We start from the raw sequence: 144,179 nt of genomic DNA on the forward strand, positions 1-144,179 counted from the left end.
GCAGTGTTTCATTGAGACATTAGATCAGGGCTCTGCCGCCCCAATTGTGAATCAGGAGGCGCCATTGCGACCCCATGCCCTGAACAACTTCGTTTCCAGACTGCAGCAGCATGGATCGCAGCGACTCTGGACGGATCTTGGGACTTTAGCCAAGCACAACTTATGTTCTTAATCGGGAAGACTGAATGTTATGTGAAGTTTTTGAAGTTTTTGAAAGATTTTGCAATTGTGACTGAACCTTGAACAAGGCTCCTTAATAAGATTCAAGTAAACAAGAAAATGTACTTGAAATTGTGAAAAGAAAGTTGACAAAAGCACCCATACTGAGTCCCTGGCCATATGGCAATGTTAACGGTGAGTGTAATTTAAAGGGCATTGCTGTCCTGAAGAAGGTCTGTGGAAGAGAACACAATTCCACTTGCCTTGAGGACATTGAGAACGTGTGTTCTTTGTAATCATAAAAGAAATGTTAGCATGAGTTTGACCATTCACAAATTTAAGTTATGTTTGTGGGGAACACTATTTTTGGTTCATATCAACCATAAGCATTTGTGCCATTTAGTGGCACCACTGTTAATTCAGCAAGACAGCAGCAAGTCTGAATAGGTTGCGCACAAACCTTATTGAATACCAATATGAAAAGGAGAATGTTCCTGACCCAGAGCACAAAGAGACACATTGTTTGTACAGGTTGTGCTTCCCAATAGAAGGCGGTAATGTTAGTTAAGAAGCTAAGGAGGAAGTCAAGTGTAATTTAGTTAGGTGGACAATGTAAAAAGGAGGTTGAGTGAAAAAAAAAACTATTCATAAAGATATAGAGTCGCAAAGCATTTTGGGCTGGGTGAAGAAAGGTAGGCCTAAGAAGGGAAGTTTAAATGTAAGTCTGCAGTCGCATAAGAAAGTGGAGTCAGAATTATCCATAGTTTACATTTAAGGGGAGAGTAATGTATTCTACAGTCAGAGGTTAACATCAGATTGCTAGACATCATTCACTAAGGTTCCCTTGGAATAATGACAACCAAACAAAAAATAAAGAGAAGATTATTGGTAGCCTGGCATCAAGAGGGGCATTGAGAGAAAAGTCAAGGTGAGTGTGATGTTTTAGCTTGGTGACAAAGGTTTAAAATGCGGCGTGCAACCAAAGTCAGATATGAGTTTTAAAGAGCTTGGGAGTGGCTTGGAATAGATTTCTTGGGTCCATTACATATAGTGAGGCGGTCAAAAGTATATGATTGTACTGATGGTGGTGCACCGGTCCAAGTGGTTGGAAGTGAAAGTTGTGAGACTACCAAACTCTGAAACTGTTACTGATCTTCTTTTGAATGTGTCTTTGCATAAAGGTTGTCCTAGTGAAATGATTTCTCAATATGAGTTTCTGTGCAGGTGAGAGGTTAAACACAAAAGAGTTAGCATTTATCACCCTTGTGAGAAAGAAATGGTGAATGGGCGTATGGAGGCAGCCATGGTGAAGGTGTACGGTCAATGCTGAGGTCACATCAGAATGAATCTCATAGTGTCACAGGTGGTACACCTTTTGGAGTGTTTTGAGGAAGAGTTTCTAAAGATATGCTTAGGTCTGCAGGTTATGCAAATTCAGTTGGAGGTTGGTGGTTGTTGAGTGTCATTAGGTAAAAATTGTATTTGGAAGTTCTGTTCTCATTTCCGTAGACAATGGAATCGTCATTATGGAATCCTGCCTGACTGATGACCAAAATTTGAGGATGTACCTCTTTAACCTGTTCAAATGCCACCTTGTCCATGGTAATAGAAACACTGGCTGCTGAATTGCCTTGTACTTGCAACCATGCCATCACCTCTGGTTCTTCATTGCCAATCAGATTCTTCACTTGATTCAGAATTTTCCTTTTTCTGTTCTCTGGGAGAGTTCACAAATTTAAATATGCCAAGCGTCTAATTCCTATGAAAATTTGATCCTGGGCTGGGTTAGGCGAGATTTGCCACCATTGACGAGAAATCTGTGATCTTGCAGAAGTCGCAGTGCTCTCTGTGTGTGAATCTATGCTGTCTGGACTGATGAAGCTAGAATGAGACAGTCGTCTAGATAGGGCTTGTGGTGATTCCCTGTTGATGTAGCTTGGCTATTGAAATGCTAACACTTTTGTAAAGACCAGAGACAAGGTATTCAGCCCGAAAGAGAAAACTTTGAATTGATAGTGGCATTGACCCATCAAAAATCTGAGAAATTTCTGGTGTTTGATGTGACCTGGAATGCAAAGATATGCATCCTCCAAATTGATTACCATCATGAAATCATTCTTTGTAACCATTTGAAGAACTCATTACATTTTGAGGATCCTGAAATGGATTATTTTGATCCAATGGTTTACACTCCACAAATCCATAACAGGTGTGTAGTCCCCAGAATCCTTCTGTACAAGAAACAAAGTAGAATACATTTTTTGTCTTCTTCCTCTTGATGTTACATGGATAATTGCTCTCTTTACAAAAAGAGCTTTAATTCCTGCATATATAAATTCTTTCTGTACAGGATCTGCAGGGATCTTTGTATTTACCACTCCTAGCTCTGGAGGAAAGACCATGAATTCTATCAAACAGCCTCGCCGTTTAGTTTCTAGGACCTGTAAACCCTGAATGCCCTGTTCCCAAATCGTGAGGAATTTTGACAAATGCCATCCTACTGTCTTTGGATTGTGTAGACAACAATTGTTAGGAATTTTTTTTTTTTACATCCACGAAGGTCTTAATTCCTCTTGAACCTTGTACGATTTCTTCGGTCCTTCTACATTGATATGACTTTGAGTCTCTCTAGCATGGGCATTTATAATCCGTATTCCATCCCCTGGATCTTCTAGAAGATGGGCCTTTATAAAGTAGCATGTGTTTACGATCTTTATGACATTTTGTGATGATCTCACCTAGTTTATTATCAAATAACTTCCAGCCTTCAAACGGAAGCTAAAGGAACGATGATTTTTCAGAAAAGTCCATCTTCCAAACCCTCATCCATAGATTACGACGTGCCATCACTGAAGCACCTGTGGTCAATGCCATAGCTCTAATCAATCAATCAAGGATTTATAAAGCACGGAAAACCACTAAGGCGTCCACTGTAGAGTCCTGTATTCGACCTCATGGTCACAGGTTCAAATCCCGGCAGGTCCACTCAGCCTTTTATCCTTCTGAGTTCGATAAAAGGATTATCACTGAGTTGGGTAACAATAAACGTCTCTTATTCATTGTTAAGATACCCTTGGGTGAACGTGCACTTTACAAATACGTATACTAGGGTCTCAAGGTGCTGGAGATGAGAACTATCTTTTTTTCTGTTTTTAAAACGAGGGTGAAAGCAAGAGAAGACACTCAAAAACAAGGAGAAAACAAGGAGAAAGCACTGAAAACTATGGGATAGCAAGGAGAAGACACTCAAGAAAACAAGGGAAAAAGCAAGGCAAAAGCCGTTAAAATGACACAAAAGCAAGGAGAAGGCACTCACAAAGAGGGGATAAAGCAAGGCGAAGACAGGCGCAAGAGCGATGAAGCAGCATGGGGAGAGCTGGGCCTGCTCAATGGGGTTGCGTTGCGGCCTCCATTAAGTAAGTCCTGCGTGAAGGGCTGGGTGCTGGGAGGTTGGAAAAGGCATCAGGCAGGAATAAATGAGGGAAAAAACAATGATAAACCAATGAAAATGAAGGAAAAGCAAGGAGAAGGCACTGACAAAACAGATCGGAAGCAAGGAAAAAGCAGTGAAAACGAGGGAAAAGCAGGGAGAATGTACTCAAAAACTAGGGAAAAAACGAGGGAAAACGCTTAGATAAAGCAATGAAAATGAGGGTAAAGCAAGGAGAAAGCACTCAAAAAACAGAGGAAAGGCACGGAGAAAGCAGTGAAAGCAAAAGTATGGAAATGGGGGGAAAACAAGGAGAAAGCAATAAAAATTAAGCGGAAGAAAGGCGATGGTACTAAAAAAACACGGAATAAAGGAAAAAGAAAAGATTGAAAACAAGGGATAAGGCACTCAAAAAAGTGGGGGAAAGTAAGGAGAAAGCAGTAAAAACAAGGGAAAAGCAAAGCACTCTAAAAGCGAGGAAAGAGCTTCTCCTTAGAAGACAAAAGCAAGAGCAAAGCAGCACTGGGAGAGCTGCGCCTGGGGCCTGCTCAATGGAGCTGTGCTGCGGCCTCCAATAAGTAGGGCCTGGGAGGATGGTTTGGTGCTGGGAGGCGGTGGACAGGAGGCAGTAGAAATCAATGATAACTAGGGAAAAGCAAAGAGAAGGCGCTCAAAATTGAGGGGAAAAGCAAGGAGAAAACAGTGAAAATGAGGGAAAAGCAAGAAGTCACTATAAAAGGGGGAAAAAGCAAGGCAAATCAGGGAAAAACAAGGAGAAGGCAATCAAAAAAACAGAGAAAAATGCAAGGAGAAAGCAGTGAAAATGAGGGAAAAGCAAAGAGATGTGTTGGACCTAACCTTTTTGCCTCCTGTATTTTTTATGACCTGTTGTTGGTGGTTTTATGACTCTTGGGACTTTATCACAGCAGATCAGTGCTAAAGTGCATGTGCTCTCTCTTGTAAACTTGGTAAGATTGGTCTACACCTGTTTGGCATATTTAATTTACCTGTGAGTCCCTTGTACAGTGATATCCCATATACCAAGGGCCTGTAAATTAAATTCTACTTGTGGGCTTGCAGCGCTGTGTGCACCATCCACCGCAGGAGCCTTTCATACCTGACTCAGGCCTCTGCCACTGCAGGGCCTGTGCACGCAGTTTACTGCGGCTGTGAAACGGCATATAAAGTGGTTGTCTCGTCTGCAACTTCCCTTTTCCTACATATCAGTCTCCCCTAAGGTAGGGCGTAGCTTGCCCTTTGGGGACTGGTGCAGTGTAGGTAAAAGGTTAGACATGTGCCTTAACTTTGTGGCATAAGATACACAAATGATGGACAGAATGCAGAACAAATCAAAACATTCACCCTCTGTCAAGATATTGTATTGGGGCTTCCCTGATATGTGCTTTAGTGGCAATTCCTGATCTGAAAGGGGTAACGTGACCATTTTTGTATGTTTGGGATAGTAGTGATAAATCCTGCTCATTGGTGAAAGCAGCTTTATTATTACTATTTTAGAAATTAAATGCCACTTTTAGAAGTGGGCATTTCTGTATGCTAAATGTCTTTGTGCCCTGCCTGCATGTGTATTGGCCGTCTGGTTCTGACTGACAGGGGAGAGTGGATGTCCATTCACTCCAGCCAGTCCCTGGGGGGTGAGGTGTCCTGCCCTGCCTTGGTGCTGCAGCGCTAGGCAAATAGACGACCTTGGCTGAATTTAGAGTAGCAGGAGGAGATTTCCCTTACACCTGAATAGGCCTGGTCTGCATTTGGAGTGGGGGGAGGAGTTGCACCTGTACCGGAATAGGGCTGTGCCTGCCTTCCACAAATGCTGACTCCACCCACCTGTGGTGTGTCTGGGCCCAAGGCTTTCACTGTGAATTGGGGGTGTTGTGCACTTGTAAATGTATCGTAAAGTGCCCCCAGAACAAAGACTGGCGCCAGGCTGCCACACTACGAGTAAGCAGTGAGGGATCCCGGCTTGGGAGGTCCTCAGTGTAGCCAGCAATGACCAGGTCACAGAGGGGCAGGCCGAAGATAGCAGAGCCAATGGAGACTTCGCTCCGTGTTCTACCGACTGCTTCCCATTTTTTAGACTGGAGCGGCTGCACCACATGGTTGTGGGCAGCAGCGGTTCAAGGAGCCAGGGCAGAAGGCCCTAATCCAACGGAGGCTTTTGCCTGCACAAGAGTGGAGAACCGACCCGATGGAGGAGGTCTCCTGAAGAGGAAACCTGTGCTGCAGCAGCTGAGCTGTCAGGTCAGTGGAGGGCAGAGACCGAGGTGAGCCAACTTGGGCCCACCGTTGGTCCCCACCATTATCTTACCACCCCAGATAGCACTGGTGTGTGGGACTCAAAAGTCCAAGGGAGGCAAGTGGCCGAGCTCCCCCGGTCCGGGCCAGCTTTCTCAGTCCCAAAGGGCCTTGTGAAAATGCATGTGGGTGCTTTTCTAGGACCACTAGCAGGATACCATTTGGGCAGGATTGGTGCCGTCGTAATCCATAGTAGAAGTGCAGGGGCGCTGCCTCCTATGTGGTTGGAGACAGTACTTTTACTCATCACCTGCTGCAGGTGGGCGCTAATGTTTTGGGTGATACCTGCTATTTGCCTCAGTTTTACACAACCTGCCCTGATGTTATGAATTATGTGCTTTCCCTCATCACTAGTATCTTGTGTTAATGGCCATACTAGGGGATGAGGTATTTCATGACGTATTGGTGTTTTCATAACGTGCACAACTTACAAATGTTCACTTGTTTGCACCCTACTGTGATATTATACTTAACGTTTCTATGACCTGTGCCACTCGTACCCATGGCTTGATTGCCCATGTGTTTATGACAGTGACCCGATAGGCCAAGTGATTTATGTAATCCCTGTGAAGTCATGACAGGTGCCTAGTGGCACAGTAATATATGTGATTGGGACCTAATGTGTTTTTAGGGATAATACAAAGGACATTTTTATATAACCTTGTGTGGAGTCTTTTTTGTGGTGTGCCTAGTGTGTCACTGTTGTGTGAGTGTGTGGCCCAAACACGTTACACACTGCCTCTGGGATAAGCCTGACTGCTCTACCAAGATGCCAAGGGGGTGAGCAGGGGTTATCTTTGGTGTCTAACTCCCTTGCCCTGACTAGAGTGGTGGGTTCTGCCTGGCTTGGGTGCATACCCTAGCCAACCAGAAACTCAATTTCTAACAAGAAGGCACTCAAAAAGTGGGGGGAAAGCAGGAAACAAGACAGGATCAAGAGCGATGCACCAGCGAGGGGACAGCTGGGCCTGGGGCCTGCTCTAATAATGTCTGAGGAAATATCCACTAGGTATTCACTTTGCTGCTCCATTATCAACAAAATGTCTACTCAATCCGACTCCTCTTGAATAGCTTCGATTAAAACTTGAAATATATGTATTAGAGACTGGGAAGTATATGCTGCATATAGTTGCTTTTAAGACCAACTTTTTGGCAGCAAATGACTTTTTCAAGGCACTATCCACCTTTCTGTTGACTGCCTCTGCTGGTGCACAATCATCCGGATTAATATCAGATCTGCCTATGAGTGGCACCAGAATAGAGTCCACTTTAATTGTAGAAGGCAAAGAATCCTCCGATTTCACCTGCGCATATGACTTCTGTTGAAAACATGGAACAGAAGATTGCTCAATATCCCTCCATTGACGAACAATCAAATCCAGATTTTACTGTAAAGAGGCAGGGCCAACGTAGAAGGTTCTGAGCACTGCGGAGAAATCCCCTCTTCTTCCACTGGAGCAGGATCCGACTTCAATGCCAAATCATCACTTATATGGCCTACCATTTGTATCAACTATTCCTTGGTAAATTATTTTCCTACTGTTGTGGTACTCTGACACTCCCCACAAGATCAGAGGTGGAGTCCACCTTTGTTTCAGAAGGTTTTAAACCCCTTAGATTTCTTTACGGCTCTAGTCATGGCCTCCTCTATCATGCCTTGGACCAGAGAAGCAATTCCCTAGTAAACAATTCTTGCCCCTAGAAACTTTAGGTCGCATCTTATTTGTGAGAGGTTTCTGCTCCACTACATCAGGTGAAGGAGACAAAGATTGAACATGTCTCTTCTGCTGCACTTTCCTGCCCATCATTAAACTCAGTGACTAAACACGCCCTGATTGAACTGTTGACAGTTTAAATACCCCAATCAGAGTTAAAATGACTCAAGAAGCTTTACATAGTGGGACTAAGATTGAAACGAGTCCTTACCTGTATATTCATTTTGCTAGGTTCACTGGAAGGCACTCCGCTGCCTCCCAAACACACCGCTTACCAATAGTCCTGAGAACTGGGAAGCAGATACGTAGTGCAAGGACAGGCCTCCAGACCCCAAATGGAAGCCTGCGAGTCGGCGTTCAGCTGCTAAACAATGCGCTTTACCTCATAAGCCACATGCACTGCAGAGCAGCTTATGAGGGCTCCCAAAGGATGACGAAGACAACAAAAACAGGATGTATGGAGGGTCTTAAATAAGGAAATTATTTGTTGGTGTGGGTCTAGGAAGCTCAAATACTCTCACATGGAATTAATCTGAGCAAGACGGCAGAGGAGGTAATAATTGCATCTGTTTACACAGCTGTATGTCTGTTTATTTTGTGTTTGCATTGTACTGTTTCGGTTTATTGAAATAAGAGCGAAGAGATACCCTGATTACATACCAGTAATCTTCATTACTCTTACTCGCCGTCGACTCAGTCCTTAACCATGAGGTTAGTTCACCAATCCCAGGACAGGAAACAAAACAGAAAATGCTACTAAGCCACACACCCCTGCTCTGAGAACTTCAAGTGCATAGCCCTTTCCCAGTACTCCCTGTAATACCAAGCCTCTGATCAAAAGGCCACTACCACAGGGAGGGTGGATGAGAATTAATGACTGGGTCAAGAACAAGTAGGACTGAGTGTAATGAAGATTATTGGTAAGTAATCAGGGTATTACCTCCATGTCCCTCTTCCTCAACCCAGTCCTTAACCATGAAATATGCCAAAACAGTGCCCATGCCTTTTGATAAATAACACCCAGGAGATCCAGAATTGATGCAAAACCAAGTGATTTATGTCAGGAATCAATCAATCAATCAATCTGTCTATCTGTGCTTATAAAATGCAACTTATCACCCGTTAGGGTATAGGTGCTTGGCTGAGGGTCTCAGCCGAAGAGCCAGGTCTTGGGACCTCATTGAAGTCTGCCAGTGAGAGTGATGTTCGAAGATGGAGGGGAAGGGAGTTTCAGGATTTAGCAGGAAGATGGGAGAAGATTTGTCATACGGTGCAGCAGCGGTGGATGCGCTGTGTCTGTACAAGGGCTAAGTGAGTGGAGCAGAGGTTTCTGGGTGGCTGGTGAAAGTTTAAGCAGTGGTTCATGTAAGCTGGTCCTTGTTTGTGGAGGGCTTTGTAGGCGTGGGTCAGAAGCTTGATTTGGCCTCTCTTCTGGATGGGGAGCTAGTGGAGGTCTCTCAATTGCTGGGAGATGTGGGTCCTTTTGCGCAAGTTGAGGATCAGTCTGGCTGCTGTGCTCTGGATTGTCCGGAGTTTTCTCATGAGTTTGCAGATGGTGCCTGTTTAGAGTGTGTTGCCATAGTCCAGATGGCTGGTGATAAGGGTCTGCGTCACTGTTTTTCTGATGCCAGGGGGTATCCATTTGAAAATTCAGCAGAGCAAGTGGAAGCAGGATGAGGAGATGGCTTTGACCTGTCGTCTCATGGAGAGATCACTGTCTAGGATGATACAGAGGTTGCGGGCATGATCGGAGTGGGTGCGGGTCTGAGTTCCGATAGCCACCAGGAGTCATTCCAGAGAGAGGTGTGGCTGTCGAAGATCAATACTTCAGCTTTGTCCATGTTGAGTTGCAGGCAGTTGTCTTTCATCCAGGCCGATACTTTCATCCAGGCCGATACTTTCTTCATGCAGTTGTGTAAGTTGTTTTTTGTCGTAGTGGAGTACGCTGAGAGAGGACGAGCTGGGTGTCGTCAGCGTAGAAGATGATGTTGATGTTGTGGGCTCAGATGATGTGCGTTAGCGGCATCATGTAAATGTTGAAGAGGGTGGGACTGATGGACGTGCCTTGTGGGACACCACAGATGGAGTGTTTTGGCTGTGAGGTGAAGGAAGGGAGATAGATCGTATGTGTGCACCCCAAGAGGAAGGATGCCATCCATCTAAGAGCATCATCTTTGATTTCGCTCTGGTGCAGTCAGTTGAGGAGTGGTTGATGGAAGACGGTGTTGAAGGCAGGAAAGAGGTTGTGAATAATCAGGGTAGCTTATTCCCTTCTTCCAAGTATGGTGCGAATGTTGTCTGTTGTGGCAACCAGAGCAATGGTGGTGCTGTGGTTGGCTCTGAATTCTGACTGGGATGGGTCTGGAAGGTTGTTTCTCTCTAGGTGTTCGTGAGTTGGAGGTTGATAGACTTCTCCAGGGCATTGGCGGTAAATGGTAGAAGCGAGATGGGGCAATAGTTCTGGAGGTCGTTGGGTGTGCAGAGGGTTTGTTGAGGAGGGGTTAGACCTCTGAATGATTTCAGGTGTCGGGGAAGGTGGTTGTGGTGATGGATGTGTGGAGGATGGTGGTGAGCTTGTGGCTGATCTCATCACTTCAGAGGTTGAAGAGTCTATAGCAGCATGGGTCGGTGGGTGCTGCTGAGTGGATGGAGTTCAGTAGGGCCTTGGTGTTCTCTGTGCTGAGTTGTTCCCATGTGGTGAGCGGGTGGTCGGCGGCTGTCTTTGGAGCAGTGGGGATGCAGAGGAGGTCAGTGGTGACGGGATCAAAGATTCTTAATTTGTTTGCTATCTTGTTGAGAATCCCCTGAATAATAACAATCAATAAATATAACTAAACCATCAAGTTGACACTGATTGCAAAACACCAGAGCCGAAATTCTGGCATGCATGCAAAAGCTCATGCAACCTGTAATGCTTCACAAAAAAGAGCTCCGAAGTCCAAGTTCCAGCCCTACAAATCGCACCCAGAGGGATACCTTGAAGTTCAGCCCAAAGAGCAGCTTCACTTCTGTGGAATTACTGAGGGAGGACTATGCTCTTGTAGTTCCCAGTGGAGGGAGTTGTGGCTTAGTAGCATTTCCTGTTTTGTTTCCTGTATTGCGATTGGGTAACTAACCTCATGGTTTACAACTGGGTGGACATAGAGGCATGTCGAGGTGATCCCCCCAGCCCCACTTGGAACCCAATTACAATTGACCATAAAATGTTGACCCCTATGTAAATGTTTATGCAGGGTCCATAATCAAGTGCTGTGCAGGAGTCACCACGCCCCCTTCAATTTTTCCTAGATTAATTTCTGCATGTTAAACCTACCAAAATGTTTGGGTCAAGCAATACCCAGTAAACAACGGGGCATTTACAATTCAGTGCAGAATTTGCCAGCTAAGCCTGCAACTCCCCATTTTCCTGAGGAAAACTTGATTTCAAAGGTATTTACCATTCCCAAACATCTGTGACCCTAAGTACCCAGTGGAGGTCAATAGTTTAGCATATGAGCAGGGGATCCAAGAAACTTTGGACAAAGTGATTCCCCTCACCATTCTAAAACCTGGTCGGAGACCCTCTGCACCCTGGTTTGATGAAACTATAAAAATGCTTAAAGTAGAGTGGAAGAAAATGGAGAGAAAATAGCAGAGTGGTTATGCTGAAGCATATAAAAATGCCTTGAGACCTCGTTAGGGGAATATAAAAGAGAGGTCTGTAAAGGTAAGGCTAAATATTATGTTATCATGATTCTTGCATCTACAAACGACGCAAGAAAGGTTTTTGATATCCTTCAGGAACTTTCAAATCAGCAAGATATTGGACGATATGGGTGCCCCGGTGCAGGGAACACCTTTTAATCTGAATTTATCTGTGAACTCGGAAGATGTAGCCAGAGTGTGCAACATCCATACCAGGACTGAACTATCAGTGACAGGTCCCATCAAGACCCAAAATGGCAGAGATCCTCTGGAGAGTCAGGACAGAACATTGGACTCTTTCGAACCCATCTCAGAGGAATGCTTTCAAATAATTGTCAGTTCTACTATATGAGGATCGTCGCTTAATCCCATTCTCCTCAGGGAATGGAAAGAGCTAGGAGAGGAACTTACCCTCCCCACGTTTCATTTATGGAATCAATCCTTGGAATTGGACACCATGCCATATATGTGGAAGGAGGAGATAGTCACCCCCCTCTTGAAGAAATCATCAGCTGACCCTCTAGTTTTGAGCAATTTACAGGCCTATCTCACACATTCCATTTCCTGTTAAAATACTAGAGAGTTGTGTAAGCAAGAGGTTATCAGAGTATCTGGAATCTCATTCTCTCCTTGAGGACAAACAATGTGGTTTCTGACCTGGACATAGCACTGAATCGGCCTTACTTGTTGTCATGGACGAGTTACTGATGAGGGTGGACAGTGGACAGTCACCAGGCTGCCTTTGACATAGTCAACCACAGGATGCTCCTGACTAGACTAGCCTCAAGTTGAGTAGGGGGTACAACACTGAATTGGATGGAATCTTACCTGTCCAATCAGTGTCAGGCTGTGGCCCTGCCCTCATATCGATCCGAATTTAAAAGCCTGCAACTGGGAGTCCTGCAGGGCTCTGCACTTATCTCCGTCCTGTTCAACATCTATACGAGACCACTGACTACCCTTATAAAGGAACATGATATCAGTCTGGTCAGTAATGAGGATGACACCCAACTGATTCTATCCTGACTAATAACCAGGAGAAGGAAGTGGTGGCTTTTCAGAATGGCATGTCAGACATTGTTAAATGGACGAATGTGAATTATTTAAAACTAAATGGGGACACAACTGAATCTCTATGCTTCTTGGCAAGCAGAATCCACATGACATGTCCCCATAGCTTTTGGCCCCTCTCATAATGAGACGACCTGCAGCCTTCGGCTCCTGAGGCAACCTTGGTGTTGTGTTGATGACAGGCTATCACTGGAGAGCCACACCACAAAAGTAGCATGCGCTTGATTTGCTCTTCATCGCAGTCTAAGGAAGGTATGTATGTATGTATGTGTCTTGTAAAGCGCACTGCTGCCCTGAGGCGTCGTGGCGCTGTAGACCGCTGGGGAACCCGTCCTGGCTATCCCTGTGAGATGGTCCCTCCAGGGTATCTCCAAGGTGAAACCAGGCATCCCCGGCGAATGTGGGGGGCCGTTGTGGAGATGAGGCAAGCTAACGCCCAGAGTTGCCGAGTGTGATCCCTGGTTAGAGTAGGCACCGAAGCGAGAATTATCGAGTCCGCTGGCCCTGGTCCACGACCCTGCCGCGTCGGGAATTGAACCCTGGTCCCGGGCCGTCCTCTGCTTCCGGGTCTGCTGCCTCTAACCAGTGAGCCACACTACTCCACTACCACTGCTGTCCACACAAGCCAAATCTCTTGTAGCGTGTAGTGTTATACTCAGTAGACTTGACTACTACAATGCCTTGCTACTTGGAGACACTGAATATCTACTTAAGAGACTCCATTGAGTGGAAGTGGCAGAAGCAACAAGCATTTGCAATGCAATAGGTCTCGCATTTTGAGAGTTAGAAATGACAATGTCTTTTACCCATGTGTTTTGGTTTTGGAGTGAATGTATGTGGTGTGGTGGGGAATTATGTGGGTTGGATTGGGATTGTTAAGTGTGGAATCGTGTGGTGTGTAGTGGAATTATGTGGTATGGAGAATAGATGGGGGAAGCTGCACAGGATAGAAAGGAAGATAGAGAAGGATAGTAGGTTGTGCACAAAGTGTTGAATGAAGTCCATACATAGAAGCAGAAAGAGTGTATAAGAAAGAGAAAGAAGGGGAGAGCAGGCCACAGATGCATAAACAGGGAGTGCCTGTGTATGCAGGAGACACCCATAGAAGAGGAGGAGAGCATGGCCCTGATGGGCAGAAGCCTTGAAAAGGCATGTGAAAGAAACTGTGCTCAAAGACCTGAAGTGAGCCACATGAAAGAGGCAAGAAGAATGTGTGAGAGAGAGGGGTGAGAGAGTACGAGAGGGACGAGTGGGAGGGGCCCCTCACAGGTGGACCACTGCACAGCACGAGGAGGTAAAGGAAAGTAGCATGTGTGAGCTGGCAGTATTAAGAGAGGAGACGGGGAGTGTGAGGCAGGAATGAGAGGGGGCAGTGGGATTGTAGGTTGACAGGTGGCAGTGCAGTGTTAGGGAGAGATGAGAGGAGCAGTGGGCGTCTGGGGGAGAGGTGATAGTGCTGGTGGAAGTGTGAGGGAGAGATGGGTTGGATTGGAATTTTTGTTGTGGAGGAGACCACGCTGAAAGATAAAACACTCAATGTAACCGGATCGAGGCAGCAGGCTGCTGAAACTGGGGGGTAAAAAGTAAAAAGGTCTGTGCATAAAGTTTAAAACTGAAAAGCTGTTTGAGGAAAAGGAAAATTAGTAGGCCACCAGTGCTTAACCACCCCCAATCTGTGCTTAAAAGTACATCAAATGCTGGCAGAGCAGACTACCCCAAAAAACTTGATGTAACCAAATTGAGGCAGGCTGCTTTAAAAAAACTAACAAGATAAAAAGAGCTATGGGAAACAAACACGTGCTTTTCACGCCAGCTATATGGCTTAGGTAGGGTGACCAGGTGTACCGGATTTGCCCGGGTGGTCCCGGTTTTTCAACAATTGTTCTGGCAGATTTCGGTATAAGTGGCTCATGTCCTGTTTTTTTTGAGAGGGTAAACTGAAAACAGTGAGAGACACTTTTTTAGGTGTTCCAAAACAGGGCTAGTAAGCAGCTGTTAGGAGTAAACAAATTAATTAACAGGTATGATGCTGGTTTAAAAAATGACATTTTATTTATTTTCTTAGTGCCTCTTCTGTGTTTCTATAGGGATGAGGACTGTCATTCTTTGCCACTTTATTGATGGAAATGTGTAGCCCTTCCTCAATTTCTGCGAAATGTCCCGGTTTTTGGGTCACACAAACTGGTCACCCTACGCTTAGGTTACCGAACTGCTGACCTTGTTCCTGGGGAACCGATTCGAGTCTCGTGGTCGGCTCTACTAAAAACAAGCCACATAACAAAGCAATTGAAATAAACAACGGCAATTTGAAACCAAAGGGTAACTGAAACAAATGGTGCCGGAGCAATTCAAACAAAATAAGCCTGCCACTAAGTAAACAGAACACAGAAGGGGGAAGTGCACCAACAGTCAAAGCAAAAAGTCAACCAAAACAAGTGGCAGCCACCGTTGCTGCAGCTGGCATCCTGTGAGTGCTGTGCACATTAATTAAATAAATACTTCTCCCAACAGCTAATGAAAGCTACTGAGTAGGGACACTTGTAAGAGGGTCTGTCCATATGGGACATAAAAACAGGAGACAGGGAGGTACTAAAGAGGGCCATAATTTACAATGGACAGGAAGAGAAGCCAATCGTAAAGATGGTCGGACCGTGGGTGGAGCTTAATGTCCATATACTCAATACAGCATGTCTCAAAGAGACAACGCAAGCGCTGCCTAGGCGAGACCTAAAAATGGCACTGAACTAATCTTGCAGATCCTCTGCATCCAGTGCTTGCAAGGAGTTGGATTGGCTTCCTCTGAAGCAGAGGTTTATCTTTAAAGCCATGTACATTGTGTTTAGGGCACTACAAGGAAAAGGCCCCGTGCCTCCACAATGCAGACTGAAAACGTATACTCCTAGAAGGTATCTTCATTCCACCTTGGCAAACTTAGTTTGCATAAACACTTTCTGAAAGTCAAGACAATGAAGTTGGGCTTTTATAGTCAAAGCAGCTCAGCTGTGGAGTGATCTACCCCCAGCTTAGGTTCTCAACAGAATTGTTACAATTTAGGGATGTCGGAAGAACTGGCTATTTCCTAAGTTGGTCCACTATGTGCGCCTGTGCAGTGTGCAGACAGTAGAGTGCCTATAAGTAAGCTTAGCACTAGGATACCTGTTTGGTGACAGTTGTGCTAATAAATAATTAAGACCATACCAGCCCACTTGTAATCAGGACTTACGTAAAATTGTGTGTTTAGGAGCAAACAGTGGTATGTCCCTGTGCTAGGGTGACAAGGCGTCCCAGATTTGCATGGACGGCCCAGGTTTTCACCAGCTGTCCCGACAGATTTCAGGAAATTTAGCTCATGTCCCGGTTTTTAGAGAGGGTTCACTGAAAATGGCAGGAGGTTCTTTTTTATGTTTTATAGAGCAGGGATAGTTAGCCTCTGTTTCAATAAAGCAATTTATTTAACAGGCAAGCTACATCGTTCCAACCTTGCATTTTATTTATGCTCTTACTACCTGCTCTGTAATTCTCTGCTGAGGAGCACTGTCAGTCTTTGCGCTCACTTGAAGTAAAATTGTAGTCCTTCTATTTTTTTGAAATGTCACGGTTTTTGGCTTTAAAATTCTGGTCATCCTACCCGCTGCAGCTTACTCTCCAGTGAGTAACATGCAAGGATAATGCTTCCTGCATACTGGGATTGCATGTAGCACATGCCTAGCTATGGTGACCAACTGGCATGGGTGCAAATTCAGGACAGGAGGTCAAAATTCAGGACAAAACTTCGGGACAAAAGGTACGTTTTACAGACACATCAGAGGTCACGCAATAGAATGTAATTAAGCCCATCCATATCCAAACATATTCAACCATTTGCAAACCTATTCATCATGTATCTTTCCATTCATCATTTCACTCATCTATCCCTCCATCCCCCCTTTCACCCTATCCATCAGTACACTCATCTATGCACTCTTCCACCCATCCATCCATTCACTCATCCATCCAGCCTTTTAGCATTTCACCCATCCAGCTTTCCTTTCACTTACTCGTCCATCCATCCAGTCACTCATCCTTCCACCCATTCACCCTTTCAGTCATCCATCCATCCTCCCTTTCTCTCTACATCAACCCTTTCATTTAGCCATCCTTCCTTCCACCCATCCATCTACTCATGAATCCATCCATTGACCCTATCACTCATCCATCCACCCTTTCACTCCTTCACTCATCTATCCATCCTTTTGTCCATCTACCATCCCTTTCACTCACTAATCTGTCCTTACATCCACCCTTTCACTCACCCTTCCATCCATTCACCCTTTCACTTATCAATTTATCAATCCGTCCATCCTTTCACTCATCCATCCACCCATTTACCCATCCATCTATCTTTTTACCTTTTCTCTCATCCATCCTTCCAATCACTCATCCATCCATCCTCTCATTATCCATCAATTACCCCTTTCATTTATCCATTCACCCTTTCACTAATCTATCCAGCCATCCACCCGTCCCTTCATTTACTCCCTCAACCAGGTTTTCATATTAATTATGAGCTGAACCTTTGTCTGCAGAGTTGCAGACAAAAGAGGCCCATCAAGAATTTCACCCTTGCTGTAGGTTCTAAAGCAAGGGGTGGGGTGGGGGTAGGGTTCACTATGCCCTTGCACATAGGCAATCTGAGTCATGAGTCATGCATGATGCACAGTGCCAGGCCATGAGGTGACTGTTACACGATGTTGTTTCCAGGGCTTTAAGTGGAATGAAAAAACTGGGAAGTCTCTCCAAAGGGGGTGTTCGATGTAATTAAGGGCGTGGCTGAAAACAACTAAGCTAAAAATCTATGCTTAGTATAGTGTACCGCCTGACTGGTACTTTTACCTCTTCTGTTATTGTATCCAGATGTGTAACACAACAAGTAATGTTACACCTACAACAAGCCAGAACTATTGGCGTTGTCAATGGTTGTTAGTTGCATAAAATAAAAAATCAGCAATCATAGCTTCCTTGAAAATAATATTGAAAATGCATCAGTTCAAAAATGGCGAGACTGTGAAAGAACTCTAGCCCCTTCTTTTTAACTTCTTTCACCAGCTTCTTTTCTTGAACTGGATTCTCATGTAGCAGCATTGGTGTTTTTGCACATTTCTTCTGTCTGACAGAAAGCCCTGCCCTAAGGGAGGCTGGGGGAGGCCCACCACATGCTATCGCAGCCCAGACTGGCCCGTTGTCATACTGTACGTGGCAATCAGCCAGCATACCGAATGACAATGGGCGGGGTGGGGCTGCTCTTGTGCTGGCACGATGAGTGCAAGGCTTCCCATCAGGGAACAGAGCTGTTCCCTGCGAGATGCCTCTCGCAGGGAACAGCTCTGTTCCCTGCAAGGCCCAAAATTATGGACAAAGGGCTGCGAGATGCCTCTCGCAGGGAACAGCGCTGTTCCCTGCAATGCCCAAAATTATGGACAAAGGGCGTCCGTAAAAAGGACCCTCACGGACAACAGACGTGAGCTTCAAATTACGGACGGTCCGTGAAATTTACGGACGGTTGGTCACCCTATGCCTATTCCTGACTCTGAGCGTTTACATTCTCCTAAGGATGACCCCCATGGTACCTCAACTGCAGAGACTACAATCTGAGACTTCCAGCAAAATGAGGGTTGATTTACAAAAACAGTCAGGATATGTGGCTCAGTCCCTTACTGTCCCTTAACTTTGCTCTGGAAATTTAAAAGAACTAAAGTGCCAAATTAATTCAAGGTCGTTTTCGGTCACGGTTGAAGAAGATGGAGGAGAGAGGCGAAGATGGACGAGCAGGAGATATAATTGAAAGAAAGGCTACAATGACAAGGATATGAAGGAACTGGATGTGTGAAAGAGGATGGAGAGTAGTAACGGGATGATGGGGGAAGAGAATGGTATGGAATAGGGAAATGACTCTGAGAATATGTTTACAGAAACCTAAGTGGCCAAGAGAGGAAAGAATGAGTGAGGCACGACTGGGAAGACGCTAGTCAGAATAATTTTACAGAAACAAAGGTTGGAAGCCAAAAGAGAGGGAGATGCAGCAAGATTGAAAGAGAAAGTTAGAAAGAAGGAAACGACATGGAGAAAACAGGAGTAACTCTACACTTAACAATAGAGAGTAAAAGAGATAGGGAATTAGTCAGCGAGGAGACAAGGAGAAAGAGGTAGAGAAAATAGAAAAATAACTCTCTGCGGAGTTGGTTGCGTGGGGCACAGTATCACTTTGCTTCGCATTGGGTCATGCTTAATTAGATCATATGACCTGGTTCTAACCAATTAATTTGTGAACATGACTCCTCATTCACAGACTCTCCCTGTCCTCATGGTATTGGGCTCTTCCAATCGACACTGATGAAACTGTACTGTGTCAGGTGAGAGCAAGCCGTGTATTCCTGTTTCTCGCTGTGCATGCTAGTCGTTGTAGTGCAGGAGTTAGAACAGGAAAATCAGCCTGGAATCTAAAGCGCGAATTGAATTGCTCACACCCTACATGGATTGCCAGTCACGCTCAGTAGTAGAAATATCACGGTGGGCTGGAAAGGTGTGTGGGGGCGCTGCCGCGTCATATCTCTGATAGCTCAGGTGGTCGTCTCGAAAAAATCAATCAATCAATCAGTGACACTTATAGAGCGCGCTACATACCCGTAGGGTCTCAAGGCGCTGGGGAGGGGTGGTGCCGCTACTGCTCGAACAGCCAGGTCTTCAGCTTCTTCCTGAAGGAGAGGTGGTCTTGGGTCAGGCGCAGGTCGGACGGGAGGGAGTTCCAGGTCTTGGCGGCCAGGTAGGAGAAGGATCTTCCTCCTGTAGTCGCTCTTCGGATGCGGGGGACAGCGGCGAGGGCGTGGTTAGCTGATCGGAGGTGGCGTTTGGGAGCGTAGAAGTTGACTAAATCCCGTTTAGTCCAGTATTGTAATGTCAGAGTGCTCTGCCTGTGACTTCACGTGCGAACACTTCACTCAGAGGCGCGTGCCCATAAATGCCCTTTAGAAACGTGTGCGTCACCGCCGCAGGCCGCTCTTGCAAGCACCCACCAGGGGCGTCGCTTTCATTCATGCAGCAGGTGCAGTGACGCCGGGCCCGAGATGCCTGCAGGGCCCACTGAATGAACTCTGATCACTGATTGGCGTAATTTATAATTCAAACAGCAGCCACGGCGTCTGGGTGGAATTTACCAGGGCACGTGGCACACTGGTTACCCTAATGACTCCCTAGGTTGACTATGGTGTATGTTGTTTTGGGGGTGCACATGCAAAGGGTGCGTTCAGTCATCAGCCTGCCCTTCTCACCAGGCTCTACAGCGTGTCATTGAGCGTGACCTTATCCGTAATCCCTCGCACTGCTGAGACATAAAAATGCTAAGAAAAATGCTGCGGTTAGTAGTTTTTTCCCCCGCCCCCTTCCCTTTCCTCCCCCTTGTTCCATTCACTGCAAATTGCACTTTGGAAAAATCATAAAATGTTAATTTATTGAAGAAGACTTTAGAGAGAAAGGGTAATGAAACCAGCTGGGTAAATTATGATGCCGCTTCGGCACTGTCGCTGGCACGCAGGCCTTTACTTAAAGCAACTAATGTATCAGCAGATCTCGCCGTGGCGGCTCATACCTGCCGCCGCCCCTCCCCCTCTCAGCCATCCTTCCGCCGCCTTCCTTCCGCTCACCTACGTGTCGCGCCGACAGTCTGAGGAGAAACGGGGTCCGGGCGTAGTTTCAGTGCCGTCCTGCCGTGACCCACGCGCAACCTGGGCCGGGTCCAGTCCTCGCGATATTTACCTCAGGTGAGGTGATGCATAAGGAAAGGGGAGCTCGGGTTAGTTTGACATTACCTTTGATGGATGACTGTGTTTATATTGAACACGGACGCTAAGGGACGGTGGGTGACTGTGAACACGTGACTTGTCAGTTCTACCTCACGGTAGGTGGGGAGACAGTGGTTCCACGACTTGTTTCCAATTTAGTACCTTTCATATCGTTTGTAGGTGGTGGGTCGGTGAGCAGGGGCATCTTAAGGCATTTGGGGCCCCTGGAACGAACGTTTATTGGGGGCCCCTGTCAGGTGCGCAACACCCATTGGACTCACAGGGCTTCAGCCCCCCACCCCCCCCCCGTCGCGTGTGTCAGCCCGGGATGAGACACCTTCCCGGTCAAAAAAGCAGCCGCACCCGAGCATTTCACAGGTCTTTAAAAGACCATTTGCATGGTAATGAGGCCTTGCTGTTGTTTCACCCCTTCTAAGAGCCCCTGCAGCTCCACTATGCCTATTGCTTAAAGTTCAGCCCCTCCCGAAATTTTAGCTCAGCCCCCCCCCCCCCCGAAATTTGGCTCTAGTTGCGCCTCTGGCCCCTGTTAGGAGCAGCTTTGAAGTTATGATTCAATTTCATCTTTCCTGCCCTCTTTGGCCAGGTCACTGACAGTGCACAAGCACACTCATCCACATTCTAAATGTGTTTACATCTAATATTCGGAAATAGCGACTTGTGTTTTCAACATTGTAACACAGCAGCAGCTCAATAATATTACTGAAAATAACCTATGTGACCCCCTCACATTTCTCATATGTCAGGTCTTTGATCTGAATAAAACTTTTTTTTATGCATGTTGCATGATCCATAGACACACAATTTCTCTAGAAAATGCCTACAAAGACTCTCACAGATCACCCACATTAAAAATAAATTAAAGGAAAAACGGTATTTGAAACAACCTGTTTAAGAATTATTCATCAGGGCAAGACTATGCAGAACAAAGCTTAATCTATCAGGGCCTCCTCTGATTAGCCGAGGTCCTGGGCCAGAGCCCACTTTGCCCATGCCTTTAAGCATCTCTGTCAGGGAGATGTTCATGAATAATCTGTTACAGGTAAGAGCCTTCCAGGTAGTAGGTGTGGTGTTGGTGTGACAGTCATGAATATTCGGTCACATTCTAGAACGTCCTGGCAGTAGGTGTGGTGTCAGTGACATGGTCATAAGTACTCCCTAGTATGCCAGTGGGTGTGGTGTCAGTGAGATGGTCACTGGTAGCCTAGTATGCTAGAGTCTTTGTGAAAATCAGTAGGTGTGGTCTTAGTGTAGTCTATTGCATGCTAGAGCCTTACAGACGGTAGGCTTGGTGTCATTGGGATGGCCATGAATAGTCTGTTGCATTTATAAAGTCTTCCTGAAAGGAGACGTAGTGTCTTTCAGATGGTGGGGCAAACACAAGGAGATAATAGACGGAGGGCTGAAACTTTTCAGGCACTCACCCCCAGTCACAGATCTGGGTTGAATCCATCATCGTTCATTAGCTCACTTCGCCACCCAAGTTCAGACCCAGCCATATGCAAATCAGTCTTGACCCTGTTCCTCATGGAAACAGTCCAGCGCGAGCTGCCAAGCCAGGTTTTTTCTTGACCGGAAAAAAGCATCCTGGGACCAGTTTCGGGGCAACACCCCACATCAGCCAGGCTAGCTTGAATCAAGTGGCAAAGTGAGGCTTGAGATGGTCACTGTAAGCCTGTTGGGTACTTCAGCCTTCCTCACAGTAGGTGTGAGGCCATTAATACTCTGTTGTATGACGAGACTTCCTGACAATTAGTAGGTGTAGTTTCAGTGAGATTGTCTTGAATAGTCAGCTGTTTCATACTAGAGCCTTCCTGACCGTAGGTGAGATGTCAGTGATTTGCATCATGAGTAGTCGGTTGCACGCTCAAGTCTTCCTGATCTATTTTAATTCACTTTTCTCACCAATCTACACCAAATTTTTAGCCCACACACCCCCACTTCATCATACAGCTATTCTAAAAAGATCTCCAGCAAAGTGCCCCCTCATAGGTGCCCGTCGGCTCTGCAGTGCTGGCCGGACGATGAGCTAGCCTAATGATGAAGCATGACACTCATTTGGGGGTGTGAGGGCCCGTGCTTCTATTGGAGCATATTCCTTTCCTTGGAACAATCTGCCTTAGTCCTCACACTAGAAACTGCATACTTTATTTATAGTTTGTTAGTGAGATGGTCAAGGGTCTGTTAGATGTTAGACCCCTCCAGATGGACAGTAGATTTTGTGTTAGTGAGATGGCCTGTCATTTGATTTGGTGGGCAAGAGCCATCTGTTCCACTCTATGGCCTTCCTCACAGTAGGTGCAGTGCCTTTGAGATGAGCATTCACTTTTGGTTCTAATTTTGGATCTTCCTGACTATCAGCAGGTGGGCAGTATCAGGTGACTGATTGAAACCTAAGTTAATGACTCGACTGGTAGCTGGTTCCTTAACAAAATGTATTTAACCCTAACAAATAAGTGTGATTTTAAGACCACTTCTTCCATCGCCTTATCACACCCTCCTTCCCTTAGTGTATGCATGTCTCGAATGGTAGAGCCCCCACTCAGTGATCTTATAGTCTATTGCTGGGCCCCTGAATATGGTGTAAGTACTGAAGGCATCTACACCAGTGTCTGCCTAGTGTAATATTAAAAAGCTTGGGGACATTATAATCACTTATATTCTGCCTTAGAATACCATCAATACAGTCTATTGTGGTGTAAACAACTAGAAGGCCTAAGTTTACATTGTAGAATGCAGTTTGAGTATGATTGCACTCATATCTGCTTCCAATGCCACAAGGGCCACAATTGTTTAGGAGATTCATTTCACTGCTACACTTCTAAAACACTGATGATAACACTGTTGGTCTTGTAAATAGTGTATGGTATCCAGACCAGACCCCTTGACTTTGGTCCTATGCTAATTTCTTTGCTCACCATGTTGTACCTCCTTTTGCAGTATTTGCTTTATGACCTACTAGAATCTGTTTATGGGATTACAGGAAATATGTGCATGACAGGCACTATTTCCGGCGCTTTCTGAACCACCCCTCCCTTCTCTGTCCCTGTGTTGTGGCTCAAGTTTCTATGGGTCCTCCTGTGCTCAGAAATATAGCATTTAGTACCTTTATCTTGTGCTTACCACACCCCACAAAGTGGTGTAACAAAAGTTGAGGGCCCCCCCTGCAAGGTACATGGAGGGGCGCCCGTTCCGGATTTAATCTGGAGCCTTCAGGCCTGAGTATTGTGCTGAGGGGCCCCCTTCAGCCCATGAGCCACCCCGCAATGCAGGGGCTGCTGGGGCCTGTGTTACGCCTATGATGCACACAACTTGCTTACTGCAGATGTCGTGCAACTATTCTACTTTCTGGACCATTTACACAAAATGCTTTAGGCCTGCCAATTGCAGCACAGACTGCTTTCCCAGTGTAATGATAAGGCAAAGCTGTGTTTATTAATTTGTACCATTACATTCTTTTTGTAGAATTTTCGAAAGAAACACCATTTACATTTATTTAAAGGTGGGAGCATTACCAACTCTTTCTGAAATCATATTACACCCTTGGGCCAAGAACATTGTCCTATGGAACTTGTATACTTGTGTTCCGCAGGGCAGAAACCTTGGGTGGCTTGCCTCCTTCCCAATTGCGACTTAGCTAGAATTTGTTTTGTTTTGTTAGGGGGACTATCTGCGCCTCTCCCCTACCCTGGTACTCAGAAAAACAACCCAAGCATAATGAATCAGCAATGATTCATGGGCAGTGTTCTTGCTCTGTTACTTGGATTGTGAGTGCTAATGCATGTACTAGCCATGGTCGAGGAACAGATCCATAGTTACATCGTTGACCAAGAATGAACATGTAAATAACTAGTTCCCCTGCCTGGTGGGATTGCTCTTCGCTCATTGATAAAATAACCTTGGCTTATTTTACTGCAGAGTAGCTACTGTGCGCAGTCACAGACCCACCCCCAGCCCTACCTATTGCTGTTACTGCTGGTCTGTGAGGATATCAAGAGACATCTAGGAGCTACATTGTGTCTCAACTTTGAGATGTATTGGCCTCTTTAGGTTGCTTTAAGGCCTTTCTCCATAGTGCATTGAACCCTGTCCCCAAAACACCATGCCAAACATTGTTTTGACCACCATTGTTAGATCCTGAGGTATTGGGCTTTTAAGTTCAGCTAGTAGCTCTTACTGGTTCCACTCAACCTACCAGAGTCCCAGACCTCCACAGACCTAAAATATTTTGAATGTCTTTACCAATACAGACATACTAGCAAACAAGGATCCAGTATATTGGGTGTAGAAGGGAGGGAACCAGAAAATGCCAATAAGCTTGTTTATGCTACTTCCCCATTAAATCCTTCCAGCAGCTCCAAATATCTGTGAGCTGTGGGTGGCTCTGAAGGCAACGATGGATCCTCGAAAAGTTGGGCACCTTACTTGTCTTTCCCAGTGCTCGAGGAAGGAGTCTATGCCTCAGAGCATCACAGACCTAAGTAAACAAAGACTGCGACTGGTGTAAACTGGACACGCCTGCCTAGAGTAGCTTTTAATTGACTGAACCTAACACATACACAATAGTGAGGTTGAGTCCTAAGAACATTAAAGGCTCTATTACGAGTCTGTCGGTCCATGGACCGCCAGACTCCTGGGGGCATAGCGGCCTCCCGACCGCCCTATTACGATTAGGGTGGTCAGACCGTCTTTGTCCTGCCACAGCCGACAGGGAACCGCCGTTCCCTAGCACTGTAGCGGTGTTGCGGCAATCAGGAGGCATCAGTATTGCGACCCCCTAGTGTCTCTGGACCCTGGGGTCCATGCAGGGGGGCACAACATATGCGCCCCGTGTGCATGCACCCCAGTGCCTGCATGGCATGGACTTTGTTTTTGGCATTACTATTGCGGTGTCCATTTTTAGAGGCACTGCTGTGGGAACGCCCAAAAAATCAAGCCAGACATGAGGAAGCTCCTAATCTGGCACACGGCCCGACCACCAAACTCCTACTCAGGCCCTAGAAATCTATGAAGCATTACATTGAGTGCTATTGCGGTTTCATTGAAAAGCACAAAACACATTTGAGTTGTTACCTTCTCAACCAGAAGTGCAAGGCCCTTTGTGATCTGTATGAATTATTCTATTTTCCCCTGCAACTTTAAATGTGTAGCTTTTCAAAGAAATGCCAGTGGCCGGACGTTCATCATTATTTGTGTTATAATCTGTCTCAGAACAAACCCATAACTACTCTGCTAGATTAAGAAAAACACAAGCCTTAGGCGGTACTAAGACTAATATGTCTCAGTATATTCCACTTTTCTTGCATATCTTTTATTGCTTTCAGAAACAAAACATAGAGCACATGAACGTAAATCATCGCGCAAGAACCACACTCCACGCTGTTACTTGAAGCGTAAAAGGCCATTTTATTAGGACAAGGTTGCAATCATTTAGACTTTATTCGACAGTACATAACTGCAATAAATATACTTTCACCCATCCCATACCGACTCATTCTCCTTTCATCCATTCTCAAAACCATCTCACCTGTTAGACTCTTCCCCCATTAACTCGGTGACCTCCTTTCTCTCCCCATTCTCATCTTCACTTGCCATCCAAGCATCCTCAGTGTAATTTCCTTCATTGGTCATTGCTTCCCGCGCCCGCTATCAGTCACCTGTGTACTGTTCTCCCCCCCGAGGGGTGGATCCGCCCGTATGTGACTACCCACCCCTCCAAAGTACCGTGACGCCTCCACTCTGCAACCTGCCCTAAACTGGCACGCTCAGCCCAAATCTATCCCAACTCTTCGCTTACCGTCTGTAGGGTGGGTGGGCAGACAAACTTTTATTTCCCCCCGGTGGTGCTCAGGTGTCGGGAAGAGGCCGGATCCTCCTCTCCTGACACCTATATACCCTCCCAACTCCCGCCCCCCTCCTTCCTTCCTATGATCCCACTCCCACCTTGTCCTTCCGGTCGTTGCGCGAATACCCCGGGGGAAGACTGGTCTGCGACCTTCACTTCCCCTGGGGGCCGCATCGCGCAAGAACCACACTCCACGCTGTTACTTGAAGCGTAAAAGGCCATTTTATTAGGACAATGTTGCAATCATTTAGACTTTATTCGACAGTACATAACTGCAATAAATATACTTTCACCCATCCCATACCGACTCATTCTCCTTTCATCCATTCTCAAAACCATCTCACCTGTTAGACTCTTCCCCCATTCACTCGGTGACCTCATTCCTCTCCCCATTCTCACCTTCACTTGCCCTCCAAGCATCCTCTGTGTAATTACTTTCATTGGTCATTGCTTCCCGCGCCTGCTATCAGTCACCTGTGTACTGTTCTCCCGCCCCCCCCGAGGGGTGGATCCGCCCGTATGTGACTACCCACCCCTCCAAAGTACCGCCAACCAGGGAAACCCCCGAAGGGCGGTTCCCTGCCCCACCCCCAGTTCTAGTGCACCTTTCGCCTCCAACCAGTCTACCTTGCGGCACCCTGTGGATGACCCACCATCCCCTAAACCTGCGTCCCGTATAAAGTTCGCTATTGCCGGGACACCCCAGACTGCGAAAGGTGCACCTATTCTAAGTAGGACTACCTGTCCCTCCAGGTTGCGTGCACCCAACGCCTCCCCCACCCCTCAAGGCACCAGGTGGATGACCCTCCACCCTTGAAACCCGTGTCCGGTGTCAATAAGCAGCATTTACCGGACAAACCCCGTCCGTGACAAAAATGTACCATCGCAAACCACCACCTGTCACCCTTCCCTCCGTCTCCTTAACTGCGGACCGTCCCCCTTGTAATCCTGCTCCATCACCCTCAAACTCCCTTCTTGGCAAGGCCCCATCGGTGGATGACCATCCACCCGTACACCCAGTGTCCGTTGTAATCCAGTAACCTTCCAAGCCAATCCCCCATCCATGAAAAGCGTCCCAGCCCCAAACAAGACCACCTGTGTCTCTTCCAATAGTCCCGTTACCTGCGGGCCATTCCCCTGTCAGCATGTTCGACAGCCCTCAAAGTCCATCCTCTGCAAGGCCCCATCGGTGGACGACCATCCACCCATAAAGCCCGTGTCCCTTGCAAACAAGTTACATTTCCAGGGCAATCCCCATCCATGAAAAATGCTCCATCCCCAAACCTAAACCAAAACCGCCCCATGTCCCTTCAACAGTCCCCATTACCTGTGGGCTATTAGTTGTTAAGTATGCTCAACAGCCCCAAAAAAATTCCCTCCTCTGCAAGGCACCATCGGTGGATGACCATCCACCCTTACTCCAGTGTCCCATGTAAACAAGTAACATTTCCAGGACCATTCCCATCCATGAAAGTGCCCCATCCCCAACCAGGCCACCAGTTTCTCCTCGAACCGTCTTATTCACTGCAGACCATTTCCTTGTAAGCATGCTAGACGTCCCCAGAGACCATTCATTGCAAGGCACAGTGCTACCCCATAACCAACTTTCCCAAGTTCCTTGTCATTGAACCATATCCACTGCCATGCATCTGGGATTAAAACCAGACCTGCCACTTTCCTGAGTACCGTCTCTCCAACGCCTTTGCTTGTATTGGAGCAAGTTCCCATATCGTATGACCCAGTCACTCTCACTGGCCGCAAACGCTCACCCTGAGTCAATTCTACTGTTCCCCCTTCCATCATCAAACATCCCCATGATTGCGTTCCCTGCCTGATGACATCCGTACACCCGCTATGTCGCCTCCGTTGCTGCCCAACGTTCGGGAGAATGTCCGCCTGTCCAGGTGACCACACTGGATCCCAGGCCACTCTCACTACCTGCAGTAGAAAAAAAATGATTAGTCCCGTAAGGAGTAAGTCCCTTTCCCGTCCATCACCAGTCTCACCAAAACCCCGCCTAAGTCCCTTCTTTACCTATAACGGCACCACCCTACTATACTGCCAACCCCCCACTCTCCGACTTCCCCCCCACCCCCAAACAGCCCTCCTGATGTCACCTCTGTGCCAGCCCTCCGGCGTAAAAATCGCACCTCTCCTTAAAGGAGCCGCTCCCCGTCGGCCCAGCCCTCAAACGAAACTTAAATAGCCTGTAGCACCATTACACTACCGTACGCATTTGGCAACCCCAATTCCCCAGCCATAGGCCTCCTTTCTCTTGCCCCAATCACTAGTGCCTCATTCCCCCTCCTCGCTTTCCCCAGCTCCGTTGCCACCCGCTCCACTTCCCCCTCCCCACCTCTGTAGCCGACAACAACTCAAAACCTCCCAATTGCCCTTTCCCGGGCCACTACCCTCATTCTCAACTACACCTCAAGCTCCAGCGCTGCCCCATTTCGAAAAAACGTCGAGCCCCTGTTCCACCCAGACAAGCCAGGCACTAACCGCCCGTCACCACAGCCACTGCACCCGCGTCTGCTGCCCCCACCGGCACCATGTCATCGCGTCTCCTGCGTCCTGCACTACCATACTCCCAGATGCCCCTGAAGAAATCGCCCTATTATCAGTGGTGTTACGACACGACCACCGTGTGCTGGCTCCTTACTCCGGACACACAACACATCTTCCCCCCCCCCCTATAACTAAACTGCGTCCTGTAAGCCAGAATCCCTGCTTCCAAATTATTGCCTGCTACAACCCAGGTGACCATCTCATACCCAAACGCATCTTGCAGTGCCCGAAGGCCCCTAACCCTGTCTGGGTCCCCCAAGTAGTGGCCCAAGCCTTCTCCATCTCGTCAGCTCCCCCGTCCGGCGCACCCCCTCAGCCCCCTTTACTGCGATGCCTACCGAAAGGTGAATATCTTATCAAGCGGCCGACAAGCTACCTCTACCAGTCCCCACTCCCCAGGCAAGTCCCTGCCCGTAAAAACACCGCCCTCATCACGCCTCGCGACGCTCACGCTCCAGGTACTGAGGCTCCAGCCCCGCAGTTCTGCAAGACCTCCGCCCCCACCCAGTGTGCACATTCAGTCAGGCCATCCCGCTTCCTCTGCATATTTGCTCTGTCTAACAGCTGCCCTCGCACCCAGCAACATAGCCCCCCCACCCGGAGACCTACCCTTACTCCCAGTCCTCAAATGCTCCCTGTGCAGATGGACTTTTGCCCCCAGGTCTCCCATACAAAAAAGAGGGGGGGGGGGGCATCCTTGACGGTCAGCCACGACTCCCAGTGCTCCTGAGCCACTGAGTCCTCTTGTGAGTCAACTAGTGCCATGGACCCATGGCCTCCAACTAATCGAGAAGGACCTCCAGGCCCCTGCCTACCCCAAAGAGCTTCTCCCCCCTTCTACCTGTGCGGCTCAGCCCGTCCCAGGAATGACTCCGTCCCTCCCACATCGTTGTCCAACCGACACAGGAGCCCTCACCAGTCACCTCCGTCCCCTCGTGACCTGTCCGTTAGAAAAAATTCCCCCGAAAAAACCTGCACCCCCCCCCCTCCAGGTCCACCCCTCGTCTGATCACTTGCCCAGCCACGTAAGTGCAGAGAAAAAATTCTCCTGCCTGCCTTCCCAGCTGTGGGTAGCGGCTGAATATTGCGTTGAAGAAAAGACCACCCCCAGTTGCTACGGTCGGGCTTACCTTAACCCTTCTCCCCCCGTTCCAGCCCAGCGCACAACCCCTTCTGTCTTATAATACCCCCAGCTGTCCCCGGGCCTCACACCTCCATATTTTCCCCCCTGTGTTCGAAACCGATATCCACAACCTGCGTCAATTGGCACCCCCGGCTCAAAAGTCACCCTTCAAGCATGTCAAAGAGCCGTTGAGCACAGCAAATAGGGACAAGCCAGCCGTCTGTTCGCCTGATATCACCATCGGGCGTTCGAAACCCAAAACCCTCTCCTCGCGTGGCCCCAAGGTTCCCATCGTCTGACGTACGCCGCCTCCTTGCGTGTAACACCCCCGAACTCCCCAGCTGACCAGCTGTGCGTCATTTGGGCCCTGGTTTCCCCAGGCCCCCAGCATTGTCCCAACCTTACTGAAGGAAATACCATTGCATACACTTATACATGAGCACCCGGTGACAACCAGGGCGTGAACACCTAATCTTCCACGTACAACTCGTACAACTCCAAGACTTTAACCCCCAATTCATGTACCTGAGTGTCCGTCCGGGACCTCCTCTTCCAGAGCGAAGCTGCCATCCCCCTGGGAGCTCCGTCTTAAGCCGCACTCGCCTGAAACACATAACAAAATGGACTGGTTACCTGAAACTCCCCCCCACACCTCCCAGGCAACCCCCCCACTCCAAGGCCCCATCGGACATCCTCCTTCCTATCCGGCACGCCAACTTCCCCTCCGTCACACACCGTCACATTCCTCCATCCTCACCCCAACACCATCCATGCCACCCTTCACACAGCACATACTCAGAACTTGGTAATATTCACAAGGTTGTATTGCTCCATGCGCGAATCCCTCGAAGGAGGGCAGGCCGCCGCGGACCCCCCTACTGCTTCTGGCCAGCGTCTCGGGGCCGTTGTGCGCCCCGCTGGCATCACCCCTTATCTGCCGGCCTTATTCGCCAGTCATGGATCCCCCCCACTCAGTCGCGCCAAATAAGTGTGTCCCCAGCACCACCGGGCCTCGTGCCGTGCTGGCAGTCCCTTACCCGGACTCCGATGACCCCAGCCTCTACTGCCTGCAGCTCCCTGCCTCCCCCTAGGCCCACCCCCTACACCTCCTTCCCCAGCAGCGGCACCTATGCCACGCCCTGCCTCGCTGCTCCTACACTGCCACCTGACTCCAGCCCCCCCAAAAACCTATGCCGGACCCCGTGTCTAGCCGTGGGAAAGCCGCCGGGGTGGGCCCACTGCCCGCTACCATGAGTAGGCTCCACACCTGCTGGGGTAAGCCGCAATCAACTACCAATGCCGCCCCCCCACCCCAAAACCCCGCACCTCCGAACCCACGTGGGCAATGTGCAGAGCCCGGTTTGCATATTTATATCGCGCGAACTCGCCCCCAAGGTATTGGTGCGCTTTCCATAGCACCTTAACTGCATTTCACATTCAGGCACAGGGAGATTAAGCGAGTCGCCCAGAATCACAGGATGAGGGCGTGACCACGAGGCTCAAACCCGGGCTTACTGCACCAGAGGCGGCAGCGCAGCAGACCAACGGAAAACCAGATCCCCCTTTCCGGGAAGCAGAAAGAGGAGGAGTCCCGCCTCTGCCCCCAGACCTCGTCATACCCCCGCGTGAAGAAACCGGAGCGCTCCCACCAAGCCGGGCGACACCCGCATACCCCGCCTCACTCCCACCCTGGGCCGCCTGACAAGATCGCGCCGCCTTGAGTGCCGTCCCCGAGCCCGCCCCCTCCCGCACGAACCCTGACAGCACGCACGTGACACACGGCAGCCGCGCCCGCCTTCAGAGCCCCCCCTGCCCCCGCGCAGCCCGGACAACCATGACATGGCAGCCCCCGCCCCCTACCTGAAAGGGCCGGTCGCGTCTGCCATCCAGCACAGGTAATCCACCCTCCAGGGCACGCGAGGCCATCCCGGCCCACACGCCTGATAACGCCCCAGGACGTAAGATATCCACCCGGCCGGGCCATCCAAGACCTCATGCCGCGCAAACCTCTGCCGCATCGATGACACCGTGTCTTCCCGCCCGCTGTGGCAAATTCCCTTTTCTCAACCATGCCTACCAGTGCCAGCCCCCCCCCCCCCGCCGATCGACCAATCGGCAGGTGGCCTAACTACACAAACTTTTATTTCCCCCCGGTGGTGCTCAGGTGTCAGGAAGAGGCCGGATCCTCCTCTCCTGAGACCTATATACCCTCCCAACGCCCGCCCCCCTCCTTCCTTCCTATGATCCCACCCCCACCTTGTCCTTCCGGTCGTTGCGCGAATACCCCGGGGGAAGACTGGTCTGCGACCTTCACTTCCCCCGGGGGCTGCAAGTTGCATACACGCCGTATATATCGGAGCTAAAACCGAGCCCAAATGTAAACACTGTGGAGCTACACAATGGTCTGTTTTTATCACGATCAAATCACCTAACAACCAAATACAGCAGTAAAGGAAAATACGTTCTCATGTCGTTAGGAATAAACTTATATGTGAACTAGGGGCAGCCAGGACAGTCATGGGGGCGTAAACCATCCCTCGCTTCCAGGTTCCTGATGTACATGTCCCAGATCAGTGTATTCTGCTTATACTGGATAATCTTAGCTATGTCCTGGATGTGTGACTTTTACAACGTTTACTACGCACGCCTTTCTCACGCATCCTTTACCACACATATCCCTTTATCACACCTATGCCTTTACCACACATCTTTACTATGCAAGGTGTGTATAGTTAAGGTAAGTTAAACCCACATATATAATTTAAAATTATTATTTTATTTTTTGGGAGGAAACGCCCTAAAACAGCTTCTTTTAAATTAAAAGTTCCATTTACCACCATATACCCCTATCCATCCCTAATCCTTAAAAATACCCACCCTTACTAACCTATGCCTCTACCCACCCCTAAACCATAAAACACATTTACCCTCCTGTAACCTACCCACACCATATCTGTACAAATACCCTTAATAACCCATACCCTTATGTGAGGATTTACATACTGGGAAATCCTCTCCCACTGGTCCACCATCCTGTCTTTCTCTCGATGGAGTCCCTCGACGCTGCAGAACATGGAAAAATAAAGACAGAATGGTTAAACAGGTTCACAAAACACTCTCTTTAAACATGCCTGCGGAGTTGATCAACGGGAAGATGGCTGTGGGAAGAAAATGGAAGCGCGAATCGCGGAAGAGGGTAAAAGGAACGAGGAGAACAGAATGGAAATAAGGACAAGCATTGGCATAGCCAATAGGTCTCGCCTTTGGGACCTTATAAGTATTTAGTTATGCAGCACAATATCCTTGGTGCAATAACATCAACCGCTGCATGGCTAAACACTTATAAGGTCCCAAAGGCGAGACCTATTGGCTCTGCCACGGCAATACTCCATGGGATGGCACGGTTTTTACAATACACACAAAAGCCAATCAATCCAAAAGCAGAGGAGGAGTCAGCCCCACAACTTCTTACAACAGATCGCAACAGCGCAAGCGCTGTAAGCTCGACCAAAAAAGGGATGCAAAATGGTCAGTCCAAGTCAGCAGAATCGTAAAGGCGGATTTGGAGTGGCTGATATGGCTACATATAGAATCCAGACAGAGGCCTGCTATATGAGCAGCCTGTGTAATTTTAAGAGCTAAACCTAGACAAGCTAGCTTTTGAATGAAGGTAAGAGGGTAAGAGCCTGTGAATCATTAGTGTCCTCAAGAGGATGATTAGTGCACCATTACAAGTTTTTAAGTGCAGATGGCGAAATAAACAAAGACATTAGTATTTGCATACTGATTTCTCACACTTTTCTTAAAAAAATTACATAACCACAGATTCAAGCTTGCTGCAACATGGGCTAGCAGTCTCTGCCCTTCAGATTCAGGGCTACACGCAGTATCAAAGCACGCTACGACATCACATGAACAATACTCTGGTCCTAAGAAGGGCACTTTACATCCTGATAATGTCTTCCTAGACTCAGACCCTGATAAAGTAATTTTCATTATTCTACTGTGGTTGAACCCATTACCAACATTCTTCTGAGGATGAAGTCTCTACCTTGAAGGTACGATAGACAAACCATCTGCATAATACATATCATGGAGCGATGGAGCCTTTGGTCACATTTTTGATGATTCACTTACATTCTGTGCCCAGCGATGGAGCTACTATTTTTATGCCTCACGTTTTCCGTGTGATTATGAATTTAATGTGTTAGCCACATAATGCACTACATGCTGCATTGTTTGCAAATTTCAAAAGTGTGTGATCCGTTGAAAGGGATCAAAGATTAATAATAAAAAAAAAATGCCAGTGGTAGTGTGCTATGGTAACTGGTGTAGCTGTAATTATTGTTAAACTGAAAATAGTCAGATGAAACAGGTGCCCAGAGATGAATGATGTGTGTTAAACTTAAAACGAGAAAACAATGACATAACTGTAACAGAACTTACTGCCTTATCATTTACCTTTTGTTTCTAGTAACTTTAGTCAATGCTGCTGCATATTTTGATCCTCAATCGCTGCAGAACTCAAGTGTACCTGGCCTTGTTCCTTGAACCTGATACAGGCTCTTCATGATGACACAGAGCTTCTCTTTTAAACTTCAGACAAAGTGGCCACTTTAATTTTTTTGCTTAATAACATCTACTACATATATAAAGCATACTGTACTAGCTGTCCGGTCATTAGATTCCAATAACATAAACTAAGCTATGTCCTAGTCATTAGTACTCAATAGTAGTCATTACATGGACCTCGAAAGGATGAAAGCCAAGTGGGCCCAGCGGAATTCCAACCTTTGATCTTTAGGTTACACAAAGATCTCTACGATGGATGAATTACTCCACCTGAGTTAGCTTAACAACTTCCCACTCTGGTACTTGTAGTCCTAAATGTTGTGTTTAAAATTGAACATAACAATGCGTATAGGACGCCAGTAATGGAGACCCCAAGCCCACCGACAGGCACACGAGATTTACGCTTATCATAGTGACAACTGACAAGTACAGAGGTAAGTTCCACGCACCCTTCTACTCCTCCGTAGTGCACCGACATGGCGATCCTCCAGCTGCTGTGGGTGGTGGCGAACGCGGATCACGTGACACACCAGCTGGGTCCATCCAGGGAGAGGCAGGCACGGGAACCCGGAACCAGAGAAGGATGGAGGACCAGGAAAACTACAGCACCACACCGACACAGAAGAAGGACTAGCCAGCACAGAGGAGGCGCGTGAAACCACGCCCTGCCGCGGACATGGAGGACGGACTCACAGCATCGCAAATGCAGGCGATTGGCGAAAGGTTACAAGAGAAAGCTGGCTTAGTCTAAATTGAAAGAAACAGAGGTATTAAATAATGAAAACCAAAGCGCTTGGGTTTCATGATTACGTGCGTCAGGGGCTCTTTCAGGGTGGGTTTTTGCGATATTATAAGAAAACAAGCATTTGAATTGTAATCGGTCCGATTGCATTGCAAATGGTTAAGTTTAAAACTGAGCGCGGCGCGACTTCACGGACACCGCGCTTGGTTTCTTTATATATATCTTAACTTCAACACTGAGCACGGTGTCCTTGAAGCGGTCGCTGCGTTCAGTGCTAAAGTTAAGAAATATATAAATAAACCAAACGCGGTGTCCGTGAAGCGACGCAGCGCTCAGTTTCAAAGTTAAACGAACGAGCGAGACACTCAGAGCGTTTCCCTTGCGGGAGCGAGCCAAGGGCATTATCTGTTTGCAAGTTAATTACAAACAGATGGTTTCAAGCTCGCTCCCGCAAGAGAATCGCCAAACGTGCATGCGTTGCCATTGAAAGCATTGCAACGTGTGCACGTTTTTGGCCAAAAAAGCGAGTCGATTACAATAGGTCCCCTCCTATGCAGCGCATGCGCGCTGCGTAGTCGAGACCTAAAAAAGGAAAGATTGCTTGGATCATCCAGCTGAAAAGAAAAAGTACCCAACCAGAAGGGAGACCGCTCTGGAAGCCACTAACTCAGAGAAGCTCGAAGGACCTCATCAAGAGGCGGAGGACATCGAGTCAGGCCCTGAGGAGTAGTGGATTACCCTGGAGGATGTTGATTAGCCGCCACAGCTCTGGAGAGTTGCTGCAGAGCGTGTGAGTACCCGGGGCCAGATTGGGGACTTACCTGGGAGCGGGCAGACGGAGGAGGGTGTGGGGAATATGGGACATAGGCAGTGTTGGTGAAGGGTATAAAGAAACTAGCCTATGCTTTCGTTATCAAGGCCGTTAACTAAAAGGAATTACGCATATAGAAGTAAATACGCATGCCTGATAAGGGCTACCAGTCCCAGCATGCTTTGGGCAGAATAATTCAAAGGGAGATGGGAAACCATATTGCTCGCCTCATCAGAGGGGATCAAGACAAGTACATGAAAAGTGAGATTGCAGACAAAAACTGCCTTATTTATATTTCCTGTGTAATCCCAAAATACCATTTATTTTGCACTATACGGTGGAAATAAGGAAATAAAAGGAAGGGGCACTTATGATTTTTTCATTTTTGATAATGAATGTCAGGCCAGTCCCACTATAACCATTAGGTTGTCTTCCCTGGGATACTCATTCATTTTTCACATTACCACCACCGGTGTGGGTGACAGAAAATTCTAAGTATTAGTTCTTAAACTCTCACTTACCGCTTCTTTCTTTTTCCACCAAGAATCCGGGGAACCCAGCCACACACATGAAGACCTAGAAGCAGGAGGGAAGACAGAAATCATACTTGGAAGAGAATGTTTTATTTGACATTCACGCATATTAAAGTAGCAATTGAATCTAAATAAAAGACACCATTGCAAAACCAGTGATGCCTCCTTGTCTTTACATCCAGCACAGTCTCCTAAAGGTACCACACCTTATCTACACCATAACCCTTAAAATACCCTTACCACCATATACCCTTGCCCACCCATAAACCATAAAAATGCCTTTACCACCCTATACCCTTACCCACCCCAAACCCTAAAATTACCATTACAACCCTTCACCCTTGCCCACCCCATAACCCTTAATATTCTCATACCATCCTACACCCTTACCCACCCCTAAACCATACAAATATCCTTAACAACCTACACCCTTACCCACCACTAAAAATCCCCTCACCACCCTATACCCTTACCCACCCCTAAATCCTAAAATACCCATACAACCCAAAACTCTTTCTACCTCTAATCTCTAAAAATATCCTTACCACCTATACCCTTAACCTTAAAAATACCCTTACCACCGTATTCATCTACCCACACCTAAACCCTAAAAATACTCTTACGGTCCTTCACCATTACCCACACCTAAACCCTAAAAATACCCTTACCACCCTACCCCCTTACTGTAAGAAAGTGCCCCTTTTTGCATGGTGACCCTCCACTTTGTGCCTAATGTTGATGTACTTTAACTAAGTGTGCCCTGGATTCCTGCTAACCTGTCTATGTTCTTTCCCTAAACTGTACTGTTGTAAAACCCAATTGACAACTCTCTGACCACATGTAAGTCCATTGTAAAAGGTACTATATGTTCCCCAAGGGCACTGTGACCAGGGAAAACCTCTAAGGGCTGCAGCACTTATTGTGCCACCCTTAGAGGCCATGTACCTTTACACACACACACTGCCAGTGCAGGCTGTGTGTTTTGGTGCAGAACAAAGGGAAGAGTCGACATGGCACACATCCCAGTGTACCATAGCCATAACCCACTGCCCTGGCATAGGTAAGCCACCCCTCTAGCTGGGTGCACTAAACCAGTGGTGAGAGTAAAGGTGCATGAGCCCTGTACCCCTACAGTGTCCAAGTCACTTCTTAGACATTGTTAGTGTAGTAATGCCATAAAGAGCATATGGTGCTGGGAGTTTGTCATTACGAACTCCACATCACCATAATGGCTTTACTGAAAACTGGGAAGTTTGGTATCAAACTTCTCAGCACATTAAACCCACACTGATGCCAGTGTGGGATTTAATGAAAAATGCACTCAGAGGGCACTGAAGAGATGCCCCCTGAAAAACGACCTAACTCTAGTGTCCTGGCTGAGTTGCTGCTCTCCAGCTGCCACCATCAGACATGTTTCTGGACCCCTGGGTTGAGAGCCTGCCGCTCTCTGGTTCCTGAAACAAAGCACATCCTGGGACGAGGTGCCAAGAATTCTCCCCCAGGATGGGCTGGGTCCACGAAAGTGGAGCTTCAAAGGCTTGCCGCCTTTGTGAGCTACCCCAGCCGTTTGCTGCTCCCAACAACTGGCCCCCACCGGTTCTGACCCCTGCTTTGAGCGGGTGAATCAGCAGGAAAACCAAGTTAGGAGGAGAGGATTACCCACCTTTGCCAACCCTACCCCTCAGGTGGGGGAAGCGAGGTGAAACACAACTCTCAGTCCCCGCCATCTTGGAAATGGGGGAACCCAGCCAACCAGAGTGAGGCTTATGCCCCCTCCCACTGGAGGGTGGCATAATAGGGGGTGTACACACTCCATGGAAGGGACCCATTGGTACCGACCTGTAACGCCCCTAAATCTAGTATTTAGGGGTAACCCTGAACCTTGCCTCCTCAGAGAAGAAGAGAGAAGAAGGACTGAAGAAGCTGTGCTGAAAGAAGAAGAAGAGGAGGACACCAACTGCCTTGGCCCCATCCCTACCAGCCTGTCCCGACCTTGACCTGCTCAAGCGAAATCCCTGTGTGCCCGGCAGCTAGCAGCCCCCAAGAACCCATGGAACCTGCCCTGCCTCCCCAAATCAGACGTTTTCTCCTGTGAGCACCGGATTTGCTCACCCACAGACTCTGGCTCTGGCCAAATCCACGAGTCTGCACCACTATGCACCTCACGCCCACGGCCTGAGTTTGAGTGGCCCAACACCACGAGTGGCTCTCCACATGATCCTGACCCAGGATCTGGTTATCCATGCCCTTCCTCAAGTCTCCAATCAACGCCTGCAGCCACTTTCTGGAGGATTCCCCCGACTGGAGCAGGTAAAAAAAACCCGATGCCTAATGACACCCCTGCACCCGACTTCCCACGGCCTTGGGTGGTCCAACCGATGGTGTCCCGGCTTCCCCATTTCCTCCTATAGGATTGCATTGACTGCTTTTCTTTGAAAAATCTTTTAAGTGTGGAGTTGGTTTGAAGGAAAACCCTAAGAAACTGCATAGTGTAAAAATGTAATTACTTACCTTTTATCTAGGAAATGTCTCAGTGTGATATCTAGGCATATCACACTGATGAGCAAAAGTAACTTAAAAAGTAATCCAAGAAGAAACGTGCACAGTAATCTATAAAGTAATTGAAAAGTAATTTTTAACTATTGACTTACCTGTAAATAAACTAACTGCATTTGAACCTGCATTCCAATTGTATTGAACTGCATTATACCTGCAAAAGTATTCTTTCGCTTACCTGCACTAGACCTGGCTTGGTTCTAGAAAGAAAATAACTAAATAGTATTTTTATACAAACTAATTGGTCAGAGTTCAGTCTTTGAGTGTGTGACATCATTCCTTGCATGATTTTGTACAATAAATGCTTAACACTACTCTCTGATCAAGCCTTACTGCTCGCCCACACTTCCACAAATCAAGAGTAAGGTATTATCTACTTTTACCTCTGCCTACCTTTGGGATTCCACTGGACACTATACCTTATTTGGTATAGTATATACAGACCCAGCTTCCTACACTTAACCGCCCCCATAAACCGTTACTCATTCCTAAATCCTAAAAATACCCTTACTGCCCTATACCCTTATCCACCCCTAAACCATAAAAATGGCCTTACCACCCTGTACTCTTATTCGCCACTAAATCCTAAAAATACCTATACCACTCTGTACCCTTCCTACCCCAAACCTGAAAATACCCTTACCACTCTGTATGTTTACCCACCCTTAAACCCTAAAAATACCCTTACCACCCTATACCCATACACAGTGATTAATTTGAGCCGGTGGTTCCAATGCTCGGCACCAGTACGAAATTGTCAATACTGGCACTTATGACAATCTTCCAAATGGTAGCACTGTCTGTCTTATTTAGAGAGTAACACAACAACAGTTGTTGAATTCAATATGCTTAAAAAATTACTAACACCTGCCGCCCAAGCCATTCTTATAGCTTTGAGTGTCTGAATCATCACACTTGTAGGAGTGTGGTGGTTAAAAGTTGTGTTTGTACTGTCATTGGCAGCGCTGGCATACACAATGGGTGACCCAAACTGCAGTTGCCTCCTGACGAGTGCCCTGACACGTATGTTTTTTTTTTTTTTTTTACAAATTATGCGCTGCCCTTCCCCACCCCTAGGTCTTAAAAATACTTTTTCCACCAGATACCCTTACCCACCCCTAAAACCTAAAAATACCCTTATCACCATATAACCACTCAAAAGTTTAGACACACATATCCCCAGCCTCCGAATTCAGGAGGTAGAGCCCAATTTACAAGAGTAAAGTAACTACTTATAACTTTTATCACACAGGCAGAGGTTACCAGTACCAGGACGTGAGTTGTACCCATGGTAAAGTATAGAGAAATGTTAAAGGTTTATTAAACTAAAAAAAAGAATACAAATGTTTTAATTTAAATATTAATGTGAATTTAATTAAAATAGTTATTTTAGATGTAGACCAAATATTTTTAAAATGCCATAGCAATATTAACTTAATTCATAATTAAATATTTAGCTATTTTAAATATATTAAATAAAAATTATGTGGCCGATCCATAGTTTGGTGCTGTGTATACTCCGTCGCAATGGGGTATATGCACCACCAACATAGAGATCCGACTGGCCCATTTAGATGCGGGCGGACCTTCTACAACGACCCAACGGAGTAAGGGCTGTCAGAGAAATGGCTTGATGTCCACCTGCTCTATTTACATGGGCTGATATGTATCCATTTGTTACTGTCCATTATCGCCAGGCAAACCCTGTTGGTAACGAACTATAAAATGTGAATATATGTCCCTCAGCCATGGGAGATGAACCCATTTTGGGATTTCTTTTTGAAAATAGGAAAATAAACCTGATGCAACCCTAGACCAAACATCAATATACACTGACAAGAACCGCTCTGGCAAGTGGAGTTTGGGGGTCTGGGCCCTCACACCCCTCTAGAACATCTGTGGCCAAATGGCAAAAATGGTGCATTCTACAACACATGTTTCACTGTATAATCAATTGTATTAGCTTTTAGAGCATAGTAAATTATGACCTTACAGTACACCAGGATACCCAGGTATACTTACAGAGAACACAAAAAATAAGATGTCATGCATGAAACATAATTTAAATATGACATAAGTGCACATATTCACTGTTAAGCACAGCCAAGAGGCTCAGAACACAATCAGAGACCATTTTGAAGGATGCTACCATCCTACACCCAATAAGCAGAATAGCAGGGCTTTAGCGCAGGTGGCAATATTTCTGGGTGCCCCACTAATGACCTCCTCCTCCTCCACAGATTCCCCCACTATCACTCTCCAACACTGCCCTCATCACTCCATAGCACATCTCTCACATGTATTTTATTTGTTTTATAGGGCCTCTCATACCATTGTAGGGTTTCTGAGCACACAAGAGTGCTTGGTCTGGAGAAGCACAAACTCAGGATTAAAAACGTAACTCAGTGGTTAGGGTTGGCTTTACTAATAATAATTTATTTCTACCCAAACAAACCCTTATTAGCAACATTAGGATAATGAAAGAGTGGGGAAAAAACACATAACTTTCTAGCCTGTATTATGCACTTTGCATGCAGCTCTTTGATGGCAGTTCATAGCTCACTGTGATATATTACAATTGTAACTTATGAACTGGAAGTAACAAAAGGATCTCTGTGACAAAAGCGGTAAACCACTGTGCTATCCACGTAATATACAGTTCTGTGAATTGACACATTCTTTGCAGCAGGCAAGTTAACCCTCTGCACTACTTTAGATGTGTCAGAGCTGCCACTAGATAAAGCTCAGCTCTTTGTCCTATAGGAACGCTAATCACCAAAGTTCTTTTGGCATTTTTATTGTTGCCTGATCACCACTGGATTAAGAAGACATTGTGCAGCGGGTGCTTTTAAACCCATAACAATTTGCAAAACACAGTACCCGTCCCCCCCCATCTCAGTGATAAATTGTCCTCCCAGGAACAAAATTGGCCCTCACCCTTCCAGCCTCTCGGGAAATTCCCGATGCCCAGTATGGCTAGCCTGACCTTGCCTGCCAATGCTTTATGTACAACCACAAGATTGGTGATGATTTCTAAATCCAGCGGACAGTCCCTCCACCAGGGGGGTGGAGTAATCTTCTCCGTCCCCCTAATGGAATAATAGGAAGACTGCCGATATAGAATGTTTTTTAAGATTTAAGTAAAGTAATTCACACGGAGAGTATTTATTTAATATGTTATACACATTATTAAAAGTCATGGGTGGAATTTACTTAAATTAATTTAATTATTTTGAAAAAATTTGTTGCAATTAAAACTTTTATTTACATGTTTCATAATTAATAAATATGATGCATTTATATTTTTATTAACGTTAAATGTATTTATATTTTTATAAAATAAAAAAATAAAAAAATTAGCAGAAGTTCGTATTGGCTTTTATTTTAAATCCCTGCCTAACTTATTTCACCTCTGAGATGCAGAACGTTTAGTTCTGTGTTTGGTCCTTTTTGACTGTGATAACTACAAAACTGCAGTTTGTGAATAGCAGTGTGCTTACTCTTGGGGGTGGGTGTATGTGCTACCCTAAACCAATCCTTACTCTCCCTATTAAATTTCCCTTAAGCCCTCCAATCTAATTATAAGTATTCCCCATTTCCTAGCCTCTCCCGTGTCCCTCGTCCGACATTTACTACTAAAACATATACTCACATTTGTGTCGATTTCTGCAGTCCGGTCCGAGATCTCGACAGATAAAAGATACGAGAAGCGGAGGCATAGACATACACATGTGGATTAATGGAAAGCAAACGTACCTAAAAATACAGTCTGTGAATAGACCCTGAAGCGCTCGACCGATCCAGCTTGCCCTGTGATGATCTGGCTTCCCCTGTTACTGAATCCAACTCGATGCCCAGAAAGGTTTATTTTGCTATCGGATTTTCTGTTTCCTGCACCAGAGTTACACCCAGTTCCATGGCAATATAATGCATTAGCAATAATTGCTGCTCCCCATTTGTACAGCACTTGCCCGAACCACCTTAGAAATATTCCTCCCAGGTAGGCGCTGCACATTCGAACAGTGTGCATGCTACAGCCCACCGCGACAGCAGTGATTCGTTTACAAACAGTTTATGTCGCTGCTGACGAGTCAGGGGGTACCCACACCTGCAGGCACCGTTTCAGCCCAGGCTCCTCTCCTGGGAAGGAGTCGTGTTCTGTGCAGGCAAATTCAATTTTCTACCTTTTCTTTTTCACTGGTCCATTTGTTATTGGTAGTGTCTTTATTGGTTTTGTAGAAAAGACTCTCACAGCTGCAGGGGGCAATGGTGGACTAAGTATTTTCAAGTCCTTTCAATTCAAGTCTTTTCAATTTACGTTTTGGTCATTAGCACTGGAACCTGAGCATCTGCATATCAAAGCCCAACTCTCCATCTCTCCCATTTGGCTGACCAGACCTTGAATGACTCCAATAAATCAGAATGTAAACTAAATCATAAAGTGAAACTTTGTTCTGTTTAGACTTTAAATGTGTTACCCTCATTTGCAACATGGTGTATGCTTAGTTGACAAGCAGATGGACCCTTTCCGCCTGGGATTTGAACAGATTCAGCCACTTCATGCATAACATCGAGCTATGCAGCATTAAACAATGTACAACAATCAAGGTTTGTATATACCGTCTCCTTTGATGTTGTTCTTTATGTTTTCAAAACAGAAGCCCAGCGAGGGTTTAGCTGAGGTCCTAAGTTGCCCTTGTTATGTCTGACACAGCGGAGACACCTGGGCTCAGATTACTGAAACAGAATGTCTCATTATTTCTCAACAGGAGTAACATTTTATTATAAATTGAGGCCCCCTGCATTGTGATGTGGAGAAGTCCATTTTAAGGATTTGTGGGCCTCTGAACAACGCATATTTTGACCCCCTCTGTTTGGATCCGATTTAAGGTTATTATCCATTTCGGTTGGCCATGCCCTCATGATGTAAAACAACATTGAATTATATGTTAAACTTTCAGAAATTGGGCCTTGGAACAAAGTTTAAACTGCCCAGAGTCCACCAGCAAGATAGTACCAAAAGAAAGCTTGACACAGATCTAGATTTTAGTTTTATTGCAACTGCATTTTACCTGGAATTCAGTGTCTAGCTAGCACCTTTCTCCCATTGAAACAAAGTATCAGTTTAGGTGACTGGGTAGATGTTTAGTGGACAAGTGGATAATATTAAAATAAGACGTATAGCACTTGAAATTGTAGCTTTAATAGCCAAATATCTGTAATCACAAAAAATAATCCCCATTTAACACTGGCATTCTTGCTGCAACAGGGAACATCAAATCACTGGACTAAGGATTTTCACCATTCCGGCTGTTGAAATCTCAACATTATCTCCTTAATAAACTTCCCCTGCTTTGTCCCTCCTCTCCTCTTTCTATGTCTAACACTTCTCTGGCTAAACAGTGACCTGCTGATTTGGTGGCAACAATGTCAGGTAGATCTGCATTGAGCATGTTTGTGTTGCTAACTGTGTAACTGACATGTTCTATAATGAAGGCGTTTGATGTTGAACACGCTTGTGGGTGGTCTGGAGATGCATGATCCTTTCAAGGCATGTGCACGATTTTAAATGTATAGTGTAAACGCATAGTCCTGAAGCATAATGCCCGATTGCTCCATTCCAAGGGGCATTTTGACATTTGGGTGGCCATAGACATTGACATCTGCTTAGTGATCCATAATGATGGTAAATTCATTTCCATAAAGAAATAACTGAAATGCTCACAGGCCCAAACAGCAGCAAGACTCTTCTTGCCAGTTTTAGAGTAATATTTGTCCGTCTGGTTTAGACTGGCATCACAAGACCAGCACATTCAAAGCACCATTAAAAAGGTGTGCCCAGATCAAGGGGGTATTAAACAATGAGTGAGCACCTCCAATAAAAAATAAAACCTGGAAAAAGATCACATTTAACACAGTGTGCTCATTGTGTATTAAGAAGGCAGACTTTTGTTTATCTAGGTAGCTGTAAAGTAACACATGTCTGGTGTTTGATTGTTCACTTTTCACCTTCACGGGTGAAAAGGGAACTTTTCACCTTCACGGGTGAAAAGGGAACATCATTAGATATCTATATTAACACTCCTCTCAGGTATGCAGAATACGAGGATGAATACATTTGGCTCATCCAATCATTTGCCAAATGGCCTGTATGAATTTGGTAAACCAAAGGGTAGTCTTCTGATACCACAAGCTATGTACTCAGGATCCAGTACCCGCCAATGCAAAGAAATAGCTTCTCCTTGGGTCCAGCTCCTCATGTTGGGTTTGAGAAAGCATCAAAAGGCAGGTAGAAAGAGTGAAGCAATCCTTATGAATGAGACATTTCCCACGATGCAGGGGAAGGTTGTTCCACCCGTTCTTGGTCTGCGGATGTGTGGGGGTTCGGCGAGGTCGGCGGATCGTAGGTTCCTCTTGGGTATGTGGAAGGAGATTCTATTGTTGAGGTATTGGGGTCCGGTGTTGTGGAGGCATTTGTAGGCATGGGTGAGTTTCTTGAAGGTTACTCTTTTCTAGACGGGGAGCCAGTGGAGGGTACGTAGGTGCTGGGTGATGTATTTGTGTCGTGGGATGCTGAGGACGAGTCTGGCTGCGGTGTTCTGTACGGCTGGAGTTTGTGTAGAAGAGTTTTGTTGATTCCGGCGTAGAGGGTGTTTCTGTAGTCCAGTCTTCTGGTTATGAGTGCGTGGGTGAAGGTCTTCCTTGATTCGGGAGGGATCCATTTGAAGGTCTTTCGGAGGATGCGGAGGGTGTTGAAGCAGGTAGAGGCGACGGCGTTGACCTGTCGGGTCATGGAGAGGGAGGAGTCGAGTACGATGCCGAGGTTTCGGGCGTGGTCCGCGGGGGTAGGAGGCTGCAGAGAGTGGTGGGCCACCAGGAGTTGTCCCATGCAAAGGGGGAAGGTCCGAGGATGAGGATCTCTGTCTTCTCCGAGTTGAGCTTCATGCAGCTGCTGCTCATCCAGTATGCAACGTCTTTCATTTGTTCCTAGAAATTGAGTCTGGTGGTGATGAGGTCCTTGGTAAGAGAGAGGATGAGCTGGGTATCGTCGGAATAGGATACTATGCTGAGTCTGTGTTTCACTGGGGGGGTTTGGTGAATTTGGTGAATTCCTGGATGATGCTGAAGAGTTCCTTGGAGTTGCTGGAGTTGGCGAGGATCTTATTCTGGATGAAGGTCCTTTTGGTGGATCTGATGTGCTGGTGGTCTTCTGTGAGGCGTTCTTGTAGGTGGTGCAGTCCTTCGAGGATTTGCTGTTTCTCCAGTTCTTCTCGAGGCATCTGCAATTGTGTCTGGATTCTTGGCGGTCTGCGGTGAACCGGGGGCCTTCCTGGGGCGTTGTCTTTCTGAGTTAGGTAGAGGTGTGAGCTCGTCTGTGCAGTTGGAGATCCATCTGTGGAGTTCTTTGGCTGCAAGGTTGGCGTCTTTTGAGGTGGCGTGGGTATCGCGGTTAAGGGTAGAGTTGAGCTGCTCCTCGGTGATCTTGCTACAGTTTCATCATGGAGGGCGGGGTGCAGGTTTGGGCGCTGTGGGTCTGCTGACATGGAAGTGTACGCAGTGGTGGTCCGTCCATGGGGATTGTGTAGTGTGGCTGAAGTGGATGTTGTTACCTCCTGCAAAGATGGGGTCGAGAGTGTGTCCTGCCTTGTGGGTTGGGGGCACTAAATTTGCAAAGACATACAGTTTTACTGATAAAACTATATAGCACACAAATGATAATGTGTGGAAAATGGGTTTCAGCGACTAGTTATCATTTGTGAATCACCAAGTAAACTGTTTTGATTTGTTTTTATCCTGTTAAAATGTTTGTTTGCATCACACTTCAGAATTACAATAAAAAGGTTCTACAGTTTTGCTTTCCTAACCGCTGAATGTGTACAGGTCAATTACAGGTATGTACATTTTGTTGTATGTTACAAAAAATGAAATCCTAAGGCCTTTCCTTTCACTTAATTCACTTTACTATTCTTTTTCTGACTGCAAAGTGAGAGGATTTTGTAAAAACCAATCCCCATGTTAAAAAAGAAGCAGCAATTTGTCAGAAGACACAACCTGACATTTGCCTTCTGTCTTTGAAGCGAAGTGTATGTGACAAAAGATAAAGTCAGAATTTAAAGACATCTTTAATGTATTGCTTGGACTTTCACAACCCACCATAAATCGGCTGGCGACCCACAGTTTGGGAAACACTGAGGTGGGGACTTAAAATAAAACCTCATAGTAAATACTGTTAAGTGAAATTAAAATATGTAAAAACGGTCAAAACATAAATATAGTTTGTTAATCTAAAATGACAAGATATTTCTTAAATAATTATAAAATATTTTAGCAAATTTTTTGAATGTATAAATTATTATAACATTAATTTTTTTGAAAAAGAATATACTTTTATTAATTTTATACATCCATTTTATATTATTAATCCAATACAACTATTTTTTTACTTTGGGTGAAATGTATTTATTTTAAACTTCAGAACTTTATTTAATTTAATATGTTTAACTTAATTAAAGATTTAATTCAAAAATATGTTAATAGTACTGTAGCATTTTTTGTATTTTTCTTCTACAACAAAATAAATATATAAAATAAATGTAAATTAATGTATAACATAAAATATTTTTATTAATTTGTTATCATGTTTACTAACGCTTTACATTTTCCCTATATTTGATCATAGTGTGATTTCTACCCGACTGTGGTTAGTCCTATAGGGTGCTGGACTTTACTACAGTTTTGGACCTCTTTGCTACTGTTTTGGGTCCCTTTTTGGTTGGAGTACCTTTAGAAGTGCAGTTTGTGAATAGCAATGGGCTTACTCTTTTGTGGGTGGGGGCATAGCCTTCCCTAAACCTTTCTTCAACCATTTCTAATCCACTCCTATTTAGTAGTAAGTATGCCCCTCTCTTCAGTCACTTTCTCTGGTTCCTCCCACATTTACAAATATGTAGTACACTTACATTTATGAGGATTTCCCTATAGAAAAGACAGAAGAGGTGGAGGTGTAGAGCTACACTCGTAGGTTTATGAATTACATTTTGTAATCTTTTAGAAGTACTATTTTAGTATATTTTAGTAGTATTACTATAGTACTACTAAACTACGACAAATGCGGTTTGTGACTAGGTCCCTGGGCATGCAAGAGTTGGGACCTTACATTTTTCTCCAATCTGGCATGCCCATGAGGATAGACAGCCAAAAGGGCTTAGGAGGCAGAGATGTACTCTCTGACTTCTAAGCTCTGTGAGATTTATTACCACAAGGTTTGGCGCCACTGGCCACAGTTACTCTGTTCTTATGTAGTGGAGGACACCATGAAACTGGAGGAAGAGATCATCATCTCCATAAGTAAGTCAGGAGGGGGCAGTGGTTGAGCGACTGTATTGTCTGTGCATGTGTGAATGTTTGCATATGTGTGTGTGCGTGCACAATTTTGGCTATCTCTAGCATAATGGTGCCTGTCCATGATATGTTGTGGGATTTCTTGACATAATTGTGGCTATCTGTGGCATAATGGTCACCCAGGCACAATGGTGATTTATTGGGACTATCTGTGACATCATTCTGGCTACCACTGTCTAATGCGGTTGGAAATCCTTGCAACCATGATCTACAGCCATAGAATCTGATGCCAAAGATAAATTAGCATAAAAAGCAGACTCAGTCTTGTATGCACCCCATATGTCACAAACAATAATTTCATTGTAAAGACGACTTAATTACGTGTGTGCAAGTAGAGGGATTCTGATCAAGCACACGATTTCCATATGTAATAGTAGTACTAATGAGCACTTTGTGAAAATTGCTAATTAGGGTCTGGGCAGCAAAATACTTATTTACTAAAAAAAAGTTATTTGTCATGTTGTGACAAGAGTCCATGTTTATGAAAATAACAACCTTCTCTTGGGGTACTATTTTAAGGTAAAATGTCTGCATTTTCAGAATAATTATATCTTAGGTACACTGATAAAACTTCATCAGGAGTCCAGTCTGTGAGTGCTGGAAGCCTTCCCCCTGTGCTTGCCACACAGTGGCATCAACGTACGCCATTAGTAAGTGGTGCGTCAAGCATTTCCTTCTGATCAGTTTTAAACTGGGACAACCCAGCCATTTCCAGATAGATTAACAGCCAATCAATATCATGTTTGGGCTGCTGGATATACAATGGCTCAACAAAGTTAGAGTGTTTCAGTGATAGCCACTCTCGTTTCAATCATATTCAATAACAATGTGTTACGGCAGGAGTAAATTTGTATAATCTGATGTATACCTCAGCTAATCCATGTTTTTTCACAATATCTTTCATCACTTCTGGGTGTGTGGGAATCTCCCTTTCCAGAGGTTTACCCTACCCTTAATTTGTGTTACATCGTTTCCAGTTGTAGTCTGAGCCATATATTTTGCTAATGGTGGCACCACATATCATAACTTTCATAACTATCCTTTCTTTACCTGAAAAAGTGACCATTCCCCAAATAGCCTCAATTAGACTTATAATAATACTATGTGAACATCTGATGCAGATCCCACATTTTAGAACTCAAACTTCAGGACGGTAGCGTGTGCTCCTTTCCCACTCCAGGTGTGCCTCTACTTATGGGAGATAGGGTCGGAAGTCATGTATCCAGGCACATGGCTTTGATACATCTAACATAAATGTCCTGACTGAAAACAATATACTCCATTCTGCTCTAAGGCTTATATGGTGTTGAGTAAACTAAGAAGATATGTTTGTGGGTTTGCTTCTTCATCTAGTTTCAATTTTAGGTTTGGGACAGCTTCTGACAACCCTTTTATTTAAAGCAATACTAAAGGTGTCCGCCGAGATATTTGGGGTCTCAGATGTGTACTGACCACCGCTAGTAAAACCCGGGAAATAACAGCCACAACAGGGGGTCCCTATGCATTTGTGAGACTGACTTGTGTTCCATTCAGGAAGCTGTAAAGCAACACATATATGTTGTCGGGATACCTAACCACCTTTACAGACCAAAAAGGAACACAGTAGGCCACCCATATCATCACTCTCAATTATGAAGAGTATGAGGATAAAAACATCTGTCCCATCCAATCATTTGCAAAGTGGCCGTATTCCAGGCACATTCAGGTATATTTTATGTATGTATACCAGTTGAGTAGTATGATGCCTTAATTATGGGAAGACCCTGTGTTTCGTCAGGAAACTCACACAGTCCATGTCAACTGCTGTACCTCGCTCGCCATCATGTGACTACCTGCATCCCATATTGACTTGCCAGATCTCCACTTGATTTGTCCATCCTGGGGACAGTGTCCATGTCGCTCTTTCACCCATAGACTACAGACTTTTAAAGGTCTACCCTGCCCACTGCAAACATGCAAAAGCATAAACACCAAAAAGGGGAAGAGCATTCCACACACTGTTCCTGAACTAGAAACTTCCAACTTAGGACAGAAACAATTCCTTAGAGCCTCGTCAAGCACACACCTCCCGTAAAGCAGCCTCGACAGAGGCAAGACATAACATTAGACAACCACCCGCCCCCTCCCCAACTAAAGGACCAGAAATTCAACACATAACATGGCAAACCTTACCACAGCTAGTCAGTGAGGATGCGCATAAAAACTAACACAGACAATCACATGGCTCAGTTGTCCCACTCCCAACCAAAGGGCTCTGACCCAGGGTTATACTATGTGATAATATTTCAGTTAGCCATAGGCAGCCAAACCAGGAATCCTACTCCCAGCACAGTTCACTGGCGGACTGCAGAAAAATAGTGGGGGTGGCAAGTATGCAAGGGTACTGCGTGAGCCCCCCCCCCCCCCCCACCAAAACTAAAGTATGACTGGAGCAAAATGCCCCCACCTATTCTCACAAACACTCAATAACCTGTAGCAGTGGGACAACTGGTTAAGCAACGCACCATTAGTTTTCAGATATCATAATAGAGGGTTCAAAGGCAGAGAGATTATGTAGATCAACCCAAGTCAATACTCTGTGGCTGTCAGGGTGCCATCCTGCTCCACCACCACCCGATGTGTCAAATAAGTACCCAAATCATTCTCATCATTTTTAGTATCACCTGAGCGCCCCTTCGGGAGCCCAGCAGGAGTTGTCCCAGCCTGGTTCTGGAAGCCTCGAAAGTGTGACATGGCTTCTCGCAGCCGTCCCCGGCATCCCAATCCCACACCAGTGTGGTGAAAAAAATGTGAGTCTTGTCATCAGCCTACGTTTCACTGAGTCAAATCATGTTCGCTCTCATTGAACCCTGCTGTGTGTAGTCCAAAAACATAATTATTGACAGACCTTCGTATTCCTCCTTCAGGAATTCTGCAGTATGGCATCCCTGCACCTGAAGTTCACTACCAGGCTAGGATCGCCCTTGGGGAGCTCCGGCTTCAGGGTGGCGGGGTGAGACTACTGCCCTGTAAGTACCTCACCAAAAATATATATGACAGTCTCTTAAGCTGCAGTATTTTTATGATCCTCATCTCCAGAAAGAGTCCTGGAAAAGGAACTTCCGCCCTCTTCGGAAACCCCACAAAACACAAGTGTCCTCAGCTATCAGTTACAGAGTGTGGGCAAGCTCCTTCAGCTGGATATTTAGCTCATTTTAGTAAAAATATCAGTAGCAGTTTCAACCACATCTTCTGTTGTAGGTGTCCTATTAGCATCCTTGTGAAAATCAACACAGGTGAGGTTGATTTCAAAGAAAAGGCTTCTACTCTATTTTTTAGCATAATTTTGGACTCAGTCATGTCATCAAAGCAGTTCTATGAGAGGGGGTTCCGTCACCTCCCATTGACAGTGGTCTCATGGCAGCTATATTTGCTCTAGGTGCTGCAGTGTACTGTTTTATCTTGTTCTGAGCAACCGTTGTCTCTTCTTTTTGACCATAACAACCGCAGAAGTACCCACCTGCATCACAGAACCAGGATGTCTGGGATCACCATTCTGCACTCAGTGGAGCATCCGAGAACCCCGAGCAACCCACACAGAGTCTATATGCCGGTTAGGCAGTTACACCCCCTTCAGTGCGTGGCAAAGCCAATTCTACCCCAATATCAGCTGAGTCCCAAGCGTCACAAGCAAAAGCGAGGAGCTAAGTTCCTTACCCTGCAAACAGGATCTAATGTGGTGGTGCTCCCTACAGCACCTATAACGCTGTAGGAAGCATATGTGCCAACAATTAAACCTGTGCAGAAGGCACCAACACCATCATCAGCACAAGACTTTTCTCCCTGGCTGACAGGATGCGTACATCTTTAGAGAATAACCTAGCGACTCTATGCTCCATCGTGCAGTCCACTTCTCACGCTACTGCAACAGAGGTCACATCCCAGGTGTCTGCATATCTGAGTCCCCTGTGGCACCAGCCGCTGGAGGCCCGCTCCCCTAGGCCAGGACTAGTGTCCGGAAAATAAGGTGGAAAGTGCCACGTCCCATCTTTGTGTAGTGAGCATTTTGATGCTTCTGAGCGACCAGCCCATGCTCACACTTGGAGATCTTTCAGTCCTGTGCAGTGACAAGCATTGACACAGCACCAGAAGTTGGCAGTGACCATGGGGCCACAACATCATCAGTCACTGAACTACTGTCCCTTTTTCTGTCTCGAGTCTACCCCACACCTCATGAATGATAATCGGGGATGCCACCAGTTATAATCAGCAGCTGCACTGAGTGCAGCAGACGTCAGGTGCCATTTTTTCTCTGCCAGGTGGCCACCAAGACCTAAGTGGAGTACCTCCTCCAGCTTCTTAGTTAGTTCGGAAGGAATGAGTCACCACGTACCCAAGCTAGTCTGATGCAGAAGCACAGGCAAGGGCTTTGATGCCAGCTCAGATTTAGTGTATTTTAAGGTATTTGCAGGATAAGTGAGGTATTCATGGGTTGCTCACAGATCTACATATTATTGACTGCGCCCGGGCCAGACCACTGTTTTGCTATTTGTTCACAGCTTTTATTGTAATTGTCACCCCACCACCCCTGAGGAGGGTATGGCTTGCCTGGCACAGTACAACATTTCTGCAGAAGTTCATTCCCCTATCGTCCTTGCCCAGAGCCACCACTTTAAAAGATCACCAGCTGCCACTGTTGGATGAGAACAGTCGGGAGACCATCCAGTTTGGGAAGTTAACATGGAAAGTAGGGGGAAAAGATATGAGGGCATGTGAGAGGCACTCCCAGGCGACAGTGACCGGAAGGATCCCCACGTAAAATGGTCAATGGAGCAGGGTCCAGGCCCTACCTATGCAAACCTTGTGCCTACAGGGCTGGCTGTTTGGGAGCGTGGTTGAGCTGAGCCCCAGCTTTTGCTGAGCTGTCTGTCTGTCATTACCTGCCCTGAACTGTTTACAATTCTTCAAGTTCATTCAGACAATATAGTATTTGCACAATAAAAAAAATGCAAAAATAATATCGACAGCCCAGAGTGTGAAATTTAGAGTTTTAATAAAGATTTGAAACGTCTCCGCCTCCGAGAGTTCGACGGATTGAAATTGAATGTATCAATATTAAATGTTTGCAAGTTCATTTCGTAAATGTCAGGCGCGCGCGCCAGACTCGCCCCTCCCCCGCTTCCAGCGTTATTGCCGTCTGTAAATCTGCCAGGGACGAGAGGAGCCCACAGGAATCCGTAATGAGCAGACTCCCGCACGTGGAGGAACTAAAAGGCAACAAGTCCTGCTCTCTGAATAAATGGAAAACGCGAGGAGGAGCGCGGAAGGAGACAGCGGAGGGCGAGGTGATAAAAACAGAGATACAAATGGAACAGAAAAGAAGAGCAAAGAGGGAAGCAGAACAGGCACTGGCGTAACGAAAGCTGAGGGGGGCCCCCTGCAAGGTACATGGAGGGGCCCCCAATTCCGGATTTAAACCGGAGCTCCAAGGCCCGAGTACTGGGCGGAGTGGGCCCCCTACAGCTCAGGGCCTCCCCGCACTGCGGGGGATGCGGGGGCCTGTGTTACGACCCTGAGAACAGGCAGCCTTATATACAAAGAATCGATTCGGTAAAGTGGTCCTAAATTATACACCTACTTTTAGCAAATCGTTTTTGATTTTAGAAACCGACCTATACACTAATAGGTAGTTTCATAAAATACAGATTTCATACCTGCCACAAACACGGTTCCACAGTGTGACACATGATATCGGCTTCCATCACCCAGTCACCAGGTGAGAAGCCGATATCATATCACACCGTGGCAGTGAAAAGAGCTGAAAACCACTGTAAACAATGTTTTTCACCTCGTTTTCGAGAGGCTTTGAACTGCCGACGTTCATTAAGGGGTGTGAAAACACCCCAAGACATGGGCACCAGCCTCCGTATTTTTTGTGAAGGAGGGGGCTTGGAGGCAGGGTAGGGTTCAAAAGTGTCTCCTGGGTAGCTCTCTGCACGAGGCCCGTCCACTTCAAGGCCCCCCCCCCCCTCCTCACACTATGAGATTGTTCTTCAAGTTGGGAGGTATGAGATTTGCATACTTGCCAATTTACAAAATAACTTCACTGTGTGAGGAGGGCGCGGGGCCTTGGAGAGGGCAGGGCCTGGTGCCAAGAGCAATCAATAGGCACCTTGCCCCTCACCCAGGCCCCAACCCCCTCCCAAAAAAACATCCAAAGGGTCCTAGGGTCCTTTTACTGGACATCAGCAGCTTACGTCCTCTGAAAACGAGCTGAAAATCCACTGTTTAGAGTGGTTTTCAGCTTGTTTTCCCTGCCACTGCGTGGTTTCAACTCCTTACCGGGTGACCGTGTAAAGGGAGCCAAAATGGTGTGACACACTGTGGCACCGTGTGAGTTGGAAGGTATGGATTTGTAGTGGCTTGCAATTTGACCTACCTCATCAATGTTAATGAGGTGTGGGTCAAAGATTGCAACCCACTACGACTGGCCACAATCACAGAGATGATGGCGTGCCAGGGTCTGTCAGCAAACAAACATGTCTGTGATTGCTTTTTAAGTAAAGCAATCATTTTTAGGTCTTGCTGAGCCCAGCGCATACGCTGGCTCGGAGAGACATTTTGGAGGTGAGTTTTCAAAGTGCTGCTGGCTGGCCTAGCGCTTGCGTTCACGCGAGCTGTGCACACGCGAACCAATAGCCTTCAGCAGCACTTTGAAAACTCGTGCTTTAGCGCGTCATCGCGATCACTTTCGCTTTCAGAGTGATCGTGCTCGCGATGACTTTCGCTTTTACGGCCGCGCGGCGTTAATTTTACTGCTGCGCGGCCAATGCTTGTTTTACTTTGCCCGTGGTTTAGGGTTTAGTTGCCGCGTGGAAGCTATCCGCCGTCTGGTTTGTGTGGGGACGGCATTAAGAGAACAACTGGCTTTGCGCTGGTCTCGCACTGGAACATTGGAGAATTTGTAGCACGGACATCATCTTGTGCAGGCGCTGTAGCGAACAGCCCTCGGCGACTCGGCTTCTGTGTATCCCACTTCAGCAGAATGCAGCTTATTGTGAGAGGGGTCGTTTCACAAAAGAGATTAGTTTTAAAGACAAACGTGCCTCCTGATAAAAAGCTGTGATCCAGACTCTCAGCTGCTTACTGCATGCTGGCTTTAAAAAAAAAAGATTTCAAGCAATGCGGCATGCTTTGTTGCTCACTAGTTTTTTTTTTCTTTCGCACGTCCAATACATGCCTTCCTCAGAGCATATCTATCAAGAACTGCCCTTACTGCCATAGGTATTTTTCCATATTGATGTGTACACTCCCAGTTTAATATCCAACACCTTTTTATACAGTCAGTGCATTAAATAAGAACCATTGCACCAATGTTTTTATTGCTTTTAAACACAGTGAATTATCGTAGTACATAACAACCAGCCCTGTATCAGGTGTGCAGTTCTTACTCAGCCGGCTCTCAGTTGAACATCTCTCTAAGCTTTAAGGTCACTCGCTTTATGAACCCTCACTCTTCCGTTTGTTAAAATTATCTTCACCTATCCATCTACTGAGTGAAATGCACTTTAGCTACAATATACGGCTATGTTGGCCTTTCATTGCATATGTCACCAGCCCCAGCTGCACTAGGCCATTCACCACAGCATCTGTGTAGTACAGCTCTAAAGAAAACACAGCAGTGTCATAACACAAGGGAGAAATTCTTAATTCCCCAGCCAAGAAGGTAAATCGTTGTTTTGCTATGAAAATAAAGTAGCTTCTGGCTAGCAACAATTTGAGGTAAGGGTCTATTTCAGGAGCAGTTCGAAACGAAAAGTTTATGCGCTAACTTTTGTGAAGACGTATAATGATTGCACTGTGTCAACTAGTTAATCCAGCCAAATCACAAACTAAACAAGCATTGGCATAGCCAATAGGTCTCGCCTTTGGGACCTTATAAGTGTTTAGCCATGCAACAGTTGATGTTGTTGCACCAAGGATATTGTGCTGCATAACTAAATACTTATAAGATCTCAAAGGCGAGACCTATTGGCTATGCCAATGCTTGTTTTTAAATGCAGCCATTTTTCCTTAAAGGAAAACAGGATGTGTTTTTTTTTTTTTCTGAGGGAGGGGGAGCAAGCATTGGCGAAATCAATAGGTCTTGCCTATGGGAGATCTTTTTGGCTTGGTGGATTGGAGTGGAGTGGCACTGTTTGGTGTTGAGTGGCGTGCCAATGTGTGGTATGATTGTGTGGTGTGGAGTAGAGTGGCATTGTGTGGAGTGGAGTAAAATGAAGTGGCACTGTGAGCCATGGACTGGAGTGGCATGACATTGTGTGGTGTGTAGTGAAGTTGCATTAAAAGAAGTAGAATAGTGAATTTGTGTGGTGAGAATTGGACTGGCATTGTGTGGTGTGGAGTGGAGTGGCTTTGTGTGGAGTGGAGTGGCTTTGTGTGGAGTGGAATGGCATTTGTGGCATGGAGTGGCATTGTGTGGACTGGAGGTACACTGCGTGGCGTTGAGTGGAATAGAGTAGAATTGAGGGGAGTGGAGTGGTATTGTGTGGAATAGAGTGGAGTGGCATGGACAGTATTAGCATTGTGTGGCTTGGAGTGGTGTGGAGTGGAATGGCATTGTGTGGAGTGGCATTTTGTGGCATGGAGTAGCATTGTCCAGCATGGAGTGGAGTGGCATTGTGTGGAATAGAGTGGAGTGACACTGTGTATGCAGTGGAGTGGCATTGTGTTGTGTCGATTGAAACGGGACTGTGTGGCATTCAGTGGAATCGTTTGGCATGGAGTGGAACTGTGTGGCCTTGAGTGGATTGGAAACTTGTTATCTGAATTTGTGTGGCATGGAGTGGAGTGGAATGGAAACGTGGAATGGTATGGTGTGGTTTGGATTTGTGTGATGGGAAATTGTGTGGCAGAGAGGATTTATATGGCGTGGAGTGGAATTGAGTGGAGTGGAATGGAAACGTGGAGTGGAATGGTGAGTGCTGTTGTTTGGATTTGTGTGAAGTGGACTTGTGTGGCGTAGAGTCGAATTGTGTGGCATGGAGTGCAATTGTATGTCGTGGAATGGAGTACAATTGTGTGGCATGGAGTGCAATTGTGTGTCATGGAGTGGAATTGTGTGGTTAGGACTCTGAGTCAAATTGTGTGGTATAGAGCGGAACTGTGTGAAGTGAAGTCGAATTGTGCGGCATGGAATGTTGCAGAACTATGCAGAGTGTAGTGGAATTGAGTGGAGTGGCGTGAAGTGGAATAGTATGCTGTGGAATTGTGTGGCGTGGGGTTGTGTGGAGAGGAGTGGGGTGGAATGGAATTGTGTGGCATGGAGTGGAGTGGAATTGTGTGACATGGAGTCGAGTGGAACTGTGTGGAGGGGAATGGAATTGTGTGTAGTGGAGTAGAATTATGTAGCGTGGACTAGAATTGTGTAGCATGGATTCGACTTTATTGGCATGGTGTGGCGTGGAGTGGCATGGAAGTGCGTGAAGTGGAACTGTGTGGACTGGAGCATGGAGTAGAATTTTGTGGAGTGGAATTGTGTAGCATGGAGTAAAATTGTGTGGCATGGAATTGTGTGGTGTAGGGTGAAGTGGATCGTGTGGCATAGATTTTTGTGGAGTGGAATTTTGTGGCATGGAGTGAAGTGGAATGCAATTGTGTGGCATGGAGTGGAGGTGCATTGTATGGCATAGAGTGCAGTGGTGTGGCGTGGTGCAGAGTGGCATTGTGTGGCATGGAGTGGCATTGTGTGGTGTGGAGTGGCATTGTGTGGTATGAAAAGTTGCTTGAGTTGCCACTGAATTGGCTTATAGAACTTCAAAGGCTTGTACTATATAAATACAATTATAATCAAATATGTTACCAATTATTTCGTCCTGCGATCTATGGAAACTTGATCTGATCTGATCTGATGACCGAGCACTCAGTAATGGAGTTCGCCTTTCTGCGTTTGCAAGCACTCTCATTTTTGGCATGTGGAGTTTTGATTTGCTTAGGATCTTGACATTTTGTTAAATAGTGAAGACGCTGGTAAAATGCACGTCGCTGGTGTATGGCTGCTGTTTACAAATGCATTTGTTTTAGACTTGGAGGGGCCAGCGGGAGAGGGAGCAATATATATCGTAACAGTTGGGGAAAAAGGAGATGGAGCCATGTGGCAGCAGTGTAAAAAATAGTACCTCAGTCACAGCACGAGCAGGGGATTGACACTTATTAAGAAAAAATAATTTCTACTTGGTCCATGCTCCACACAAAGATAAGAAAAGTGATAATGATGGAAATGATTGGTAATCAAAGGGCGGTCTCCAAGCCCTATATAGTAAACAATACCCCTCCCAACAGACAACACGTGTGCTGTTGGCAGGCTTAACCTAAAGATGAAAAATCACACAAACCTTTTTTAGAAGCAGGCAGAGATCTTCTAATGGGATGAAGTATTCTTATCTAGTGGTAAATATCAGTATCTTTCATGCATGCTGTGCAGTGATGATATACAGCTACAAGGCCTGCCCAAGTAGGTACATTTTAGCCATGGAACTAGCATAAGTGACATCTACTCTTAGTCTCCCACTTCACATAAATAAGCTTGAAATAAATACTGTATTCTAAAGCTGGGCAGGTGCACACCACAGTGAAATTTCTCTGGGAAGGACAGCTCCCTACTTGTGGTCTGGTGGGCTAGGTGAAAAGATGGAAGCAGAAGACACTGTTTTTAATCCCGGTCTCCCATTTGGACAAATTGTCCGCTCTTTAGCAATCGCTTTTTGAATGTTTTCAGCTACTTCGTCTTTGGCAACACTGAGAGTATTAAGATACAATGTAAAAGCTGCTAGTGAGCATGTGGTTAACAATGGACTCAATATTACCTGGGGGAGTGAAGACATTCCCATTCTCTAGGTACATTCACCAAAACTCAATGTGGTAGTTAAAGTAAAGACTTTGCAGCAGGTAGCAGTGTGCTGCAGTCTTTAGTCTATTCATTTAACAAACTGTTTGATCCTGGTCAAATTATACTATGCTTTACCTGAGCCCCTGTCCATTGATCTGACAATATGTCAGTATTTTGAAACCGGCTTAATGGAAGAATTAAACACCAAGACCATGCAACCATGACAGGTCCCCAGAATTGCCATTCACACAGCAGCAGGGTAAACCAGCAGGTTTTCCATCTCAACAGCAGAAGGTGATCCTGATGTTGCATTGTGCAGGATCCCCGTGCTGCAGATTCCCCCATTTACCCCCCCCCCCCCTCCCCTCCATAGGTACATCTTTCGCAGCTGATAAAGGTCTGAAAGAGCGAGAGTTGCTTGCCCTTTTGAGGGCTAAACCAGCGGGGAACGAAAAAGTCAGGACAATGGAGGGGGAGGTGGGGAGTATGCTGTTGCACAGCAGCCACCACTGTAGGACACACATTGAAATTGCATGTCGGTTGGTCACTCTCAGAGGGTGATGAGACTGAGCACATGGGGATCAGAACTTTCAGGAGACGGACCCAATAGGAGCCCTTTCCATTAATTTCAAAATGTGAAAGCAGGAAGGTTTGGAAAACATAAATTGAGTGTTTTTTATTTTCCCCACTGAAGTACATCCAAGCAGACACAATTCTAGGTAGGAGAAGGATAAAATACAGCCACATATGGCTTTAGAAATTGGGAGTGCCTCTACTGAATCAGATGTGTTTGCATGTATGCTTTGCTGGGAGAGTGTAGACATGAGAATGCGAGGAGAGATCCAAGAGTGCATAGAGGTAGAGGAGAAAGTTGGAAAGACAGCAAAGAGATTATGGAAAAAGAAAGCTGCAGGGGAATGAATGGGAGGGAGGTAAGGATGTAGAATTGATTCACAAAGGAAAGGTAGAAACTTGTGGTGAAGATCCCACAGTCCATGGTTTGACGAGAAGCAATGGAGACATGAGGCAGAGGAAAGTTAACGGAATGAAGAGAGAAAGATTGTTGCCTGCATCCAATGTGAAATGGGAATATGGGGAAACGTTTGGATTAGCTACAATACTTGCTCAGGCTTACTTTGGTTCTCCACATGACAACACCCGATCCTGCAGTAAAATCATCCTCTGGATCTTCTTTCAAGAGTGTCTCGAAAGACCTGGATCATGTTTGACTCAGTGCGGTCTACAGAAATCTTGGGGCAGATTTATGATAACTGGCGCATCCCTGCATGTGAGCAGGGATGCGCCAGTTATTATGCGCCACAGCTGCGCCACCATGGATGCGCTGCATTTATAATGCGGCGCACCATGGGGCAAAAACGGCACAGATGCATGACGCATCTGTGCCGTAAAAGTGGCGCATTGCTGGAGTTGCGTCGCAAGCGCGACGCAGCTCCAGCAATGTTCTGGGGGGCCCTATCTGTACAATGCTGCGTCAATCCTTACGCCTGCTTCAAGCAGGCGCAGGGTTTTGACGCAGCATGGGCCTAAAAGTGACTGAGTGAAATCTTGTAGATTTCACTCAGCCACTTTTAGGAGGCGTTCCTGCGCCGGAACGCCCCCACCTGCCCTGGAACGCCTACATGTGGCGCAGGGCTTTACAACGTGACGCATCTCCCAGATGCGTCACGTTGTAAATACCCCGCACCATGGCGCAGCATTTGCGCCGCTGCTGCGTCACAAAAGTGACGCAACGGCGGCGCAAAAGTGGCGCAAGTGCAACATAAATCTGCCCCCTTGACTTTACAACCAGTTTAGTGCAAAGAACAGACAGCTACTCTCCAGGCTCATATCAGTATGGCCCAGGGATACTGATCTCCAGTGCTTTGGTAGTGAGATCTATAGATAGCCAGGTTCCAAGACTACTGCAATGAGGTCTGTGAAGAGCCAGTCATCAACACAATTGTTATGAGGTTTCAGTAGATACTGTCTAAGGCAGGGAGGTCTATGTTGATTTTTTCTATAATACCACAACAGTAAGATTTATAGAGATCCAGATTTCTGGACCTAGCAATGACATTGGTGGATGGCAAGGAAGTCTACATAAATCCAGTATTCAAACTCTTGTAACCACCAATGAGGCCTCTAACGATTTAGTCTCTTTCACATTGGCCACGAGGTTTGTGGAGGTTCAGTCTCAGACACTGATGTCTATGTGGATTTGTTCTTTTATTTGGTGGTAGTGAGGTTTCTAGATAGCAGATCTCCATACCTTATTTACTTATTTGAGTATTATATAGCGCTAGCTAGACCCGAAGGTATCAGAGCACTTTGCATGTTATGTGCATGATGTTTACTCACGTGGCATGTGAGGATTTGTGTGGGTGATAAACAGTCAACAAAACAGTATAGAACGATACAGCAATTACGGTAACGCAAAAGAACTCGTCAACGCCATACAGCAGTTCACCAAACCCCCCAGCGAAGCCACAGACGTCACACCATCCCAGGACCTCTGCAACAAGTTTAGCTCCTACTTCTACCGGAAAATCAAGGCCCTCTATGACAACTTCAGCAAACAGACTCCAGACACCACCCTCTTCTCCACCACCAACAACCAGCCCACCATCACCACCTGGAAACTGGCTACCACAGAAGACACCGCCACGACTATGAAGAACACCCACTCAGGAGCCCCCACAGACCCCTGCCCGCCGCACATCTACCACAGAGCCGCCGCCGCCATAGCACCCGATCTATGCCGGACCATTAAAACCTCCTTCGAATCCTGCATCTTTCCCGACGACTGGAAGTGGGCAGAGGTCAGGCCCATCCTCAAGAAACCATTTGCTGACTCATCGGACCTGAAAAACTACCGGCCCATCTCTCTCCTTCCCTTCGCAGTCAAAGTCACCGAGAGATTCGTCAATGCCCAGATGATCACCTTCATTGAAGAGAACGCCATCCTCGACTCCTCCCAGTCCGGATTACGCAGCAACCACAGTACCGAGCCCGCCCTCCTCGCCGCCACCGATGACATCCGCATGCTACTCGACCAGGGCCACACTGCATCCCTCATCCTACTAGACCTCTCTGCAACCTTTGACACCGTCTCCTATCGAACTCTCACTGCCAGACTCAACGACGCCGGCATACCGGGTACCGCCCTCGACTGGATCCACTCCTTCCTCACTGGCAGAACCCAAACAATCAGACTCTCACCATTCCTCTCCGAACCCACGGAGATCAACTACAGAGTACCCCAAGGATCCTCGCTCAGCCCCACGCTCTTCAACATCTACATGGCCCCCCTCGCCGCCATCGTTAGACAGCATGGGCTCAGCATAGTATCCTACACCGACGACACCCAGCTTATCCTCTCCCTCACAAAGAACCCCGAAGACACCAGACTCAGCTTCCAGGAAGGAATGAAAGACGTCACAGCCTGGATGAACTACAGCTGCCTTAAGCTCAACTCAGAGAAGACAGAGGTCCTCATCCTTGGACCCCCTCCTCTGCCTGGGACATCACCTGGTGGCCTTCCACCCTCGGAAACCCACCCACTCCATCAGACCACACCCGAAACCTCAGCATCATTCTAGACTCCTCCCTCACCATGACCCACCAGATCAATGCCGTCGCCTCCACCTGCTTTGACTCCCTCCGCATCCTCCACAAGACCTTCAAGTAGATCCCCTCCGAACGCAGAAAGACCGTCACCCACGCACTCATAGCCAGCAGACTGGACTACGGCAACGCCCTCTATGCCGGAATCAACAAAACCCTGCTACACAAGCTCCAAACCATCCAGAACCGCGTAGCCAGACTCGTCCTCTGAACCGCATGACAAGAACACATGACCCAGCACCCATGAGACCTCCACTGCCTCCCCATCGAGAAGAGAGTAACCTTCAAGCTACTCACCCACGCCTACAAATCCCTCCACAACATCGGACCCAAATACCTCAACAAAAGAGTCTTCTTCCACGTACCCAAAAGGAACCTCTGCTCCGCCGACCTCGCCTTGGCAGAGACCCCGCGCATCTGCAGAACCAGAGCTGGCGGAAGAGTCTTCTAGGTCGCAGCAAAAACCTGGAACAAGCTCCCAGTCAACATCAGACGCTCCCCCAATCTGCACACCTTCAGAAAGAGCCTCAAGACCTAGCTCTTCGACTGATCCGGAGCTGCAACACCCCTCCCCCCAGTGCCTTGAGACCCTCATGGGTGAGTAGCGTGCTTTATAAACCCCTGATTGATTGAAGGTAGTAAAAGTACAAAATAATACAGCATTAAGGTAAATGGCATTGGTGCAAAGTTAGATACTGAGAAAGTCAGGGGATCACAGCGAAGGATCTTGTCATTGGGGGTTGGATCCTTGGGAAACATAGCTCAGTTTGTGAGCGTGTTGAAGTAGTTGTCAAGCAGTAGAGATTTAAGGTCACATTTGAAGCAAGAAAATGAGGGGTTACAGCGGAGATCCTTAGGGGTGAGTTCCAGATCCTCGTTGCTTTTCCTGAAAAAGAACGTGCCTGGGATTTCTTCTTTAGCTTTTGGAGTTAACTGAGTTTGAGCCTCCTCATGCTCTTGATAGTTTGGCTTTTAGATATTTGAGATTCTTTGTATGAAGTGCTTTGTGAGTAGTACAAGCGGTCTTGAAGATGCATCTTCATTCAAAGGGAAGCCAATTGAGACTTTTGAGGGCAGGTGTAATGTGCTCAAACCGTTTGATTCCAGTGAGGTGTCTGGCAGCTGTGTTGAGAATTGCTCCTAGGGCGTAAGGTGGCTATTCCGAGTTCCATTGATGATGGCATTGCGGTAGTCAATTTTCAAGAGGACTAGTGATTGTACTGCCATCTTGATATCATCAGGGGGGATGAACGGTTCTATTTGTTTGAGATGCTTTAGTGTGTATAGCGCTCCTTTGGCTCAGTTGTTGATGTGGTTTTTCATTGACATGTTTTGTCCAATGTAATACCCAAGAACTTTATGGAGTAAGAAAGTGAAAGCAAACAGTTTAGAGCATCCAAATTCTTGAGCCATTCTTGGATAAGTATAGGATTATTTGTTGGGAGAGGAGGAGTAGTTCCGTCTTGCTGGGGTTCAGCATTAGGTGATTGGTGTTTAACCAGGTTTGGCAATGAAGTCTATAGAAAACAATCTCTGGTACCTGATCTATACTGATTCTGTCTCTATCAACATGGCAATGTGGAGGTACAATCTCTGGCAAATGGCAATGAGGTCAACAGCAATGAGTAGAAAGATCTGATCTCTGAAAGTTTCCAATGAGGGCTAAGGTAATTCTGTCAAAAGTACTAGACAATAAGATCAAAAGAGATACACTACTAGTACCATGGCAATGAAGGTTATGGGGAATAATTTTCTAGCAAAAAGGCAATTCAATCTATAGTGTCCAGTACCTGGAATCCATACAGTAAAGTCTGTTGGGTCTTCAGCATCACTTCAGGTAAGTCCATGCAGCTCACATTTCCAGCACCATGGCGGTGAAGTCTATGGAGATTCAATTCAATTTTCACAAACCTGTTAATGAAGTGTAAGAGATCTAGCCTCCACAGTCCCAGGGCAATATGATGTATGAAGATTCTGAGTCACATTCACTAAAGTAAATGTAGGTGTAAGCATGTGTTTACAATAAAATGTACAGTTTTTGTGAAGGTCATGAATTGACAAAGGGATTTCTGGCCGGCGTAAAGCCTTGTATTCAAGGAAAAGGAAGTGAGCGTTCCAAACCATGGCATGCCTTGGAAGTTTGGAAACACCCACCAATGTACATTTGTAGGCATCCCCAAACTCCTTTCTGGTCCCTTGTCATCCTGGAAACCATCAGTGATTTTTTTTTCCAGCACAGGGCTGGAGCAACTCTCCTTCCAGAGTGGAAAGGGTAACAGACTGCCTCCAAATTTAGGGAAGGTGTAGGGTAATGGTTTTCTCCACAGGATCACTTATTTTCTCTGTTGAGGATTTTTTCTTAAAAGTCTGCATTTGCTCAAGGGATCCTATTCCCCTGTCGCGGACTTTTCCGCTATTGGAAAACTCACACCAAAAATAGGAGCTGGTGGAAAAGCAACTTGCTCAGTTTTCCAGATTTACTATTGGGAATGTTCATGAATGGGGAAAAGTCATAAAAAGTATGTTTAGTTACAGGCAGACATATCTGCCCATTCTTATAGTTTAGCATCATTTGGATTCTTTCTTTAGCATCACAACACTGGGGTGTTTGCAGATGTGTTCTCTTGCGGCATATCAATGAGTGGGAATTCATTTTCTAGAAATATAGTATTGAGATTCAATTGAGATCTAGTCCAAGCAGTTCTAAGTAAACCTTTTACAGGGATTCTGCTCATGAACAGAACTATGCTTGCAACCATAGAACATGAGTAGGCAGGGGCTGAGTCACCATACCACCTCAGTACCATGAGCCCAAGTCCGACTAGCCATAGTACCTCACTAGTCTTCCTACTCATATCCAGAGAGACAAGTGAATGGACACACCAGAACACAACACTACCGACCCTCTCAGGGATCGCGGTGACAGGATACACCTTTTCGTTCACACACTCTCGTCCTTGCCCACAATAAGATATGACAGTCACAAAGGTAGTTTGAAATGTAACTTTAAACTATTGTGCTCTAGAATGCAGCATACGTGCCAAAATCAGAAAAAAACTGCCAAGCAAAAATACCATCAGCATAGTCAGCAAACCAGATATTATGAAAAGTCCTGTCATATTCTAAAACAGATTAGCCTAATTCCCCTCCTCTGCTACAGAAGCAAACTGATTATACAGCAAAGATCTCTGGGATTAGTAGCCGAACCCGTACCTTAGCATACACAGATGGATGTTCTACATTTCTGATGCAGCCGTGATCATCTTCTCTGAAAATATCTGTATCTCTCTCCGTGTTACAATACTGTGCATACCTATATGACAAGGCGTACATGCTCGTAAACAACAGCTGCATTCTTGTGTTTTGTCTAGTTACTAGTGGCTGACCAGAACAAATTAACAAGGGGCATTGTTGTTTGACATTGTCTGCTGTGTCCAGACTAAACCCCAGAAAAGACCAGAACGAGAAAACAACTGCAGGTCCTGTGTGAATATGTAATGAGGCACAAAAGCAAACTTGTTTACATAGTAACGTGTGCAAAGCAAATGCGGCCTCTGTCATGCGCAGTTAGGCTAACACATTGAAAACTACAATGGGCCCTGGACAGAACACATGAGAAATCCTGTCTCCAGAATCATGCCTCCAGCATCATAGTTGTGTGAAGTTGTGGACATCATGTATCTAGCACAGTGGTAAAAGTGGTGTAAGACTAATGAGACTAATGAGACCCCAGAATAAACACAAAGTTGCCAGTGGAGATTCAATTACGAGTAGAAAGATAATCAACTATAGACAGATCTGACCTCAAGCGCCATGACAATAAGGAATAGGAGTATCCATAATTGGTAGATAGACATCCAGGCTCAAGCACCATTTAAATCAGGTCTGTCGCGATCAATGCTATATCAAAGATTTCTAAAGTGATCCATTGTTAGGTTTCACCTGCACTGCGCTTGCACTGTGCTTTCAAAATCTCTTGCAATTAAAAAGAAATCTTAAAAGGTACTTACAGCCCACCCATTACTTACCATTTGTAGCCTTCACTATCACTCTCATTTTCCTGTGTCTCACTGGTCAGCAGCATCAAGGTTACGTCATCAGCTTCATATCTTATTTCCTCTGCTGTTCTCTGGAGCTATGACCAAGTACAGTTTCTGGCTGGCAGCCTGTGTCGTTCCACTGGCTGGGAGCTTTTGGGGCACTTTTTTTTAACTTTCTTCCCCGCACTGTATATGAGATCATTCATTTTGTGGTGTATTTTATCAATAATTAATATTATTGAAACTGATTTTAACACTCCATATTTTTTTAGTCTTGTAGTTGTTTGGCTCCAATATGCTGCATTTCGAGACACTTCAGTTCCAAGTACGTTGTTGATCATTCTCAGTTAAGACGTTACTGACCTGAGTGAAATATTTACTAGATTTGGGCTTGAATGTGAGTAAACTGATTTTCCAGTGGCAGTTTAAGCCTTCACAAAAACTGTAAATTTGGTTGTAAACATATGCTTACATCTAAATGTACTTTAATGAATGGAACCCAGAATCTTCATACATCATATTGCCCTGAGACTGGGTGTGGCTAGATCTCTTACACTTCATTATCAGGGTTGTGAAAACTGAATCTGATCTCCATAGACTTCACCTCCATGGTGCTGGAGGTATGTGAGCTGCATGGACTTAATTCTAGTGATACTGAAGACCCAACAGACTTTATTGTAAGGATTCCAGATACTGGATCACAGTAGATTGAATTGCTTTTTTGCTAGAAAATGATTCCCCATAACCTTCATTACCATGCTATTAGTAGTGTATCTCTTTAGATCTCATTGTCTAGTATATTTGACAGAATTACCTTAACCCTCATTGGCAACTTTCAGAGATCAGATCTTCCTACTCATTGCTATTGTTCTAGAGACTGAATTCCTATGGTGCTAGAGATTGTATCTCCACATTGCCATTTTGGTAGAGACAGAATGAATATAGATCAGATACCAGAGATTTATTTTACTATGAGCTTTCCAAAATTCTATTGTGTTATAATAATATTGAATTATTTGAGCGTGTGAATTCCTGGAGAATTATGGCTTGTGCCCCGGAAGTCCGGCCGTGAAAGCTTCGGCATGACATCTAATTACACTTTGCTATAAATGTTTGGAATGTGTCCACACTTTATGTCTAGGTTACAGTTCTACAGGTTCTGAACGGATGTTGTGCTATACATATGTTCTGTTAGTTACATACAGCATGGAATACTGCCATTTTAGCCTTCTTTTAAGTGTTCTCATTTTGGTAACAGAACGAGCAGGTGATTGTCCACATGGGCGTAGCAATAGGCTTCGTCCACCTCCCGCGACCTCCCTCATGTCTCCCACCCTTCTCCCTCATGTCCCCCACTACTCTTCTTCCTGATGTCCTTTTAACCTCCATTCAGGCCCTTTTATTTTTATTGACTGAATTTTTGGGGCGCTTTTATGTAGCGCTAACTTGAACACAAGGTATTGGAGTGCTTTACACGAGCACCACTTAAAATAGACAGGGACACTTTCATGTTGTTTTTTAAATTTTATTGGGAGATTAATTGAATTGCCCAGAATCACAGGAAATTGAGCAGATGCCGAGACTCGAACCAGTTCCCCAGTAGCAAGGTCGGCAGCTCTGACCTTAGTACCACATCCTCTCAACATTTTACTTGAAGCCATGTTGGACAGCAGCCTGTGCTGCTGAACAACATATCTTAAAAACATGGAAAAAACCAATAGATCTCACATAGGAAAACCAATTGGCTATGCAATGCTTGTTGGATTTTATAGCTCTGAAGTCTTTAGAGATGCGATCTCTAGTAGAGTGGATTTTTTAAGGTCTAAAGAGAATGGACTTCAGGACCCATGGCAGTGAGGTGTTTTGAGGCCTGTTAAGTAGGGCTACTGGAATGAGGTCTGTGCAGTCTGTAGGAATCATAAGCCAGCTGCGTCAAAACGGCAGGAAAGGAAAAATAAAAGGATAATAAACTTGTTTTATTATCATTTTATTTTTCCTTTCCTGCCAAATATTGGGGGGCGTGGCCATTGGGTTGACAGGCTGTAGGAGGAGTGGTAGTGCACTGTGATCAGTGCGCATGACTGTTTGACCCGCCGTCTCGGGCCGACCAAACCGTCATGTACACTGAAGCTGTCTCCAACCAGAGCTGCGTTGCTGGGTTAGAGACAGCAGGCACAGGCTCCCAGCACATTCAGAACACTCAGGCCAATACAGATGCTGCTTCCATCAGCATGAGAGCAGTGTCAGGATTGGCCGCAGTGGAGTCTGGAGAGGGGCAGAAGAGCGCGACACAGGCGGTTGCAGGTATGTTTTTGTTTTGTCATCCGTCGCCCCCTGACGCCCCTCGCACCTCGCCACTCTTCGGCTCCAGCTTCTACTGGGAATGATAGAGCAGAACTTGCTTCAGCTGCCTCACTGTCATTGATACCGGGGTAGCAGCAGGAAGCCCAAGACATAGAGGCACATGCATCAAACTCCTATTTTGCGATTACCAAAAAGCGTTTTTTAAGGAATCGCTATTTAGTAATCGTAAATGCCTATGCATCAAAAAATTCGCATAATTTTAGCAAATCAGTAAAAATTGCAATCACAATTAGCGATTGTCAAATTACGAGTCGCATAATAGCGAATCCGCAAGTATAGAATCGCTAATAGTGATTCCTGGACTTTGATGCAGCATGATGACTTCACAACCAGGAAGTTGAGGCATCCCATGCTGTTACCTGTGTACTGAGAGAGAGGAGGAGGAGGCAGACTGCAGGAGCACAGCACAAGGAAGCCTTTTGGAACAGTAGAACCTGTGCAAGGACATCAACATGCCTACAGGAAACAGTGAGAAGGAGGCAGCACAGCGCTAGAGGAAGCTGCAGTTCAGCGAAAAGGAGTTGGAAGTCCTCATTGAGAAAGTGGTCAAGAGCCATGAAAAACTGTTCGAGAAACAGTCACTCCAGGTGCCGGAGCTGGAGAAACGAAAAATATGGCTGGGAATCCAGACCAAAATCAGCGCAGTGGGGGTCACACAGTGCACCATTGCGGATCTGCGCAAGCGTTGGTATAACCTGCGGATCCATGCGAACGATAGGTTTTGCTGCTAGGCTTGCTGATGCAAAGAAGACTGGAGGAGGACCATCGACCCAAACAGCCACTACACCCCTAGAGGACCTGGTGGAGTCAACCCTTCAGCCTGAAGCTGTCGTTGGAGTGATGCAGATTGACACCTCTGCACAGCCCAGTACTCCCCAAAGTAAGATGCATGCAAATGACCATTCAATGCTAAAGTTTAAAAAATACCCCTTAAGTTAGATCAGGCTTATTGTTGCAAATACTACTCCAGTCCACATTTTACTTGCTGCACACAAATGCATTATGGGATTAGCAGTCAACAACTCCAATAGGAAAGGCAAGGATTGATCCAAACAGCATAGGTGCATTCAAGTACAACAAGCAAGTGAAATATCTAGACACCGTGTGTTGCTAAATGACTTTATTAAACAAAACCATGCACTATGTGACATACATGTACAAACATAAAAACTGAAATTTCACTGTTTAACATCACAGATGCAGCTGTGCAGGAGTCTGATGAAGGTGAAGACCAGGACACTCTGGAGACACAGGCCCAGTCAGGAGATGAGAACAGAGTGGCCCCATCACCCCCAACACCTGCACCCACAAGACGCAGGACCACAGTGGCACCACTACCTGCATTTGGTATAGAAGAAGAGAGCCAACCTGACCCTCAGACAACACGGGCTGGGCATACTCCCACACCAAGACCCCAAGTCGAAATGCGGCGCAGAAATCTCCTCATCAGGAGGCGCAGGACAATGGCTCATTTGAGAGCTGAAGAAGGCGATGGTTCAACTGGCTTTGGTGGGCTGGAGAATCAAATGTTGAAGGTGCAGCGCCTGCAATGCAAAAACACATGCGTTTACTGCAGGCACAACTTGGAACATTTGCAACAAACATGGCAGAGATGAAGGACAGCATGAAGGAGCTCACTACAGCAGTGGTGGAAGGACGGAGGGAAACGAGCGAAAACTTTAGGAATGTGACCCATCCCTCCAGGATTAATGCAAGGCGATGCAGGAAGGGCATGTGTCCCACCGCAAAAGGCACCATCAGTTCCTACGATGCTTAGATGACTATACTAGTGCCATCAACCGCCTGAGCACCACAACAGCTCTGATGTCCCGTTGTGCTGTGGGCATGCAGGTCGAAATGGCCGATTGCTGTGATGACGTGGCCAGGGGACTTATACATGTCACCAATGCTGTGGAGCAATTGCAAAATGCTTCAGTTGGGGGCAGCAATGTATAGGGTGGAGGAGAGTGTGAGGAGGCCTCCAGCCTAAGTATTATCTTGGCACCAGTTTCCACATGCAGGAGGTGCACTAAAAGGAATACTTCTGCATCAGAAGGCTCCACAAGGGATGTGACAGAGCCCACAGGACAGCGCACAGGAGCACGTGGCCGCAGAAAATAGTGTGGCATTGAGTAAAGGAATGTAATTTGGTGAGGTAATCCGTATTATTCATTTGTTAGGGCTGACGTTCAAGTGCCAATGCAATGTTATACTTTTGCATTCTGACTGTCACACTGCACGTTTACACCTGGTATGTGTGCATTAACACTACCTGAGTTTTTTTTTTAATATATCACATACGCAATGAAACCCTGTACTGTGTCGTGTCATCATTACTCACCTTAAAAATAATTCTGTGTTATTTCTGCACGTCTCTGTCTCCCCTCTGCTGCACTCGGCCCACGTGCTGCTTGTGGTGGTTGTCTTGGCTGATTGTCTTCCTCAGGCTCGCTGTCTGATAGTTCCAGGGGTATGCCTCTCGAAGTTGCAATGTTGTGCAACATGGCACAAGTGGCCTCAATTTTGAAGCAGATATCTGGCTTGTACTGCAATGCACCGCCAGTTTTGTGTAGGCAGCGGAACCTACTTTTCAGTGAACCAAATGTCCTCTCTATCATATTGCGGGTAGAAATGTGCACTTCATTGTATCGCTGCTCACTTGGTGTACTTGGATTTAGGTATAGCCTCAGTTTGAAGGAGCGCACAGCATATGCACTGTAACCTACATGGTAGAAGGCAAAGGAATAACTTACTGCTATGTTTCACAATGACCAGAGAGTCAGTAAGATAGTGTTACATATATTTACCAAGCAGGTATCTTTCGCCATTTTCGCCCCCAAGGAGACGAGTATGTATGCAACTGTGTCGGAAGATGTAGGAATCATGCATACTACATGGGAATCTTGCCACTATGTCTGTGTTTATATATATTTTTGGAATTGCATATGGCTTGTATATTCAGTGAATGGTATGATTTCCTGTTCCTGTAAATGTACTCATTCACTGAGGGGGGACATATAGCTGCATGCGTACCATCAATGCAACCAATTACATGGGGAATTTGGCTATTTGATAGAAGTCACATTTGGTTTGCTGCAATTCCTGTGGTGTTGTAGGAAACCTTATGTGGTGGCGTATCCTCTGCAACATGGCATCCAGGAATTAGTCAAAAAAGCGCAATAGGGCTCTTTGTGAAACCCCTCCAGCTGCAGCTATTACACCCTGGAAGACTCCTGATGCTAGGAGGTGCAGTGAACATAGGACCTGCACATGAGTGGGGATGGCATGTGTCCTGCAAGTCTAACACTCCAGTAGGGGATCTAATTCAGCTATCACATCATAGATCATGTCTGCATCCAACCTATAATTGTCATAAACCTCTTCCTCTGTATGCCCCACCAATGTAACGCGCAGTCTAAAAATACGTTCCAGTATCACCTCCTTCTCCGTGCTGCTGCTCGTAGCCTCGTCCTCCTTGCCATGACGTGCAGTGCTGCCATTGTGAAACATTCTGAGGCCTTCTGGGCCTGTTTAAATAGTTTGCCAATTGTTTGCACCTGATTGGATGGTTTTCACATGGTTACCACCGAATTTGAATTGGTGCTACTTTGCGAGTGAAAATTGCAAATCCCGGTTCGTTTGAAATTTGCGGATGTTACATACATAGGTTTGCAATTGCCAAATAGCAAATTCGCTAATACAGATTCACTAATTGAAAATCAGAAAATAGGTAATTGCAAATTTAGCAATTTAGCGATTACCAGATATATTCTGCGAATTTACATGATGCATTGCTTAGGGCTATTTTTGCGATTCGCAATGTTTGCGATCGCAAAATAGCTTGATGCATGTGCCCCATAGTCTCTTCAGTGTGAAGTTTTGCAAATACAGACGCAAGCTGTGGATTCACTTGTACTACTCCTCAGCTGTACAGCTGGTAGGAACGATAGGGCAGGTCCTTCCGCTACCTCACAGGTGCTGATGCTGGGATAACTGCAGATGCTCCTGAGCAAGTGCCTGAAAGCTTTAACTGCTCCTTTTTATTGGGGTAGGCCGGGCTGGAAGCCCAAGCACAGCCTCTTTATTGGTCTTCAATGCCTTGTTTTGAAAGAAAGAATTGTCAGGAACCCTCATCCAATGAGTTAAAAATCAATTGTTTATGAATTGTGTGAAAAAGGAGCTTCTCTAGAAAGAGAAGAATATTGTAAGAAAGAATTACTCCTGCTAAAGGAGAAAGTGCTTGCCACCTTCACAAACCTCCCTGTTAGAATTACACTTTCTAAAAATGTAAAATAAGCTATGAGGTGTATCAATTAAGCTATGCACCACAGCGGCACAGCCCTACTGCTCCCACCTCTAGATACAGTATTGCAAGGTTCAAACATGATGCAAGTGTGAACGCACGACCACTACACCCAGTGATAAACGTTTCTATTCGTAAATGAGCACTGAACTCCTTTTATAGTCGACAAAGTTCAGGCAGCCTTGCAGGCTTTTAATGTCACGCTGTACCTTGGTACAGTATCACACACACAGGCTCCTTGGGGCTGAAGTACAGATGTATCAGGTTACCTTAGCTGAGGTAAAACTATGGGTCCAGACAGCACATTAGCTTGGGGTTATTCATGGGCAGAGTGATAAACCACGCAGTCTTTTTCCAAGTTTATAACGGAACTGAGGCAAGTCTCAGTCACCTGCTGTTCTTGTCTTGTTTCTCATCACCGGTGCGCTCACCTGGGACACCTCTTGGCGTAGGAGTGGAGTCCAGTCCGTGCAGTGATGTTGTTGTATCGTGCCTTGTACTGTGTAATCTAATGTAACAGGCACTTACAAAGTTCACTGCGAACCAAAAATGATGGAGCCAAAATCAACCTGAAACACCATTGCCCCGTTTAAAACAACCTCGCAGCATCTTTTTTCTCGGCGCAGAATTGGTTTATTGTGAGATTTTGAGGATGGCTGCTGAGAGGGGGGGGGGGCTATAGAGGTGAAATAGAAGGTAGAGAGTATGCGGTGAGAGTAATTCTGCAAAGAATGTTCATGCATTGGGGAGAGGATGTGGCTTAACGGCCAGAGGGGGCGGCTCTGAGGCTGGGGAACCAGATTCGGGTCTGGCGGGAGGCTCAGGCATCCTGTGATTCTGGGCAAATCGCTTACTCCACCCGTGCCTAAAATGAACGTGTGCGTCTGTAACGCAACTGGTGCTCATGTAAAGCGCTCTGATACCTTCAGGGCGAGTTCGCGCTATATAAAACTGCAAAATAAATAAACAAATACTAGCTTCCTTCCCTTCTACCCTCTCCTCCCCCCACTTGCGTTATGTAAAATGTCAGCTCACTCCTCATCTTACAAAGAAGGCGCGCGCACCTCCTGGTTCCAAGAAGTCTGAAAGCTCCGCATCTGCGTCGCCTCAGCCACTCTCAGGATCCGGTAAATACCTGATCTCAAGTGCCCAGCTGTGCCCGCTGTCCGCAGGAGGCTCTCGAAGCCTGCCAGGGCTTGCGATGCCCAGGCTTAAAAGTACTGTGCACAGCCCAATACCTCAGCTGGACGTAATGACACTGGCATCCCTCTCCAGCATGAGCTGTTGCAAGGCCCTAGTGGTCCCTTTAGAATGAATCACTCAGTTCCGGGCACTTGCCAGTCGCCCAGTGTCAGGAGGCTCCCTGCCCAGCACTGGTGTACACTAAGAGTTACCAAAGAGGAAGGTAAATGGGGCAGGATAGCTCGCTGGCCCTAGCACATCCTGTACAGTGTCATAGTTAAACATGTTTTATATGGCAAACAATAAGAGGTATAATATAACATTGCAACTTATACAAGTATTGCTGCTTACATTTAAATACAGCTAGAAATTATGCAAACTACAAAAAGCAAAATGTAAAAGTATGAGTGAGGGAGAAGTGCAATGGAAAATCTAACAGAGCGAGTTTTAAAGAAAGAAAATATAGAAGGAAAAAGAAATGAAAATATAAAGGATGAATCCATTTGTAACCATATGAATCGTACACAGTCATATGGAAAATATTACAAGGTTAAACGTGAAATGCAATAGTAGAATGAATTCAGCTGGAATGAGCTCATCTCCGTCAGGCCCCTGAACGAGGACATCCGGCCTTCAGTGAACAGGATTTCCACCTCAGTAAGTGCATGTTCTGTCCATGATAGTAATTCTCTGGTTGTGTAGTGTCCGTGTCCCTTGGGGAGACCCGCTAAAGGTAACAGTGGGGAATATATTGGCGATGGATTCCTAACACGCAGGATCGGGCCACCTTCCCCAGCAGAGGGAGTGCTGGGTTAGGTTTGGATTCTGGAAGGAGCATTCAGGTTATCTCCAGGGTCGACAGTGTTCCCCCCCGTGTTTCCATCTCCTCTAGTTGACGTCCAGCTGTCCATCGCGAGAGCCACTGCAACTGCCTGCGAGGGAGTAGGCCTCAAAGGAGGGGGCACCAAGCCCCCCCTGTCTTGTGACAGCTGCAGTGTCGTCAAAACCACTCTGTGGTGGTCTTTTCCAAAATCAGCGATATCAGTATGGAACTCAGCTCTCGAAAGAAGGTTCGCGGGGAGATCACCCGAACATTTACAAAATAGTACAGAAGACGGGGTACCATTATCATTTTAGATAGAGCTACTATCCGTATTAGGGACAGAAGTTGGCCTGAGTTTTAATCACTCGTAGGGCTGTGTAATGGTTAACCTCAAGGAGATCTCTCGGTGTGTGGTATAGTCTGACTCCTAAATATCTTGGGGAGTCCCCATTCCATGACAATTTGGTCTCTCCCATGCTTATCTCCCAATGGGTTGTATCTGGGTGAAGGGAGTAGATAGTCGACTTGGCCCAATTCAGTTTTAAACCCGCTGCCGCCCCAAACTCGTTGAGTGCGGCCTAAAGAAGAGTAAGGTCTGCTGTAATTTCCCTGACGTATATTAGGAGGTCGTCCGCGTATAGGGATACACTGTGGGTTCGACCCTCCAGCGGTATACCCGAAATTTCGCCCCCCTCTCTAAGTCTTTTCGCCAGCGGTTCCATTGCAATGGCGAATAACAACAGAGACAGAGCCGTGTTCCGTGGGTTACCTGGATAGGGGGTGAAATGTGTCTGCCAATTGGGACCCGGGTGGTTAGATGGGTGTATAATAATTTGATATATGCCGTAAGTTGAGGCCCCATCCCTACCCGCTGCAGAACCGTGAATAAGTGCTGCCCCGCCAGGTGTGTCCAAGGCCTTTTCTAAGTCTATTACAAGGCACGCGGCGCGCGGGAACCTGCACCGCACACCATCTTGGACCTCAAATAACCTGCATATATTTTGGACGGTGTTTCTTCCCGGCACGAAACCACATTGGTCAGGGTGCACCAGATGGGGGAGCACCCCTGTGATTCTATCCGCTAGGATCTTTCGGAGTATTTTGCAGTCTGTAGTTAGCAGGGTAATAGGTCAATACAATGACCAAAGTAGAGGATTCCGGTCTGGTTTAGGAAAAGTCACTAATATTGATTCCCGCATGGTCTTAGGGAGTGTCCTCATTTCTAGTGCCGCCTTAAATCTAACTGTGGGACTAGTTGTTGGAAGAATGTGTTGTAGTTTTCTATGGGGAAGCAGTCGTGACCGGGCGCTTTGTTTTCGGCTAAGTGCCGGATCGCGTGTTTGATCTCCACTGCCGTGAGTTGCTCGTCTAGGGAGGACTGGTCCTCTTCTGTCATCTGTGCTATTGTATTAGATCAAAACATTTTGTGGATATGTTCCTCCCTGTCTGGAATTGGTTCCCTATACAGCTCCTTATAGTACTCATGGAAGGCCAACAAAATGTCCTCTTGTGCAGAAGTGATCTCACCTGCTGCGTTTCTTGTGCTGGTTATAAGTTGTGTGCATTGGTCCTGTCTAATAAGCCATTCTAGCAGGGTTCCAGCTTGGTTTCCCTCTCTGGGTCCTGGCGGCATAGGCCCAAAAATTGTATCCCCGCAGGTTCGCGCAGGCTTCTGCATATTTAGTCTTTGCTTCCGCCACTTGTGTAGGAGGGATCAGCTGCTTATCAGCATCTTTAGACAGCCGCGCTAAGCATTGTTCTGTTTCTTGTACCGCCTGCTCTAGTGTTTTCCGTACCCCTGCGATTTGTCTGATGCATGCTCCCCTCATGACCACCTTGAATGGCGTCCCATTCAAGTGTCTTAGAATTTGTGGTGCGTGTGTTCTCGGAGAAGTTGTTTTGTATGTTCTCTTTCTGTTCATGTTGGAACACCGAGTCCTCCAGACAATCTCGTGGGAGCTGCCAAGTGGGGACCGGTGGCGAAGGTGGGCACCATCTGAGAGTCAAAACATGTGCGTCATGGTCTGATTTCACCCTGCCTAGGTAGTCTGAGTGTTGAGTCAGAGGGAGGATTGTGCGTGTGCACACAAATCGGTCCAGCCGTACGCGCAAAGCATGGGGGATAGAACGGAAGAGATAGAGTTTAGTTGTCGGATGTGAATATCGCCATGCGTCCGTCAATGACCAGTGGTTTGTCCAAGCTCGAAAGCGGGCTGTTTGCATGTGGGCTTGTGAAGCTATGGCGGGGGGTGGGATCTATCTAGGTTGATTTCCAAAGCACAGTTGTAATCACCGCCTAAAACCCATGGGGAAGATGTGAATTGAGCTAAGCTGCTCGACAGGTTCTCCCAGAATACTGTTTGTTCTGTGTTGGGGGCGTATCTACTGCCTATTAGTATTGGCTGACCGTCAAGTATGCCCTCCAGTAGCGCATATCTCCCTTCAGGATCTATCCTCCTGTCGGTCTGTCGGAAGGGGACCCCTGGTCTAAGCCAGGCAAGGGCACTTCGTGCATACGCTATGTTGTGGTGCAAAAAGTGCCCCGCCATTTCTTTTGGAGTTTGTCCAGTTCCCCCTTTGTCAAGTGAGTCTCTTGCAGTAATATGACCTGTGCTTGCTGGCGCTTGATGTACGCATAAATGGCATAGCATTTTTCTAGCGTTGCATATACCGCGTGCATTTAGAGTGAGAAATGTTATATCTGTCGTCTGATTCATGGTGACTTATAGGCCACACGATGTTGGAGGGCAGTCCCCATGGTGTGGGTTGATTGTACCCGGTATGAGGTGTGGATATGGTAGTGAGTGGTTCAGCTCTTTGTGATGGGATGCGTGTGAGGTCAGGGTATAGTAAGTGGTTGAACTAGAACTCTGTGGGGTTGACGACCCAATACAGGGGACCTGCTGCAAGAGACAGCACATCCAAACCGGTACAACCATGTACCCATTAACATAACGTACATGGGGATTCATCTGGCTCGCGCACGCTCCTAAGACCCTCACACGGGTGCCCCATAGTATTATGTATATAGTATGCGGGGGCTCCTTGCATTGATGGGTGTGGGGCATGCACCACCATGGGGTCCAATATGTGGTGTGGAGCTAGTGAGTGAGGCTTCTCTGGTGTCAAGGTTCAATATGTTTATCATTATTCAAGAGCGTTATATGAGTGTATCAGCTGTCTGTGGCGTGACTGTTGGTAGGGTCCCAGAGTTCTCGCCAGAGTCACTGGAGTCGTTAGGGTCCTCTTCAGGCGTGAAAATGTGCGGAGTGTCTTCATGGTCCGATGTTGAGGGTTTCATCCCCATTTCTGCCGCTGCCTGTATTGCCTTCCTACGTTCTGCTATGATCTGTTCCAGATTTGGCAATGTCAGTGATTTATGGAGCCACTGCATGTCTGATTGGTTCCTGGTGCTCTTGTTTCTGCACCTTGGAGGCCTGGGCACCTTGGGTCTCGGTGTTTCGGTGTTCTGGTGTTCCTCTGCTCTGGATCAATTTGCAAGTTCAGCTCCATCCAGTTTGTTGCTTCCTGCGGGTTTGTGAAGAATATTGTAGTGTCTTTATGAATAAATTTTAGTCGTGCTAGAGAGAGTATTGGATGTTTGGACTCTGCAGCAGTCTCTTTATCTCAAGAAATGGCGCTCGCTTTCGCAGCTCAGCTCTGGAATAATTTGGGAAGAGCATAACATGTTTGTCTTCCACCGTGAAGGTATTGTTCTGTCTGGCAGCTCGTAGTATGGCATCACTGTCCTGGAAGTGAAGAGTAACTTTACCAGCTTGGGACGAGGAAGCGAGCCTGGGGGAGGGCGTTGCGCCGGTAGTCTGTGCACCCTCTCAAGTGAAAAATAAGGGGTGAGATCCTCCTGTGGCATGAAGGACCGGAGCCAGGACTCTGTGTACCGGATAGGGTCTCTTCCCTCCACTCCCTCCGGCAAATTTAAGATTCGTAAGTTGCTCCTCCTGGAGCGCCCAAATCATCCGTCCTTTCCTCCAGAATCATATCTCGGGCTTGCAGGTGTTTTATGGAGTCTTGTTGTGTTTTGGCTTGAAGCTGCATCATCCTTAACATTGTTTCCCCCTCTGCCATCCTGTCCACTAGCTTCCGATGGTCATCTCGTCGCAGGTTGAGATCCGTGGCCAGGGTACCCGAAGCACTCTTCCATGGTGACGCGTGAGTGCTCTATGGCTGCTAGTACTTTGTCTAGCTTATCTGGCATGGTGGCATTAGAGTCTGTGTCTGTCTTAGGGCCTGCTTGAGTTAGAGATGAAGATCTTGTCTGGTGAGAGATCTGGGGACCTCTTGTTGTCTTGTAGCGTACCATGATTGCGGGTAGTGTTGTTAGCACTTGACCACCCTTTGTGCTGTGTAAATCAGGGGAGGCCTTGGCTTTGGGCCGGTGCAATCCGGGCTCTCGTCGAGCCCTGCTGTTGCCACTACACCCTCCTGGAGGATTGGTGGGCCATTGGGGAGTCTGCTGTGATGGTCCCTGGCGGTACGGTAGGCCCCCTCTTCTTTGCACCTCAATGGATGCACATTCCTGGCCTCCCCCAGCTCTGCTTGTCCCCACCCTCTGGATCCCGGGTAGATTTGGGGACTATGACTCCATTAGTGGCCTGCTCTTCGGGCATGTGGGGGTGTCTACTGGTGCCGGGCCTCTGGATAGTAAGTCCTGAGGAGTGTTGGGGCTCTCCCACTGCTCAGGGCCCAGAGGAGGGGGTCCCCTTCTCCAGTCACAATTTCTGCACTAGTCCTCCGCCTCTCTCCCAAGCCTCCACAGTCAGTTTACGTTTATCGGCCTTGTCGGCGATCCCCAAACGTGGCAAAGCATCTTCCTGTACTTAACGGTTTATCAGTGGCTGCTGTCTCATTCCTCTAGGCCCCCCGCCAGCCGCTGTCGCAGGGTGGTGAGGGCCTCCTCGCTCGAGGTCTTAGTCCAGCCTCTAGTTGACCAGCTCCCTACTCAGGAGGTGGTGCACTCGTTGCTGGCAATGGCTTGTCCCTTGGGGTAGCGAGGTCAGGTCGGGGTATCCAGATTGTGGGCCTTGTCTTTCCCCCCTCACCCCGTCCTTGCTCGCCCGTCCATTATTTTTGAAGGCCCCTCTTATGAGATTGCCAGCTGTCTGCAGTCTGGGCGTTGGGAGTGGTGGCCTGTCAGATCTGCTGGGGAGGTAGGCCAGTGGGGGAGAAAAAGGAGGTGTAGACCCACCGGTTGACTTTTACTGTCCCAGGTCTCATCTCCCTCTGTGTTCCCACAGGGTCCCAGGGTCGCTCAGCCTCGCCGAGAGGTCACCGTCTTCCTCACCTTCTGTCCCTTGTCATCTCTGTCCTCCTCCAACGGGGCTGAGTTCGGCTCGCGAAGCAGCGACTCTCGCCGGGGACCACCGCGTTCGCGCTCATTTCCACTCTCCAGGGCCTCTGGTCGGAGCTGCAGTGTCGTGATCCACAGCAGTCGAAACCTCGTGCCTCCGTTGTCGGTATTGTAGGCTTGCTGCCGGGCTATGCACTCCTTGGCTGACACTCTCTTCCCGGTGCGTAGCTCTCGGAGTCTCTTGGCAATATATGCTGGTCTCCGGCAGTCACTCGGCAGATGCCATTTTAAAGTGAGGCGCCCGGCCTTGCCGCTGCTCCGGAGTGCCCGCTTACAACTCTTTTCTCTGCACCACAATGGTTCATACCGGTGCCTCCTGTGTGTAAGGACCCGACATGAGTCCCCGTCATAGCGGATGGTTGGCGCTTGTCAGGGCCCTCGCGCAGAGCCTCAACGGAACACGTCCCCCATCATGGCAGGTCAAGTCATGCCCCTGCCAAAAGTCCTCTGATAGTTAATAAAAGTTGATAGTGCCTAAAGTCTTAGGAAGATTTTATTTTGCTAAAGAGATTCGAGGTCTTTAACTATTCCAAAGTAATTTAGAAAGAAGCTTGTCAATAGAGCCAATGCATCCTTTCGAGATCTTAATGGGTAACATCATGAGAAAGAAATTGATACTGGAGAGGAGCAACATTTGTATGGTGTTTAGATGACCCCACAAGGAAAGGTACAGTAGAGACCGTTTCTGAGTGAAGTAATTACATTTAGCAGAAAGTCATTTTCAGGGTGTCTTTTAGAGATGAACAATACCAAACACCTAAACATTTGATATTGGTGGGATTCCAGGATAACCCTGCCTCAATAGAGGGTTGCTTGGCACAATGTTTATTAAGTAGCATTACTACTGATTTGTCTACATTTAGTTTGTACCCAGATACAGCAGGGTAAAGGTTGAGTTCTTGAAAGAAAGCAAGGAGAGAATGTTCTGGATTTGACATAAATAGAAGAATATCATCAGCTTAGGCTGTGAATTTAACGAGGATATCCCTTATTTTGAAACCGTAGAAACTGTCTGAGGTCCTTGATTGGTGAAGAAATGGTTTGAATGTTAAAACAGAGCATAGAGGAGATACATGGCATCCCTGTCTAGTACCTCTGTTTAGCAAAAAATAAGGGGATTTTATCCCAATAACTATAGCAGATGAATGTGGAGAGGAATATAACAACGAGATAATGGGGACCAAATCCATGCCATTGAAAACTTTACAGTGTCCTGGACCTCTATGGTTGCTGCCTCGACCATTGAATTATGGAATTATGTACTGTTTCTGCCTTATCTTCCGACCTATGGTAGCTCCCATAGACAACACCCAGTCAGTGTGTGATCCAGATAGCGCCACTGCCTCTCCACACTCGCCCTGGACCTTTCGCGGAGTTGTCACAGTTGCATTATGTGATGGAATCTGGAACCCTCCAACCTCTTTGTTTAATAGATCGCAGGGATTGTCACTGCTCGTCCTTAGTGATAATGTATGCTGATAGGCAAGCTATGAGCTTTGCACAAGACCACTGACTCAAAGCTGCCTCAATGTGAACTACCTTTGATTGTTGAGCTATAACCATATTCACAGCCCAGATGAACCAAGGACTCAATGGGCATTTATCTTTGATGTGACTCAATGGCCATATACAGGTTTGACTAACGTGACTTCCCGTGAGTGCTTACAGTTTTGGACCAGTCTGACATGGCTTCTGAGACTGCTTCGACATGATGCTTTGCATCAGTTTCCTTCATTCTTCACCACTATAAATTTGATTCTCCATCACTTGGCTCGGTCACAGCTCACCGGGTGCTGCGTCTGATTTCTATGCTGATTTTACAATGATTCAAGATGACTTGTAGTTTGTAATCCTGTCACCCTTTCCCTGTTTAAAGAATATTTCACTAGCTTCACTGTTCTTGGGTCAGTTTCTGATTCACAATAACTCTTGATCCACTTGTGTAATTCTGATAATTTTGTCTCATTCATTGATATCTAAAGTGCTATGGTGTTATCTGAAAAAAATTTAGTAAACAGGAAAGAAGCAGAGGGAGGAAGAGAGAGGGAGAGAACCGACGGGAGGGAAGAAATAGTGTGAAGTGAGCAACAGTGGATTCTTAAATGATTGACCTAAAGCTATCCCACTGCCTTTCAGCAATCATTGGAAAATGGCTGACTATACAGTAGTCTACTTTATCTGGACTGATGGAAATATTTACCTCAGCCCAGGCAAACTAGCAGGTTGCCATCTTTCTTGTCAATAGCCCATTTCTGCTGCTTCTAAGCGCAATCTGGGTTACCCTCTGATGATACCTAGGGTGGTGGCCTAGTATTGTATTGCTCTGAAACGATTCCTGCATTTAACTCCTTGTGCTGCAAGCTGGACATCTTCTTACTTTGCGTATTGACTCTATTTTCTCTATTTTAATCTTAGATGATCTCCCTCCATCTAATGACAGGTCTTCCTACATGTTTTTTTTTAGACGAAATTGTAATCATCGTATTCTCTTGCCTCCTGGATCACTACAAAGTGCATAGCATCCCTTGGCTTCTAATGGCTCCTGATACCTAAGTCCATCACCTGGTCTGCTTTCAGGTGCCAGCATAACACATATAAGGGTTACGAATATATAGTACTTGGAGAAAGCAGGAGAACAAGGTGATAGGGTATAAAAAAAATCACCAACAACCACAAATGAGGCAAGTGATTAGCCTACTTTGGAGCCGCCATTTGTAATCCCATCCATCATTCCATCCACAAGCCCAAAGTTCCTTGCTCACACACAGTCCATCCAATTGCCGAATGATACATTTAGAGGTGACGAAAGCCTTTGAGCTTACCTTTTCAGGGGAGAGTGGAAGAAAAGTTAACTCTAGATCCAGCCACCCCAAGAAGAAGCCAAATGTAGGAGTGGAGAGCCCATCGAACTATGGAATTCTAGGATGTAGTACCGCCCAACTCCTGCAAAAAGCATGTTAAATAAAGAATGGGGCTGGCCAGGACCTCTTAAGTACATACTAATATGGGGCCCATTTGCCTTTCCCCAGCTCACCAGCTGAGAATACAGGCAATAGGTTGTCCAAGAGAGTGGGTGATGCTGCATAGAGCTGATTGCTTACAGGGGGTTATGGAGTCTATTAACTAGCATGTGCCATCTCCAACAACTTTCCAATGTTGAGGGGTCTACGCTGGATCCAAAAGCACTTTGAATGATGCCCTTTGTTTTGGCCCCTATACTAATGTCAGAAACATTTGCAGTAATAAATTAAAAATGCCCCGGGTTGAGTCATGCACATTTAAAGACATGGATCAATAAGATCGACCAAAATACCCTCCCTCGTCCATCCTGCCCCTTATATGTCTTCTAATGACTCCTAGAGCTTTTTAGGTGGCCACTGGCAAATCCACAGCCTCCTTCAGATATCATCATCATAGATTGTCTGCTACCTCTTGGTGAGCATTAGCTAATGCTCACTTTACTTCAGCCATTCCTCACAGACACTCATCTAACCCTAGCCGAGCCTTAGCCAGCTATATGTTACTCTAAGTCAGACCGCAGCCAACCAAAGGCTAGCCTTCAGACACCCTCTGCCAGCCCTGAGACACCTTCCTGAGCCCAAATAGTCACCAGAGACCATCATTTGATCATCGGAGAGCCACACCTGGCAACCAGATCTTTAACTGCTTATTTATCACCCTAAAATGACCCTTAGCCAGCAATTTCATCCATTCTGCTGCTAATCAACCTAACAAACAGTGGCGTCTCCTCTGCTAAGGCAGAGAGAGGAGAGTCACCCCACTGCTTTTAAGGAAAATTAAATGATAATAACTAAGTTATCATTTTATTTTTTCCTTGTTGCAGCAGCTTTGCTGGTGAGACGCGCGGGGCCATAAAGTGGCCATGAATGTTTGGCCGGCCCTCGGGTCCTGCATACTACAGCAACCCCACTGAGTCGGCCTCCCGTTCTCTGGCTGAGCACCGATCCACATTGTGATTGGCTATAGGGAGGCTGGGAGCCGGGTGCATCCTGCTTCCAGCCCTGGAAGCTGGGAAGAGGATCGAGAGGAGGCGGCAGCGACAGCAGGCTGCAGCGGCAGACAGATAAGTGTGTCTATTTTCTTTTTATTTAATTCCCTCCTCCCGCCCCCCACTGCCTTCAAATACCAGACACTACTGCTGTCAAACCCCTGTCTGGGCATTAACTCTGCCCAATACACCCCAAGGTGCCCTCAGGAGACCATATACAAGCCTGCTCTGGTCCTCAGAGGTCCCAGGCAGCCCTTAGCAGCCCTAAGTGACAACTACATAACTCTAGGAAACTGCTGCCTAGCACTCACATTTTATCAGAGAGCTTTTATAGACCCTCAGCTTCATCTTGCCAGTCCTATACACTCTTTGAGGTATCTCTACTGGTGTACAACCTATCACAAACCCCTGAAGATCACCTCAGATTGCCAATAGACCCTCTCTTTCCACTCTTGGAAATATTCACACCAGCTCTTCCAAACATTTACATTGTTCTTTTGTCTCCTAACATACCCTCAGTCTGCAGCTTGCCGAGCCCTGTAGTCACACACCTCCAGCAGTCCCAAAACTCCTTTCATGGCCCTCACAACCCATGAGACTTCCTGCCAATCTGCCCTCAGCTCCCCAACCACTTAACTACCAAGTCTCTCATAATTGGTGCAGGTCTTACAACGTGGACCACATCCTCACTCATTGGGCGCAGTGCCACTGAATTTGAGTCTCACGCCGTGGAATTCATCCCTACTCATTGGGTGTGAGGCCTACACCTTGGTGCAGTCTCACTGCTGGATATCTGTCTGTCTCACTGGATTTGAGCTGGCACATCCTGAAGCACAGTGCCACTCACTGAGTGTTAGTCTTATATTTTTCAGCCCAGTCTTACACATAAAAAATCACTCACACCATGGTGCACAGACACGCTCAATAGGTGGGAAACCCATACTTCGGAGTACTAAGAAGTGTGGTTGACATCTAGTGAGCACCCAGTGACACTTCATATCAGCCACATTTCTAGGAGTACAGTCTCACTCTTGGGCATTTGTGCTATTTATACAGGCACAGAGTTGTGCATTGTGGATGGATTTTGGTCCAAAAAGCCCACACAATTCACTTCTAAGGACCTTGGCCTTGAGATCTTTGCTAAGGCCTTGCCTCGGGTCTAAGGAGCCATGAGCTTTCACATGGATTGAGGCTGGAACTGCATTGAGTGATCAACGCAGAAAGGTGAGATTTCTGCTGTGCTTAACTGTATCTTCTGCCAGTGCTCTGCTGACGGTGGAAACCCCTGGTGACAGGAAGTCAGAGAGGGGAAGCATGAAAAGTGCATGGTGGTCACAAAAAGGAAACAAAGAAATAGTGGGTGATTAGAGGGTGTGTGCAAGCTACAACAGGAATTCAAAAGAAGGAACAGAGGCTCCAATAAGATGATAATGAAAAACGGAGCTGGCCCAACTAGAGACAAATAGTACAAATGAAGGGGGTCTGGGCCACCCAGGTTAAACACGGGATCTGACTCCAGTGCCAAAAATTGAGGGCCATTGCGGAGAGAAAGGCAAGGGCGCAAGCCAAAGAGACCCAGAAAAGACTGTACGATGTAGGGGACAAAGCTAATAAATTGATGGCTTGGCTAGAGAAGCGGGAGAAAGAAAGAAATTGGGTGTTGGAAATCTGCACCCCAGTAGGGGAAATAAGCAAGATGGCAGAAGAGATAGCCTCAGCAATTGCAACACACTACGAGAGCATGTATCAATCTACTACAAATAGAATTGGACCAGACTGTGTTGACCTCTTCCGAGAGGCTAAACTTCACACACTATCCCCAGGCGACCAGTCAGAACTAGATAAAGACTTAACTGTGGCAGAAATAGGGTGCACAATTAGAGCATTGCAATCAGGGAAGGCGGCTGGACCTAATGGCATACCAGTCAGACTATATAAAGGAGTGGCAACTGGTGGCACCACATATGATAAATATGTACCAAGAGGCACTGGAGCATGGTATCCTCCTGGAGGACCAACGGATGGCCGCCATCGTGGTTATCCCGAAAAATGGTAAACCACCGACAGACTGTAACTTACCGCCCAATTTCACTGCTTAATATAGAAGCGAAAGTACTAGCGAAAGTGTTGGCGATGAGACTAAGTACAGTAATAGTAACTATCGTACACCTTCTCATGAAGCAAAAGCTGGAAGAAGACGCAGCGCTCCTATCACTGGACACTCGTATGGCGTTAGATAGCATTGAATGGCCGTACCTATTCGTGGTGTGCGAACGCTTGGAATTGGGCCCAAAGTACTGTGCGTGGGTCCGCCTCTTGTACACCAATCCTCTAGCCAGGGTGAAAGTGAATAGGGCTACATCACGACTAATAACCCTACATAAGGGTACAATACAGGGTTGCCACTATCCCCTATGCTATTTGAATTAGCTTTGGAACCACTAGCAATGAGAGTCAGAGGTGGCCCACTGATAAAGGGGATACCAGGAGGGAATGACTGAGACAAAAGAATATCACTTAACGCGGACAACATATTACTATACACCCCAAAACCAAAATCATCAATAGGTCGGATACTCCACATATTCCAGTTATTTGGGGGGTGTGCAGGGTACCAAATAAATTAGGATAAGTCGCTCCTCTTTGTGCTGGCGGTTACGGCGCCAGTGTTGCCATCCATTGCTGAAACCCTAGCAGTAAAAGACCAATTTAAGTACATGGGAATCGTGATCTCAAAAACAGACATTGAATTTCTAACAGACAACATATCCCCACAGATAGACCGACTCCAAAGCGATGTAATGCATTAGAAACAACTGCCACTATCTGTTATGGGTAGGGCCACACTGTTTAAAATGATGGCGCTACCAAGACTCCTCTATGTCTTACAAAAAAACGTGTAGGGTACCACCAGACTTCTTCCGCAAAGTGGACAGGGAAGTTAGACTACTACTAAGGGATGGGGTAAGCCCTAGGATAGCCCTAAACAAACTGCAGAGGTTAGTGTATGAAGGTGGGCTGGAGATCCCAGACATTAAAAAATATTACTGGGCAGCACAGCTAGTAACGATTAACGCTTGGGCACTTGCGGAAAGAGACGATCCCCGCATTAGGTTTGACCACCTGTCTATGGATCAGAGGGGATATCCTGCAGCGCTATACCAAAAAAGAGGGGGAATCAAACTATCACCACACACACAAACAGTGTTGAAGAGAGGCAACAACATTTCTAGGATTGGAGGGAAAGCTTACAGGAAGGACTCTGTTGTGAGATAGTGACCTTCTCAGGAAAGTGGGTGGATTAAAGGGTTACTGCAAGTGGGAACTACTGGGCATCGATTACCTAGAAGATATATGGAGGGGACAAAAGATGATTGAATTAAAGGACCTTAAAACAGAATACAAATTGTCAGATACCGAACATTACAGATATATCCAACTGAAACACGCTTTACGATGCCACATTCCAGAGGGCGAACACATAGTGGAATATACGACACTAGAGGATAGACTACTGTTAGAATTCATGGTCGATAAGGCTACTTCCCTCACCTATAAAAAAATAATGAACAATATACCAGATCCATTAGGGACATTACGAGAGTTTTGGGAAAAGGATTTAGGCACATTGGAAGACAACGACTGGGAGGAGGCTATACAGAGCCCTGGAAAGGTTGCAATACGAGCACGATTTTGCCTTATACAGTTACAAATCCTACATAGATCCTACACCTCAAGTGCACTTCTCCACCGAACAGGCCGCAGTCATACTGACCAATGTACCACGGGATTTGGGGAAACTGGCACATTTTTCCACACTGTGGGCCTGTCCTAACATTCAGCAATACTTGGACACAATCATACTGGTAATTGCTGAAGTAGTAAGCCAGGAATTCTAGAGGGAGGCTAGATGGCACATACTATGCATGGACGATTAAAACAGATAGCCTAAATGTATGATACTATGGCTTAAGATAGCCAATATGGTAGCCAAATGAAACATAGCACGGAAATTGGGGGCAAGCCAACCACCGGGGGTCACTGAATGGAAGGAGGATTTAGACTGGTGCTACACAGCTCAAAAAGTGGTGTATGAAAGTAGGGGATACCAAAAGAAATGGTACAAGAATTGATGCAGCTGGTTGGCATATAGAGGACACTGAGATCAAGGCAATGGTGAAATCATAGAAAGAGGAACGCCGACCCAGTAAGACTAAGAAGTTTATACAAGACTAAAAATAGGGCTCAAGAGAATGTTAGACTGTAACCAGGACTGATAAGAACCTGTTGTAGTAAGTTTATAATGTAACATAATCTGTAAGTGTAAAATGTTATGGACATTTGTATAATTATAATACTTCCTTCTGATAGAACTTGGAATTTGCCAAGCTCATGTTTAATAAAAAAACCTATAAAAATAGAGTGGGTGAAGAATGAAACCGTGGAACAACATGTGGACGAATGAAAAAAGACAGTGAAGGAAAACAAAGGAAAGAATAATCATCATTAAGGGCCAGATGTACGACCATGACAATTTGCAACTCGCAAATTGCGCATTGCGAGTCACAATTTGCAAGTCGCATAATACCATGCACAACAATGTCTGAGATGTATGCGATTACCAATGGGGTCGCAAATTGCATGCCTCATCCATATTCATGAGGCACTCGCAATTTGCAACCCCATTGGAATGGCTGGCCCTCCCAGGGATGGTGGCCTGCTGGGCTCAGCAGACCTCCATTTCTGGGACTGCTTTTAAAATAAAGCAGTGTTGTTTTTTTTTAAATGCAGCCCGTTTTCCTTAAAGGAAGACGGGCTGCATTTAAATAAAAAAAGAATGAAACGTTTTCATTTAATTTTTTGAGGGGTGGGTAGTGGTGCCTGGGACCACTGCCTGCCCCTAAAAAATATTTTCCTCTGCATTTGCAAAGGGGAAGGGGTCCCCTGGGGACCTCCTTCCCATTTGGGGACCTGTAAAGTTCAAGAAATCCAAGAAGCTTCCAAGTGGATTTTATAGCTTTTATTACAGTAGTAGTAGGTAAAACCACCAGTCATCACAACAGCTAACCGCCTCCTCCAACACCAACTTCCACTCTCCCTTGCCAGTGTTCTGTTGCTAGGCCAATGACAAGTAGAATATAGAACGCAACCCAGCTGCACAGGCAGGAGCAGTGAAAGGGGACAGAGTTACATAGGTAAGGCCACAACACATCTCCCTCCCCACAATATCAAAAACTTTAACCTGCAGAAAAATTTAAACAATTGAACACAACTTTCCCAAATTCAACAAATGCAAAATAAATGTTGCAGTCAAAACATTTTAAAGTCTTTATGCCTGGATGGCCTAAACCTCATCCTAATAAATGCAAAATAAATGTTGCAGTCAAAACATTTCATAGTCTTTATGCCAGGATGACCTAAACCTCATCCTACGGTGGCCACTAGGGTGGTGAGGAGTCTTCGGAATGCAGTTGTGATCCACAGATACAGAATCATGAGTAGACTCATCAGACACACCCACACCCTTAGAACCTGGCACCCATTTGACCAGGCGAGACATACTCCACACCTCCCCAGAATCCAACACCACAACATTTTTCCTCCCCTCCTTAGTAATGAATGGACCCATATATCGTGAGTGACCTTTCCTTAAAAGTCCAGGTCTCTTGACCAACACTTCATCACCCACTCTCCATTGTCTAAGAAGAGAGGAATTCTTGGAATCAAATCTGCTCTTATGCCTATCTTGGTGAAACTTCCGCCTCCAAACATCTTCATCCAACTGCACACCACCAACATTTAAATTCAACCAAGCAGGATTCAATTTATCATGAGGTTTTCTCCCTCTCAAAACAGAGAAAGGAGAGACTAAAGTTAAACAATTGGGGGTGTTACGATGAGCCCACCACGTTTCTCTGAACATCTCTTTCAATGAAGATCTGGCTTGCATGGCTCTCTGAGCACAAGACTTCACAATCCTATTCATCCTTTCCGCCAGGCCATTGGATTGCGGAGAATATAACGCTGTCTTGAAATGTACAATGGATAATTCCTTCAAAAATGTGTTCATCTCATGAGAGACAAACTGAACACCGTTGTCAGTGACAAGTTGTTTCGGAATTCCCTCTCTTGAAAACTCTTCAGACAAAAACTCAATAACAGTTCTAGTATTTACCGTTGGTACACACTTGGTGACCACCCACTTGGAGGTGTAATCTACCAAAAGTAGCACATAACGCTCATTGTACGCGAAAGACTCAAAGGGACCAGCAATGTCTAAACCCAACTTGGTCCAGGGTACAATCAGAATCTCAACGGGCGAAAGTGGTGCAACACGACTTTTCTTGCTTTTATCACTATTAGCACATTCCCAGCAATCATTAACTACCTCTTCCACCTGTTTGTCCATTGTTGGCCACCAATACCACTCGCGGCCTCTAGCTTTTGTTAAGTTCCTTCCTAAGTGCCCTTCATGAGCCAAGTTAATTAACTTGCTCCTAAGTTCACCAGGAGGCACCACTCGATTTCCCCTTAACAGTTTATCATCAAAAACACATAACTCTTCCTTCACATTGATAACATTTTTCAACTGTTCAGGTATGTCTTCCACCGCTGGCCAACCCTTAATTGTGAACTTCTTAAGCAACTCCAAATCACTGTCATCATGAGAAATCAAGGACCACTCTTCTTGATTAACAGCAGCCTCATGTACCCATCCAACCAAAGATCCATCAACTTCTGCACCAGACTGATCAACAGGTAACCTAGATAGACAGTCTGCAACAACATTCATAGACCCCGGGACATATTCAACAATGAAATTAAAATCAGAAAGTCCTTCAACCCATGCTTGATCCTTGGTGAAACGTTCTCAACATCCCTGCAAGTAAAAATTTGACATAAGGGACGATGGTCTGTCCTAACCGTCACCGGTAATCCCCAAAGATAAAACTTGAAATGATGCATAGCCCAAAATACCGCCAATGCCTCCCGCTCAATCACTGAATATCGTTCCTCTGCACCCTTAAGTGAACGAGACGCAAAAGCAACAATCTTCAATTCTCCATCAATAATTTGTGAAAGTACAGCTCCCAACCCAAGCGTACTTGCATCCGTAGACAAAATCGTTTTTTTACTAGTATCAAAATGTCCTAAAGTGGACATAAGACTAATTGTCCTTTTGATGGAATCAAAGGCAGAAGAACAGTCATTCGACCATGAAAATTGAATACCCTTTTTTAGCAACTCTCTTAAGGGAGAGGACACCCCAGAAAAATTAGGTATGAATTTGGAGCAAAACTCAGCCAAACCCAAAAATGAACAAACTTGATCTTTGCTGACAGGAACCGGGACCTGAACTATACTCTCAACTAAATTAAGCTTAGGACTAATACCATCAGAAGAAATGGTGTGTCCCAGATAATCCACAGACGACACACGAAACTTACACTTCTCCTTTTTTATAACCAGACCGGCTTCCTGCAACCGTTGCAAAACTCTCCACAGTACATTGTCATGGTCATGCACATCCTTACCATAAATCAGAATGTCGTCCTGGAAAACCAAAACTTTAGGTAACCCAGCCAACACCTTATTCATTACTCTCTGAAAACAAGCCGCAGCAGAAGCTAACCCAAAGGGCATTCGAATAAACCTGAAAGCTCCTAGAGGTGTAACAAAAGAAGTCAAATGCCTAGAATCAGGATGCAATAGAACTTCATGGTAGGGAGAGGAGAGATCTATCACACTGAACCATTTAGCATCTTTGATCAAAGCAAGTGTTTGCGAGATATTGGGTAAAGGTTGTCTATCAACCCAAATGTGTTTGTTCAACCCGCGCAAGTCTCCACACATCCTGATGCCCTTCCCACCATCCTTGGGTGCCAAAACAATGGGAGCCAACCACTCAGAGCACTCAATCTCCTCAATCACACCAGTCGAAAACAAATTTTTAAGTTCCAAATCCAAAGGTTCCATCAACATGTGTGGAACTTTCCTAACCTTGCTGACAAAAGGTTGAGCATTATTTTTTAGAATGATTTTATGTTCAAAATTTCTCAATAAACCTAACCCATCACAAAAAACTTTGGGTCACTCGTCGCCAGTGTAAAGTTCAAGAAATCCAAGAAGCTTCCAAGTGGATTTTATAGCTTTTATTCCAGTAGTAGTAGGTAAAACCACCAGTCCTCAAAACAGCTAACCGCCTCCTCCAACACCAACTTCCACTCTCCCTTGCCAGTGTTCTGTTGCTAGGCCAATGACAAGTAGAATATAGAACGCAACCCAGCTGCACAGGCAGGAGCAGTGAAAGGGGACAGAGTTACATAGGTAAAGCCACAACAGGACCCCTTCCTATTTGCAAGGGCATTACCACCCTCTTGAGCAGGGTGGTAAATTGCGAGTGTTTTGCGACTGCAATTGTGGTCGCAAAACATTCATACATTGGGTAGAGAGTCGCTTTTAGGAAGGGATGCCCTTGAAATGCCCCTTCCTAATAGCAAGTCACAATTCCTATTTAGCGAGTCGGAAAAAAATTGCGACTCACTAAATAGGAATTGTACATGGCCCTATTAGTTTTTGCATGCGCAAACGGGTCGCTAACCCGTTTACGCATGCAATTTAGGGTCGTACATCTGACCCTAAGTTACTGTGCCTAGCTGGAAATGAAAATACGTAGACGTTGGCTGAAAGACAGAAGGCCTAAAGGCAGCAAAAGTGCAGCAGATAAGGCGGCCCTGTGGAGTGCAGTGGAAAGAGCAGACCACCATCTTCCGGATAATTCAACCTGTGAATACCGGCTCAGTGGGGTTTCTGTGAAATGCAGGACAGGGACGGGTCAGAAGACCAGCTTCCGCAGGGCGTGTTGAGTGGCACATGAAAGGAAAGGGTGGTGGTCCAGGCCTCTTCCGTAGGCATGTCGAATGTTTGCCGTCAGGGAAAACAAAGATGAACTCTACCTAGCCCCTCCACAAGTTGGGCAAGTGATAAATTCTGATATAGAAACGTTTTACTTTTCTCTGTAAGATGATAGAAGATGTTAAAATAAATGTGTTACTAGAATCACAAACAGAGATAGCAGGTTTTGCTGCCAACTATGCTGCATCCTGTTTTCAATACAGGCCGGATAATAGGCCAGTTCAAAACACAATACGTGCAGTGATTATAATTTGAATAATAATAATGATTTTATGTAGCAAAAATACCAACATAATTATCTTTGGTACTCAATAACAGGGGTTAAATACATACTAATTCAGCAGAACTCTTTGAATCAAACCAACAAAGGTTACATGCAGACCTTTGCATAAATGCATAACCCACTGAATTATTTACCCAGGAGCAGACTTTGCAGCGTGCAGATCAGGCACAGATCGCTGCAATAAATGCATAAACCCACTGACCTAAGTTAATAGGATTCAAGCCTATAACCCTGCAGATTACACACGGCGCTCTGTAGAAGGCACATTAAACTTCTCATATATTTTATGATGAATCAAAACTGAGGCCAAACAATTGAAACCGATCTCTTCAGCAATCACATTGACTGTGCGAGTTATCAAGTCAATATTTACCACAGGGGTCTGCCGTTCGCCGTGCCAGATGGATCACTGCAGGAGGTGCCTTAAACCTTTAGACTATTGCAGTTTCCCCAGCAGGTACACTTGGCTAGCAAAGCTCGCTAATATGTTAGCTCACTGAGATAAAGTTCCTTCTGTGGTAATCTGAGAGCAAGCAACAAATCATAGGTTTTAATGTTGTTACTGTCAATTCCGCTTTTTCAGTTTTTTTAGGGTGATTAAAATGAGGACACCGAGTTGAGTGATTACACCAATTACCCCCTCATCCACTCACTGTCATCAAGGTCCTGATAAAATAGATTCGTTCATCGTGGACAGGTGTCTACAAAGCCTAATACTGTATTTTTTCAATGCATCTCCTGGTCTTCCCCTATAAGAATTGCTGTAACAGTAACCAGACCTGGTCTTCCTGTCCCTGCAGTCTGGAAGTGGTTTTGTTAGTATTTCTTTCGATAGCTTTACTGTTGTTGATGACCGGCACTTCTGCATTGTGGAGGCTCGTGCAGTGAACAGCCTACCAGGTTATGACCCTTAGCCGCTGTCGGCATGAGTATGCTAAGTGTATATGGTGGACATTTGGACTAATGGTTGCCAAACGTAACATTGCGAGAACATGGGGGGCAGAGCAGCCACCCCGATTTGGGGTGTGGAAGCGCGACGTGGAGTGGTGCATGTTGGCTGAGAAGGTGGCGTGTGCGGGACTGGGTTGCCTCCGAAAATTGACAAAAATCTGGGGGTCATTGAACGCTTGCAGGGGCCACATATGTAATGATATTGCTTTTTTTTGGCTGTCGGGGCCACAACTATGTCCATCCGTGTCCCTCATGAATACTGATCGATATGGGTAATGAGACGGGACTGCTGAGGGTCTCCAAATGTAAAGTCAGTGCACCAATATGCTATGTACCTACTTTTTATTATACTGTCAATAAAGAGAGATGTAAATGTTTTTTTTTTTTAAGTGTGCTGAGTATTGTATGTGCCACCATTGTGTGGCCACACTCATGCTCGCCAATATTCAGTTCTCTCTTGCCCTGAGGGATAAGCAGGCTGAGCGCTAGATTGGTGACTGATATTGAAGTGCTAAAAGGACATTCTGTATGACAAAGCTCGGATCCACAACGTAGGGGTGCATGGTTTACTGAAGTGCAGATGCCCGCGTTTGGAGGGTGAGTCCATTCTATTTTTTATTGCTAATTGTAATATTGTGCCTGTAGCTGATTGTTTATTTATGATGGAGAAGTAGTGTTCTAGGACATGTCATATTTTCCCGATCATCAGACAAGATTCCCTCTCTCTTACCTGTGAGTAAGCTTCGAAGAAAAAGCTTAAAAACACCAGAAATCATTCAATGCTTATATACACTTGGGTAACCGGGTCAGAAAAGCAACAATTGGCGCTCTGCACTACATATGGGGAAGGTAGAACAACACAAATATCTTTAAATGGTGCTCAAAGGAAAAAGCATTGGTTACCAAAACAACCCTAATATGTCCCTCAAAGGAGAGGGACAAACTATATAAACAAACTGATCCGAGCACTCAAGTTGTAAGAAAGATTCAATATTCAATCCAACAGTAAATGATGTAAAGTCTTACTTTAATCCGATTCATCTGTTCGAGCCAAAGGAGGTGTGGTCCATAAATCTTCACATGAGAAACTAGTTGAATTTCACACAGCCAATGAAAATACCAAACATTAGTAGAATTGTAGAATCAGCACAGAACGGTTCAGCCAACACTTGATTCGTCGATTGGCATGTGATACCTCGACTTCTTCAGGGCTGACATGTAGATAGAGATCCACTCAATCATAAAAATCATATCTGGATAACCAGCTCAGTAGTGCTGGAATCTTAAGCCAGTAGATTGATGCATTGCAGTATAGCAGCAGGGTAACATGTCAGAGAGAGTGCTCCTCGTGTGCGCTACGGCGTGGACGAGTTACTGTTCTATGCTGGTTGTGCAATTCTCGGATCAGTTTGCAGAAATCATTCACTATACCTTTTTGTGGTGGCTTCTTTGACTTCTTCAAATAATGTGCTTGTACTGTTGTATGAGTTTATAACGATGGAGCCCTTGTGACTCCCGATGGACTATGTAGAACTGTTATGTAAGCATTAGAGCGTAGTGAAGTGAATGCAGCTTTAGAATGTTGAGTTTGCAGTGACATGCAGAAGAATTTGGATGTGTGATACCAAGTACCCATGCTAGGAAGGACGCTACAACTGGTGACGAGATAGGGAATAAGTAATCCGAAGAATGACAGTGCTCTCCCAGAGAGTTTGTCGTGGTCCAGCAAACTGCTCTTGCGTGCCACTTATGCCTCTGTTGAAGTGCAGAATCGACGTATGGAATATGCGGAGTGAAAGAGCAGCCCCATTTCCGTGTAAAGAATTTTGAGATAACAAAATCTTCACTAAGGCATTTACAGATCGTTGGCCAACAACCTTATGGAAAGGCCACAAAAAGAGGTAAGGCGCTACTACGCAACTTAAAGATGTACATTCATAAGGAGTGATAACGCTATAGGTGGATGCAACCAGGTTTTGAAAGAAGAGCAACCTGCAAGATAACACTGCAAACAGAAGCGCTACGAGGCAAAGATCAATCAGGTGTCAAATGTCAAGAGATGCCTAAAGGCAAAATGATAAAAGAAACGGTCATCTGCTTACCAGTACTGATTACAGAGAGTCATCATGTCACAGCGCTGGAGGAAGTGACCCCAGAGGTAGCACCCGGGATTGTGCTTGAGCCATCCATACCCGAAGTGGCAAACCATCAAAGCTGCCAAGTGGGGCTCAGAACAACTCCATAGGTCTCCAATGTTCAGGAAGCCAATTGGAATCATGAAGATTTGCTTTTATAATGGAGACCAAGAAAGGGGTCATGTTTCCTGGCATTATCAAAGATGATCCAGAGGCCAGCACGTGCAAGGCCTCAGAGATGGTTTGCATAAACTAGATCACCAAGCAGCATCGGAAAGAACTCTACTCTCCACATCAGTAAGTTCCACCAACGGTTACAATGCTGTAACTCCATTCGATACCGCCAAAAAGCTGAATATTGATGACAGGATGTCGGCCTGTATAGAGACATTGGAAGATTTCATTGATGCAAGTGAAGAAGCAAATGTAAAGAGGATTATCAAGTACCTTAAGAATCTTGCCGTTGAAGGTGTAAAATAAGTCATAAAGAAAATGCAGCGAGCTGACAAAAGTACATACAGTCAAATCAAAGCAGCCTTTAATCTCAAGTTCAATCCAATGCCAAATGTATATTATAAAAGGTACATCTTCTACCAAAAACGTCAGAAAACCGCCAAAACCATTGACGATTTGTTGAGAGACTGGATACCCTCATCAAACACTGTAAGTTCAATGAATTTAATGATGAGAAAGCAATAAGCCTCAAATTGATTGATGGATACTTGTCCGATTTGTTCAGACGACAAATGCTGAGAAAAACTTAGTCTGGAGCAAGTTCTCCTGGCTGCCTCAGCTGAAGAGCATGCTGATCGACAAGCTGCTGACATGGAGGCCAGAGGTGCCCATAGCAAGTCAGTCATGTATGTGAAAAGTAAGCACAAGCACAAGGTAGAGGAAAGAAGAGTGAATTCACCACAGAAAAATGAGTTGTGCTTCAGGTGTGGGTTTTCATTTCCAAACGTAGGTAAATGTCCCGCCATTAGGCAAATCTGCAAAGGGTGTGTAAAGGAGAACCATTTTGTAATGCTTTGCAAGATGAAATAAAAAGTAAGTGTGTCATGGCGCAAAGACAAAATGTCTGCCCGAATGTTCCAGAACCAACGTTGAATGCTGGTCTATAAGGCCAGGCGACCATATCAGCTTAGGCAAATCGACACCAAATGTAGTCGATCGACATCTAAATCTTAATCTAATTGTTCTTCCGTATCAATGTCAAGTGAAAGTGAAGAAGATGGTTGTGCCATGTCGATGTTTACATCATAGAAAAGTGAGCATGTTGGACTGGCTACATGTGAGGAAAAATACCGGTCCAAGAAAAGTTGACACGACAAAGCACCCAAGTCATTGAAACATTGTCTGAAAATCACACTAAAAGTCAATGGTTGTTTAATACCTTTGATTGTCGATAGGGATGCGTCAGTAAATATTATCCCTGAGAAAAAATCTAGTGAACTGTCTCCCTTGCCCAGACTTATGCCATTGAAAACTAAAGTGTATACTTTGGCTGCTTCATTGCCACTAAAAAGTTAAGGTTCATTTGTACCAACAATGAAACACAAGAAAACTAAAGTACAAGCACCCAATCATATACTTCAAGGTACGGTATCCAGCGCCTGTTTACTCAGCTGCAGCACAGCTGCTGATATGGGGCTGATATCCATGAACTATAACATGAATGCTCTTCATGAAATAGTAAGTCAATTCTAAACCCGGGCGTAGTGCTCCGCTCCGCCCACGGAGTGTACGTAGCGCTGCCTGCTTCGCGGTTTACGAAGTAGGCGTAGGAGGCAGCGCTACGCACATGCCAGTGCGAAGCAGAGCTGCCCGCCGCCTGCCCGCCCTCATGCATGCGCATTTGTGAGAAGAAGTTGCCGTCAACGAGGAAGAGGGAGCCCCGGGACGCCGCACAGCAGGTAAGGCATTGTCTCTTATTTTTAACATAGTTTAACTTATTTTAAAATGAGGGCGGGCGGGAGGTGGGCGGCACGTAGTGGGGCTACGCGGAGCGTGCGAGTGTGCGTAGATTTGGGCACACTACGCGATGCTCCACGTAGCCCCACTACGCCCAGGTTTAGTCAATTCCCTTCATTGTTTCATGTGTTGGGAAATCTCTAGACTATGAAAGTCCAATTACACGTTAATGAGGACATCCATTCTATTGCTCAAAGACACAGAAGAATTGCCTTTTACTTACAGGAAGCTGTTGAAAAAGAACTTTAATCTTTACTCAAACATGATAACGTTGGACATTTCACCGGTCCAACTCCATGGGTTTCTCCCATAGTTGTAGTACCCAAAAAGAACAGTGAAGGAGCTGTATTCATCTGCGTGGATATGTGTCAAGGGAACAAGACAATTGAAAGAGAACAACATCTAGGTTCACACATTGCCGACATGATAACACAATTGAATGGAGAGAAGGTATTCTCCAACATCCAACATCAGTTGGAACTCGAGAACGGCAGGTATATTACCACCTTTTCTACACATGTTGCTCTGCTCTGTTACAAAAGGCTAAGAGCCTCCTCATCGCCGCGGGCAGGAACCGGACCATAATGAGTCAGCAGTCCTACCCGCCCTATTAGGATACGACCACAGTGCAGGCAGTCGTAAAATGCTTTTTTCTAGTGCGGCTTCTGCTGTAGCCCAGGAAAAGGGCCACAGCACAAGCCGCATTCGAAAAAAGCATTATGTGCACCATATGGTGCCTGGCACATGGTGCATGGATGTGTGGGAGAGTACTACATGTGCCCCCCAGGCCACTAAGCAGAGGCCAACGGGGGCCCTGCTTGGGACCCCCAAAGTACCTTTCTGCCTGACTATTTATGGTGGTTGGACCGCCCTGAACAGGAAGTCGGAAAGGGGTATCGTAATCCCTATGGCGGTGCCTCCATTGTAGGGAGGAAAGTCCGACTGCCACCCCGGCGGGCTCCTTGAGCCTGTCTGAGGTGATGGTCTCCACACCCGACATAATTGCTCTGACCGCCGGTATTGTAATCCGTTGGACGGACCAATGGCCTGGATGTCGGGTGGAACGCCACTGACAGCCTGTCAGTGGTGGTCCGCCCAACGTCATAATGAAGGCTTAAGTTTTGGTGTGTCATCAGCTTCAGAGCTATTTAAAGATGTCAATCGATGTATTATACAGCCTGTCATGAATTCTTTCAATTATAGTGAAGATATATTAGTTTTTGGAGCTACCCAGAAGAAGCACAACAAAGCTCTTACACAAGTGTATCAGCTGCTCGCTGATGTCGGTTTAACTTTAAATACAGAGAAAAGTGAATTCCATAAGACAAAGTTAAAAATCTTTGGCTATGTTTTGTCTGATGGGGGCATGACATCCGATCCAGCCAAGGTGCAAGCACAGTCAACTGCCAGTCCCCAACAAGATGTTTCCATGTTACGTTCATACGAGTCTTTGCCACTGTCAGTGCACTCTTAAGAGACTTGACGAAAAAGAATGTCTCTTTTCTCTGGTCACTTGAATACGACAAAGCTTCCATAAAATCAAGCAAGCCATTGAGAACACTACTGACGGGCATAATTTGATACAAAGCCTCATAATGAGGTTGTTGTTGACTGTAGCTCTGTTGGGTTAGGCGACATCCTTGTACAGCACAGCAAACACCCAAATGCTTGAAGACGTATTATGGGATATGCAAGTCGAAGTTTGTCCCAGACTGAACATGCTTATTCACAACCTGAGAAAGAAAGCTTAGCAGTGGTGTGGGCTTGTGTACATTTCCAGGTATTTTTGTATGGAAAGCCTTTTACACTTTTAATAGATCATCAAGCATTGTTGACTTTCCTTGGCAATCCAAAGGCAAAAATTCCTCCTCGATTTGAGTCTTGGGGTATGCAATGGCAAGGATACAATTACCTTCATAAGCACACTTGGGATCAGGGGGGATCTGTGGAAGCAAGAGGGTACTGATCCCTCGAGATAATTCCTACACATACAAAAGTCCATCTGGCTGTGTGTCAACAAGAAGATAGGAAAAGAAAAATAGAGTCTATGTTGTGTATAGGGAGAAGGAGGGAAAAGTTCCATCCAGGGCAAGAACCCTCACTCACCGTTAGGTGACATGCTTCATCATATGGGTTCCCTCCTGACACCGTGGTGTGGGCAGTTTCTTCCCCTGCTTCACATGTCACACTGTTTACCACTAGTGAGACTCTAGGATAGAAGGTCTGAGAACTGCCAACTTTTCAACAGTCGAGAATTCAGAGTTTCTCAGTCATCTTAATGTGAAGCATCAGAAGAGCATTTCCCTTTGGCCACAGTCCAATGGCCTTGTTGAATGTTTCATTAGTACTCTTAAGACAGCTGTCCAGGGTGCTGTACTAGAAATGCTTGACCTTAAGACTATCTTAAATTCGACTCTTTGAGCTTACCGTTCAACCCCTGACTCGACCACAGGTGAACGCCTGCTACCTTGATGTTTGGGAGACCAGTGATGACCAAGTTACCTCAGTGGACCAATAGAAGATCATACACTGAGGAAGAGACCTGCATGAAAGACTTCAATTGTAAGAGGAAAATGATGGCCTGTACAGAAAAGCATAGACATGCAAAAGACATTATGTTCACTAGAGATGATCGAGTGCTAGTTCATCAGCACAATAAATAAAAGTCTACTGCTCCCTTCGATGCTGAACCATTTCATGTTGTGACCAGTAAAGGACACATGGTGACTGCCCAATGTCCTGGGAAGTCCATTAAGTAAGATTCCTCACATTTCCAAAATGTGGCTTTTTGCTCCTTAAGCACTGATGTCAATGTAGAGACTGGGTCTGAAAAGACAAGTGAAGACCCCTGACTGCTTCTGTTTCTACATCACCAATCCCCCCACACAAAAGATAAGGGGTAGGAGGAGATAGAGTCCCATTTCGACCTCCAGTAACAACATTACACACACAAAAAGAAGAGGGACTATGTGTTCAAGATCGCTATGATCAAAGGTAAGGGAAAACACCCAGGTGTTTTAAAGCTGCCCTCACACACAGTAAACTGTCCACTACTATCTCTGCATCTATGTTCACTTGTGATCCCCTTTTTTCTGTATGATATAATTTTTTTGTATTGTATTGTCTTCCCCCTCCCTATTGCTCCACCTCCAGCGTTGGCTTGCGCGGAGGTGTGTTAGCAGCCCTATGATCAAGCATGACACAGTTTACTATGTGTGAGGGCAGTTTTAAAACTCCTGGGTGTTTTCTCTACATCACCAATGCCAGACATGAATACTTCTACTGCCTTGTCCCCAGTTTCTGAAGACACAGTCGTGAGGTGTGAGCAAAGCGCCACGAAGACTCATTGAAGAGCTATGATTGTGCATATATTTGTAAAAATGTTTTACTTTTTTATTTAAAAGAGGGGGAGATGTAGTGTTGTGTGGGCTTGTAATGATGGAACCCTTATGGCTCCTGATGAACTCTGTAGAACTGTGACATTAGAAGTAGTGGATTGAATGTACATTAAGGCTTGCTCTTAAACGCAGAGGTTAAAAGATATGTTACGCTAAGCTCCGTGTGTGGTATAATCATTTGCGAGTACCCGGGCTGGGGAGGGTGCTACAGTTCTTGTGGCCAGTACTCCTGTTCTTCCTGCTAGGCAGCCTATTGCACTCATAATGAATGATCAATTGAAGCAGCTCATTCATTGAAGATACTTTGCAGGCTGTACTAAATAAACACCTGTCAGCTCCTATTATCATGAATGCTCAGATATTAGTGATTAATCCTCTTCCAGTACCTTTTGAGCAATATTTGGTGGAGAAGGTTTCTAATAATGTATGTAGAGAGTAACTAAGGGAAACATCCTAGTGGAAATTTTCATCTTTATTTAGGCCACTTTTACTTAAGAAACTTCCTCAGTCTTCTGCTTCTACATCTTGTTTGACTTAGTAGTAGATGATGCATTTAGTAGATGTAAACTGCTACCTGCTCCTAATTTTCCTCTTTTGACTAGAATGTGGCAATTCATTCTTAATTGTTGGCACTTGGTAAGACTTGTTCCCTGTGCTTGGCAAAAGTTTTAACCACTTTTGGGTTCTGATTATGATTTCCCTGAAACTCTGAGAATTCTATCCTATTCAATTTGGCAAGGTACACAAATGTGGCTTTGGAAGACACTGCTCTTGATCTGTCGGGGTTTGGTGTTGCACACTTACTGGAAACCCTTCTATCCTAGAGTCTTTATAGTGGTAAACAGCGTGACATGTGAAGCAGGGGAAGAAACTGGGACAGGGAATAGGAGCGAAATCAAGGACTGAAGCTCAGTCTTCGAAACTTCATTTATTTTCAGGGACGGTAACACTGTGCCTTCATTGTATGATTCTTTATATCTGAACAGCTGCAGGCAAAGGGCAGAAGGTAAGTACAGATACTAGCTGGATTTAAAATACAGGCAACAACTTAGACAAGGCTTACTGTTTCCAACAGAGGATGATGTTATCACAAGCCTGGAGCTGACCAGGAATCCGGTGAAGAACACAACATGCGACTGAACACATGCAGTTAAGAATCAACAAGAAAAGGGTTACAAGAGGCAAGCAGCCAAGAGTGCAACAATAAGGAGGGGACTAATGAAGGGACCAAGGGAACTGAGAGGGAGAAAACAACAAACGATGCATCACGCAAAAACAGGTTCAAACTATAATGAGGATCTGAAAAGCCAATGCAACCATGCAACTCATGGCCAGGCACATAGCCAAGGTCCTAGGAAGTCTAAATAGGGTCCTAGACCTCTTGGCCTGAAAGTGTCCCAACCCAGGAATTGAGCATGCGTGTGTTCCAAGAAAATTAATGTTCCCACCAGTCTAAGCGCCCATGGTCCTGTTCTCCTGCTCTCCCAACCCCAATGTAACTGTCAACCTAACCTGGTTTCCAGCATGATCCTGTTGACAAAAAGGTGGAAGCCTTGCTGTGCTGCCATATATCTGTTAGTTCCAGCTTGTATGCTGCTAATACTGCCCAATAACTGTTCTGTTATTGGGAGTCATGGTGAAGGGAAAGCATTTTGGTTGGATCTTAGAATTGATGAATAAACAGCTTCAACTTGCATTTGATGTTGCAGTGAATAGTCTTCAGTGGTAAACAACCATTAGTACGCGGATGTTAGTCCGCGTACCATTACTTCGCAAGCGTAACAACGCATGTGATGTTTCAACACGTAGCCTTTACTACGCAAGTTGTAACATTGCATGCGTTGTAACGCTTGCGAAGCAAAGGCTATCAACATTGTTGTGTAGAAACGGACACGCTTCCATTTCCATACAACGACGTGCACAACTGACGCTGGAAACCCGGAGAAGAGGAACCACGGCTGAAGGAGAAGAGAGGAACCGAGAAGGGAGAGGTAAGATGGGCTGTGTAGTATTTAAGGGTTAAGGGTAGGGGGAGGGTCGTGCAGGGGGTAGTCTTTTTGGTTTTAGGGTAGTGTAGTTGTCTTTTTGTAGTGTATAGTTGTGTATTTTGACTAAGGGTAGTGTCGGGGTTGTGCAGGGTAGTGTTTGGGAGTAGGGACAGGACTGGGGGTAGGGGCAGGGTCATGTTGGGGGTAGTGTTTTATGGTTTAGGGTAGTGTTGTGGTGTTTGTGTAGTGTAGAGTAGTGTTTTAGGGTTTAGGGTAGTGTCGGGGGGGTCGTGAAGTGTAGTGTTAGAGTGTAGAGTCCAGGCAGGGGGAAGGGAGAAGGTTGTGTAGGGGGTAGTGTTTCATGTTTTAGGGTAGTGATGTGGTGTTAGTGTAGTGTAGGGTAGTGTTTTAGGGTTTAGAGTAGTTTTGTGTTTGTGTAGTCTAGGGTAGTGTTTTAGTGTAGGGACCGGCTTGGGGGTCTGGGCAGGGTCGTGCTGAGGGGATTGTTTTAGGGTTTAGGGTAGTGTCGGAGGGTCGTGAAGTGTAATGTTAAAGTGTAGGGTCCAGGCAGGGGGAAGGGGGGAGGTCGTGTAGGGGGTAGTGTATTAAGGTTTAGGGTAGTGTGGTGTTTAAGAAGTGTAAGGTAGTGTAGTGTAAGCATGATTTTAGTGCGATGTTTTTAATTAGCATAAACCATAGTACATTTATAACCATTTGTGTTATAAATGCATGTGCGGTTAAAACTTGCGAAGTAATGCTTTATGCTAAGTAAAAACATCGCACTAAAAGCATGCAAAGTAATGGTATGCGAAGTATCGACATACATTCGTCTTCAGTCATTTGCTCTGTTAGATGTCTATGCTGTGACAACTATGGACAACAATCCTGGAAGGGTAAACCACCCAAAAATCCTTAGTACTTAAACGTCATTTATATATCGAATCTTTGCACAAAACTTGGAGAGTTGATGATGCAGGTTGCAAGACATGCCAAACTCACTGACCTTTTGACCTACTCCTTTAGCTGCAGTACTCTTCATCTCAGTTCACGCCTCATGGTCATTTCCATTTTGGGGTTAGAGGACAAGGACGTGAATCCTACCGTCCTTTCAGAAGTCGTTCTTCTTCCTGCCTGGTTAGCAATCAGGTAAGAACTAGATGGCCTTTCCTCTTCCAGTTGCCTTCCTTTATATAATTCTGATGTGGGGTTCATCTGTCAGTCTTCAAGGCAACATGGAAGGTATGAGTTACAAATGTTGGGAGTAGTCCAAATTCCATTAGACTCTGGGTTTGCCAAATGTACTGGCCAGCAGATCTCCTGAGGAAGGCAGCTCACCAACAGGGGGTCAACTATCTCATGAACAAGGGGGTGAATGTACGAGTCCCTCGATAGGACTTAAATGTGGCACTGTGCTTCATCCTCTTTCTGTGCTCAAGCATGATGATACTTTCCACCTATTATGAATGTGAAGAGTGTGAAAGCTTCCATCATGAATATTTTGTTTCAGATTATTTTGATGCAAAAGAACTTTCCTGTGCTGATTCCAGGAACATTTCGTTCATCTGTACATGTGGAAGGTGCATAATCTCATAATCCAGTGCAACATCAACATTACAAGTTCCTTCATTTTGCCATTCTTTTTAAGCACTTTTTATTATGAGTCCTTTCCTAAGGGTTGAAATGAGTTTCCTCAGTGCTAATGTGAAGCTCAGATCTCATGTAAAGTCTCTCCTGGCTTGAAAGAATTCTCCTGTTCGTCTTTGTGCTCCTAGGGGGACATGGCAGTGTGTATATTGTTAGTGGTTTATAGTAATCTTCATCTGAAACCTCTTGTTCTGCGCAGTATGGTTTATTGGCCCCCAGATCCAAGAATTCCAAATTGCTCATGCTGCGTCTGGCATCGCGAGTGGTCTCTCTCCATTGGTGGTTGATGGAGGATCACCAGGCCAGTGAGTCGGAGCATCATCCTAAACAGCTTGTAGTCCCGACCACAATGCCAGTGCCAAAGGCTGATAAGCCACTGTCGGTACAGAATCTGTCACTGCCATGTGGTTGAACCTGGAAATTGTCAAGTCTTCAAATTAGAGGGAGATCCGGACTGTTTACATGGCCGCTTAGTTCTATTCTGTAAATATCCTATGAGATACATCCTGGCACACAAGGACAATCCGGTAACAAAGTCATATCAACAGACAGCAGGAGTGTGGGGAGAACTAATTACCTTGTTCTAGTTCAGTTGTCCCATTCTCTCTTGTCGTGGGCTGAAGTTTGTAGCCCGATACAAGGTTTGTGTCCTCTGGTATCAGGGAATGTTCAGCCCAGTGCCCGCCAATGAGTCGGAAAGCTCTTGCCTCAATGAACTTCGCTCTCTCTCAAAGTCTCGGGGAAGTTGTGAGACAGTTGCAGGTTCCATGGATGTATATCTTGGCCTCTCACCTAGATGCTCTGCCGCCAATGTTTTTCTGAAAACGAAAATGAAGTCTTTCTGTAGTGGACCAGAGTGCTGCGCTTTGCCTTCCATTTCCTCTAATTCTCAAATGATCCTCAAATCAGAAATGGTTGTTCATCTGAGATTCTGGTGGCTTTTAATGTGCCTTACAGGTCTTGGTTTCCCTTGCTACACGAACTAGGAATCCAGCTGGAATGGTCACATCCTCTAAACACGTTCTGATTTAGACTGGCAGGCACTGTGTCACGCTTAGTTGTCCCAGAAGGAGGAGATGGCATCGAGGATGAACAGAACCTGTAGTTATGGATGTCCTTGGAAGTTGAAGGGACCTTTAGCTGTGTAGCTGCCCTTCTATCTTCAGGTCTTATAAACAGCATTGGAGGTACTTTTGTGCTTGGTGTGAGTGTTGCACTCATTCTCCCCTTCATTGTGGCCTTTGCATAATTTATATTCTTTTTGTTATATGTTTTAGCTTGGTCTAGCACATTACGTTTTATATGCTCAGTTTGCCACTATCATGGTGTTCAAAGAACTGTAAGGGAGTTTGACCAGTGCCTAAGGGTATGCTTCTCATTGTCTAACGGGATTTCGCCCTGCCAATCACAGGAATCAGCTAGGGGTGCATTCCAGGGACATTCCACTGCTGCTTCAAGAGGACATATGTGCTCCTTTTGAAACGTTGGAAGAAGTTCCTAATCACCAATGACACTGCAATTGGGTGATTGTAACTCTCCTCCATGGGAAACCGTATTTGAGATTTGTTCCAGCATGTGTTGGTGTGACAGCCGTCTTCATCTTCTGGCCTAAGGTGATGTTCCATGGCTAAATTGGAGAGGCTTTTGTCTTGCTCCTGTGACGTGGCTGATCCAGCTGATCCCCGCTTCCTCTCCCTTGATGTGGGGCAGAGGGGCAGAGGGGCATGTGGACGAAGACATTCCATAAGATGGCTGCTCGGTTTGTTCCCTATTGCCAAGGTCCATGTGGGGGGCAAAGGCTTCTGTTTCTGTCACTAGGGGCTGGATTCATCTAGCCATTAATTTGTCTGATGCAGTTCTGGTATCCCCCTGACCTTTTCTGTCCAGAAGCATTGAGTAGCAGGAACGGCAGTCGCCTGATGGGCAACATCGGGTGTCAATGTAAAAAATTAGCAAAGCTGAACTTGGACTTACTCTTGTCTCACATTCTCATGAGGACGTGTCTGCAGCTCCTGCCGGTGCTGCTGCACTCTGCATGGCCTCCTCCTAAATCATCTTCTGCTTTGGAATCTCATGGAGATGGGGTATGTTACGCTAGTGTTAGACCTTGCCCTTCATTAACGTACTCTACCTGCAGTGGAAGATCTGGACTCTGTGTTGCTGTTGGGCACTCGCTGGTTGCTTGCTACATCCTCATTTGTTCGGACTCTCACAAGGATGAGAGGGTAAGGGCTGGTTTACCTAGTATTCTTCTTCACACCGAGCCCATCGCGTCCTCGTCACAGGTCTGCACCTCCCTCAGGTGAGGCGGCTTCCCTTGCATTGGGTCTTTGGTGTGGGCAGTGCCGTTGCAGGACGTGGTTGTTCTTACATCTCCTCTCTGAGGTGAAGAGGGGGAGGAGAGGAGCTGGGTTTTGAAAAACATATTATTAGACTTGCCAGACCACTGTCCATGAAGAACGAAACCACATTTATCAAGATTGCGATGACGTAGAGTAGGACTTGGCATAATGAAGATTACAAGTACATAATCTAAGCAGAACACAGACTAGCTGTCCCTGACTATATATGTTTCTTTTTATCCTATCTGGTTCCTGTGCTTTCCCCCACCCCAAATTTGCTGGTTCTAGGAGTAAATGTATCCAGTTTCCAACATAGGGATTTAAGGAGGCAGAACGTGATAGGGAGGGGGTGATTTATACCGAGGATGGTAGGGGGAGGAGGACTTAAAGGGAGAAGTGAAATCTGGGAAAACGAATAGATAAGTAAATGAAAGAAAAAATTGAGGTTTGGAGACAGAAGGCATTATGTGAGAAAAAATGGTTACACACAACTACAAGAAGGAATGAAAACGCAAAACAATGTCAGATGATGCATTATGAATGCACACAAATGAAATAAAATTTAAGTAAATGGGAGAATGATAGCTAGAATTCGAGAGACAGCAACAGAACCTGAGCGTGATAAGAACGCAAATGAGATAATGAGAGGAGAGAGAATCAGAGAGCGAGAAAGAGTGATAGCGTGGAAGAGAGGGGATGAGTTAGGGAGAGAGCGCTGCAGAAGAAGGATACAGAACGGCTATAAGAGTGAAATATGGCTCCCGGCAGCACTCTCTGTTTTTCCGAAATGCTTCTGTTAATCAAGGTTACAGCTCGCTTGCACTTTACCTGCCCCCTCCTGAGCGGCTGCAGCAGAGAGGCGAGCCCTCTCTGCTTACAGCAAACACGGGGCCAGGAGAGTGAAGGAACATATGTATGGAACGAGGCGGCGAGCCAGAAACATGGCCTCCATAGGGTCGCTGACCTCTGTCTGGAGGAGAGGTCACGGCGAATCTCGCAGGATTCTGAGGCCTTGATAAATTAGTGGGGTGATGAATCAGCGAGCAGCACTGTAGGAAGTCTAGGCACGTGCGCCAGAACTCTGTGCCGCACGGGTTGTTGTGAGGCTCTAAATGTCAGCCCTGCCAAGTACCACGCATCTGGCGTTTCAGTGTGACGTTCCGCATCCCTGCACTGAAATGCAAAGTCACGCATAATATGCATAGGGCGTGCCTCGGCTGTCAAGCCATAGTGCTGCTAATTCTAATGCTGACTGTTAGACCTGTCAGCCCTTTGGGTGGTCCCTCCTCATCATTATTTATTTTGTCCCACTTTTGCCTCAAACCCTGTTTGACTTTTTCCTTTTTGGGAACCACCAGACTTTTTCGTGTTGCTACAGATTCAGGGAGCCATTTTGGCTACCCCTGAAACTTCTGTCTGAGGGCCTAAAGCACAAAATGGTGGCCTCCTGTGACATCACCAGCATCCACTGGAACCTACCAGCACCTTCCAGAACCTTCCAGGAGATTCCAGAACTGTGTGACAGTTGGAAACCGTTTAGAATGTTGGGAGGATAAGAGAGGCAGTTGGCAGTTGGAGCTGGCAGTTGGCACCTGACTGGTGAAGAGAGAGGAGCACAACAGTGAAGGAGGAAGGAGTGAAGCAGCAGGGGTGGAAACTTGTGCCTGGAGTGGGGTCCATAAACCCACCCTTGATACTTGTCCCTACTGATGGATCCCAGCCTATAGCCCTGTGTGGGAAGAAGACAGAAGAACACCATCCTAAGGACCTGGACAGCAGGAACAGGCCTTAGAACCAAGAAAGCAGCAAGATTCTGACCTGAGAACTGGTTCCCCTGGAGCCTGGCGTCGAGTAGCCGAAGACCTGGAGCCCGAGGTGGAGAAGCGGCGCTGACTGAGGTAGCAGACGTCGTACCCGGAGCCGCCTGAGGTCGTAAGAGGGCGCCGGCGGAGGTCGAGAGGAATACCAAGGGTCGAGAAGGAGGTGAACCGAGGTCGAGTGAGCGGCGTCATCGGAAGGGTGAAGTCCGCCCTCCGGAGTCGTCGGAGACCGAGGTAGAGGAGCACCGGAGGTCGGGAGTGAGGATCGCACTCCGGAGTCGCCCGGAACCTGTGAAGAGGAGCACCGGAGGTCGGGGGTGAGGATCGCACCCCGGAGTCGCCGGAAGTCGACAGCGAGGCCAGGCCGGCCGACGTCATCGGAGCCGAGAGCGTCATCGGACCGGAGCCGCCCGAAGTCGACATCGTGAAGAGACTGCCCGACGCCATCGAATCGGAGGTCGAGATCGAACCGAGGCCACCGACATCGGACCGGAACCGCCTACCGGCGTCGACAAAGAACTGACACTGTGCCGAGGCCGCCGAGACCGAACCGGAACCGCCTCACGGCGTCGACACGACTCCAGCGGCGTCGGAACATCAGAAAAGGGCAGTAAGTGGAGTAGAGGGCGCCTAAGGCCCTGTGGAGACCTGAGAGACTACTCTAAGGGGCTAGGGAGGTGCTGAAACCCACCTGACTGTGCCTGGGGTGAACTGGGACTAACCTAGAGAGGTTGTGTGGAGAGGAAAGCCAGGGCATTGGAATTCCCCCCTTTGATCTACCTCAGTTTAGGCCTCAGCCTTTGCCTCAGCCAGGGAGTAGAACCCCCCAAGCCTTCCACACCCTACAAGCTGTGCCTGGGCCAAATCAGCCCTTAAGTATTGGAGTGTCATCTGATTCATGAGTGTTACTGTATACTTCCAATTATTTATTGAGGAAACTGTATTTATTAAGTTCTTATCTATTTAATGCTGCACTGTATTTATAGGTCCACAGGACTTGTTGGTGTACAGTATTTATTGGTACAGTATTTATTGGTACAGTATTTATTACCTCAAAGTATTTAATTGTCTGTATATATTGCACTTGTATTTATGCCCGGTTATTTATGATCACCCCTATTTATTTCAGCAAACAGCAAATATTTATTTGACCTGCTCTATTTAAAAACTTGTATATTGTGATTGACCTATTTATTTTTCCAATCAGCAACTAAGAGAAAAAGATAAAGAACGAATATTTTCATAATTTTTACGGTGTAGAGTCGTTTTTGGAACGGATGCACGCATGGTTATTGTATGGGTATATTGTATGCTTAGCACTGCGCCTGTTTCCTGACCACTCGAGCCAAGCTACCACAGTGTGTTCGGGGAGTCCACCACCACCCTGCGGAGTGGGAGTGGGCGTTTCCAACATAAATTGGTGTTCAGTGGTGGGATAGAGCTGTGCCTACATATACTCAACAATAACTGTGGGTAGTCCATAGGCCTACACCGGGAGTTTTCTCACAGCGGCCTTCCTAATTGTGGGTTTTTGTTTTTTCCAAATTTACTCTGGTGGTGGGAGGAGGTATTATTAAAGGTACCCCCCTGCATTGTTACTGCACAAAACCTGTCCTCTAACCTGAGTGGGCAAGATGGAGTTTGTTCTTGAAAATCTAGACACGTACACTGTGGCCCAACTCAGGGAGTTTTGCCAGCGAGAGGGGGTGTACTGTCCCCCAGGAGCAAAGAAGGGTGCACTTCAAACCAGCTTAAGGGCTTGGGGGGAGGCACGCAGGGAAAGCAAGGCTGAGGAAGAAGACAGGGATGGAGAGCCTGACCCCGAGGGGGCTGAGATGTACCAACCTGAGGTGGGGAACCTGTCAGCAGGGCCCAGGACACTTTCTAGGAAGGGCAGCACTGTCTCTAGTGGGGGCTTATCCGAAGTGGAGTTAGCAGATCGGAGAGAGAAGAGACAGCTCACATGGGACTTAGCAAGGCTGGAAAAGGAGAAAGAGGAGCAGAGGATGGCCCATGAATTGCGACTGAAAGAAATAGATCTTCAGATTTTGAGAATCGGGGCACAACCTGTTCCTAATGGTGGCAGCCAAAACCAAGAGTCCACTAGGGAATCCAAACCTTACCTGCCAAAGGACATTGTAGCAAGCTATGGGGCGGGTGACGACATCGCCAAGTGGCTAGCAGCCTATGAGGTCTCATTGAGGGCCCATGGGGTTCCAGCGAAGTATTGGGGAGGGGGACTGTATAAATACATGCCTCCAGCTGGTAGGGATGCTTTATTGGCCCTCGAAGAGGATGAGCAAACCCACTATCCCACCATGAAACTGGCGCTCATCAGGAAGTTTGGACTTACTCCGGAAAAGTACAGACAGAAGTTCAGGGGTAGTCACAAACTGGGCACACAGAATTGGGTGGACTTCCTGGACTATGCAAAGAAGGCACTGGAAGGTTGGATTCAGGGCAGTGAAGTAAGGAACTACGAGGAGCTGTTTGACCTAGTGTTGAAGGAACACCTACTCGAGAAATGTTTCCCTGAACTGCGGCAACACCTGGTGGATAGCAAGCTGACCAGTCCCCGGAAGCTTGCTGAGGAGGCGGACATTTGGGCTAGTACCCGGGTGTCCACAAGGGGGACTGGAGGGGATACTCAAAAGGCCGGACAGGGCGCCCCCCAGAAGAAAGAAGGAGGGGAAAAGAAAAAGGAGTTCTCCAAAGGCCCCCAAAATAACTTCCAAGGGAAGGGAACAGGATTCACCTCTAAGGCTAACCCTCCCAGAAACCCTAATCCTGGCCAGAGTCAGCAGCCAAGGGTTGTCCATTGCTACGAGTGCGGTGGCGTTGGACACTATAAAGGAGATCCGAAGTGTCAGAAACGCTCACCCCCTCCCACTGGAGGAAAGCCCCCCGGAGTAGCTAGTGTAGTGCTCGGGGAGGAGATGCCCTTAACTAAGGGAAGGGAGTGGGCGGGTGTCACTTTAGTGTCCCTGGGAGAACGGGAGATGGTTCCTAAGATCCAGGTGCCCGCAAATACTGCAAAGTATGGGCAGTGGATCACCATCAATGGCCAAAGAGGGGAGGCTCTGAGAGACACAGGAGCCAGTATGACTATGGTACGTAGCCAACTGGTGTCTCCAGAGCAAGTCATTCCCGATGTACTCCACCCAGCCGCGATGGCTGACGGCAGAACCGGCCACTATCCCGTGGCTGAGGTTCCCTTTGAATGGGGGGGGGTTGCAGGTTCACTTCGAGTTGCCGTAAGCCCTGCCGTGCCAGTCGATTGTCTGCTGGGCAATGACATGGAGCACAACGCTTGGAAGGAGGTGGAATACCGGACTCATACCGAGATGCTGGGTACACCTGACTGGGCCTGTGTTAGCACAAGGTCCGTGACTACCCGAAGAGGGAGTTCATTCCGGCTGGAGCCTGGAACAAAGGCCCAGCCAGCTGCCAGTCAAGGGAAGAACCGAGGACAGGAGGAGCCTGCCTCGGCGTCTCCACCCCGTAGGACGGATAGGCCACCGGAGGTGGTGGACCAGGAGTCTGCGGAGGGGGACGTTACCAACCTGGAGGACCTACCCATCCCGGCCGAGTGGCACGTGGAGGGAGGCCCGTCCAGGGAGGAATTCTGCCAGGGCCAGAGGGAGTGCCCTACCCTTGAGGGGCTGAGGCGACAGGCCGAAGCCCAGGCAGCAGGGAACGTTGAAGGGAACTACAGTGTTTACTGGGAGGATGGCCTCCTCTACAGTGAACCCAAGGCACCCCTACATGGATCGTCACGAGCCTTGGTAGTCCCTCAACGTTATCGAGCCTTCCTTTTAGAGTTGGCTCACGAGATACCATTGGCAGGACACCTGGGGCAAGACAAGACCTTCGCCCGTCTTGTCCCACACTTTTATTGGCCTCAGATGAAAGTGTCGTCCGATACCTACTGCCGGACATGTGTGTCTTGCCAAGCCAGTGGGAAAACAGGGGTGAAGCTGAAAGCTCCCCTGGAACCACTTCCTGTCGTTAGCACCCCCTTTGAAAGGGTGGGCATCGACATTGTGGGTCCGTTAGATCCGCCAACATCAGCTGGTCACAGGTTTATCCTGGTTCTGGTGGATCATGCCACACGGTACCCAGAGGCAATACCTCTGAGGACCATAACAGCACCTGTTGTGGCTAGGGCCCTGATGGGAATCTTTACCCGAGTGGGTTTTCCCAAGGAAGTTGTGTCCGACAGGGGGACCAACTTCATGTCGGCATATATGCGGGCAATGTGGAAGGAGTGTGGAGTGACCTACCGGTTCACAACTCCTTACCACCCCCAGACCAATGGTCTGGTGGAGAGGTTTAACAAAACCTTGAAGGGCATGATCAGAAGTCTGCCTGAAAGCCTGCGGAGGAAATGGGACGTCCTCCTACCCTGTTTACTTTTTTCTTACAGGGAAGTGCCACAGAAGGGAGTGGGCTTCAGCCCCTTCGAGCTTCTGTATGGGCACCCTGTACGTGGACCTCTTAACCTGGTGAGAGACGGATGGGAAAGAACTCCCAGAAAGCTCCCCCAGGATGTGGTGAGCTACATGCTGGCCTTCCGGAGCCAAATGGCTAAGTTGTGGAAGCAAGCTTCTGACAACTTGGAAGCCAGCCAAGCAGTAATGAAGGCGTGGTATGACCACAACGCTCACCCGGTGGAGTTGGAGCCTGGCCAGAAGGTGTGGGTGATCGAACCCGGAGAGCTTAGTGCCCTCCAGGATCGCTGGTCAGGACCCTTTGAGGTGTTGGAGAAGAAGGGTAAGGCTACCTACTTGGTGGACCTGAAGACCCCTCGTCAGCCCCTGCGGGTGCTGCATGCCAACCGCCTCAAACCCCACCACGAGAGGCCCGAAGTCATCTTGATGATGGTGACTGACGGAGGAGAGGACGTGGAAAGCGAGCCTCTCCCTGATCTGTTTGCGTCTCAAGAAAAGGATGGGTCGGTGGAGGGAGTGATTCTCTCCCCATCTCTAACTCCTGAACAGCAGGAGGACTGTCGCCAGGTCCTGGGGCAGTACTCCTCGTTGTTCTCCCTTGTCCCGGGTAGGACTCACCTGTGCGTCCATGACGTGGACACAGGGGACAGCCCACCTGTGAAGTCCAAGATCTACCGGATGTCAGACAAGGTGAAGGCCAGCATTCATAGTGAAGTCACTAAGATGCTGGAGCTAGGAGTGATTGAACCTTCTAGCAGCCCCTGGTCCAGTCCGGTGGTGTTAGTACCGAAAGCTGCACCACCGGGTGCCCAACCAGAACTGAGGTTCTGTGTGGACTACCGGGGACTGAATTCAGTGACAAAGACTGATGCTCATCCGATCCCTAGGGCGGATGAATTGATTGACCGGCTGGGAGCTGCCCAATATCTAAGTACCTTTGACCTTACTTCAGGGTACTGGCAGATCTCTTTGACTGATGGAGCAAGGGAAAGGTCAGCCTTCTCCACGCCCAATGGCCACTACCAGTTCTGTGTGATGCCCTTTGGGCTCAAGAACGCACCTGCCACGTTTCAGCGCCTGGTAAACCAGATCCTCACCGGAATGGAGAGTTTCGCTGCTGCTTATCTGGATGACATAGCCGTCTTCAGTAACAGCTGGGAGGATCACTTGCGTCACCTGCAAGCTGTTCTCCAGGCCCTGAGACAAGCTGGATTGACGATCAAGGCCAGCAAGTGCCAGATCGGGCAGGGGTCGGTAGTGTACCTTGGACACTTGGTGGGTAGGGGAACGGTGCAACCCCTCCAGGCGAAGATCGAGGCCATCATGGCCTGGGAACCCCCCAAGACACAGACTGAGGTCCGAGCATTTTTGGGCCTCACGGGATACTATCGCCGCTTCGTGAAGGGGTACGGTACCATCGTAGCCCCTCTCACGGAGCTCACGTCCAAGAAACAACCTCGACGGGTAGTCTGGACGGAGGCTTGTCAGCAAGCCTTTGAGAAATTGAAGAAAGCCATGTGCGAGGCCCCGGTCTTAAGGGCCCCAGACTTTTCCAAGGAGTTCATTGTCCAGACAGATGCATCAGAACATGGCATTGGGGCAGTGTTATCGCAACTCAACGAAGAGGGTCTGGATCAACCCGTGGTCTTCCTATCCAGGAGACTACTTCCCAGGGAACAGAAGTGGAGTGCAATAGAGCGTGAAGCCTTTGCAGTGGTATGGGCTCTGAAGAAGTTGCGGCCATACCTGTTTGGCTCGCACTTCCTGGTTCAGACCGACCACAGACCCCTTCGTTGGCTGATGCAAATGAAGGGGGAGAATCCCAAGTTGTTGAGGTGGTCTATTTCCCTACAGGGGATGGACTTTCAGGTGGAACATCGGCCTGGAGTGGACCACGCCAACGCAGACGGTCTCTCAAGGTATTTCCGCCTTAGTGATGAGAACTCCCAAGGGGTTGGGTAGCTCTCCCCACTTTCAGCTGGGGGGGACGCGTGTTAGACCTGTCAGCCCTTTGGGTGGTCCCTCCTCATCATTATTTATTTTGTCCCACTTTTGCCTCAAACCCTGTTTGACTTTTTCCTTTTTGGGAACCACCAGACTTTTTCGTGTTGCTACAGATTCAGGGAGCCATTTTGGCTACCCCTGAAACTTCTGTCTGAGGGCCTAAAGCACAAAATGGTGGCCTCCTGTGACATCACCAGCATCCACTGGAACCTACCAGCACCTTCCAGAACCTTCCAGGAGATTCCAGAACTGTGTGACAGTTGGAAACCGTTTAGAATGTTGGGAGGATAAGAGAGGCAGTTGGCAGTTGGAGCTGGCAGTTGGCACCTGACTGGTGAAGAGAGAGGAGCACAACAGTGAAGGAGGAAGGAGTGAAGCAGCAGGGGTGGAAACTTGTGCCTGGAGTGGGGTCCATAAACCCACCCTTGATACTTGTCCCTACTGATGGATCCCAGCCTATAGCCCTGTGTGGGAAGAAGACAGAAGAACACCATCCTAAGGACCTGGACAGCAGGAACAGGCCTTAGAACCAAGAAAGCAGCAAGATTCTGACCTGAGAACTGGTTCCCCTGGAGCCTGGCGTCGAGTAGCCGAAGACCTGGAGCCCGAGGTGGAGAAGCGGCGCTGACTGAGGTAGCAGACGTCGTACCCGGAGCCGCCTGAGGTCGTAAGAGGGCGCCGGCGGAGGTCGAGAGGAATACCAAGGGTCGAGAAGGAGGTGAACCGAGGTCGAGTGAGCGGCGTCATCGGAAGGGTGAAGTCCGCCCTCCGGAGTCGTCGGAGATCGAGGTAGAGGAGCACCGGAGGTCGGGAGTGAGGATCGCACTCCGGAGTCGCCCGGAACCTGTGAAGAGGAGCACCGGAGGTCGGGGGTGAGGATCGCACCCCGGAGTCGCCGGAAGTCGACAGCGAGGCCAGGCCGGCCGACGTCATCGGAGCCGAGAGCGTCATCGGACCGGAGCCGCCCGAAGTCGACATCGTGAAGAGACTGCCCGACGCCATCGAATCGGAGGTCGAGATCGAACCGAGGCCACCGACATCGGACCGGAACCGCCTACCGGCGTCGACAAAGAACTGACACTGTGCCGAGGCCGCCGAGACCGAACCGGAACCGCCTCACGGCGTCGACACGACTCCAGCGGCGTCGGAACATCAGAAAAGGGCAGTAAGTGGAGTAGAGGGCGCCTAAGGCCCTGTGGAGACCTGAGAGACTACTCTAAGGGGCTAGGGAGGTGCTGAAACCCACCTGACTGTGCCTGGGGTGAACTGGGACTAACCTAGAGAGGTTGTGTGGAGAGGAAAGCCAGGGCATTGGAATTCCCCCCTTTGATCTACCTCAGTTTAGGCCTCAGCCTTTGCCTCAGCCAGGGAGTAGAACCCCCCAAGCCTTCCACACCCTACAAGCTGTGCCTGGGCCAAATCAGCCCTTAAGTATTGGAGTGTCATCTGATTCATGAGTGTTACTGTATACTTCCAATTATTTATTGAGGAAACTGTATTTATTAAGTTCTTATCTATTTAATGCTGCACTGTATTTATAGGTCCACAGGACTTGTTGGTGTACAGTATTTATTGGTACAGTATTTATTGGTACAGTATTTATTACCTCAAAGTATTTAATTGTCTGTATATATTGCACTTGTATTTATGCCCGGTTATTTATGATCACCCCTATTTATTTCAGCAAACAGCAAATATTTATTTGACCTGCTCTATTTAAAAACTTGTATATTGTGATTGACCTATTTATTTTTCCAATCAGCAACTAAGAGAAAAAGATAAAGAACGAATATTTTCATAATTTTTACGGTGTAGAGTCGTTTTTGGAACGGATGCACGCATGGTTATTGTATGGGTATATTGTATGCTTAGCACTGCGCCTGTTTCCTGACCACTCGAGCCAAGCTACCACAGTGTGTTCGGGGAGTCCACCACCACCCTGCGGAGTGGGAGTGGGCGTTTCCAACACTGACTGAGACCCAAAGCTTGGGTGGCAGTGCGCCATGGTGTGCGTGCTGCTCTCGGCAGGCTTGGGGCTGTCTGTCTGAGCCCTGATAGTGCTACAAAGTAACAATCTGGCACGGCATTACTTGATTCTGCTGACGTCAGGAGAGACAGTGCCCAGTGGCTACTACTGAGACATCAGCTGACTCAGGTTGTGACAAATTCATCCTTTAATAGGTGGTCCATCACGCCTTGTTGCCTCTTGTGGACGGCGGCGTGGGCTGGGGTGGCTGCACAGGCAGATCATGAGTGTAACTGCGGCAAATGACAGTGCTGCTCGCACTGCCGCCCTAAAATTTAAAATAAACATTGATCCCGTGATGACTGGACCCAACCCACGCACTGCGGCGGTTGCTGGAGCCCAGAGCAGCACACCACTGGCTGTCTGTGCAGCTGCTGCTGTGCTGAGCCTGAAGAATGATGCCACGGAATGAGTCGTTGTAGTTAGAACCGGTGGCGGCCCGAAAACCAGATTGCCGGGCCGACTCGCCCCATCGCAAATATAAGCAAGTGACTGTGAGCGTCAGACAGAGCAGCCTAATCATCTCACTGATTGCTAATATAATTTGCTTTATAAATTTAGCGCACAGTCATCAGCTGCCTGCCCTGCTGTGTTACACAGCTGGAGTTCTGCAGTCACACACAGTGAGAGTCTCATTCTGTCTGGACTTAGGTCACACTGTGTAGCACAGCGACAAGCCACACAACATACTTTTTGAAATAATACAGCGCCTGCTGCGCGCTGTAGGGACGCAGCCTCTTAGACTGCGTGTTGCACCAGTTGTAGAAACCTTTACATTTGAGCTGTATCTTCTCTACCAAGTGTGTAAATGAAAGCTGTCCTTTTTCACACTGAACTGTTAAATTTAAAGTCTGTCTCTCACCGAACCCTTCATATAATCAGAAGTTGCCAGTGAAATCTTTCTATAACAAAAGTTTATTTGGAATTACTTAATTTATACGAGGATAAGAGTTTCATTATGAAAAATGAGAGCTATTGGGATGGTTATATGACACGACAGCCAATAATTCTATAAAAGCTGCTTTTTGATAGTTTTCCTTATTGAAGCAGGTTTTATTATGTTACAAGGCTAACATTCGACGCACTATTGAATCGATTTTCAAACTTGGCCGTATTCCTTGTATATATGTAGACACAATCCATATTTGAGTCCATCTTCAATGTTCATTAGCGGTAAGATCTGTCAGTGTCCCACTGTTTTTCAAGAGGTCTCTTTGAGCAGGTCGGGGGGCCTAACGTCACAGCCAAGAAGGTAGCGCCCATCTACACGGAGTCTGTTTTAGCCCAGGACAGGGCCAGCTTTAGCACTGGTGGCGCCCTGTGCGACAAAATCGGTTGACGCCCCCCACAGACTCCGTCACTACTCTACCCTTTAACAGTGCCCCCTCAAGTCTCTATAACCACTCTCTCTCAGATGTATTTAATTAGTTATATAGCGCCTCCTATACCAATGTAGGGTGTCAGAGCACTTTACATCACACACACATTACACCAAGACAATCAATCATATGTGGGTAAATCAGTATATAGGAAATGTTACATAAGCCAGAAGAATACAAGGTAAGTCACATGTCATCCATACTGGTAGACAGTATAGTTTAAGAGTGCTTGGTCTGGAGAATCACAGACCCAGAATTTAAAACATAACCCCATGGTTGGGGGGTTACATTTAATAATACGTTTTTTTTTTACCGAAATGAACCCTTTTTGAAACATTAGAATAATGAAAGACCGAGGAATTCTCTAATCTATACCATGCGGATTGCATGCAGCTCTTTGATTACAGTTATTAGCTCAATGTTCCATGTTAGGATTTTAACATCTACACTGCTAGTAACAAAAGAATCTCTCTGACTTAAGCACTGACCTATTTGAACTATACGCACTTTGTGATCTGCATGGTACACGTTCTTTGCAGCAGGCATCTTAACCCTATAAAATGAGTTAAAACTTCCACTAGACAAAACTCCTTCTCTCTCCAGGAAGAAATCACCGGAGTTAACTTGACATGTTTATTGGCAAGGTGCTTTTAAAACCATAAAATACTTCCAAACACGGTGCCCCTTCAGAGAGTCAGCACCCGCTGCAGTGGCACCGGCCGCACCGCCCTAGAGCCGGCCCTGACCCAGGATACTGTGATTACACAGTGTGGCACCTGCTTGAAGCAGCCGGAGGCAGCAGGCATTTTGCCCAGCACTGACAGTAATTCTTATTAAGTCAAAGACCTGCTGGAGAGACATCAGAGCTTTTTCTGTTGGCAGTTTTGAGTTGTCTCAGACTCACCATATAGTAGTGCAGAGGGTTAACATGCCTGCAGCAAAGAATATGGGGGCATATCAGCAACGAGGCGATAGAAAATTATCGCCGCTTTTGCGGCCGTTTTCAGCCGAAAAGCGGCGATAATTTTATCGCCTAATTAGCAAGGTCACGCTAACGCGTGAAACCTTGCTTTAGCGTACGAAATCTTAACGTCCAGCTTTGCACCTCTAATGAGATGCAAAGTGGGCGTTTCTGACCTAACATGACAGGAGAAATGTTGCTAAGCGACATTTCTCCTATCATCAAGCTCCACGCTATGAAGCATAGCGGCAAGAAAAGTAGCGATAACCCCTGTTATCGCTACTTTCCTTACGTCTGCTTCAGGACTGACTTAGCCGTGATATCCTATGGAGGGTGGATATCATGGCTAAGTTTGTGAGGCCCTATCAACAAGCTAACGCCACATTTCGTGAGATTATCGCTGGGTTTCCAGCGATAATCTCACGTTAGGCAGTTAGCGCTAGGATTTTTATCGCTTTTGAGATAAGCGTTGCTAATAGCACACAATATCTCAGCGATAAAAATCCACGCTAGCCGGCGATAATTATCCTAGCGCTAAGTGCGCTTAGCGATAATTATCGCCGGTTGTCGTTGATATGCCCCATTGTACCTTTATATCACCTAAATGTATTTCATGTAGTTAGCTCAATGGGTTATTGCTTTTGCCACAGAGATCCTTTTGTAAACTTTTGGTTCAGCTATACCTGTGGCTGAGGGGGGCGAGGGGTTGCTGTGCTTAAACATAACTTATGAGTGTAAAAGCTCCTGCTAGAGAGTTACTTATGGGTCCAGCAGTTCTCACGCAACAATAAGAACATCAAAGCTAACTGATGATTAAGGTTCCTGCTGGAGAGAGATCAGAGTTTTGTCTAGGATCAGTTTTGACCCACCATAAAGTAGCGCAGGGGGTTAAAATGCATGCTGTAAAGATCAGGTGCTTTGCACCAGTTTCAAGATCTTTGTGGAGTTTCTCGTTGCTCAAATGGGAGCTGTTGGACTTGGCCCTTTTTGCAGGGTCATCCCTAAACCTTTTGCCTTTCTCCTAGCCTTTTTTCTGACATGGTGTTGGTGGTCTTAGGACTCTGGGCACTTTAGCCCTGCTGTCCAGTGTAAAGTGCGTGTGCTCTCTGTGGTAAACATGGTAAGATTGGTCTACACCTGTTTGGCATATTTAATTTACCTATCAGTCCCATGTAAAGTTGTATCTCACATACCCGAGGCTGGTGAATTAAATGCTACTGGTGGGCTTGCAGCACTGATTGGGCCACCCACAAAAGTAGCATTTCAAACCTGTCTCAGGCCTCTGCCATTGCAGGGCCTGTGCGCGCAGTGATACTGCCGCTGTGACAGGGCACCTAAAGTGTGTGCCATGTCTGTGACCCCCCTTTTACTACATGTCAGTAACCTCTAAGGTAGACCCTAGCTAGCCCTATGGGCAGGATGCATTGTAGGTAAAAGGTCGGACATGTACCTTAAGTGTGTGACATGTCCTGGTAGTGACAGCCATTTTGGTTTCTCACTACTGTGAGGCTGCCCTCCCATAGGAATGCATTGGGGATTCCCTGATAAGTGTTTCAGTGGTAATTCCTGATATGAGAGGAGCAGCGTGGTCAAGTTTGGTATGTTTGAAATAGTAATAATAAATGCTACGCAATGATGTGCACAGATTTATTTTAACTATTTTAGAAATGCCACTTTTAGAAGTGGGCATTTCTGTTTGCTATGTGTCTGCCTGCCTGATGTGTATTGCATGTCTGGCTTTGGAGTGACAGGGGCTGGTGAGGTGTGTGTGTGGCTCCAGGAGGGGCAGGGTGAGTCAGCGTTGGACTGAATAGGGCATCTGCATTTGGAGTAGTGGGTGTAGTAGTCTCCTGACCCTGAATAGGCCTGTGCCTGCCTATGTGAATGCTGGCTCCACCCTCCTGTGGTGTATCTGATGCCAGAGCCCCCATCTCACAAAGGAGGGTGTGAGCACCATACACAAAGTGCTCCACACTCCCCAGAACCAGTTGGAACTGGTTCCCCCAAGCCCTGTGCCAGGGCAGACAAAGCAAATATGTCACATAAATATAGGGGCTGTGACCCCATGAAATGTGGAGCTGTTCCTGTGCTTATTGGGGGTTTTGCTGCTGCTGGGCTCCAGGAGGAAATGCCACGAGGGTCTGCCTCCCTGCCTGGGCCCAGCTTTGCCCCCTTAAACTCTAAAGGACTTCCAAGGACCTAGCGCCTCGTGGAGCACTTCTACTTTTAATTTGCAGCACTGGGCTGTGACCTGGAGATTCCCCTAATTTGCGTGGGAGTAGAGCAGGAGCCCACCCCGCTTTGGTGCATGTGTCGATCGGCGGGAGCCTACTCCGCGTTGTGTGCTTCAGCGGGAGCCCACCCCGCATTTATGCCTATTTTAAAAGGCGGGTGCCTACCCCGCATCGTGCCTTTTGAACGGGAGCCCGCCCCACATTTTAGGGATTAAGTATTGATGAGCGGGAGCCCACCCCGCACTTCGCTACGGAGGAGAGGAGCGCCGCACTGGGAATGCGACCCGGAAGTCAGGCAGAGGTTGCCTGGTCCGGGGCGGAGCTTGTCCCGGAAGGAGGGCGGGAGCCTACCCCGCCTCCGTGATTGCAAGACGCAGCCAAGCTGACCCGAACCGATCTGGAGAGGCCCGGCCGGAGTCCCGAGGGCTCTCCCTGCCGAGCAGTCTTCTTCCCGACCGGCAGCAGGAACGAGGAGGAGCCTCGCAGGTCCCTGCAGCAGACCGGAGAAGACCCGGCAGAGCCCCGGTGAGTGGGGCTCAACGTGGTTGGTGCCAGTGGGGTAATGTCTTCACATCTGCACCGCAGTTGCAGGCAGCTGCACTGAGTGCACATTCCTTGTGTCCTTAAATCCCGGAGTGGGACCAGAGCGGCACGGTGGTGCCAGAGTCGGTTGGCTTTCACAGCTGCACCGCACCAGCGCGGGCAGCTGCAACGTTGGGCACATTTGTTTTGAAGAGTCCCAGTGGGGGACTCGCGGCACGGTGGTGCCAGTGCCATTTTCCGTGGGGGCAAGTTTATGTTTGAGAGTCCCAGAGTGGGGCTCCCCCAAGGCACGGTGTCGGTGCCTGGAGCCCTTTGGATGCTCCCTAGGGCCCTGAGGTGCCCGTGCTCAGTTGGCCTGTTTTATTGGGCCTCATAGCTTCACCGCTTTTGCGGGCAGTTGCACCAGGGGTCAATTATTAATAGAGCGCCAGTGGGGACCCCGGAGGCACAGTTAGTGCCAGTGCCATTATCTCCTTGGGGGCATTTTGGTTCTTGAGAGGAAGGAGTGAGATACACTCCTCTGACCCAGCTCCTTGCGCACTTTGCTTCGCTGCATTTGCAGCTACGCCCTGACATTTTGGACATTGGAGCCCCAGTGAAAGGCCAGTTGGCCTGGGGTCAGTTTCAGGGTGTTAGGCCCCATGATTATTGCACAATGTGTTTGTGCTTGTGATGCCTCTTGCATAATATGATTTATTGCATACTGTGTTTGTGCTGCTGATTATGGCTGATCTAATGGGATTTATTTACCATGTGTTTATGTTGTTAAGGTGATATAATGCTGCGCACAGTATTTTACCAGTAGTAACTGTTTGTATTTTCTGAGGTCATGATTATACCAGTAGTGACTGGTTGCGTTATTTACTACTTGTTACTAGTGCTTTCTGAAGGTTCTGACAGTGGCCCGATTGGCCCTGTCATGTGTATATAATCCCCTGTGAATATTGCCTAGTGCCAGTTGGCACTGTGTAAATGTGTGGTTATGTTTTTAATGTGTTTATGATAATACAAAGGCTATTTTTTATATACCCTGGTGTGGAGTTCCTTTTGTGGTGTGCCTAGTGTGTTGCTGCTGTGTGTATGTTGCACAAACGCTTTACACATTGCCTCTGGGATAAGCCTGAGTGCTCATACCAAGCTACCAAGGGGGTGAGCAGGGGTTATCTTCAGCGTGTAACTCCGTTGCCCTGGCTAGAGTGGTGGTTTCTTCCTAGTTTAGGGGCATGCCCTAGCCAACCAGAAATCCCATTTCTAACAGGAGCAATTTCTGATATTTATATGTTTTCCTCGTTTTCATTGCTTGATTTTGCTCATGAGAAAGTGTCACTCATAGTCGTTGAAATGTCACTCATAATTACACTGAAATTATGAAAATGTCACACAAAGCAAACTGAAACCTTGGCAGCTATGAAATGTTGGTTGTTTATATTGTCTACTAGAATTAGGCGACAGCGGAGGACCATATTATGCGGCAGTGTGGATTAAATTACGTCGCAAAAAATGCACATTTTGCAGCTTAATGCAGTAAATTCTGTGGCAGAATGATTTCATTATTTTTGTCACTTTAACAAGGGTAGGAACTTTTTTTAGGACCCCAGTTAATCAGGGGATTATTAGACTGTGCTAATAAGAGCCTTTTACCACTGGTGAGCTGGTGCTTAACTTTACTGTTGCACCAAAACCTATGCACAAATTCCTCCCTTTCAGGACTTGGCCCTCATACAGCCGAGGTTAGTCCAAGGTTTACTCAAGAAGGTGGTGTGGGGCTAGACGCTCAACTCAACAGGCATGCAATAACAGTCAATAATTACTATCCAGCCTGTGCTTTAGTTTTATGAAAAAGAAAGCACTTTATTGCTACCCTACTCCCCTACACACAGCGTAATCAATGTACATGATCAACATTGAATTGAAGCTTGAACTGACCAGCATAAAACGAATTCAGTAATATTTATAGATGAGAAGGAATATTACTCCTATTCCTTAGGTTCAACATTACAAACATTTGCATTATTTTATTTAGTCAAATATCTCCATAAATTACCATGAGGCCCATAATGAATTATTCATAGCTTCCATCTTATATCTTTTGGCAGTATAATTCCATTTAGCCCTCGGAGTTTGCATATTGCAAAAAATAATTCATAAAACATGCCATTGCATTTTGGTTACTTAACTTTGGTTTCTCGCGCCACTGCCAGGCAGAATATTGCCATCAGTGATGTTATCAGTTATGTAATAGAACATATCTTGAGTGTTGTAATATGTGAGAGCGTAAGCAGTGTATGGGGAGGGCATGAGTTATAGGTTCTTGAGTTAACTATAACTGGTAAATTACAGTGTTTTTTACTTTAAAATGTTACATTTAAGAGGGCGTGGCTTGCAGCCGAGCAAGATGGCCGCAGCCTAGTTGGGCTCCGAGGGTGAGATCGACTCCCCTGACATCCGTGCACCATCCGTGAAGTGATCTGGCTCCAGGGTCCTTGTAGCAACGGCGGAAACGAAGCGACGCCGATTGATCCGATCCTGAAGTTTCCCGGGCACCCAGGGCGCGAACAGCGAGGTCCGGAGATCCGCGGCCTGCACCAGCGCTGAAAACCGGGGCCTCGAGTGATGGAGGTGCCCCGGACGGAGCGCGGCCGTCTCTGGGGCGGAGGCGGTGTGTTTGCGGCCCCTGGCGGACCGTTGCCTGAGTGGAGGGGCGAGGCCTGAGCGATACCGCAGCGGGTGGCCCTGCGGGGGCGGAACAATCGGGCCCAGAGATCCTGGTCGGCCCCTGCTGCGAGGAAAGGCTGGCAGAGCGGAGCCGAGGTGCTGCCCGTCTTGGCTGCCTGCATCACAACTCCGGGCGCCGCTGCCTGGCGCCGGTGAGGCCCCCCGGGGCGCCTATTACTTACTGTGCCCGGAGGGAAGGACTCAGGGCTGTCCTTATACTAAAGGCGGAGACGACGCGACGCCGGCTGATCCGATCCCGGAGTTTCCCAGACACCCAGGGCGTGCACAGCGAGGTCCGGTGAGTTGCGGCCTGCATTGGCGCTGAAAGCCGGGGCCTTGAGTGACTGAGGTGCCCCAGAGGGAGAGCGGCCGTCTCTGAGGCGGAGGCGGTGTGTTTGCGGCCCCTGGCTGACCGTTGCCTGAGTGGAGGGGCGAGGCCTGAGCGATACTGCAGCGAGTGGCCCTGCGGGGGTGGAATAATCGGGCCCAGAGATCCTGGTCGGCCCCCGGCTGCGAGGTCCGGCTAGTATAGCGGAGCGGAGGTGCTGCTCGTCTTGGTTGCCTGCAGCGCGACTCCTGGCACTGCTGCCTGGCACCGGTGAGGTCCCCCGGGGCGCCTACTACTTCTTGTGACCGGAGGGGAGGACTAAGGGCTGTGCGCCCGCCTGGTACCGGATTTCACCGAGACCTGGACGCTTCGCCGTGCTGACCCCAGGCGAGCGGCTGGAAGTGGTGGGCGGCTCCTGGGCTGCCTGAGTTGGACGTCGCCCGGTCAGAGAGGCCCATTTCACCGGCTCACTAGTGGTGAGCGGGAGGGAGAGTCGGGCGGCGCCGCCTGCTGTGACCATGAGCGGGAAGGGGCCCAAAGGGAATCCGCAGGGCAAACTCGACAAATTCGCCTACACCAAGGACTCCTCCACACTGCCTGACCGTGGCGGGCGCACCGAGAAGATGGCGGCGGACAAGGAGACGCCTAAAGTAACCGTGGAAGACATTATGGCTGCCTTGACACAAGTGCAGACGACGGTGGGGTCAATCTCCGCGGACGTGTCTCTTCTCCGAGCGGACTTCCAGAAAATGTCCGCCAGAGTTGCGGATGTTGAGCAGGTGACGGAGACCCTGGCAAAAGACTCAAGCTATCTCCTACAAAAGGTGTCTCAGTTGGAGATGGACAACAAGCGCATGGCGGCCAGGCTGGACGATCAAGAGGGGCGCTCTCGCCGCAACAACGTGCGCATCACAGGGATTCCCGAAAGCGAAGGGCACCCAACCATGGACCTCTACATTGAAGACTTGATCAAGTCCAAGTTACAGCCCAGGGGCCTGTCAACCTTTTTCTCGGTGGAACGCGCCCATAGGGTACCCGGCGGCCGACCGCGAGTGGGTGCACCTCCGCGGCCTGTCCTGGCCCGCCTGTTCAATTTCCGCGACAGGGAGGCCATTCTTCAAGCGGCGCGGGTGGCGCCGACCATCCGTCTCCAGAACTCCACGGTGTCCTTCTTCCCGGACTATACGGCGGCGGTGGCGGCGCAGTGCCGAAGCTTCCTGGAGGTCAAAAAGAAACTGAGGGCCCGAGAACTTCCCTACGCTATGCTCTCCCCGGCGCGACTCCGCGTGGTGGCGGATGGCAAAACTGTATTCTTCAACACACCGGAGGAGGCTCACGACTGGCTGGAGGGATGGCGCCAAGCTGCGGGTGGTGGACGTTCGGCCCGCAGGACGAGGCGCCTGGGGAGTGAGGAGGACTCTGATGGCCGCGACCGGTGCGCGGAGGAGACTGAGGGGGAGCCCACCGGCTGAAGTCGTGGCAGCGGCATGAAGCCGGAGACTAATATCTGGTGCCCACCGATGCTGGACTGGCCTACGTCCTATTGCCAGAGGGTGTGAACGATGGGACCTGGGGACAGGGGATGTTTTGGTCTTCCTCGGACCCCACGCTCCTTAGAGCGCAAGTACTGGTTGGGGTTCTGGGAATGGAGCACTCTGCTGAGTTGGGGTGGCGGGCAGTTCTGAGTCCGTGTGGCAGGGAGGCAGGGAGGGGGGTGGGGGGGTGGGGAATGTTTTATGGTTTTGTTGTTATGTTGGGGTTCTGTAGGACACGGACCTTTGACCTAAACCCAGCGCGCTTTCGCTGCATGTCACATGCATCACGCCACGCTATCCGCACCATGCTCCGTCACTTTGCCCAACCACCGTAATGTCCGGCGTGCAGCATGACCCACCCCCTGACAACGCTCTGACTCCGGCGCAACCCCTCTCTTTACTCACATGGAATGTACGGGGCTTGGGAGATAAAATTAAGCGGGGCCTGGTCTTGCATAGTCTCAAAAGATGCTCCCCGACAGTGGCCCTGCTCCAGGAGACCCACCTCACTGGCACCACAACTAAAGCGCTTGACAGATGGGGGTATAAGATGGTGGCGCACTCTGAATTCACCTCTGGGTCCCGGGGGGTTGGTATCCTGCTGCGGCGTCGGTCCCCCTTGATCGTGCTCAGTGTACACACGGACGGGGCTGGGCGCTTCGCCGCAGCGCACACACAGTGGGAGGGCCGGCCCCTCAACATAGTGTCTGTCTATATCCCACCTGGACTGCACGCTTCGGCGCTCCCGGCACTCAGTGAGTTCCTGCTCGCACTACCGGAGGGGGAGGTGTTATTGGGTGGCGACTTTAATGCTGTAATGAACGATCTCACTGACCGGTCTCCGCCTAGGGGGAAGAGTGGGGGAGTGACCCGGCTTGCGGGCTTCGCGACGGCGATCGGATTAACGGACATATGGCGGCTTCATCACCCGACGGCACAGCATTACACGTATCACTCCGGGGTGCATGACAGTCTCACCCGCATTGATTACTTTCTAGGTTCCCCCGGTTGTCTCCACAATGTTGACAGTATAGACATTCGACCCAGAGGCATCTCTGATCACTCCCCGATCCTCTTGCAATACACTAGTTACCACCTAATGCGCCGTCGCGTTTATCCGCTGCGCCCTAGCTACATTCGCCTACCAAAGATTAATAAATCCATAGTGCAAGCGACGAAATTTTACTTCCAGGAAAATGCCGCCTCGGTCGACTCCCCTGCGGTTCTTTGGGAGGCGTACAAAACAGTGGTGCGGGGCCGGGCGATGGCCGCCGTTTCGGAACACAAGCGTGAACAGGTAGCTGAACTACAGTCGCTTGAGCTCGAGCGCCGGGCGGCGGAGGCCCGCCAGGCCGCGGCTCCCTCCCGTGCAACCTCGCATGACCTGCATGTGGTTCAGACGAAATATAAAGAGCACCTCGCAGAACGCGTCAGGCAGCGCCTAGAGGCCTCGAGGCACACAGTTTATGATGTGGGGGACAAAACCGGTAGGTTGCTGGCGTGGCTTGACAGGCGCGATAAGGGCGCCAGGGGGATTGCGCAGCTGAGCACTGATGAGGGGTTGGCAGCAACAGACCCACGAGTAATAGTGCGCACTCTGGCAGAGCACTTTCGCGAAGTATACTCCTCCAACTCGTCCATGACGGTGGAGATGGCACTGACTTACATCAGAGACCAGCAGATGCCCAAGCTTTCCCCTGAGGCTCGAGAGACACTCGAGGCTGAGCTCACGGTGGAGGAGCTCCAGGCGGCTATCGGCGCGCTGCAGCCTGGTAAGGCGCTCGGACCGAACGGCATCCCAATCGAGCTTTACCAGCGGCTCTCCGAGACGTTAGCGCCGCACCTACTGAATATGTTCACACATAGCCTCGAGGTGGGAGAACTCCCTGAGGACCAGCGAACGGCCACCATTGTGGTAATTCCGAAGCCTGGTAAGCCGGCGGACCGATGTACCTCCTACCGTCCCATTTCGCTGATCAACGCGGAGGCCAAGATTCTCGCGAAAGTGTTGGCCGCCCGGCTCACACCTCACTTATCTGACATTGTACACCCGGATCAATCCGGTTTTATGCCTGGCAGAAGTACGTCTCACAATCTGAGGCGACTGCATGGTGTGCTGGCCCGAGTGGAGCGGTTGCAGGAGCCGGCTGTTATTCTCTCCCTTGACGCACGAATGGCGTTCGACATGGTGGAGTGGCCCTTTCTCTTCGCGGTACTCCAGCATCTGGGGTTCGGGCCGAGATTTTGCGCCTGGGTCCAGCTCCTCTATACTAAACCTCTAGCCCATGTCACAGCCAACGGGCACATGTCGGAGGACTTCCCATTGACACGCGGCACGAGACAGGGCTGCCCTCTGTCGCCTCTGCTTTTCGCCCTAGTGCTTGAGCCGCTTGCGGCTTGGATCCGCTGGGAGCCCATGATGCGGGGCCTCTGGTGGTCTGCCGACTGGGAGGACCGCGTCTCACTCTACGCGGATGACATACTGCTCTATTTGTCCTCCCCGAGGCGATCCATCTTGACACTACTTAACATCTGCGAGATTTTCGGCCGGGCGTCTGGCTACACGATCAACTGTTCGAAGTCGGTCCTCCTGGTGCTACGGGGCCCACCCCCGCGGCTACCGACGAGTTGCCCGCTCCGGGTGGCAGAGGGGTCGTTCAAATACCTGGGGATACACATCGCGCTGGATCAGACGGAATTCTTCAAGCGCAATCTAAGCCCTCAGATGGACCGCCTTAAGCGGGATGTGCAGTATTGGGGAGCGCTGCCCCTGACCCTGGTTGGGAGAGCGGCGCTCTTCAAGATGATGGCTCTGCCGCGGTTTCTATACGTACTAGAGAATACCCCATACCAGGTGCCTCCGGCCTACTTCCGTGCGATAGCGGCGCAGGTGTCCAGCCTGCTCTGGGGCAACAACCGGCGCGCATAGCGCAGTCTAAGCTGGTTTGCGGGTGGTACGATGGGGGAATTGCACTCCCGGATATCCAGCTTTATTACTGGGCGGCGCAGCTGAAGGTGATTAACCAGTGGCTCCACGCGCCTCAATCTGACCCGGCATTTAAGGCGGACAGGGACGTGCTGGGTGAGAGGGGTATGCTGTCCCCACTGTATGATACCCGACTGACCTCGAGGATGATCGGCCCTTTGCGGCAGACTATATCCATCTGGCATGCTGCACAGGCCAGGTTGGGATGGCGAGGGGTCTTGACTCAGCTAACACCTCTGTGGGATGCCAAGAAGCTGGGACGTTTGAGGGACAGCAAGGGCTTCGACGCTTGGGACAACATTGGAATATCGGCGATAGGCGATGTGTGGCAAAAGGGGGAGGTCGTCCGGTTCGCGCGCCTGCAGCAGCAGTACGAGCTGGCCCCCTCGGAGTGGTTCAGATACCTCCAGATGAGGCATGCCCTAATGACACAGCTGGCTCCTGGAGCGAAGGTTCCGGAGGCGTCCCCGTTGGAGGACAGGTTGCTGACGGAATATATGCCAAAGAAGGCTACTTCCTTCACGTACCGCAAACTGGTCAACAATCTACCGGACCCTATGGGGCTCCTGCGGGAGCGGTGGGCTGACGAGATCGGCGATTTTGATGACCCAGAGTGGCGTGAGGCACTGGCCTCGCCGCGCGAGGCGGGTATACCCTCGAGGCTGCGACTGGTGCAGCTTCGTATTTTACATCGCTCCTACTACACCAGGTGCTTACTACACAAGATGGGCAGAGCGCCGCATCCCTTCTGCTTGCGGGGTTGTGGGGAGGAGGGAACTTTCTACCACACTATCTGGGAATGCCCAATCATTCAAGACTTTTGGAAACGAGTGCTACGTACAATGTCACAGGCGTGTGGAATATCGTTGGTGCCGGAGCCCAGACGGTGTTTGGTAAATGTATGGGAGCCCAATGACCTCGATCGTCAGACGCAGGCCTGGGTGACGCTGGGCATCATGACGGCCAAAAGGAATATAGCCCAAAAATGGGGTGCAGAGGAGGTGCCATTGCTGTCCACGTGGCGCAGGGAGATGGACGCAGCCATGTTTGCAGAGCGTTCTGTATTTATTAGACGGGGATGCCCTCGCAAGTGGGCCAAGGTCTGGGGGGCATGGAACAAGTACAGGGGAGGAATATGCGATCCGCCGCCTCTTTCAGATGAGGACTCCTCTGACTCGGATGGTTAAGAGGACCTGCGGGATGGTGGGACGGTGGGGAGCCAGAGTCTTTCGCACTGCAATAGAACTAGGGTTGGTTGAGGGATTGTGCAATTGGGTGGTGATCTGTCTAGGGATATGTATGCAAGGTTTGTTTCAGTGTCCTACTGTTTTCACTGTTTTACAAAACAATAAAATTCTTTTTTTAAAAAAAAATGTTACATTTAAACTGACATTTTCACCTACTTATAATGTCACTTTAACCTTTGTTTTTTTCAGTGAATTTCTAAAGTTTTTTTTTTATGTAAAGTCAAATAATATACCATACCTAACTATAACATCACTTTAATCTTATATTTCAGGTGAATTTCTAGTTTTTCTTAATGGAAAATATGATTTTATTACTATATGTAACTATGCCAGCCATCTGCGGTTTAAGGTTGACCAAGGGGCCAGGCCTGCTGTTAGACCCTGTGTCCAACTCCTCAAAGCTGGCCATCCTCCTCTGCGCACGGCCATACAGTCAGGCCAAGCCCTATGCCCAACCCCCGTGGGTGGCCAACCAACCAAACCCACCCTGCACAGGGCCTTTGGTCATGCAACCAACTCCCCACAGCAGGACCAAACCCGCAGCTAGCCAATCCAACCCAAACACAGCAGATTGAAACAGTCCTTTAATTTTGTCTACACCTAGTTTGGCTTAGGAAAGTTGAAGAAAAATCATCTTTGCAGCATTGTGATACTCATTAGTGAACATAGATATTTAGCAAATATGCCCCAAAGATGATTTTAATGAAAGTTATTACCTCTGCCTGAAGTTGGAGAGTCCCCAAATGGGTTCTGCGAGGCTCTCCCAGAGTGGCAATAATTAGATATTGCCTATTTAATTAGATATCCCAAGCTCAGATAAAAGGTGGAGAGTGGATCCCACTGCAGAACAAATGCCCTTTGCGAGCGAATGGCCTGCTAGCAGATCTCTTGAAAGGAGATCTAGCCTAAATTATCTAGCAATGTGAGGGTAGCAGAAATCACAGATGACTTACAAAGGACAGGCAGGAGTACTTATAGTTAACCGGCATCTGGCATAAATTTTCCTTTGGAGGTGGCCTTCCCGAAAGCCAGGCTGTCTCCTATCATTCTTATTCCAATTCCAGTTTGCAAACTTTGTTACAATATGTTGAGTTTTATGGCAAGTCGTTGGAGCAATGACTACTGTATTAAAGGCTAGATCCAGAGGCTTCAGAACACAAATGGACTTGAAGTAGAACCGAAGAGGTAGAACCTGATGTATGTTTCTGCCTAACAAAAGGACCGCAGTCCGCCGATCCTGCTTTCCTTTGTATCCTGGATTGGGAGAGGTTCTCAAGAGCCAGGCTGGCTGAACTCCTATGGTTCACCAGGATTTAAAGGACAAGAAGGACATTTTTTATTCAGGGTTGCACTAACTGGTAAATGCAAACTCAACAGGAGTGATGCTAGTATCCACACTTCCCTGAACACATTCACGACCACGCCAGTGATATCAATTCCGGTCAGTAGAAGACCCAGGGAAAGTGGAATTGGACACAATGGCTATCTTCTTCACTCTGCCTGTACTTACTACTCAGCTCAACCAGCACTGTAGAGGCATTGATATCTACAACAAGAAATAACTCATTTAGTATGTTATCATTTGTTTATCAGTTTACTATTACTACTATGACTTATGATATAGCTTGAAACAATCTGCATAATCTACTTTCTGATGAAAACTTTGTGATTTTCTACATCTGAAAGATAGATATTCATATTAGCTGAACTAAATAACCTGAACTGTAGTACATATTTCCATACAGATAGCTACCTTCAATGAAATGTAAATCAAGTCTGTGGACTGAATGGTTCTCAGTGCTTATAATATGATCCTCATTAATATAACGAACACACAATACTGATGTTGTTTTTACTCCTGACAACATACATTCACTTTCCCATCACTGGCAATATATTTAATACCGCAGGCAACTCAAATAATATAAACAAAGAATGTGCACGTTGAGGATTCCTTTAGCTTCTAATTGTGAACAAGTGCAATAGAGTTTGAAATCCTCTGAAGGATGGCTCCAATACTAATGCACAAATCAGTATGAACCCTTGATCTAAAAAGTTATCCACAATATATCTTTGAATCCAGTACGCCTTTGCTAATTCCAGGTGAAGGTGCAAAGAGTTCCAGTCTGCTGGCAGCAGGGATCCGGTGCCAGCGACAAAGTATCTTGATTGCCTAGCAAGGGACACTCTGAAACATTAGGAACACATGTTCTATGAATCTAAGAAGGCTGCCACCATTGCAGGGCTCATGAGCAGACCCTGACACACTTCCACATTAGTGTGCCTTGACTCCAGGTGCGTGTTTCATGTAGTGCAAGTGTTGCAGCTGCAAAGACTCACACCAAGCAGTGCCCTCATGCGGCGCTGACCTTATCCACAGCAGAAGACTTGAGCACCTCTAGAGGAACTCATCTCCGCACCCTTCCAGAATACAGAGATGAGGGCGGCCACATATCATGATACATTTTATTATAGAAGATTAAGCTGACTAGTGCTCTATACATGTGCTGGATTGAGTGGTTAAGCCTGCCGCCCACTGCTATCTGGGGAAAGTAACCTAGAACCTGTCTCGATTAGTATGTGATGTTCGGCATGTCCATGAAGAAGATATCCAGCATATGAAGAAAGTGAGAATTATGCCATTTCTAATCTTCTGAGGAATGGGACAAGATGCTGTCCTGCTCATAGGTTTTTGTCGCACAGTTTGAAGCTTCTGCAGGACTGCTGAACCTGGCCTTGTGGAGCCCTGCACTCCCACCACTTTCAGCCTCAGCCCTCTTGAGGATTGAGAGCTCAAAAAAAGTTGCAAAATTCTAATATAAAGAACAAGAGAAGGTGAGATCACAATCAGGCAAAGTTAAGACCCTGCTACTCCAGTTTCCAATAGTTCTAATTTTGAACTTTTGGAACTAAACCTGAAGGTTTCGGCAGGACCCAGATAAGGTATCAAGCATCATGGAACCCTCACCTGCTTACGCATCCTACCTTGCCTACTCAGGGATTTTGAGCTCCAGTAAAAACACTCATATATGGTTCGACGAAGTGGGAGGGATGCTGTCAAGCAGTGGTATTTCGGCTCCTCCAATCCTGTGGCTCCATCACCCTACTGAGAGGTGGGAACAACGCCGAGTTACTATTAGTGGAGCTACGGTTGGATCTTCTTACAGTAAACCTGCCTCCATGGTTTGGCTGTCAAAGGATCGCTGGCTCATATTGACACTCACCCCACCCTAGTGAAGGTCGTCTAACCGTCACTGATTTTCCCTGGCCATGTCCACCATGCAGGGAAAATGTAGAAGGTCCCATCGTGTGTAAACTCTGACCCTATCATAGTCATTTGTTTCTCTGTATAGAGAAAACAAACTCCTGCTTTGGGAGTTTTCCTCTAAACAAAAAAGTTTGCTGAAAATGTGCTCCAGCAGGAGCTCCTCCCAAAGTCCAGAGGTCCTCACCAGGCATGTGGGAGTCTCTAAATATGGCATGTGATCCACCCCCATGGTGCCTGAGCCGGTAGGCTCGGGCCCCCTGGCATATCAGTTGACTGCTTACCACGGTGTAGATGAGCCCCTCACTCTCAGTGCAAAAGAGGCCAACACTGTAGACAGCAAGGTGATCTCAGTGGCTACACTTTGTAAGTGATCACTGAGACTTTAAAGGGAAAAGTAAAGGTGCCAGCGGGACGGCGTCCTCATCATGCCTGGTATTGTCGAGCCCTCACAAGCAATGGTGTCCTGCCTTGCCCTATTTCGACTCCCACTTTAAAGTCCAAGTACAAAGGTAAAACATTTGTCTAGGCTAGGGTGAGGGATTGCGATTACTCGGCCCGCTCTCCATCACGGTCAGCTTGTAAAGGTGCATAGGACCCTGTCAGTTGCAACTATAGACTTCATTACTGCTTAGTTTTTTTTCTTGGCACTTTTTAACTTTTAATGTATAAACATCCATGATCCGCTTATGCATTTTTTATGATTTCTGTCTAGTTTAAGTAGGTTCGTTTGAGAGTTCTTCGGATTGGTTTCCTAATATGTTTCGTGTCGCTTTCATACTTTAATGGTTTTTCTCAGAGGGAAAAGCCTGCTGCTTGGTGTCACAGTCACCAGTGTTAAGTCTAGGGGGCATATTTGCTAAGAAAGGTCGGAGCGTTGTGTTACGCTATTTTGGGAACACCACGCTATGACATTTTCAAAACGCAGTGATGTGCTGTATTTCTAGAAATACGGTGCTCCCCTGCGTTTCCCCTATCACTGGAGCTAAAAAAGGATAACTGCACCATGTTGCCAGGGTGCCTGCGCTACAGGGGAGATTGTTTAAGTGCATGAAGGGACAGCTTCCTGCACATAAACAATCAATAATGGCGATTTCTGCAGCACACATAGAAAGAGCAAAAAACGAGGAGAAATAATAATTTCTCCTCGTATCACCATTCTAAGACCGGGTATTACCTGGCTTTTGTTTTTGGCGCTGCACCAGCCTTGTAAATCTGAGGCAGCGTCATAAAAGCAATGGGTGTTGCAGTGGAACGCTCCGGTGGCGAAAGTGGCTTGTAAATATGCCCCCAGGTGTTCTCTTTGAAATGCGCTGGATTACTGACTTTGTGGGATTCACCTCTTGAATCCCCTCCACCCCCCATTAATAGTCCAGGATGTAATAGTACTGGTTCTAATTTGAGCTATTGCTAAACTAAAGCCTTCCTTGCAAACCAGTGTTGTTCCACGAATCCCGAATTTACTGAAGACAATATTCCGCTTTAAGCAAAAACCTGGGCACAATTTGTAACCACAGAAATCAGAAGTCTTGTGAAAAGATTGACTTACTTTGCCTCATTGAATTCATGTTCATTAGCATTTGAACAGATTGTGGCCTTTACATACAAATATTAAAACAAGACGAATGGAAAGATTAAAAGACAATCCTAAATATGTTAATCTGCACAGCAGTAGCTGCTCCTCTGCAATGGTGGAGGAGCGTCACCCAACTGCCTTGCGCAGAGCCAGCAAACGAGAAATAAAACGATGCTTAAGCATTTCCTGCTTGTGCATGGAGGGGTGAGGCATGGGAGGGTGGAGGAGGAGTGCTTGTGCACTCTGTAAGTGCTCATGTGTGTGTGTGGCCGGTCGGCCGTCTCAGGCTGACCAAAACACACAGGCGCACTTAGATTTAGCAGCCAAGCTGGAGAAACCCCACAGACTCCCTGGTCTGAGCAGGGCGTCTTTTCATCCCGGTCAGACCAATCCCTGCGCTGCTCCCCAGCACAGTGATTGGCCGGGAGTCTGCCCCAGGCACTGCTGGGACCCAGGAAGAGGCCAGCAGGAGCGGCGCGACACGGGAGGCGGCCGGCGGCATCAGGTATGATTTTTAAATTATTATTAACCTGTTCCCCCCCCCCCCACGCTCGCCCCTCCTGAATCACCACACTTTGTTAATGGCAGCCGCCACTGCTGCACACCACACTGTGTTAATGGCAGCCGCCACTGCTGCACAAATCAGTAAAGGAGATACTGCACATTTAAATAAGTTGAATGGAAGTTTATTTGATGGCATCATGGAAGGGGGCTGAGAATGGGTTGTGGGCACGGTATAGGTTACCACTGTCTCAGCGGCTCCAGACAATACATATGACTCATTGTACCCTAGCAGACTGGCTTTGTGAACGAATCCTTGAAGGACTCTGCCCGAGTAATGCATATATCATGTTTGATACTTGAGTTGTTGCTCTTATTTTGCACTATTTATTGTTCTCTTACATAAACACTATCAAATATTTATATAGTGTGGCAAATCTTTTGCATTCCTACCTGGGGACATGAAAAATGAAATGAAAGATGTCCCCCTTTGAGCTGAAGGGGCAAGTGCATATTTTGCTGCAGGAGCTCTCCATTGTATTGGTGTGGTTGTCTAGTGGAAGGAAGTCCGCTTTTTTCACAGAATCGTCTGATCTCTAAGTGTGCCAATGATGACACTTATGGTTCACGGCCTCCAGCCTGTCACAGATACCTTGCCTTGGTGGTTGATTTTTTTAGCAAACACAACAAGATGATGGACACACAACAATGACGGACGGAGTGCTGAAACCTTTCACTCACTCACCCCCAGTCAAGAGATCTAGGTTGAATCGATCCTTCTTTTGCTCACTTCGCCACCCCAGTTCAAACCCAGCCATATGCAGATCAGTCTTGACCCTGCTCCTCATGGAGGGGGATTATTTTAGCCATGTATCTGTGTATCAAGTCTGGTAGGCTGACTCCTTTGCATACTTCCGGCGGAGGTGCTATAGGCACTTTTAGATACAGTGAAAGGCTTCCTTTTGGGGATCTATTTTTTGCAGATTTCTGGCTAATCAAGGACATTCTAGTGGATGCATGGAGACCTTTCCTCCGTCAGGCATCCACCCAATGACAGGTTACTGCTCAGGGGCGGCTCCTCCGCTATAAAAAAGTGAAACATTTTCAGTGGTGTCAACTAAGCTGTTTGCTGGCACCCTTTCTTTTTAAGATATACATCAAAGATATTCTTACAGTACATCACTCTTTAATGTCCCCAAATTAGTCCAAATTATATTAATGCTCTGATATACCAATAACTCCGGGCCCATTACAAAAATAGTCTGTGCTTTCAAATGCTACTACATTTACCACATTAAAATACCACTACACAAACTCACTGCTATCAATATGGTATGGGGAACCCTGCCCCTCAAAAAAGACCAATCAACACACTGAAAGGCAACAACCTAGAAAAGGTTCAATCTTTTTGCCTGGGTGTCTGGTTTGGTATTACCTTTAGCAAGATCCTGTCAGCCGATAAAGGCTAAAAATACATCTAACTTAGCAGCGAAGGGCATTCTGACATTCAAATGCAGGTGTGGCACCGATTCACTACATTACAAAACGTGCACAATTTGGTGCTTTAAGTACCACGTCTCCATGTTATGTCTGTTACCCAGGGAAATACTTGTAATAAGTGGTATTTACCGCACCCAGTAAAGATCTTACCGCAGAGTGATTACATTGAACAGGTTCAGTAAATACCTTGTCCAAGTCCAGCCCATTTAATATCAGGGCCTTCATGCCTTAGTCCCCACCACCGAACTACCCACACTGTGGTTGTTTAACAATTCTTCTAGAGGCTGTGCCACTGTTTGCTTCTGGGTAGACCCCACATGGTGTATATAATTGGGTGGGCTCAATAAAACATATTGCATGGTGGACTCCACCTCTCCACAAGTTTTGCACTCTATGACAGTCTCAGCTTTGAGAAACTGACCCCTCCTAAAATTGTGGGTATGTGTGACTGTGTCTATTTCTCACTCTCCCCTCATTACCCCATGATTATGTACAACAATGTTTGTAGCGCTGTGTTTCGTGGGCATTCCTAAACCCAAATGGGTCCAGGGCACCCGATGCACTCAGATCCGGACCATTGAGCTCTGTCTACAGTGGACTGTATGGACTAGTCACAGATTATAGCACAGTCAGGCAGTGTTCGACGGGCTGGTCTGTGGGTCACTACATGAGGTGACTGTTTGTGGGCCTATATTATGGTCTGCTAAGAAGGTTTTTACGACTGATTTCCCTGATACTAAAACAAACATTGCCTGCTGCAAGCCTAAATCCATGCAGACTTCCATGACTCCCAAAACACTGATACAGCCTGTCAACAACTGCCCCAATTTGCAAACCTGGGTCAGTTTTTTTAGCATTTTAGTTCACTAATGGAGGCTTCTTATATTTTGGTGCCCAGTCCTATTTTCTGTCCCAGTTTGACCCTGGCTACAGTTAGCAACTGGATGTGTTTACAGTTGCCGCGTTGAATACCAATAGAACTGAGATACTTGTTGGGGAAGACAAAGAGAATACATACAACTATAATTTTTGTTGTTGCCATTTTATGTATTACAAACTAGACTGAAGAAAAATGGAGGGCTTTACATAAGCACCAGTTACATTACACAAGGTCAGATAATTTTTTTGAGGCATGGGGAGATTAAGTGATTTGCCCAGAATCACTGGTTGTTGAGCCAACCCCGGGAATCAAACCAGGTTCCCAGTTCCAAAGTAGGCAGCTCAGGCCGTGATGCCACTTACTTCCACATCACATCCTCTCACATCATTTTGGACACACACTTTCAGAGATTTGTATTGCCCGTTTGTCCACAGGCACATGGGTTCTATTGGATTGTGGCCTTAGTACCTAGTTCATGTTCCTATCATCTTAAAATAATGAGAGACCCCGCCTCCTTTTTGCCCCTCTACCCTACTACATCACAGCGCCTTCACTACTGTATCACTTTGTATCTTTGGAGGGAGGGACTTCAGAGAATGTAAAATGTAGCTCCTTGCCCACATTATTTATTGAAACAATGAGACAGTCAGTCACCCTCCAGTGTCCAAACCGATAATATTCTAGGACTTTCCAAGATTTCGGCGTCAACAACCTACCTATGCGGCGCTCTGGCTCATCTCTCCTTGTGGTGAAATAAACCATAATGTGCTGGTATGTTTTGAAATAAAATACGTAGTCCTTGCCATTAAGGTATAGCTTGAGTTGTGGGCACAGTGAATATGGGACTGACGTCTTGAAAAACACTTAGAGCATTGCCCTGACTAAAACAAAAAGTAGATTGGCTAAATCCTAGTAAAAAAAAGTCAAGGCTGATAGAAAGCGCTCCAGCCCATCATTTTTCACTTCCTATGCCACTTCAGACAGAGTCCAGCCATATGGAAATTATCCTTGGTCCGGTTACCATAGGAACAGTCCAGCCCAAACTTCCAGGCCAGGCGAGGCACCTTGCACTAATGCCAAGTAATGCTTTTTTTCTTGTTTAATGCCTAGCATGAGTGAATGGTTGTCTTTTAGCCCACTGGTCAGAAACACACAAATTATGCCTGCTACTTCCTCATACTATTTGGTGCTGTGTAACTCTGCTGCATTATCAGCTAATTTGGCACCAGATGTGATTTCATCATGCCACTCCTCCTACATAGATGCATACATAGATGCATGTTTTTTTGTTTTACTCCTAGAAGTACAGAGAGTAGAGTTCTGTAACCTACTTCTCTAATTAGCATTCCACCTATTGAGACTTCTCTATGCTGTGATCCATTAACAGCCCCGGACTTGAGGCCTGCTACCTCCACTCTGATTCTACAGCAATCTGAAACCTGTTTCAAGTGAAGTTGCAAGTCTAAAAGACAATATATAAATAAATACAAATAAATCTAGACTCAATGGCTTAGTGTTCCTCCTTTTTAAACTTAATGAACAGCCTTCAATCTTCGCATACCAGTACAAAACCACTAAAAGTATGCGACCTAATATAGAAGCACAACTGCCCCAGTTGTTGCCATCTTTTTCAGGAGGGCTCTGATTCCTCCAAATTTCAGAAGTTCTACCACACTAAGTTATTTAACTCTGGGTCAAACTCTGATGTCCCCACCAATGACCCACTCGCTGCATTCACCAGCTCATTGACTCGTATGCTTGAATTCCTCTGAGCTTCCTTCAGTTACTATTTACATCACATAATGAACTCTATTGGATTCTCTTGCCAGTCCCCACCATCTACCAAACAAGTTGCGTCATTTACAAAGCATCACGACCAGCCCCCCTGCTTATCTTGCAGACAAGCTCATCATCTCTGGTAGATTTCGACACACCTGCAACCAGGATATCATACGACTTCAGACTAAGAAGTGTCAAAACAAAAAAAAACAAGAACGCAGGCCTTTTCCATCCATGCACCCAGGATCTAGAACAAATCCTTGTATCCATCAGGACTGTCCCAACTCTGGTGTAATTTATGAAAGAGTTGACGACTCACTTCTTTAAAGAACACTGCGTCACAAAGCATTAAAACATCCACAACTCAGCTTCCTTTCCTATTACTTGCCAACTTTAAACTTGCCTTTGTCCATTTGGCTAGTTCCGTGCTATAGAAATATCCTATACAAGCATGCATAGTACATATTTACTTTGAACTGCAACCCAGATTCACTCTTGGATCCTGCGGGCGCTGATCGCTACGGGGGATCTGAATGTCTGGTGGATAAAGGGTACTTTGATCACCTTTGATCATTAGAGAAGCTCCTAATACTACAGCAAAATTCACCAATTGTTGCAGCCCATTAAGCCTGTATTGCTGGAAGGGAGATTTGGACAGCATTCTGCACAGAAGCTGAACACTCCATTTCCTCATGCTGTATTCATGCCTCCTATAGTTCTGATTTTGCTATTTTTAGAATGAGCAACAGGCATATCTGATAAAGAAGCTGCTCTTTGCAGCCGCAGTGGTGGAAGTGTGCATGACTGCACAGTGCCACCCAGTGGGTACTCACATATTTTGATCTTGCCTGACAGCACAGTTGTCTGTTACTTACTGTTACCAATTCTTTAACATATACATATACTGGACTTTCGCTCCGCCGAGAGGAGTGTTTTTTTCTCACCTCATGTTGTTGGCTGTTTCGTGTATCATTCTGCGTCGCATGGAATGGTTGCATTGTAATGCTTGGGGGACTATTGTACATCTCAATAGTGCACTAAGGGGCGTATGTATCAAGCCCTTTTCCTGTTCGCAAACGGGCCGATTCTCAGAATCGGCCCGTTTGTGAACGGGAAAAGGCCTTTTGGGATGTATCATCCCAAAAGGGCATCGCAAATTAGAGAATCTCAAAATTTGCGATTCTCTATTTTGCGATTGCATATAAGGAATCGCAAATTGCGATTCCTTAAATGCGATGTAGAAAGCACCTAAGTTGTGTGAATTTGGCATAAGAAATCGCAAATTACCGCCAACTGACAGTTGGTGGTAATTTGCGAATTCTTTGAAAAAAGCACTTTTTTGCTTTTTTCAAAGTGCCATCTGGCCCACATACATGCCCTTAGGGCATGTATGTGCGCCACATGTGCACACATGCTCATTTCAGGGGTGCATCAGGGTGTCCTTATGACACCCTTGCAACCTTGAAATTGCATTTTCAATTTGCAATTCTCTAATTGGTAATCTCAAATTGAGAATGTCTTTCCATTCATTCCTATGGGCCTTTACGCCCATAGGAATGAATAGGAAGGTATTCCTTAATTGCTAATCGCGATTTGCAATTTGCAATTAAGTAATATTAAGGAATCGCAATAATTATTGCGATTGCTACATACATAGCATTTTGCGATTCCTTAATAGTAATTCGCTAAAAATCGCTATTAAGGAATCGCAAAAGGGCTTGTTCATACATATGCCCCTAAATCTTCACACAGTAAAGTTCTTTATCTTATAGATGCATCCCATTAAAAAAGAAATCACTTTGTGTTTTGTTTTTTTGAGTGCGGCAGGGTGTCTTTGAATGTGTTAGGTAGGACTCAAAATGCAAGCCAGACCTATTAGTTTGCCACT

General features: G+C 47.0%; 1 long non-coding RNA gene across 1 annotated transcript; it reads left to right on the forward strand.

Moving 5' to 3' along the window:
- Positions 1-19,989: 19,989 nt before the first annotated feature.
- Positions 19,990-71,562, forward strand: LOC146859009 (uncharacterized). Its single transcript, XR_014979725.1, has 2 exons — positions 19,990-20,162; positions 70,446-71,562. It is a non-coding gene; the product is annotated as an uncharacterized LOC146859009 (long non-coding RNA).
- The last annotated feature ends 72,617 nt before the right edge of the window (positions 71,563-144,179 follow it).

Source organism: Triturus cristatus, chromosome 3_2 (assembly GCF_964204655.1).
Source record: "Triturus cristatus chromosome 3_2, aTriCri1.1, whole genome shotgun sequence".
In the NCBI taxonomy this organism is placed as follows: Eukaryota; Metazoa; Chordata; class Amphibia; order Caudata; family Salamandridae; genus Triturus; species Triturus cristatus.